Source organism: Canis lupus, chromosome 3, assembly GCF_003254725.2.
Source record: "Canis lupus dingo isolate Sandy chromosome 3, ASM325472v2, whole genome shotgun sequence".
Lineage (NCBI taxonomy): Eukaryota > Metazoa > Chordata > Mammalia > Carnivora > Canidae > Canis > Canis lupus.
Window position 1 is genome coordinate 17,116,218 of NC_064245.1, and position 144,179 is coordinate 17,260,396.

Here is a 144,179-nt window from a genome sequence, read left to right on the forward strand (position 1 = left end):
TTTGTTGTTTCCTGTCTTGTTAATTTTTGCCATTCTCACTGGTGTGAGGTGGTATCTCATTGTGGTTTGGATTTGTATTTCCTTGATGGCAAGTGATGCGGAGCATTTTCTCATGTGCTTGTTGTCCATGTGTATGTCTTCTATGGTGAAATTTCTGTTCATGTCTTCTGCCCATTTCATGATTCGATTGTTTGTTTCTTTGCTGTTGAGTTTAATAAGTTCTTTATAGATCTTGGATACTAGCCCTTTTTCTGATATGTCATTTGCAAAAATCTTCTCCCATTCTATAGGTTGTTTTTTAGCTTTGATTGTTTCTTTTGCTGTGCAGAAGCTTTTTATCTTGATAAAGTACCAATAGTTTATTTTTTCTTTTGTTTCCCTTAGCTTCATGGATATATCTTGCAAGAAGTTGCTGTGGCCAAGGTCAAAAAGGGTGTTCTCTATGTTCTCCTCTAGGATTTTTTTTTTAAGATTTTATTTATTCATGAGAGACAGAGAGAGAGAGAGAGAGAGAGAGAGGCAGAAGGAGAAACAGGCTTCATGCAGGGAGCCCAATGTGGGACTCGATCCTGGGTCTCCAGGATCAGGCCCTGGGCCAAAGGCGGCACTAAACTGGTGAGCCACCTGGACTGCCCCTCCTCTAGGATTTTGATGGACTCTTGTCTCATATTTAGATCTTTCATCCATTTTGAGTTTATCTTTATGTGTGGTGTAAGAGAATGCTCTAGTTTCATTCTTCTGCACGTGGCCGTCCAATTTCCCAGCACCATTTATTGAAGTGACTGTGCTTTTTCCAGTGGATAGTCTTTCTTTATTTATCAAATATTACTTGATCATAGAGCTGAGGGCCCATTTCTGGGTTCTCTATTCTGTTCCATAGATCTATGTGTCTGTTTTTGTGCCAGTACCACACTGTCTTAATGATCACAGCTTTGTAGTACAACCTGAAATCTGGCATTGTGATGCTCCGGCTCTGGTTTTCTTTCTCAATATTCCCCTGGCTATTTGGGGTCTTTTCTGATTCCACACAAATCTTAAGATTATTTTTCCAACTCTCTGAAGAAAGTCCATGGTATTTTGATAGGGATTGCATTGAATGTGTAAATTGCCCTGAGTAGTATAGACATTTTCACAATATTAATTCTTTCAATCCATGAGCATGGAATATTTTCCCATCTCTTTGTGTCTTCCTCAATTTCTTTCAGAAGTGTTCTGTAGTTTTTAAGGTATAGATCCTTTACCTCTTTGGTTAGGTTTATTCCTAGGTATCTTATGCTTTTGGGTGCAGTTGTAAATGGGATTGATTCCTTAATTGCTCTCTCTTCAGTCTCATTGTTAGTGTATAAAAATGCCACTGATTTCTGGGCATTGATTTTGTATCCCACCACATCGCTGAATTAGTGTATGAGTTCTAGCAATCTTGGGGTCGAGTCTTTCAGGTTTTCTATGTATAGTATCATGTTATCTGCGAAGAGGGAGCGTTTGACTTCTTTTTTGCCAATTTGAATGCCTTTTATTTCTTTTTGTTGTCTGATTGCTGAGGCTAGCTAGGACTTCTAGTAGTATGTTGAATGGCAGTGGGGAGAGTGGACATCCCTGTCTTGTTCCTGATCTTAGGGGAAAGGCTCCCAGTGCTTCCCCATTGAGAATGATATTTGCTGTGAGCTTTTTGTAGCTGGCTTTTAAGATGCTAGGGAATGTTCCCTCTATCCCTATACTCTGAAGTTTTGATCAGGAATGGATGCTGTATTTTGTCAAATGCTTTCTCTCCATCTATTGAGAGGATTATATGGTTCTTGTTTTTTCTCTTATTGATGTGATCTATCATGTTGATTGTTTTATGAGTGTTGAACGAACTTTGCATCCGGGGATAAATCCCACTTGGTCACAGTGAATAATCTTCTTCACCTACTGTTGGATCCTATTGGCTAGTATCTTCTTGAGAATTTTTGCATCTGTGTTCATCAGGGATATTGGTCTATAACTACCTTCTTGGTCGGGTCTTTGTCTGGTTTTAGAATTAAGGTGATGCTGGCCTCATAAAAGGAGATTGGAAGTATTCCATCCCTCTATATGTTTCGGAACAGCTTTAATAGAATAGGTATTGTTTCTTCTTTAAACGTTTGATAGTTTCCCCTGGGAAGCCACCTGGCCCTGGACTTTTGTGTCTTGGGAGGTTTTCGATGACTGCTTCAATTTCCTCCCTGGTTATTGGCCTGTTTTCTATTTCTTCCTGTTCCAGTTTTGGTAATTTGTGGTTTTCCAGAAATGCATCCATTTCTTCTAGAGTGCCTAACTTGTTGGCATATAGCTGCTCATAATACATTTTTAAAATCATTTGTATTTCTTTGGTATTAGTTGTGATCTCTCCTCTTTCATTCATTATTTTATTAATTTGGGTCTTTTTTATTTTTAATAAGGCTGGCTAATGGTTTATCTGTCTTATTAATTCTTTCAAAGAACCAACTCCTGGTTTTGTTTATCTGTTCTACAGTTCTTCTGGTCTCTATTTCATTGAGTTCTGCTCGAATCTTTATTAACTCTCTTCTTCTGCTTGGTGTAGGTTTTACTTTGCAGTTCTTTCTCCAGTTCCTTTAGGTGCAATGTTACCTTGTGCATTTGAGTTTTTTCCAATTTTTTGAGGGATGCTTGCATTGCGATATATTTTCCTCTTAGGAGTGCTTTTGCTGTATCCCAAATATTTTGAATATTTGTATCTTCATTCTCATTAGTTTCCATGACTCTTTTTAATTCTTCTCTAATTTCCTGGTTAACCCATTCATCTTTTAGCAGCATGCTCTTTAACCTCCGCGTGTTTGAATTTCTTCCAAATTTCTTCTTGTGATTGAAGTCTAGTTTCAAAGCATTGTGGTCTTAAAATATGCAGGGGACAATCCCAATCTTTTGGTATCAGTTGTGACCTGATTTGTGACGAGTATGTGGTCTATTCTGGAGAAAGTTCCATGTGCACTTGAGAAGAATGTGTATTCAGTTGCGTTTAGATGTGAAGTTCTGTAAATATCTGTGAAATCCATCTGATCCAGTGTATCATTTAAAGCTCTTGTTTCTTTGGAGATGTTGTGCTTAGAATATCTGTCATTTGCAGAAAGTGCTGTGTTGAAGTCTCCCAGTATTAGTGTATGATTATCTAAGTATGTCTTTACTTTGGTTATTAATTGATTGATAGACTTGGCATTTCCCACATTAGGGGAATAAATATTCATGATCATTAGGTCTTCTTGTGGGATAGAGCCTTTAAGTATGTAATAGTGGCCCTTTTCATCTCCTACTATAGTCTTCGGATAAATGTTAATTTATCTCATGTGAATATTGCTACCCCAGCTTTCTTTTTAAAGACCATTTGAATGGCAAATGGTTCTCTAACCTTTCATTTTCAGGCTGGAGGTACCCTTAGGTCTCAAATAGTCTCTTGTAGACAGCAAATAATGGGTCTTGCTTTTAATCCAATCTGAAACCCTGTGTCTTTTGGATGGGATCATTTAGCCCATTCAGGTTCAGAGAATTTAGTGTCATCATAATACCTATTCAGTCCCTGTTTTTGTGGATTATTTCTTTGGGCTTCCCCTTTCTTTTACAGGGTCCCTCTTAATATTTCTTGCAGAGCTGGTTTGGTGGTCACATATTCTTTCAGTTTCTGCCTATCTTGGAAGCTCTTTATATCTCCTTCTATTCTGAATGAGACCCTTGCTGGATAGAGTATTCTTGACTGCATTCTCATTTAGGACCCCAAATTCTCATTTAGGATCCTGAATATATCCTGCCAGCCCTTTCTGGTCTGCCAGGTCTCTATGGAGAGGTCTGCTGTTAATCTAATATTTCTCCCCATATAAGTTAGGGATCTCTTGTGTCTCACTGCTTTCAGGATTTTCTCTTTATCTTTGGAATTTGCAAGTTTCACTATTAAATGTCAAGGTGTTGAACAGTTTTTATGGAATTTGGGGGGGACCTCTCTATCTCCTGGATCTGAATGTTTGTTTCCCTCCCCAAATTAGGGCAGTTCTCAGCTATGATTTGTTCAAATATGTTTTCTGGCCTCTGTCCCTCTCGGCGTTCTCTGGAATTCCAATTATATGTAGATTTTTCCTTCTGAGGCTATCATTTATTTCCCTTAACCTTTCCTATGGTCTTTTACTTGTTGTTCTCTTTTGTCCTCAGCTTCCTTCCTTGCCATCAACTTGTCTTCTATGTCACTCACTCTTTCTTCTACCTCATTAACCCTCATCATTAGGACCTCCAGTTTGGATTGCATCTCATTCAATTGATTTTTAATTTCAGCCTGATTAGATCTAAATCTGCAGTCATGAAGTCTCTTGATTCCTTTATGTTTTCTTCCAGAGCAACCAGTAGCTTTATAATTGTGCTTCTGAATTGGCTTTCTGACATTGAATTGTAATCCATATTCCATAATTCTGTGGCAGAGAGTACTGTTTCTGATTCTTTCTTTTGTGGTGCATTCTTCCTTCTAGTCATTTTGCTCAGTGCAGAGTAGCTGTATGAGCGACCTGAGTCAAGAATATCAACCACGACCTAAGTAAATTTCACCCTAGATGATTCTCACAAGGTCAGAGACCAGAAATTGAAAATGAAGATCAGAATGAAATAAAACAATAGGACCACTAAAGTGAAAAACAAATTTTAAAACAAAGTAGTAAAAAATAAAAGGCCAAGAATCCCAAAGAAGAAGAAAAAAAAAAATAAGAAAAAGAAAGAAAAGAGAAAAAAGCAAAAGTAAAGAGAAAAAAAAGAGAAGAAAAAAAGGGAGGTACTGGGAGTTGGTGGTGTTGATGAAGTTGTAGTGGAGGGAGAATATTGTCTACCTGAGGGGTCCTAGAGGGTGATCCTCTTGGTTCTGAGTATATTAAGTTCCGTATGTTAGAATATGCTCGGTCCCAAATTTTATAAGCTAGAAATACTTGTAGAAAGCCCCAACATTGACCATCCAAACCTTAAATGAGATAACAGAGGGGGGCAGAATGGGAATGAGGAATTTCACAGAAGGAATCAGCATGGTATACCACTTGGTTCTGGGTGCATGCTGGTCATGTTTTAGAAGGTATTAATGTCTGCCCTTGTGGAACAAAATTAGGCAGAGAAAACAAGAATCACAAAACAAAAAAACAAGGCAAAAAAAAAATATCCCAAAATTAAGTTGAGTATGTTGAAGGGAATCTAGAAGTGGGAAATGTATCTAAGACCTATATTGGTAGAAATATGAAAGTCAAAAAGGAAGGAACTTAAATATGAAGAAGTGGTAAAATATTGTAGTTAAGGAGGGAAAAGAAAAAAAAGGAAATTTGCAGTCTGAAATAAAAATGAGTTGTACTGGAAAAAGGAAGAAAAAAAATAGGAGAGGTACCCTGTGGCTCTATATACTATTAATACCTCGACTTCCCCTGGAGCTTTCCAGCACTGCTTGGTCAAGAACTTGCTCTTCCCCTGTCCTTCCAGGAGGTCTCTGGGGGAGGGGCTGCTGTGCTGATGCTCAGGTGTGTGCACCTTGGGAGCTGCCCTGCACCTTGCCAGGTGCTGGCTCAGTGGGAGCTGTTGACTCTGTGAGGCCCCTGTCCCCTGGCGGCCCCACTCGTCCCAGGCACAGGGTGACACAGAAGGAACCACCCCACTGGCAGCGGCCAGATCCCCAGCTCTGGAGTCAGCTCCCGCAGTAATTCCCCACAGCTCTGGGTCAGCAGGGGCCTGGGTGCTCCAGGGGCGGCGGGGGCAGGGGGTGGGGGGCGCTGACCTGCACAGCTCAGGGCGGCAGGAGCGTCCTCGCTGTCTTGTGCCCTCCCCGCCTCCCCTACCTCCCCACTCCCGGGGCAGGAGGATCCTTGCCGTCTGTGCCCTCCTTGCCCCGCACCTTCCCTGCCTCCTGAGGCAGGAGGGTCCTCCCAGCCTCTGCCCTCCCTGTCCTCAGCCCACCCTGGGGGGAAGCTCAGGATCCCAGCTGCCCCCCACACACACCCCACCCCGTGCCCTGGGATCCAGGCCCTGTGCTGCTGAACCCCATCCAGTGCCTCCTTTCCCGGGAGATTGGGGATCAGCCTCCCCAAGGATCAGGGCTCAGCCCCCTCCACCCGGAGCCCCCCCTACCCCAGGGATTGGGGCTCATCCCCCCTCCACCCGGAGCACCCCCCACTTCTCCCCGAGGCCCGGGGCCGCGCTCCAGCCCTTCACCGAGACCCCGCGGGGTGTGTGCGCTCCCCCCGGCGCCCTCCTCCCCTGGTGACCCCGGGACTGGAGGCGTCACCCCCTCCTGGGTCCCCCCATCTCCCCGCTGTGCACTTTCCCTCCGGGATGAATCCGGCAGATCGTTAAAGCCCCAGCATCTGGGGGGCTCTCCCGCCCGAGGCTCCCCCCAGCCCGGCTCCTCGGCCCGCCCCCTCGATGCTGTTTCATTTCTCCTTCTCCGTCCCCGACCTCGTCAGAGGCGAAGGCCCTTCCCGCTGCAGCTCCCGGTTCTCTGCTCACCTCCCAGGTGGAGCTCGTGGGTGCTCAGGGGGGTGGAAAGTTGCCCTGGGAGCTGGTGGGGCAGTGGGCTGAGCTTGTCCCGCCTTCCTTTTTCTGCAAAAATTAATACATGCACCCAAAGCCTCAGATAAAATTCCAGAAGAAAATAACCCAAAAGTCTTCTACTCCAATAAAAGTAACGTTAAAGACTACTGATTACTTTGGAGTCCTTTCTACATGCTAGCGTGAGGACACATGATGTGCACCTTCCATCCCTCCAGCCTACTGAAAGCATGCTAAAATATCTGTAGAAGAATGAACTCTGACATTAAGGGCCAAAAATATAAATACTACCGCCTCAAGCTTCACCTGCCTTTGTCTGTGATATTCTCATTTATTTGCCTCATAGGTGGACTCCTCTTTTCTGTGTTTTTCTAATTTTTCAAATTTCCTTGTCTGCTCACCTGCCTCCACAAATCAAGCTGTTTGTTGGACACGTTTGTGTCCAGCAGGAGAAGGTAAAACTGAGGAGTATTTCTGGGGTCCAGATACTTCAGCGGTAATTCACAAGCAATTGCAGAAGCCAACTGGATGCTGTTTGCACTGAAAATTCATCAGCAGTGCCACCTACCTCCGAGTGAGAAGCATCCCTCTCTGTCTTTTTGTGTTACATTTCACCAAGGGCTATCCCACAGCAAGGGGGCCTAGCTACCAACGATTTGTAGCAGTTCTAAACCACAGAGAGATCCATCTCTCAAGAACCTACAAATGTCAAAGAGATGGTGGGTCATGATGAGCTGTGCTGTCAGCAAGATGCTCCCCTCTGAAGTATAGACCCTACTCCAAGGTTCGCTCTGTCTACCTGACTCTTTCTATGGTGAGCCTGTTCTCTAGGCACACATGGCAATTTCCAGCCTTGTTTTCTTTTGGATAGCCCTAATATGCCTGACAATCTACCTTTTCAAACATAATTGTAAAGAAAGACACAGTCTAACTTTAACGTCTCACAGAAATGGTTCAAGTACATCTCAATCTCATTGGGATATATCCACTCACACACACACACACACACACACACACACACACTTGTATTAAACTTCATAATTTACATATGATTTATCATTCTTCAAGGCAGATAATTAGCTTTCTAAGAAAACATACCAACAATATTTTGATCGTTGCTTTTTAAATTATCATTAATATTGTTGTTGTTGATTGTGATTAGGAAACCTGCTGAAGCCTGAAATAAAGTAACTAAGAGTTCTACCTACATTCTTATTTGAACACCATATTCTATTTTTCTTATTTGAACACCATAACATGTGACACATATAGTTTACTTATACCCAATTAATGGTGTTATCTTTGTGCATCTTTTTTTTTAATTTATTATACATTCTTAAAAAGTCTGGTAAGACCAAAAAGCTGATAACTCAAGAAACTGGCAACAAAGAGAGACAGAGAAGGAGAAAGAGGGAGAATAATCATTGAGAAAAACATATAGTCCATCATATTTATGAACATATGAAGAACTCTGGCAAATATGGAACAATTATGTTTTGGAAACATGTATATAGTCAGGCAAGCTAGGGAGAGCCCAGTGGAAATGGGGTTTATCTGTCAACTGTCTTTATGAGAAAGGGGGTAGATCTTCTAAAATGCATATACTTGGCAGCCATTTTGCAATTGTTCCCCAAAATTTAGAAGTCCTATCGATGAACTCAAGAGTAATGTTCAATCTCACGGTTTAGAGATTTTTTCCAAAAAGAAAGATTTCCAATTTTTGATGGTAAAAGTATTATAAATCTGATTACACATTTGCCATCATTTACTCAATCATATGTGAATTGCACTGCCCTGATCATTCAGTATACCTAAAATAAATAATACACCATCCTCAACGTTGAACAATACTTTTTCCACATGTGCTATAAAACACACTCTTATTTACACCTGTTTGCCTATACTATGCAAAAATACAGTCCACTTTAAGAGAAGAAGTTTAAGAGATGGTTTTAAGTGTTCACTTTCCATCTTCCATCAAAGTATTCTAAAGGTGTTGCCCTATTAGTATTTTTATAACCCAACAGCCGAAAAGTAAGCTCTTATATCTGCCCAGTTAATAAGGCTCTACAGAAATATATACTATTTCCCCCAATACAATCACAAAAACATATTTATGCAGCGCCGCATTTTAAACCGCCCACGATTGATTTCTCCACAGGGCTTGCTTGTCACAGCGCTTTGTTACCGTACCCACTACAGTACAGTATATCAGACAACTTTGCCTTGCATTGTCAATTAGAGAAAAAAAAATAATAATAACCAAAGTAGTTTGCCTTCCAAATTCTTAGCTGCCCCAATGCTGAAAGCCAATGATGTGTAGAAAAGAAAAACCCTCATAACTCCTTGCCTGATAAATGAGTAGGGAGAGTTTGACAGATCAGAACGAGATGAAGCAGCCTAAAACATTTGGCACAATGTGCGTCTGGCATACAGAGACTGCCTGTCAAATGCCTATGACTCCATACAGCAGCTAGGGACCCTATGGAGCAGCAGATGGGCCATTAAGGTAGTATTAATGTAGATGCCATCAGTTTTCAGTTCTGACTGGGACATACTCTTTAGAACTATGAGCAGCTGCTGCCATTTATTGTGACAGCTTCCTGCTAACTTTTGCCAACTGGCACAATCTGACTCTTTGTACCTGAGCTATTAAATGTGTGACTTCCACCATTTTATTCCTCCAGAGAACGCTTTTAATAATCCTCTAAAGAAGGAATGAAGCATTTATCACCAAAGTGAATATACATACCATGCCGTTCTATTGTACCAGACTCCTGCCCAGTGTACTTTATAGACCTTATATTAATACATTCTTATTAAAACTAAGCATAGATCTTTTCATATATATGGAAATGCTAAATTGAAAATGATCACTCATACTTAAGCCTAAATCTTTCATGTAATATTGATGCACTTAACTATTAAGTAACTGGAACCTTTTATCTTTTGAAATATTATTTCCCCGATGAGCAAATGTTTCAAAAAGTCACGTGAAATGCAGTAGTAATAAATTAACAAACCAAAAGTAAGTGATTTCATGGCTCTCTAAATATAGGTAAATATTTTCATCTCCAAACGTTCAGACACACCTGGTGGTTTGCTAAATATGTGTACAGAAATTTTAGGTGTATGAATAGATTTAAAAGCTCTATATCTGAATAATGTCCTTACTAGAGATCATGAAGAATGCACTACAAACGATGGTAATTGTGTATTTATCACCTGCAGAATAATTTCCACAGAATATGCAACCAAACTATTGGCAGAAGCAGTACTCTGCTGCCTTCTTTTCATCCAGCTAGACTTCTAGGGATACATTGCATCATTTTTTATTATGTCGAACAAGAAAGCTCACAGTACAGCACAGCATACGGTTTGTCAGACAATAAAAACTGCAGCAAGTCATTATAAAAATGGCTGGCAGACATATTCATTATGCTGAGCTAACGTCTTTTCTGCATCAAATATCTCTACAATCTGACCAATAATCTATGTATGAGATTTCTAAACATATCTTACCCTCTCAATACTATATTTCATGGGAAGGTCTCTCTGTGCATTTATCCGTGCGTGCACACACACACAAACACACACACACACACCCCAATACACAAATAGTAGATCTTAAGGCCATTAAAATTCCAAAGTTCACTTCCTGTAATAATGAGCATACATCTACCAGAATGCATAATAGAGGAAAGTTGCAGAGCTTTTGACATTGATCACACAGCATTTGAGATGCTTTTATGATACACGAAAGAAAAAGTGTAGAAATAATGTTTAAGATGTCCCATGTTACATGTAAAGGAAACATGTGAAATAACGATGGTGCGAATAGACTAAAGAATAGTAAATAGCATCTCGACGTCAAGGCACTCTCAGTGACTCCCACGAATACATCCATGAACCAATCTATGACATTTGTCAGAATTTTAGAAGCTCCTTTTTAGTATCTGTGTGCACGTATGTGTGTGTGGATTTATAGGTGTTGACTTGCCTTTGCATATTATTTCTAAAGGAATTGCAAGGTCTTTACTTTCAGGAAACTCCAAAGAATGAACCATGATAACATGGAAATGGACCTAAAGAACGTGAGTGTGATTTTCAAGAATGCAAATGCAGGGATCCCTGGGTGGCGCAGCGGTTTGGCGCCTGCCTTTGGCCCGGGGCGCGATCCTGGAGACCTGGGATCGAATCCCACGTCGGGCTCCCGGTGCATGGAGCCTGCTTCTCCCTCTGCCTGTGTCTCTGCCGCTCTCTCTCTCTCTCTCTCTCTCTGTGACTATCATAAATAAATAAAAATTAAAAAAAAAAACCCTAAAAGAAAAAAAAGAATGCAAACGCAAACACACACATTCACACACAAAACAAAAACACCACACTAAAATTATTATGTTAAAACCTAACTATAAGAGCCTAACTATAAGAGACATGCTAAAATTTTGATTTATTAGTTAATTCTAGTAGTTATGTTGATCTATTTTAATTACATGGTTTATTATGGTTGTTATTGTTGTTTTAACATTTCAGCCTTCACATAGTATTATTCACATTATTCACACTTCACATAGTATTCTTTTTCACTTCACCAAAGAGCACTGAAATCATAATACCATATGAACTTGTTTTGAATGTTTAAATAGTAGTGGTCATAAGTGAATATTTTTTACAGTAGCTATCTCATACAAAGCTAAGTTAACAAAAAGGAATCGTCAAAAATCGGCAAAATCTAAAATGATTTTTGAAACTTCTCCAGTGCTTACTTTGACTTGGTATCAAATTAAAGATGCCATTCTATTGCCACTCTGATGTCATTTTGAAAATAACCTAATAATGCACCTGAAAAAATTTAATGTAAAAACATGAGCATTGTTCACATGTAGCACCTGTAGCAGTGTTTCCTTGGAAGAGCATTTACTTGGGCTTCCTCAAGGAAGGAGGACTGTCTTTCTTCATGGGCAAACCAAGGTCCAAGAGATGAAACTGCCAGAGTGTCTCTATTGGACAAAAACAAATAAATCCATTTAAAAAAAAAAGAGTCTGGAGATCAATTCTTTTTAGAGGAATTGAGAGTTTTACAATACCATGCTACTATAGTAAATCTAGAACTGATACCTGAGAATTATAGTACACATACATTTGCAAAGACACTGAATTCAAAAAGAGCTACACAAAGTTGACATTATTAGTCTTACTTTATCGAGTGGTGATTTTGTATTTTTAAAGATGTGTTTTAGATATGTTATTTTCAAGGAAAAATCTAAGTAAAATATTCTTACGAAAACCAAAGGACAGAAACTTTTCTCTTCCAATAAGTTATTAAATAGTTACTTATAAAATATAATTCTAAATAATACAATGGTGTCTTGATAAGAAATATTAGTTTTGTGACCAGGGCTAGAAAGTATGCCGGCTTTTTTCGAGACTCATGATTTAAAGTGTTTACTGAAGAGCTTAGAATAAGGAACTTTACCTTTCAGCATCTATCTGCAGGGATAGTTTTGTAAAGCTCTGCAGCATCCTGTGCAGTAGTGCTGTAAAATCAATGAATATATGTAATGTCAAGGATATTTATCTATTATGTTTTTCAAACACAGAGGTGGTGAAAATGTTTTACTAAAAATCTATGCACAGAATCTACAATCTTCAAACCTCGGAGGCATCTTCCCGTAGAGGAACCACTTGTATTTCTAATCTGGTTCAAACTGCTATTGTCACTATTATTTCCATAGAAATATTTCACTGAACTATGAAAAGCATGTAAAGAGGTAAAATCTAAAAGCCCTAAAGAGAGAATATACTTGAAGATTTATCATTTTTAATAAAAATAAATGAATCTCTATTGTGACTTTTTTAAAGTTAGCAGAGAAGGACTGGAAATCAATAGTCTTGAAATAAATGAAATCAGCCCCTCTTATGTTTTTGTTTTATAATCTACAGGAACAGGAAAACTCCATTGCCCATCCTAAATGTTGGTAATACATTAAGATCATGTGGTATTTGAATATAACATGTGACACCCTAAGGGTCAATAATATTTCAAGGACCAAAATTATAAAATATATCCACAACCCTACTCAATCCACACATAGGTACTGTTGGTTTTTTTAACTGCCAAAAGATACTTTTTTAAAAACAACTGCATCTTTTTATCAGTGTGCATATTTTATAAATTTCACAAGTATATCAATTTCTTCCGTGATTCAGTTAAAGTAAACAGAAATAATTAGAATGGTGACAACTGAATTATTAGAAATTTATTTAGCAAGAACAGTACACTCTAAGTACAAAAGGTTCCATGGGTAGTGAGTTCTCAGAAAATTAATAATGTTACAATGGTTGTTTTTTTCTTTGCCTTTTAACCTTCACAGAAATAGTTTTTCTAGAAAAATGTTATTAAAAACGTACAAGAACCTTAGGTTAAAGACAAATTACACTCATATGCATGTCTTTACTTAGCTCTTCACTCTTTTCTGATAAGGACAAAAGTAAAAAAAAAAATCTCAAATACCAACAAAAGAATTTAAGTTATGATATTATTTTCCCTCAAATTCAACAACTGAACTGGACTTTGAGTGGTTCTCCTTCTTCACAACAACCACCGGGCACATGTAAGCACAAATACAGAAAAAGGGGAATAAAATTTGAGATTTGCCCCAATCGTCTTTCACCAAATTCTTTCCCCACTTTTTCAAAATTCTGCTTATATCATACTTTCCCTCGAAATCTTTACAAAACCTCTTAATTAGTCTTCATTCAATTTACAACTCAATCATGTAGAGAAAAAAATTCCTTACTTAGCCTAGGACCACACTAGTCTTCCTCCAAATCCCAAGTTTGTGGTTATCAGGAAAAATAAGCAAGCAGCCATAAAATTAAAAGGCTGTATAAATACAAAGAACAAATTGATGGTTGCCATTGTGGTGCAGGTGGGGAGATGAGCAAAATGGGTGAAGCTGAATGGGAGATACATGCCTCCAGTCACGTATTGAGTAAGTCACAGGAATAAAAAGCACCACATAGGGAATACAGTCAATGACACTGTAATAGAAACATATGGTGACAGATACAGCTACACCTGTGGTGAGCACAGCACAATGGATAAACTTGTGGAATCACTATGTTATACACTGGAAACTAATGTAACATTGTGTGTCAACTATACTTAAATAAAATAAGTTAGTTAAAAAATAAAAGGTGTTATTTAAAAAAAAGAAATATGGAAGCCCTGGTGGCTCAGCAGTTTAGCGCCACCTTCAGCCCAGGGCGAGACCGGGGATCAAGTCTCAGGTCAGGCTCTCTGCATGGAGCCTGCTTCTCCCCTATCTCTGCCTCTCTCTCAATCTCTCTCTCTCTCTCTCTCTCTCCGTCTCTCTCTCTCTCTCTCTCATACATAAAAACTTTAAAAAAATAAAAAATAAAAAGAAATAAAAAGTCTGATTTTTTAAAATATATTTTATTTATTTTATTCATGAGAGACACAGAGAGGCAGAGACATTGGCAGAGGGAAAAGCAGGCTCCCAGTGGAGAGTCTGTTATAGGACTCAATCCTGGGACTCCAGGAATACGCCCTGAGCCGAAGGCAGATGCTCAATGACTGAGCTATCCAGGCGCCCCAAAAAGGGCTGATTTTTAAAGCCTAAACTAAGTAATGATTTAAATTGCCTGTTTAAGAAGTATTTATTGCCTGGAATTAGAGTTCTCAGTTTCTCAGCCTCTCAATTCCATGTTTTTCTTTGTAAGATGAAGTCCAGATGCAGCAAAAGAGTCTGGGACCTAATGGAAGAAAAGAAGGATTGGACACTTAGGGGAAAAGTCCCCCCACACCTCCAGGCCCTAAAATTATATAAGTGCTGCCTTCCCAGCAGCCTCTTCTAGAAGAGGAGGATTCTGATGGTGTAATCTAATCTGACCTCTTAGTCTCCTTCCAAAGGGACAACATTCACGTACTATTGGGCTTCATCTAGGCTCATGCTGGTGGTACAAGAATTCTTTCATTTAATCTTGGACAATCTAATCTGTAGTGATCCCACAGCAAAGTCCTTCTGGTGATCCCCTGTATTAGTCAGGTTTCTCCTGTGATAATGTTGCATATAAAAGTCCTCTCCCACATTTCAGTGTCCTACGAAAACAAACATTTATTTTTCTTGCTCAGAGGTTCATGGTTCATGGTTTGGTGCAGTTGGCTCTGCTTTAGGTTACAGACCTGGTTCAGATTTTTTTCATGGTTTTTCTTTGTCTTTTGAGAATTAGTCGCTATCAGAGTAGGATCCTTCCATGATGGATAGCAGAAGAGCAAGAGGGGCTAACCGAAACAAGCAATGCTTATTAAGACAGGGGCCCCTGAGGTGGTTCAACTGGTTGAGCATCTGACTTGGTTTTGGCTCAGGTCGTAATCTCCAAGTCCTGGAATCCAATCCCACATAGGGCTCTGTGATTGACAGGGAATCTCCTCGAGGATTCTCTCTAGGATTCTCCCTCCCTCCCTCTTTGCCCCTCTTCTTGCTCTCCCTCTCTCTTTCTCTCTCAAATAAATAAATACATTTTTTAAAAATTCTGGATCATAAATAACCCATTGTCACTTCTTCCCAGAGTCCACTGGCTAAAAATCATATGGCCAAGGCAAAATCATTGGAGTGTGGGTGTGCATAATCCATATACTAGTGTCAGAAGCACTGACAATTTAGATCACAGAAAGCAAATACATACTTCTATGACAGTAGCTAGTGAGATATTATGGAGAACAATTCAATTCACCATACCTCCTCTGGAAAACTCTCAAGGCTGATTGTCATCTGGTTCTTGGTCTTATCTCTGTTCCACTAGCTAAGCTCAGGTCTTCTTGTTTACCTGGCCAACAGCTGCTATGTTGATGTTACTCAGCCCCTGCCCTCTCCACACATCCATTGAACACTACTTTCTTCCTCTCTAAATCTGAGACAAGACACATTTTGACTGATTCTATTTTCTTTTTGTTTGTTCACAGTTTCTAATAATGCCACACTCGACTTTTTCTTTGTTACACCAAATTCCCGGGAAACACTAAATGGTAGACAGGATATTTTTTTTTATATATTAGTAGAACTCCATGACACAGATCCTAAGGATCAAATATTACATTAAAAAATGAGAGAATTTAGAAAATTTTCCCTCAAGACAATTGCCTTGATTGCAGAGCTAGTGACTGGATCTGTAATCCTATTTTTAAATATCAGAAGCTAAATATCTACTAAGTTTTTCTCATTACATTTCCTTATAGCACATACTTATCTGGACAATTGATGGCCAGGGAGAAGGTTGTGTTTTCTAGGAAGCAAAAGATTAAAAAAGCACATTAAATTTTCATATTGACATTATATTTATGTAGAAGGTTAATTTTCCTTTTAGTTTTCAAGTGTCAACTCCTTGAGCATAGAATAATTGTACAGAGGTTTTCTCCATGGAAATAATTAGAATAATAATTAGAGAGAAAAACCATTAAATGATATAAGTAAGACAATAAAAATTATTGTTTGGAAGTTGATTGCTGGTAAAGAAATAGTGTTGCAATAGCACTTTCACCCTAATGCTATAATGAGGTATACAAGAAGAATAAGGATTAGAGTGGAGAGAAATGATTCTAGGAGCCCAGCAAAGCCAATAAGGAGGGAAGAACAGAATCATCATGCTCAGAGAAGATGTATTTTAAAAACTGAAAAAAAAAACACTTAATCTATATTTATTACGATACATTTACATATATTTTTAAAGAGATAGGATAGTGGAAATACACTATTTGATACTGCAATGTTGAATACATGTCATTAGACATTTGTCCAAACCCACAGAATGTACACCACCAAGAAAGAATGCTAATGTAAACTATGGAATTGGGGCAATAACAATATATTGATGTAGGTTCAGCAATTGTACCAAATGTAGCACTCTCTTCTAAAAAATAAAAAGTCTTAGAGAGAGAGAGAAGTAAAAAATACATACATATATACATACATACATACATACATAAAAATCAGCCCTACTCATCAGTCCAAGAATCTATAAATGATAGGTTGTGTTTTGCATTCCTCAACATTAAAAAATTCAGGCCTGTTTTGAAGGGAGATGATTATGAAGAGATCTTATAGAACACATCCAATTTCTTGGTTATAAAAAGTATTATTCTGGGAAGCATTACCAGAAGAGAACAGCCTGATCTGGTTTATGACAATATGCATGAGTAAAGTCCAAGGTAATGTTGTTAGGAGAATGATTTTTTTAGAGTTTATTTCATTTCAGAGAGGATGAGAGAGAGCATGCATGAGTGGGTGGAGGGGCTGGGGGAGAAGGAGAGGGAGAGAGGCAGACTCCACACTGAGCATAGAGCCCAGTGTAGGGTTCAATCCCAGGCCCTTGAGATCATGACCTGAGATAAAAATCAAGAGTCACACACCTAACTGACTGAGGTACCCAGGCACCTCCAGGGGGAGAATACTTTTTTAAAATACACCTGCTGGAATATCCAAAACATTTCATTTTGTTCCCTTCTAATTGGTAGGACTTAATTTTATTCAGAATATTGGTATTGTAACTCAGTCTACTTTCATTTCTACTTCTATTGAAGGTTAGAGTTTAATATGTATACTGTGTATAATGTGATGCCGGTAATAATTTACCAATGTTTATTGATGACAATTATCTTTCATTATAATGATCAATACAAAAGAAAGTATTGTAAATTAGGTATATATATTACTGATTTTCCCAACACAGAATTAAATTTCTTATACTTTTTATCCAATGCTCTCCTTTTAGAGGCAAGGAGACAGCAGTATTTCCAACAGACCACAGGCCATCCCATCATACCTGTGATATGCTTGCTGGCAAAAGATATTTCCTCAAATAAGCAACACATTTTGTTTTTAAAAAGGATTACTTTGAAATACTCAAAAATACATGTGACATTAAAATATGAGTATAATTTAAATTTGTTTTATATTTTAAATGAATCCAAGTATTTTTCAAAAGTTATTTTTAATACTTCAAAAGTCTTTTTGGCACTTAGTTCATACTGGTGACATTTAATTATAGATAAAAAAATGTTCTGTAAAAAAAAGACAAAAACATATGTACAAAGACAGCAATCTATTTTAAAATCTTTTATTTTTGTTGCTTTTTTCCCCAATAATTAAAATGTTACTCTTACCTCTGATATCTATTTGAGTGGTGTATGCTCCGAAAAATTCTTCAGAATTATAGCCGGCAAAAACAACCGGATGCATGTCTCTAGAAAGTGATGTCTTTAATAACAGATTTGTTCTCCGTGGAGAAAAGTTTCCTAAATTCTAGGATTTTTTTTCTCTCCTCCAGCTTGTGAACTCTTAATACATACTGGAAATTTATTCTAGACCCCTTTTGGTTTTACTGGGGTTATATCACTCATCTGCCAATTCACTAATAAAGAAAAAAATCCTGCCTTATTGAGCACTTGTTATATGCTAGATACTCTGTCAAATGCTTAACATGGATGGCTCATCTATTTTAATTCTTATAAAGGCCTTATGAATAGGAAACCAAAAAAGTAGAGAGACTGATTATGTTACAAGAGATTCAGTAAATTATTATACCATTTGAACTGTATTCTTTAAAAATGCCTTGGTGTTGTTTAAAAGCCAACGTGACAGTGGTGAAGAAGTGGAAATGTCAGGAGGGAGGAAAGAGGAAAGGCACTAAAAAGATGAGAATGCTAGTGTCAGAAAGTATCCGAAAAGGAATGTGGCCTTTGTGGGGAAGATTTTCTGCCTGCCTACTGCTCGAGAACATTGAGTGGTATTGCTCACAGATAGGAATTTCAACAGTGTTATCTAGATGTCCTTCCATAAAGGCATTACATATTTTATGCATAATATGCTTTCTCCATTTTGTAACATGTGTGTGTGATAAGAAAGTAAAAGACCACAATATTTTCACTCTCCTCATCAGAAGTTCAATGAGATAGAATTGTACTATTGATGGAAACGCAGGGCGTCCACACTGCTTTAAGTCAAAAACAAAATATGGAATTTGGGCTTATATATGTCAAAACCCCATCCATCCTCATGCCCTTTCAGACAGTAGTAAAGTTTCTCAAAATCTAAAATAACAAAGTGATACCAAAATCCGACAAAATTTTACATACAAAAGTATTTAGTATATTTTTATACAGAACAGTATATATATATACATATATATACATATATGAAAAGTACACATACATAAAGATATTTTAGAGTCTTAAGGAATTTACATGGAATCATATAACATTATATAAAAAGCATAAGATTAATATTGTATAAAAATTGAGAAGGTTATGATTACATAAAACAAAAACATAAGATAAGGGACCTCATCCTACATCTTTGAGGGGTTATCTCTAAGTAATGGGATTGTGTTTGTTATTTTCTCCTGTATTTTTCTGTTTACTTATTTTTTGTATTTTCAACAATGAGAAGTTGCTACTTTTGTTTTCAAAAGTTACACTTAAAATTATAAAAAAAAATTATCTTGCTGTCCCGTGTACCCTTTATGAAACTAGACAATTTTTTTGAATAAAAGCAAAATAATTCACCATTTTAAGAGGTTAGATCTTTTAGAATTTTTTTCACAAATTAATTGCTAATGTCAATGATACTTTTGCAGATTGGATTCTACTTTTTTGGGGGGGATTCTACTTTAACAAATTTCAAAATCATTTAATAAAAATAAATCTTAGTAATTGACTTTATTTAACACACAGGAAATGACTTATTTGGAAGAGTATTAGAGAAGAATAAATATTATTGGAATATACTTAAGTATTTATCGTAAGTCAAAGAATATTTTAGGTACACTTCAAAAGTCTACCTAAAAATGTATAATAATACATGTCTGAGACCTAGCTTTACTAAGTGCTCTTTTTTACCATTATAGAAAAGTCCACTAGAAGACTTTTGGCTGATTTTGAATACTGGATACTTCTTAAACCTTGAGTCTCAAGAAAGGAGTCTGTGAAGTACCAGGTTTTGAAGCTGAATGTTGGACTTATGTTGCCTTATCTTTATACAGTGTGTTATGTTTTCAGTGATCTTCTACATTCAATTTCTACTATATTTACACTGCTACTTTGAGGTATATAGGCCAAATAGTAAATACAATTTGAAGAGTCTTGTGGCTTCCCCATAGCCCATTGGCCCAAATCTATGAACAGAGGCCAGATCTTATAGTCCTGTGTCTTTTTAATACAATGTCCTTTTTCCTTCTAAAGGTAGTTCTAATAACCAGGTAGGATAGGAATGCTGGGCAATAGGATCTCATTGCACAAATCAAATTATGCTAGATAAGTGACCTTCTTTGTCTAAACAGGGGGCAGAAGATTAAGACTGGAATTTATATGCATATGAACTTGTCAGTTGACTATTTCCTTCTAGTTCCTATCTCAGATCATATGGTACTCATCTGCTATTATAGTGCAAGATGCCTAGAATGTGTCCCTCAATTGTTTCTAGAGTGCAGAAATTAATAATTTTCTTGTCATTAGACAGCTATAAAAAAAAAAACATTAACAAACATTTTGCCTCAGAACTCTCAATCAACTTTTTACTCAGCCACTTTCAACATTCGGATTCATTAAGATAGTCTAAAAGGAGTGGGCAGGGTACCGTGTGTTCTGAAATCTGTTCCTGGCTGGATGGAAAATGCATATTGTATTCATAAAGAAGGATGCTCAGGTTATTTTAGTCAGAGTAGCCAGTCTCCTTCCAGCTGTGAAATAACAGGTTTAAGTTTTGTTTTGTTTGTGACCATTAAAACATTTCAATGAAATAACCATCACAAATGTTGTTGAGTAAAGTGAGCCACTGACAAAGCAGACACAAAACAATGTTGCTTTTGAAGCTTGCTGACAAGTAGGAGATGTCAGTCTTTGTAAGTATAGGACTTCATGGATCAGTTAATAAATTTCCAAATGCTTATGACTCCAGTGATTAGGCATTAGGGCTAATTACTCTAAGTATTTTTTCTTCAAGACCTACTTCCTACTTTTAGTCATTCAAATGAAACAATTAGACTCACCAAGAGAAATGGATAATGTCTTTTCAAACCATATTTCCCATAACACTTGGTTTCCTGCAGCAAATCATTAAATAGTCAACAGATGCAATGAGTTTTCAGTCTAAACTTCAAGCAATTATTTTGAAGGGCAAAAGTGGCTTTTTTCCCCTTTAGTACCAAATATCTTCTCCTGCCCCCAATTAAACAGACAGGTTATTAAAGAAATTGCTTTACTTCTATGCAACTTGCATACTACTTTCCATTTCAACATACTTGAGAGTCGATATCAAATGCCATGAAAGGTCTTGGGGCAAGGAAGAGAAGAGATTTAAAGTTCACTTTGTGAAAAGGAAATGACTGATTGTTGATATATGCTGTAAAGGAACCATTCCTGTTAATAGGGTGAGCACTTAACAATTATATCACCTAGGAAACTATATGCTCCAGAGTTGACAAATTATTGGGAGCCCCCTTCCCCCAACTGCCTTTTGTTTCAGCCCCAAAATATAAAGCAAGTATACTTTAGTGACATGATTTTTTTTCTGGCACCTTTCCATAGCCAATTCCATTCATGCAGAAAAAGGATGAAATTCCATCATTCGAGCATGACATCTCAAAATTCAAACTTAATGAGAGCTTTGGCAGCTTCTGTCGAAGGCAGACAGTGATTAACAAAACACTTCAGAGTACAAGGCACAGCAGTGCTCAAAGAAAACAGTGATGATCTCCACTTAATTGTAGAAAAGCCCAAAGCATCTGCCAGCCGAGGAGAGCTGGAGCCATAAGGAGCTATTGCTCAGATAGGCTGTCATCTCCAGAGATCAACAACCATATGCTCAGCTCAAGCACAAACTCCAAAGAAGTTAATTTTCTGACAAAATACAGGGATAAATATGACATTCAAACAAGTGTGCTCACCCATCCTGAACACACGTTCATCTGCACGCATCAGATTTATGCATCGTTTAAACACAAGCAAATATAATTTGTTTGGAACACAAACATTGCTGCATGAGTACAGGTATAATTAATCTTTGTCTGCTCCACAGGTTCTTGTGTTCTACTGGTTAACCACGCTTTCAACAAACTTTTGATGAATGGAAAAGTCACTTGTTGCTTCATACCTAAACATATACCACGTTCATTCAAGCCCTTGAAATTAATGCAAATTATTTAATTCAAGATGAAAAAAATAAACCATATTATAGCTATGATTTGAAGTATGTATTTATATGTGTGTACATACCTATGTATATACGTGTGTGTGTTATTTATACACATACACAGAGATCTATCTTCTTGTCTATCTGTCCATCCGTCCGTTTGTCTGTCTTTTTCTCTCTGAAAGCAAAGCTGAGATCTTGACCAAACGTTTCTGGGATATAGGCCTGCAAACAAAAGCCAAGTTTTCCACCTGAGAGGTAGACATTTCTCAGGATGAAGTCACCAGAAAAACTGCTTGTTGGTACCTGTGGTCATGATGTGTTCTCATTGAAAATAATACAAAGTAAAACACAAGAGAACAAGAAATAGATACTGAACATAAGAGCTGCAAAAAGTAAAAAGATAAGAGGTTGCATTCTAAAAATGAAAATATGGGGCAGCCCCAGTGGCTCAGGGGTTTAGTGCCACCTTTGGCCCAGGGCGTGATCCTGGAGACCCGGGATCGAGTCCCACGTCGGGGTCCCTGCATGGAGCCTGCTTCTCCCTCTGCCTGTGTCTCTGCCCCTCTCTCTCTCTCTCTCTCTGTGTGTGTCTCTCATGAATAAATAAATAAAAATAAATAAAAATGAAAATATAAAGAATAGAAAGAGAAATCCCCCACATTCTCCCATTATTTAGAAGTGGAGATTCCTCTTTGAGGTAATACCTCCTGGAAAAATGCAACATGTGGCATCAGATGGAATAGTGTCGGCAGACTATCAACTGTGCATGTCTTAAAAACAGGTGTTTGATTTAACATTTTCACACTAGCCAAACAGTAGTTAATGTTTCAGAGGTGAAAACTACAGTCCTTAAAGAAACTAAAGGGAAGCATCTGCTGGAAAAGTGCTTCAGTAGCAAACCTAAATCCCGTTTTTAAAAAACTTCTAATGTCCTTCACAAAAAAAGAATTCGATTTCTCTTTTGCCTGTGTCATCAGTATCTTCCAAGGTTTCACAAGAAAGCTTAAGCATTGGCTTATTTCTAGTTGTTGCCACTCTCCACATGTTGAGATTACAGTGGAAAATGTCACACTGTCACGTCTATGTATAAGCTTTGTCAGAGTCTGAGTTAACTTGCTCTCTTCTAAATTTGTAATTATGATATTGTCATGGGTTCATCATTTGGAAATATGTATTTTTAAATTTTCTTCAATTATAGAAGCAGTTTGTTTATAATAGATAATTTGTAAAATACAGGCAAGTGCAAAGAGGAAAGGGCAAATCATCTTTAAAGCCATAATTAGTAAAAATTTAAAAAGCCCTCAAAATTAGTTAATTTTGATAAAATTTTCTTATATACATAATAGTCATACCACTGAACTCATATTAAAAAGTTTATTTTTTTATTTTCCCTCCTTATGCTGTACTCTCTATTTTATGCATATTCATATCACCATACGGATTTGAAAACATTCTTAAATTGCTGATTAACATTCCATTTCATAAATGGACTTATTTTACCATGATTTATTTAACCATACCCCTATTTGAAGCTTTTCTAATTTTTCACCATTATAAATAGCACTCTAATGAAATTAATTCTTAAATTATTTCAACTGGAGTTTCTAGATCAATTGATATGATTATTTTTAAGACTCTTGATATGTGTTACTAAATTTTCCTCAAGAATGTTAATACAAAACCTTACTGACTATACATGAAGATTACATTAAATGGCATCTTCATTAATAGGTATTAATGCAGGTAATATTTTAATTAAACCTATGATTTAATTAAAAAGTGTTTGCTATCTGGAGAACAAAGTAAAATATGACAAAGTTGATTAAAACACTTCCAAATTGGGGCATCTGGGCACCCAACTCTTGATTTCAGCTCAGGTCATGATCTCAGAGTCATGGGATCAGAACCTCAACCAGGTTCCATGCTCAGTGGTAAGTCTACTTGGTATTCTTTCTCTCTCTCTCTCTCTCTCTCTCTCTCTCTCTCCTAAATAAATAAATAAATAAATAAATAAATAAATAAATAAATATTTAAAAATAAAGAAATGATTAGTTAAAAAATAAAACACGTCCAAATTAAGATGGTTTAGACAGAAGAAATATTCATTAGTAGATTTTAATTAGAAATCTGTAAGAAGGGTTACCTGGGTGGCTCAGTCATGATCTCAGGGTTCTAGGATCGAGACCCTTGTCTGGCTTCCTACTCAGTGGAGAAGGAAGTGTTTCTCCCTCTTCCTCTACTCTTTCCCTCCCCCTGCTCATGCTCTAATAAGTAAAATCTTTTTTTAAAAAAAACTATAAAAATATTCATAATTCATAATTATTCATAATTCATGTTACTTGTAATATTTATGTTATAGATTTGGGATAAAAATACACTTTTTAATCTACAAATGTGACAATGAGGGAAGTAAATGAAAGTTTATTCATGAAAAAAAAAAAACAGAAAAGGTAATGCAAAATAGTCCAGAGACAATCTAGTAAAAGAAACAGTCTTGACCCCTAAGTATAGTTTATCTTTAGGTCAAAAATATATACTGATTTAGATTTTTATACACTCTTTCAAGTCTATATTCAAGCATACACATACCTCTCTCAAATAACTGCATGAACACTCTGAACCCTTGATCTTTTCCATCAAAGTTTGTAACATAAATGGCCAGAATCCTACTGCTTCTAGTTCCTCACTGTCCTCAGCCTACTTAACTGATTTGACTTCCATGCCCACTATTTCACAGAAAACACCTTTCAAGGAAATCATTATTTTTCTTGTTGAATGTCTTTGGTTCATTTCTTGCTTTCTCTCTCTTTTCTTTGGATTTTCTTCTTGAAATCATTTTCTAATATACATTCTCCCCTCTCCATTTGTCCTTAGTCTTCCTTCCTCTAAAAAGACCTCTTCCCTTTCTCCATCTACAATCAAACTGTTTCTTTAAGAAATAAAATCAACATCTTCTGCAAACAGCTTTCTCTGATGGTTCCAACTCTAAAGAATTCATGGCACACGTTTGGCATTGATAACATATCACCCACTAGTACTGTTTTATGAATATGTCTTAAGTCTCACAATAAATTTTAAACTGGTTGACAGGAGAGTGCCTGCAGATCTTGTATTTATACATTTCTTTGCCTATTAATTTGTCCATGTTAAAGTCATACTATTGATAGAGTCCAATTATTTTATGAGGCCTACATGACTCCAGTATCTCTGATAGTCTGTAATAAAAACTGTCTCCTCAGCAGCCGTTCTTCATCCTTTCCATGCCATGTGATACTTGTTCTATCATTCTGACATTGCTGTGAGCCTTCTCCTGTGAAGGCTCCTGTGAAACAATGAGTTTTAAAATTCTAACTTAGGGTCCAGAATATTGTAAATTCTCAGTACAGTGTTTCTGGAATCTCTTTCTTGCTTCTGTTCTCGGTCCTTATTATTCTATTCTCTGTGGAAAATTGCCATTTCTTGGCTTCCAAGTATCTGACTTATCTTCCTGTTTGTGGGAATCACTCCCACATTGTGCTATACAGCCAGTTCTGTTCTAATGTAACATGTGTATTTGTGAAAATTGCCATGCTACGCAAAATTGTACAATAAAATCACCAGGCTTATGAGAAAAATAGAGCTGGGGCACAACTTCATCAGTGACACATTTTATCAAAAATTTTTTTGGTAATAAGTACATAAGACTTTTGAAAAAAAATAAAACTAAACACCACAGTAGCAGAATTTTACATATGTCAGATGGTTAAGAAATACATAAATACAGGATGCCTGGGTGGCTCAGCAGTTTGGCGCCTGCCTTTGGCCCAGGGCGTGATCCTGGAGTGCTGGGATCGAGTCCCACATCGGGCTCCCTGCATGGAGCCTGCTTCTCCCCCTGCCTGTGTCTCTGCTTCTCTCTCTGTATCTCTCAGGAATAAATAAATAAAATCTTTGAAAAAAGGAAATACATAAATACTGTAACAAATATGGTACTTTACCTTAGTAAACACCTGAGGTTTCCTTATGAGTGGTGGTAGGTAGTCAGTGTGAATTAATGTGAAGTGGTGGAAGAGTTATCTGAAGTGGGATCTAACACTGTTACATCAGATGTGGATGGGCGTGGTTTGTAGTGTGATTGTGGCAGGGTGGGTATGTTTTGTGCATACCTAAAGGGCCCAGTTGAGCTGAGTATAGTTTTCTGCAGTCTCCTAGTCTTTCTCACAATCATTATAATAGAGACATTGTGTCCCTATAATTGTCTCCCAATATATAAATTGAAATTTGTGTTTTCAAAGTGTTAGATCAGAACTGCATGCATATGCCACATTAAGATGTGCTTTCTATCCCAAATACTTGATGTCCTGCACACTGACAGCTTTGTGTGAAACTCAGAACAAGAACAGCATCTTCAAATGTTTCAGTTTCAAAACAAGTGGTTCTGTCATTAGGTCCTTATGAATGGGTGGGTCCATTGGCACTCTCCATACTGCAGGTGGGTTGGGCTGCTGTCTAAGACTTGTTACATACAAAAGAGAGTCATATCACTCTCATAGGGTTTATAGTAAAATTGTGTCTTCTCCTGAATATATCTGTTCTCTTTTTTAGAAATAGCTCTTGACTTTTTCCATACTTCACTGTCAAACAACAGCTAACCATGTGCCCTGACCTGCTCAGTGTTATTCAAAGCCATGAACTCCAGTATATTCAATATCCATTGATTGCCAAGTGAAAGTTTTGCCTATTGTAAAGAATAGGAGGGCCTGAATGCACAAGTAAATTGCAGGAAAATTTGCCTTGCACTCTGAACATGACAATTCCTGCCACGCTGTTACTGATCTCTCAGTCCCTAATTACAGACCCTAGGGGAATCTGTTGACTGAAGAAGGAGTTGACTGAAGAGGGAAAAACAAAATTTGTCTTAAAAGTGTACAATAGGCTGAGTCCAACCTGAATGTAGCCTAAAAAAAAATCCCCAAAGGATAGGAAAGAAAATCTAGGAGGTAGAAATGTATAAGACACTGCCCTCTTTGCCTGGAAGGAGTAATAGTCTGATGGAAAGTTTTATACAATACGTGGATAGTGGCTAAGGTTTGGTCAAGTAAGAAATTCAAAATACTTGAGGATTAATGACTGGTTTAGGCAAAGGTATCTAGGCAGATATCTTGAAATATTCTCAATGTGGTCTCGGTGTTTGTGTTCTTGAATGTTCACCTCCAAAATGGAAGAGGTTCCCAATAATCAGGCCAACAAGATACTCCTCTCTCTGAATGTCATTTAGCTCTTTTCACAGTGACCCCCTTAAAGCCAGTACTTTCACAGAAATAAACATATAATAAATAGCTCTCATGTCAAAATACTAGTATGGTGAATACAGAGGCTATATATGAGCTCAACTAAAAGGCCTCTTTTTCACCCAAATTGATCTGGCTAGTACCACTCCCAAGTGTCAAGATTCCAACATGAGAGTTGAATCCGAAACCCTCAAATTTTGCCATAAAAGGCTAAAATCAATCACTTGATGGTTTGTTAAACTATTTCCATCATGAAGAAAGCAGAGAGTTTGCTCACTAGAAAAAAAAAAAATATATATATATATATACTTTCTCTGGATTTGGATTTTTTTGTATCTACCATGTTTCTGCCAGAAAATCATCGGATTACTTACCAGATATCTCATTCATCATCATCAAGAAATTTGCTTTTAATTAAGGAAGTAGGTAAAGAAGTGATGCTTACAAGTCTCTCATCCTTACCATATACATTATAGAGAAATAGATGAGCTTACAGAATTGAAAGGTAATCTATTACATACTGAAGTGTCCGTAGGTACACAATGCCTTGAGCCATTGCACTGCTGTTCTACATGATGAAGTATTTGTTCTGAATCAGCAATAATACATGAAAAGATGGAGTTGCTATTTACTGAGATGGGAAAGACTGGAGGGAGTACAAAAGACATTCAGAATTTCTGTTTTGACACTTTGAATGTGTTTTCATTTTTTTTTAATTAAAGAAAAAAACTTTATCTGTACACTTTCATATTTTTTACTTTCTATTTTAATTTGCTATTTATTTTTAAATAATTTTTATTGAAGTATAATTAATTATATAATGTATTACTAGTTTCAATTGTACAATATTCTGATGCCACAATTCTAGATATCACTAATTTGAAGTGCCTATTTGATATCAACATGGAGACTTATGGGAGAAAGGTCTGGGAAGGATGTACTCATGTGAGAGTCATCAACAAGTAGATGGTGTTTAAAGCTGGGAGTCTAGATGACCTCGCCCAGGCAGTGAAAGTTGACAAAAATGAGAAGAGGTTCAGAGAGCTGATGGTTCTCCAGAAAGAGCCAAGGAGACAAAAAGGAGCAGCCGCTAAATAGAGCCACCAAAAGGATGCTGTCTTGAAACCTACCTGAAGAAACCATTTCAAGAAGAAGAGGATGATGTGTTATGTCAAAAAAACTGCTACAAAACAAGCTGTAAAGCAATCATTCCAGCATGCAACATGGATGTCACTAGTACTTGTGACAACAACTATTTCAGGGGATTGATAGGACCAAAAGCCTAATTAGAACAGATTCAAGACAGCTTGGGAGGAAATTTTTTTGATAATAAGTACATAAGACTTTTGAGGAATTTTACTGTAAAGGCAATGAGGATGGAAGTAAGGATAAATAATATCAGTTCCATGATAACCATGAGAAGGCAGCAGGCAAACACACATGCAAGTGCATCGACATATGTGGGAGCGTGTGCAAGCTCTTTTCTGAGTGTTACCTGCCTTTGCTTTCTCTGTGAGATGGGTAGCAAGGTTGTCAGCAGAGCATGATGATATGGAGCTGCATAAGAAGTTTGAGCAGAGAAAAGAAAACAAGAACTCGTGGTCTAGGACAGGGGAAGAGCACGCAACTTCAGTTCACTCACCTTGTATGGATGATTTTTCTCCAGTCTCTTTCAGCTCTTTATGCAAGGCATGGAATGGGTGGAGAGTTATTGGGGAAAAAAAAAAAAAAAAAACAGGTGAGAATTCGCTAAGCCACTAAAGACTTAGGGAGAGTGAAGCAATGGGAAAGGTGTTCAGAGGGTGAGAGAACAATGCCCCTGTGATCTAAGCCAGGAGAAGAGGAAGTAAGGAAACTATTGATCCCGTCCTGTGGGAAGCACTTAAATTCCTTAGCTTCTGCTCTATTCCTCTGGGCTTCTAACAAATACAAGTTCTTACAGTCATTTAAATGACATTTGTATATCTTGAAAAGTAAAAAGAGCATGATCAGGATAATGACACAATAATAAATATAATCACTGATTACTTTCTACTTTTAGAAAGAGTCATTTATTCTCTTTCTGATCCATGGAGAGAAACACAAATTAGGTATGGGCTTAAATGTGGGGTAAAACATTTTTCTGAGATAACAGAGGACAAATCCTGAGCTTTGGAATCACATAGAACTGGGTTTGAATTCTGGCCTAGCTACTCCTATGGTTTATGTTACCAGAGCAGGAAAACAAACCTGTCTCAACCTGAGTTTTTCCATCTTTAAAATGAAGATAATACCTTCCAAGTAGCTTTACAGTGAATGTTAAACAAGATAATATTTTATATTACTTGTACATTGTGGGTCAGTTTATTTCTACAATGTAGTTACTTTTCTCCACTGTCAATTGATAGGCCTAAATTGTGTTAGCTGAAATGCTAGTTTCCCTGGGTACTGTGTAATAAAGTGATTTCATGGTCAAATACATTTTAAAACGCTATGTCAAGCAAGGGTAAACAGTTTTCTTAATTGTAGCACTTCTCAAAGGGTTTGCTATGTTAAGATGCTTTTGAAATTTGAGAGAGGGTTAAAAACACGCATAGTGTCCCACACATATTTGACAGGAGAATTCATTTTTTCCAAATATTTAAACGGCCTACTATTTCACAAGATATGTGCTACTGGGAGAAACTGTTTTAGATATTTCTCTGCCTAGATTTCTACTCTGAGAAGTCATTTGAGGATAGCTAAACTCCAAATACTCTGTTTGGCAGATCCAATGGCATTTTCAAAGGCCATGTCATACTTTCAAAGATCTAGCATAGTTCTTTTTCAGGGGGAAAATTCTACAGCCTCTTGAGAAATCAAATTAGGAGCCTAATTTTGGGGAGGGGATTAATTTTAAGAATAGTTGTCTTTTTTTTTTTCAGATTGATTGATTGATTTGAATAAGAAAGAGACAGCAGAGGGGCAGAGGGAGAGGGAGAAGCAGACTCCCCACTGAGCAGGGAGCCCAATGCAAGGCTTCATCTCAGGACCATCAAATCATGACCTGAACCAAAGACAGACACTTAGCCCACTGAACCACCCAGGTGCCCCAAGAAGAGTTTCTTATATATAGCTAAATCCTCTGTATTCCAAGTCAGTCAACTGACCTCTTACTCAACATAATTTTGTTACAATAAGTATTTTGTCACAACCTCTTCATGTCTTCATTTTGTTGCTAGCTCAGCAAGTTTTCATATAATACAATCTTCTTAACTATTTTTTAAATAATAAATCTAAGCAAATAGTTTGTGCTCATATCCTACACAGAGGAAAGAAGTCAGATAGCAACTGGATATATAGCTGTTGATCTTCTAAAAATCCCCAGGCAAGAAATATATAGACCTATATTGGCAGGAGAACAAAGTACCTGGTCTTTTTTCATCAAAATAATGGCACTCATTAAGCAAGCACATGACAAGACTTTATTTTTAAGAACTGAAAGCCATTTCTTTCTTTTTTCCTCCTAGGATTCACGTTACTGTGCTAGTAAGGACCAGAGAGCTACTTTTTCTGTGTCTCCCTGATCTTTTACACAGTTAACCAAGAAGTGAACAAATAGCAAATAAAAGATCATCAGTCTTTTACATAATCATTTTTTCCTGGGACTGCACACACATCTGTGGTCTGCCTTAACCACTGAGAATTGACATTTCCTATATCCTCGGGTTAGTGTGACATTAACTGCTGCATCACATTCTGCTAGTATCTCTTTCCCTTATTATTTTTATGCATTTTATGCTATTTTTAAAGTCATGCTGCTGAACATGTCATGACTGAATATGAGTGAATCCAAATATCAGACCTTTTAATATGAATACAAATGTCAGAATGCAGGCAAGCCCTTGTTGGTTGAATTTGATAACAGAGAACACATCCCATGTCCAGCTAATGCTAGAATGTCATCTCAGCCCAGTGTTCTTATAAAAGTACAAGCATAATGGCACTGACAAATTTTAAATGAGTTCAGAAAAACATAAATGATTCAGGTTAATTTTGAGAAGGAAATAAAGCTGCAAATACATATGATCCAGTGTCAACCTAAATATGATACGAAGGAAAATTATAACAGTATCTTCCTAGGTAAATGGAGTATCAGCTTCAGATTGTTAGTGACTAGTTTGGATGTGAGAAAATAAAGATAAAATAATACTTGTTCCCCCATTTTTTGTTGGATTTTGCATTTACTCTACTTATTGGGTAGAGTGCATAGCCAAGTCATTTAAATTTTCAGTAATCCATTTCAAAGAGTGACCACAGGTGACAGGGGGCCTTTTGGCATTCATCTCTTTAAGTTTTGATGCTACAGTTGCTGAAGGAAATCACTAAAAGCCAGATGACCCTGGGGTCCAGGGCCCTTTGACACAACATATTTGGAGCATCAAACATAGGTACATGCCAATCAGATTCTAATTATCCTGGGCTGCCACAAAGAAATCTCTTTTTACTTCATTTTGGGCTAACTTTCATTTTGCCATTCAATTGAATATAATAATACTTAATGTGAGCTATATAAAGACTTATTTTGCCTTTGCAGCCTCCTGTGCTCTGAGCAATGTCAATCTATACTTCTTTTATTTGGGCGAATCACTCTCTCTTTGAGTCTGTGGAAGAACACCAGCAGAGGGAAGGATACTTAGTAGAGTCGCAGCATATAAATAGCTCTGCCGAGAGCATTACAAAGGCTCTGTTGTGCTATCACACAGCAGAGCCAATAACGTACAATATGAAAAATCCCTGCCAAGTGCACAGAGAATACAGACAATGTTTGCCATTTCTCTGATCGGTTGTTTGTTATGTGTTGCAAGAGTTTATAGCGATAGAGTCAGAAAAGTCTACCACACCCCAAAGTCTTTCTATTAGAACAATAACGACAACTGCATAAACCATAAACACACGCACACACACACACACACACATTCACACCCTTAAAGACATTAGAACAGCACCAACAACAACAAAAAAACAGTGGGTGGGAGTGGAATTGAAACGCAAACATTTCTATAGAAACAGAAATGGAGTTTTCACAAAGCAACAAAGCCTTGTATCACCACTACTTCCTTAAAGATGTCTTCTGTTTTCTGAAAGCACATCAATCTAGCAATTTGTAAGAGTTAGAACATCAGGATTTAATAAAAACTCATATGTTGAAAAATCATGTATGAAAATCACATAAGAACTGAGTACCCTTTTTAAACTACTAAACCAAAGCCATTTCTTCTCCATGAAAAGTTAAAATTTTATTTTCAGAAGATGGGCTACAAAATCAGCATCACTGCTTTTTGTTTTCCAATTATGGCTCAGACACGTAGCAAGAAAATAAGAAAGCTACTGCTTAAGATTCTCTTTGACTTTTATCTCCTGTATTTGGAGATGCTGCTGTTATGGATGTGGAAGGCAAACGCATGTTCTGGGCGTTCTTGATTTTAGCTACTCTCAACAAGTATTTTCCATTTTTTTCTGAGCAAATTTTTCTTGAAAATTATCATGTTATTATATTTTTATTATAAAAGCCTAAAATAACCGTGTAATAGGGGTGCTGGGTGGCTCAGTCAGGTAAGGACCCACCTTTGGCTCATGCATGATCCCAGGACCCTGGGATCCAGCCTGCATAAAACTCCCTGCTCAGTGGGGGTCTGCTTCTCCCTCTCCCTCTGCCTCTCCCTCTGCTTGTGCTCTCTCTCTCTTAAATGAATAAATAAAATCTTTAAAAATAAATAAATAAAACAAAATAACCATCCAGTAATATCTTTTAAAGTTGCTTTTGTCTTCTTACCCAAATCTCTGCTCTGTTTCCTTCCCTGTATTTTCTTTCAACAACAGTCCTCTGATCCCCTCTCTCCTCTTGGCTTCTGTCTTTCCTTTTCTCAGTCACTTCTAAAATCATTATTAATCCTTCGTTTATTTCTATTTTTCATATACCTCAGTCTGAATTTCCCTCTCCTCTTCTAATATCTAGCTCCACTCTCTTTTCTCTCTCTATTTGCTCTTTCCTTCCTCTCCTGTTTTTTACTGTTCACCACCCACCATCCCGTCAAAAAGCATGAAGCAGCAGAATTTTTAAAAATAAGACCTTGTAAGTCTTCTCAGGTTATAGAGAACAAAATGTCCAAGCTGAATCATCCCAGTTTACCCCAAGTTTCTATAGAAGAACCCATCATACTTCATAGCCCAGTTCAAAATTCACCTCCTCTGTGAAATCTTTCTCTCCTTCCTTAGGAAAAAACGTTCTCCTATCTACCCCCAAAGAACTGTTTACAGTTCTATTTTAGAACTTGCCTTGGTATATTATAGAAGGTGGTTTGCACATTTATCTGGCCTACGAAAGTGTGAACTGCTTGACTGGAAATGTATGTTTTACATATCTTCTTATTCCCCCCACCTAAAATGATATCTTAAACCCAGCAAGTCCTCAATTAACAAAAAGTTGAATGAACACATGTACACAAACCGTTCTGAGTTGATAGCCTGCTTTTCATTCATTGAGCAAGTTCCTCACCCATTAAAAACTCAGATTTCTAATTTATAGATTATAAATAATCATTTGCTGGACATAGTTAAATAATGCATCCAAAGCACTTAGCACAGTACCTGGCACATAGTACTTGCTCAGTTTGTGTTTGCTGTTTGCTCTTCAGGAAGGTTGACCTCTGCTGATACCAATATTTTCATATGGTTAAAATTTCTCTTAAAATAAAACTGTTAGAATTCCTCCAAACACTTTTTTTTGGTCAACATCATCTTGCAAATGTGCTGCTGGATGTCTCATTAAATGATATATAGATTCCCTAAAGGTGAAGTTGAGGACTTGAAACTTTTCTGTAATGGGTATCACTAGGGAGTAAGAACTCCAGATGGTTCATGGCAGAGCCAGCTGTCCAGGGACACTGCTTGACGAGAGCTATGGCCCACAGAGAGCAATGAAAAGGTAAGGGCCCATCTGAAAGTCTGGCTCAGTGGCCTAGGGTAAGACTACGTGCACGTCAAGTGCGAGATCCATCATTTGATCCATTCATGAGTCATTTATTATTACCCCATTCAATGTATTATATGATTATAAATTTGACATTAGAGAACAAACTATAGCTAATGCTTGTTTTATATATAACCATCCATTTCTAGAAAAACCTTATTATTTTTAGTACCCGTGAGAAAAAAATACAAAGTCACAATGCAAATTATAACCAAGAACATGATACAGACTCCCAATGTTCTGCCTGAAATAAATATACCTATGCAACAATTTCTTTCACATTGCTCCTGCCAGCCTATTGTTTGTACAATGGGTAGAGATGGGAGAAAATCTCATATATCTTTTTGCTTTCTTACAGTTAGGAAATGCACTTCCATATCTTGCCTCACACATTCAACTAACTTTTCAAAAATGTCCCTAAATCCTTAAATTTCTGCAACTGCCTAAAAGAAAATAATCCATATTATTTCCTGAACCCCAAAGGCCTTAAATGTACAGACCTTTGTTGAGATATTTCCCAAATCTATTCTACTTGTCTTTGTCTATTTCTCTACTCTGTATTTGTATTACTGACTTTGTTCTAAAAATACCATTTTGCACTTAATGAATTAAAAATCATCCTGATTTGTTTTATAAAGATCATTTTGTTTTCCTTGGGGTCATTTGTACTTCCTGTTACTTCTCTCAACTCTTGGGCACTTATAATCTCTCCGATATGTGTAGCTCCCAATACATTTGCAAGAAATTCTGGCTCCTTTCCTTCTTTTCTCTGAGTGCACTTACACTCACTTCCAGAAGTATCAGCCATTACCCTTCGTGGTTCTCCAGGTCTCTGTGTGGGTTTTCTTCTGGTCTTACCTTCGTCCTTATCCAGCCAAGAATCCTCAATCACTAACTGAAGCCTTTCTGTTGGCAGCATCTCAAGTCCTTAGGGCTGACAATCCTCTACTCTGCATACATATTCAGCCCTGGATAAGCACAGTCATTCACTTCTTTCATTTCTATGTACTGAGCAGTACTAGAGAAAAATCACAAAATCATGATGCTTGGGGCTTTTACAAATATACGGCTTCTGATTTGAACAATGCCCTTTAGATGGGTCATTTTTAATGTCTTTTATTAGTACTCTTTTTCATTTCCAGAATATGTGTCCTAAAACTTCATTCATTATTCCTTTAAAACCAGTATTAAACATTTACCTACTTACCCTTGGTATATATTTGCCACCTATTTTGTACAGTAAACCAAGATCATCATCATCTAACTGATTTTCTCAACCTCCTGCCTCTTACCTTTTTTCAAAAAATGATACACTCCTCAAGCATCATAATTTCGTCCGATGCTTCTTCTAGGAAAGAAATGGCCCTTATTCCTATTCAAGAATACACCTTTGCCTCTTATCTAGATCAATATTTCTGCTCAACAATCAAGTCTTTACTGATCAACATCATAATAGAAAAGAAATAGAGTTTTTCATAAAGTATTTAATATCAAGGATCACTTTTATTCTGTGAGATACCCTTCTGCTTCTATTGACATTAAATATCTTATAAATGAAAAGCAATATCACATACAATTTATTTCTTAATGCTTTTGCTCTCAGCTGAGTTCTTTTAGTTATCTTTCAGTGGAAAAAGAAAAGGTGAAAAATAAATTCAGAAAATATTTTTCTTTGCCCACTACTAATCCCACAACTTTACTTTTTAATTTCTTGTTTCTTTTAGACTCAAGCTTCTTAAAGAGTCATATGCATCCACTGTTCAGTTTCCACAATTCCCAGGCACTTCTTAACCACTAAATTTGACTCTTGTCCCTGAAATCCTACATCTCAAGATATATTGCAAAGCTGTAGTAATCAAAACAGTACGGTGATGGTACAAAAAATAGAAACATGGATCAACAGAACAGAATGGAGCACCCAGAAATAAATCCATCCTTATATTGTTAATCATTAACAATAAAGACAAGAATATACAATGGAGAAAAAATCCTCTTCAGTGCAGAGAAAACTGGACAGCTATATGCAAAAGAATGAAACGGGACCACTTTCTTATGTTGTATATATAAAAATAGACTCCAAATGGACTAAGAACCTAAATGTGAGATCTGAAACCATGAAATTTCTAAAAGAAAACAGAGGCAGTAATCTTTCGGACACTGGCCTTAGCAACATTTTTCTAGATATGTCTCCTCTGGCAAATGAAACAAAAATAAACTATTGGGAATACACCAAAATAAAAAGCTTTTGCACAGCAAAGGAAACCATGAACAATATGAAAAGGCAACCTACTGAATGGGAGAAGATATTTGCAAATGACATATCTGATAAGGGGTTAATATCCAAAATAAAATTGCTTTCCTTTAGATCAATAATCATCTCCTAGTTACCAAAGTCAAGGGTCACTTTTAAGCCCTCATTTTCCTTGGTCCCAAAGATACCTTTGGCACTACTGACCATTCCCATATCTTTGAAAGTTTTGCCTCCCTTAGCTAGGATAATGCAACATTTTTTTTTTTTTTTGGTTCTCTATTCACTTTCCAACAACACTCTTTGTCCCTCTTTTGGAGATTGGCCTATCTGCAAGGCTTTTAAGTTTCCATCTTCCTCCCTGTTCCCTTCTTTGTCCATTTTTAGTCTCACCTTACTCACTTCCTGTGTTATCTCAGTCTTATGCCTCACAATTTCAAATAATCTGTATCTCTCAACTAGTTATCTTTATGGGGTACTAATCACCATTATTAACTTCATACTATGAATTTTTATACATACACCCTATTAACTTCAGGTTAAAGATGCTCAAACTACTAATTCTCTTTCACCTTTAAATGTTTTCTTCTGCCAACACTCTATAGAAATGATGCTACCCTTGAACTAGTTGTCAAGCAAGAAACTTCCCTTTTACTCTCTAGTCAGTCAGTTACCTAGAGCTCTTGGAAAGTCCTCCTGTCTTCTCAGTTCTAACAGGCACCAACTTAATTAGTTTCTTCTTGATTTCTTGCCTTGATTAGAGCAATACCATTCTGACTTCAATCTATCTTTCAAAATGCACCTGAAATGATCTTTCTAAAACTGCAACAGTTTCTATAATTTACGAGATGAAGTCCAATGTCAGCTATGTTTTAAAAAGTTCCCTGCCTCTCCTATCATGCTTCTCAGCATTCTTCTCCATCTCTCTGATCTTGCCGTATGAGACATCTTAGTGTACCACTCATGGCTTCTACTGGGCACATACTTCTTTCTGCCTAGAACATCCTTCTTTTTCTCCCAAATGCTTAAACAACATTCAAGATACAATTGAAAGTTCTCTTTGTAGCCTTTGTTAATCTCTTTCAGAGAGCTTGAAACACTGCTTATTAAAGGATCACTTATTGCTTTTGTTTCAGCACAAGGTCATAAGCTTCTCTGACTAGAAGAAGCCTGCCTTTTTCATCTGGTGTGGAGCCTGGTTTGTCACAGCCACCTTCTAGATGTGCACTGGTAAACAGCATTCTCTTCTCTCAGCATTGAACCTAATTTCTCTGCTTGATTTAAGCAGAGTATTAAAATCTGCCGCTCATCCCTAGGAGTTTCATAATTCTTTTAGTCATGAGCATTATACCTAGTTTGCTAATAGCAATAAGCTTTTTCATTAAAAGCAATCATGAGGCTTAACTCACAAAATCTTTGGGGGCAAGCTGAAGCCTATTGGTGCAAAAATAAATTAACAATGAAAGTAGAAGTATATCTTGAGCTAAAACTATTGCAAATGTCTGACACTATTTAGAACAGCTAATTTATAATCACATACCGGCAACACCCTAATTCTAATATCACTAATAACGTGCTTGGTGGAGAATTGGTAAGTGACTCACAAACTTAATAGGAAATATTTTTTGAAATTAAGGGTTTCTGATGTCAAAGGAAGAATAAGACTAAATTATTTTTTAATCAAATATTCTGTCCTTTCACTAATACAAGTGCAAGTGGGAAGGAAAATCCAATTAATTCAAAAATACTCCTTTTATTCTTAAATTTTAGAATTATCACTGCATTCTAGTTCTCAGATCTAAATCTATTTCTTCATGGGAGTCTCTAGGAAAAAGTATAAAATAGATGACTTTTATCTTTGGCATTCTCATAAGTCTCTTGTGTGGCATCTCTTGTGATGTTCCCTTCCCACACACTGAGACACTATCCCCCACCCCAGGCATACAGACCATATTTGTGAAGTTCCTAGAGTGATAGAGTAATAAAAGATAGAACTTACATTCCTTCATTATTACTTTTATTTGAGCACAGGACTCTGAAAGTACTAAGAACTATCAGGATCCAGAAGAATTATACTTGAATGTGTATTTTACACTCCAGCTAGCAATTGGTGGGAATTTGTTGTGGTTGTTCAGAGGAGTGGGATAAGAAGAGGTAACTCTTTAATACTGCCCAAATTATAACAACTACTCATAAGGCCAGATGTATTGTTAATTTCCTGAAAAGATATCAGATCTGATTTGAAGAGAGGCCTTTATCTCGCTTCTTAAAAAATTATTTTTTTAACGTTAAGGAAATGAGGACTAAATGATATGCTGCTAAAAACAGGGGAAATATCATATAGCAACCAACTAACAAACACAACTCACAAGGTGCTAAGCAAGGATTTAGGCTTAAAGGAGTTTTTGAGAGAACTCCAAAATAAAAAGAAAAGAAAGAAAAGAAAAGAAAAGAAAAGAAAAGAAAAGAAAAGAAAAGAAAAGAAAAGAAAGAAAGAAAAGAAAAGAAAAGAAAAGAAAAGAAAAGAAAAGAAAAGAAAAGAAAAGAAAAGAAAGAAAAGAAAAGAAGAAGGCCAAAAAGAAAGAAAGAAATTCTTAAGAAGACATGGTCTCCAAGAAACTTACCTGAACACGTGTTTGGGGTGTGGTGGGACTGAAGGAGCAAGAATGGTTTTTGAATACCCTTATACATGGTATTTTAAGCCAAAGCCATATTTACTCATTGCTTCCTCAACTCACAAGGAAAAAAAAATACAAAGATGAATAACATTTAAAGTGAGATAAATGATAAAGGGGCAGTATCTTGAATCTATCATTGACTATTTCCTATGCTTGTAAACCACAGATTTTGGAGTGGGAGTATAATTATTAGAAGATTTTTATGTTTCTCTTCATTGAGCTAAGGATCAATAACATATGAGCTGAAGGAAGAGTTTTCCCAGAGTTGCGTTTCAGTAAATATCAACTTGCTAAGCCCTGGTGGAAATTTGAATTGGTATTTACAGATGTATAAGGTAAAAAGAAAAAAAAAAATGCTATTCTTCAAAAAAGTATTTGAGTGTTGGACACTTGATAATAAATTGCAGGTTGATTCAAAATATTTAAATGATAAATATATCTTTAATTTCTGGTCTCATGAAATAGTTTTTAAGGTATATCTGTATCCTATTAATCATTGTATACCCCAATCTCTAGCAAAATGTCTAGCATGTAGCAGTACTCAATAAATACTTCCCAAATAAATGGTGAAACCCGTAAGTTGCAATGATTTGGGCTGTTAATAATAAGGGTTAAGTGCTTATTGAGGGCTTCCTATGTACTGGGCATTGGAACAAGCACGTAGAACAAAAGTTTTCTGTGTAATACCTTTTTTACTCCTTGTGGTAACAATATGAAGTAAGTGGAATTATGACCTTCAATTGAAATATAAGGTAAATGAAGTACGGAAAGATAAGTAATTTGCCCAACAAGTGAGTGACAGAGTCACACACAGGCAGGCAGACCAGAGAATCATTGAACTTAACCACCACAACATAGCTTTTCTGCATTTTCTGCTGTCTTTTGTGACACCCTTATTCATTTCACAAAGTATTGTAGGGTGGCTTTTAAGTACTAAGCACTGGTACAAGCATTGAGGTTGTAAGAATGAGCCAAACACCAAGGATTTATACTCCATTATTATATTAAAGAGAGGGGAAGGGAGGAGATACAAATTAAATAAACAGTAGATAAAAAAGAAAACTAGAGCAGAATAAAAGGGGATGGTTTGCTATTTCAGATAGACAGTTAAGTAAAGTCATTCTGTTAAGGTGATATTTGACCAGAAACATAAAGAAAGAAGGGAGCAAATATGTCAGTGGAGCTTGTTTTCCTCAAGGGAAGCACTTGAGGCAGAGGGGCACTTGGCATCTTCAGAGAACACTGAGGTGGCCCGTGAGGTCAGAGCAGATGAGAAAGCAGAAAGGGAGAAGACAATGAGGACAAAGTCATGCTGGGAGGAGGCAGAAGGCCTTCCAGGCCATGATATAAAGGTTTTGGGTTTTATTCTGAGTCTTTTAGGGCTGAGGACTTTAGGAAGTGTCATAGTTTAAAAAATAATAAGCACAAACAGACATATGTCTTCCTATTTTACAGACAATGCTCTGCCCATGATGATGTTTATGAAAATATGAAAATTATATATTCAGACATGTTACAAAATTAAATATTTTATTTCCATAACTCAGTGCCTCTCAGGCCCAACATGTTGAGCTGAGAAAATCTTCCAAGGAAGAAAGTCCTGAATAAGACCAGTCACCCTCTAGGGTACATCTGTGTATAGTCTTCTTTTTCAGGCTACACACAATCCCTGGGCCATTTTTTTTCTCCTTGCCACTTTTATCCTCTACATATTGATACTGTAAAGATCAATAATCTTAAGCCAGTTTCAGATCCATATAGCAAAGCATTCTATCACCCTCCTTCTTGAATATCCCACTCAAAAGCATTTGGAACATCACACGACCAAAACCAAACCCTTCAACTTCTCTAATAAACTCTCTTCCCTCTTAAATTCCCTTTGTTGTTAAATATTATCATTCATTTATCCAAAGTCATAGGCCTGAGTCTGTTTATTCTTTTATTCAAGAATATTTATTAAGACTTCATTATATATCAGGAACAATATTGAGACCCAGGGATGCAGGTGTGAACAAACAAGGACAGAGTCAACACATGAATATTCAGGTCTACTGAAGCACAAGGTCAAGAAACAAATACATACATGACTATATATATATTAGAAAAGTACAGGATGCTAAAAGATTGTATCACTTGAGCCAAGAAGTTGAGGGAAATCTCCCAGGGTAATTTCCATTGAATATGAAACCTGTAGTGTTGAATGAGTGTTAAAATCAGTGAGAATCAGTGGAAGAGAAAGAGAAACAGGCAAGGACTGGAAGATGGTTTACAGAGTGGAAGAAAGAAAATATATTGTAGATTTTAGGCAAATGGAGCCACTCATATAAAAGTCCCAGGAAAACAGTAGATAATGAGAAGAAAAGAGAGTTCAGAATGGAACCCTAAATAACATGTTATTGGAGGTTGGTTAAAAAAAATAATAAAATAAAAATAAAGAAACAAGAGAGAGGAGGAAGAAGAGAAAAGAAGCAGGCAGACACTGAAAAGAAAAGCCAAGGTAGAGAAAAATAGAATATGATGTCAGTGGGAAAAAAAGAGTTGTTAAATACAATGGAGAAATTTAAAAATCAAGTAAAATGAAAACTGAAAATTGTTCACTGCATTTGTTAACATGGCCATTGGTAAAGACCTCAACAAGAGCAATTTTATAGATATTATGGCAGAAGCAACCAGAATTGAAAGGTTTGGAGAATGACTAGTACTCCTACCATTTTGTGCAATAAGGTTAACAAATTAAATAGAAATTGTCAAACATCCTGAAGAGACAATTCACACCGTAGGAAACTTGATTATCCAACAAAACATAGGAATAGATACTAAACTTTCCTAATAATCAAAGACATTCCATAGTTACTTCTTCATATATCAGCACACCACATTAACAAAAACATTTTGACATCAAGTATTGATAACACTTGATGAACACACAATATACAATAGTGTGAAACCATGAGAAATCTTAAATGCAGCTTATTATGGTTCACACGTTGGAAATAATTTGCCTTTACCTAGAAAAGTCAAAGATACCCATGTTCGGACCCAAAACTGCCCTAGAGGAATTTGTATGCATTACCCTATTTGCATATACACTAGAATATGCATATGCACAGTACTATTTTCTAAAAGCACAAAACCTGGATAAATGTCTGCCAACAATGAAATATAAATATATATATATACTTATATCATGCTATAAGTATATAATGGACTACTATACATTTGTAAAGATAAATAAACTCTAATTACTCTTGTCAACATAGACAAATCCCTAAAACATAGTTGACTGAAAAAAACATGACACAGAAGAATACTACTGTATGATTCAAAATGTGAAATGTTATCAAGCAGGCAAAACTGAGCAATAGTGTTTAAAAATACATACATAGTGGCAACTTAATAAAGAAAAATATAAAGAAGACAAGCAAAAATTTCAGTAAGTGCTCACCTTACTGCATTTTATACAAAATAGCACAAAAAGAGATAAAGGAGAGACACATTAGAAATTTCGAGTTACTGGTAATATTCTATTTATTCACAGCTAATTGACACATGGGTATTTATTTTCTTGTCATTTGCTTGTTTGAATCCATAATATATTTTTTCACTATTATTTTAAGGAATGATAGGGTAAGAAAGGAATAGAGAAAATTTAAGATGATCCTTTAAAGAATCTTACAAAAGAAGAGTGATAAGAAAAGGTTATAAGATCCAAAACAATTTTTATAAAATGAGAGAGACTCTTTTAATATTACAGAATAGGGTCTAGAAGAGAGAACATGATTACAGATCCAAGAGAGACAGACTAAGCTGTGAAGCAGGTGGAAGGAGGACATAACTCAAGAAAAATATGCATGGCTTCCCTTTTCTTATTTATTAATTGAGGAAATAACTCCCTTTCACATAGATGTATGTGATAAAGTAACTAAGGACATAAATCACAATATATTTTGGGAAGAAAATGCAGACTAAACTCAAATGCTCATGTCTCTTAACACTCATTTCTTCATTTCTCCCCTCCAAAACTTTTATTGTAGGACATTTTAGCACCTTCAAGAGTGGACAGAACAAGTATAATGAATCTTCATGTATCCATTGCCCAGATTCAAAAATCATCAACATGTAGCAATCTTATCTCATCTCTACCCAACTCCTTTTTCCCCACTCTCATGTTATTTTAAAGAAAATCCTGGATATCATATCATTTAATCTGTAAAGCTTTCATATACAACTCTAATGAATGGCCCTTAAAAAAATCACATCCACAATGCTATCACCGCACCACAACCTATTGACAAGAACCCACAATGCCATCAACTAGTCATAATTGACTTCCTTTTGACACACTCCAGAAAACTCACACTTTCTACCTCACCAGCCCTTACCTCTGATCAAAACCATTTTAGAAAAATTTAAAACAGATCTGTTGAATTCTTAATTTGCATGAACCTGGACCTCTCAACGCCCAGCCACCAAACCTATAGATTTTCCCAAATACCCCCCACTCTCTCTAATTTCACCTTAAAAAAAAAAAAAAAACAAACAGACGTATATGTTCTCCCAATTCTCCCACTTGTGTTCAGAATCACAAGTTACTCAAATGAACTTCTATTCCAAGTAATCAGTAGTTGGAGACCCACATATCCATTAGAATTTTATCATAGTAATAATTAGAGTAACATTTCATAGGAAGGGTTAAAAAAAGTTGTAAAGAAATAGAGGTTTAAAAATATTCTAGTTATATTTATAAAAAATTCATAGCAGAGATGAAATTCTGAGTTTTTATTGTGTTCTTGATGCAGAAAAAGAACCCAGTGCGTGCACAGAGAAGCATGTCAAAATGGTTCCGTTTTGTTCCCAGGGCTCTGATACCAGCTGACTTCTATTACATGGCAGTGAGCTGGAAAAGCATTCTGGGTATTGGTATGCAAATGAACTCACCAAGCATTTCTTCCTATGGCTTTGGAACTCCCACAGCCACGACTACAATGAAATATATATTGTAAAGTTGCATTTTAAGCAAGTAATTAAAAGGTTAAAACTCTCCTTTCCATGGGCCAGATATAACCCTAAAGAACCTAAAAATTTTTTGTAAGAGGAATAAAAATAATTTCTAAAATATAAGACTTTTTTCAAGTGTTTCAAAGATAGGAGGGAATATATGTACACAGCATAATCCTTAATCTATAATTTCAGCCTGAAAAGCAAACAAATATATATATAGGCATTTTTAAGGAAGTTTATAATTGGCATATGTATAAAGCAATTAAGGATTAGTGACTGGATACCTAGAAAACATTGTTCTTAGTCTCTAAATCATCAGTTTGGCTTTTAAAATAAATACCCTTCCAATTATTTAGTTTTAGAATAAACTATTGGCACTTTGAAGCAATAACTAATTTGGGAAAAAAATTAAGAATAAAACATTCTCTCTCCAGTACAGAAATTCACATGGAGAATTTTTTAAAGTATTTATATTTGACACCCTGATTGTCCATTCCCCTTACCCTATAGAGATTTATTTCTAATAAAGGCATCAGTGGCTCCAAGAAAATTTTACAATGGCAGTGCTTTCATAATGGGATACAATATCCTGATCTGTCTTAGTATTTAACTCCACCCTCTTCACACTCTCCCCCCTGCCTTAAATAAAGTAGTTTTAGATTCTAAAATTATAAACTGAAATGCAAAGTGTATAATGCAAGCCATTCTTTTTCTGTGTAAGCCAAGATCACTTTGCAGCATACCCCTGCAGGGGACCTAACAGGGAATTTCCAAAAACATTAATGTATTCAGAAGAAATGTCAAAATAAAGAAAGCCTGTAAACATTGTCTGTGGGAAGCTTTTCTGTGCCCTTCCTGAATGCAAAACGAACTCTCATTTTCTCACAGAAGTAGGATCTGTTTCTGCCATCTAGTGACAATAAGGCCAATGGGTGTTTAGAAAAGAAAAACATTTTCTAAATAGGCTCAGCATATCAATCCAAAGCAACCAGTATTTTACACATATATACGGACACACACACACACTCTCTTTAGAAAGGAGTCTTTAACGGGTACCTAGAGTATAATCAGTATCCAGATGCCATCCTGGATGTCATCCTGGATGATCTGTGAAATAAGAAAAAAAGACAGTAGTACCTATAGGAGTGCTTTTAAAGTTGTCAAATCACTTTCACAGCAGTCCAAGAAGCAGCTCGAGTACTTGTTGATAAGTATGGGTTCTAGAGTTAGACTCTGAATTCAAAGCTTACTTGCTCCCCTATTTGAAATCTTGTTAATATCCCAACAGAGTATAGGATTCAGCTCTCCTGATTACTAAGTGACCTTTGTGCACTGATTATATCTCACACCTTTCTATATATTGAGTTTGGTTACATAGCTACATTAAGGAGGAAAGCAGAAAATCACCTTTTTTTCAGATGTTCTGATTATGGAATTTTACAAGAATATTAAGACCTATGAGTAGATATAAAACTATTTGATGGTAGAAATACCTTTGGATAAAAAAGGTGAGGTGGGAGGGTTATGGTTTGAATTATAACTTGCTATATTTCTGGGATTTTAGTTCCCCAGGTACCCCTGAGAATTTGGGCTTGAGGGACACCTGAGTGGCTCAGTTGTTGAGCGTCTGTCTGCCTTTGGCTCAGGTCGTGATCCCGGGGTCCTGAGATTGAGTCCCCTGCTTCTCCCTCTCCCTATGTCTCTGCCTCTCTGTGTGTGTGTCTCTCATGAATAAATAAATAAAATCTTTTTTAAAAAAAGAATTTGGGCTTGAAGGCTTAAGGAGAACACAAATAAAAGCAGTAAGTATTTACTTATTTTTCTTCTGTATTATTCATTCCTCTCCTCAACTTTATCTGGTAAAAAAATCCAAACCTTTACTATATTTAGCTCAAACTATTCTTTTCCACATCAGAAAGGATGGGAAGACATAGAAAAGGGAAGGATGGCTTTTTCTAGGAGTATGTTCCATCCATTATCACTGGAGAGAAGGCTGAATTTGGAGCATAGACAGAACCTGGTGGGGGAAGGAGGGCCTGTGGAACACTTTTTTCTTAGTCTCTCTGCTTCTCATATTGACATATCCCTGCTTCCAAGACCTGGTTTTCCTGATTTTTATTCTGTGAGTTGCTTATTATCATATTCTTTACCGGTTTTCTCTTATCTCTCCAATCCTGACATGTTGGAATCAAAACCTTATTCTTGGACCTTTTCTCTTTTCTATCTATTCTCACATCTACAGCAATATTATCTTAGCTTCATGGCTTTAAATACTATGTATCCATATACGAACAACTCACAAATATGTCTCTATAGCCTAGAAAATTTCCCTGAACTCTAGATTTATATATTCAAATATTCCATCGAGGTCCCTATCTGAAAAAATAACTGGTATCTCAAAATTAATATGTTCAAAACTGAGTTTCCAGATCTTGCCTCTGAAACTCATATCCCAAACCCACCTTTTTTAAATGGCAACTCCCATCCCTCCATTTGTCTATACTATTTAGTCTATTTATGATGATAAATCTTGAGCCTCTGGATGTAGCTACACCTAAAACTACCACTGAGCGTCTGGATCACAACAGCCAATAACTTCTTGTCATTTATCACTAAAAATAGTCTTCACTACTGTCCTTCCGTATGCCTAGCCAACATCCCTTCATCATTTTGATCTCGGACTGGAAGTTTTACTCTATGGAAAACCTTTCCCAATCTTGGAACACTGGTTTAGGCACCCTTCTATGACATCAGACACCATGTAACTGCACACTGTGTTGTAATGCAGATTTGTCTAATTACTTATTCAACTGCAAAATCTGAGGGCAGAGATTGTAATGTGTGTTCATCATGAGCTCTCTTTCGCAAAGCACAAAAATATTCACTTAATTCTTGAATCATTGTGAATTCTATCCCAAATTAAATTTTCTAATCTATGTATTAAATGTCCTAGAGGACAAATAACAAAAAAAATCCCACTCAAATGTCTTAAATAATAAAAAAAAAAATTACCACCCTCCATAACAAGATGTTTCTCACAATATAATTCTAGGATCAGTATAACAAGAGGTTAATCATGTCACAAAAGATCTCAGTTTGTCAAATTTGTCCTCAAAATGACACCCTCATGGTTACATTGTGCCTGCAATAATTCCAGGCATCATATACAAACATGACAACATTTAGAGGAAGAAAGACATTATCTCTTTCTGAGTCTCTTTGAGACTAAGAGAGTGGGGGGACCTTGCCAGAGTGCCTCCTAGATTCTCTGTCCTATATCAATGACCACAGTTGGCCATTCCGAGACCAATCTCTTATAAGAGAGAATAGAAATACTTTGTCCTTGAGTAATTGTTCAAAGTAGACTATCAACCACCATATCACAACTTTGTAATTTGAATTGCCCCAATCTATCTAAATATGTCATAGTAAAATACCTTTCCCAAATATTTAACTAGAAGTTAAATTACTGAGCACATCCATTCCAACTCTCAATGGCTTGCATGGATTTATTTAAACAAGCAGTTCAATTTATTGATGTGGAAGTTCTTCCATTCCCATTGTTCCATTGTCTTACAAGTGAATGAATGATGTACATAAATAACTCCAATTTATAAAAGCATAACTACCAGCGCTTTTCTGGCATTTGCTTCTACCTATAAAATTTCCTGTGTGGGACCTTCACGCCAGAGCAAGTGCATGTGCCAATTCCTCTACTATTTTTTCAGGTCTCCCTTAATAGTCACTGTCTTGGAATTGAAGTAGAAAGGTGGAAGATAGGGCAATGATACTTTGTTTACCTTGGAAGCTAACACCTGTGAGGTAGAAGATCATGGAAAAGGAGCTCAAACTAGAAGAGGCTTATAACATATTTAAATAAATTTAAAATAAAATAGAAAATTAAATAGGACTCAGTCAATATGTATAGATTAGAGCTAGGTGAGACAAACCTCAGATTTTCTCCCATCATGGAATAAATAAACTCAAACACCTAAGAGTCCAAAGGATAAAAACTCTTGATCAACCTTCCTCCAGGATCTCAAAGAACATAGCTAATCAAATTTGGAGGAGTGGGAGTTTCTATTACCAATAATAGCTTCCTTCTTTTTATCTTAATGCTCTCTCTCTTTACTTCTTCAAGTCCACTTAGAATATTTTCACAAGGATCTACCAAGAAGGTGGTTAGCAGTCTTTGAACACACATGACATATAAAACACTGGGTTACACATTATTTCATTTAATTCATGGAACCATATGGTATAAGTATACATACTTTCATTTTACTGGTAGAAACTGTGGCCCAGAGAAGTGGAGTAGTTTGTACAGTATTACCAAGTAAGATATGAACCTAGATCAATCTTAGGGCAAAGTCCTTTGGGTAAAAGTTTAAATTTTATAGAAGTGAAAGTTTCTTGCACCTCACAGAAAATTTTAAATTTTTGTGTTCCCTATTTACAAAAATTCCGACAACTCTGATACATAAGATCAAAGTATTATACAAACTACCGAGGTTTGTATGGTAACTAGTCTCAGGTATAATAGTTCATGTTCTGGTAATAAACAACAATAATAGAAAGTTTATTACTTGTTCACTTGGAAATATGCACACTACTTTGGCTCACATGTCATTGTTCAAAGTCTTAACCCATGCCTTACTCTAAAGGCTTGTGAAAATTGTAGTCTTCTTGCATGTCTCCAGAAAAAGCAGTGACCTAGACGTATTGGTGATCATTAGTGATACCCTGTGAAATAATACTTGGACACCTGCCTTCTTTGTTTCTTTGGAGGTGGAATCATAGAGGAGAGGAGTGACTTCTGCCTGGTGACTTGCGCAGCAGAAATGTACTTCGCTATCTTTGTGTAGCTAGTTCCACCTTCTGTCACGTTTTCCATTTGCAGGTACTTGAATATAAATAAGGTCTGACATGGGTCTTTGTAATTTATACCTAAGAGAAATCTGGCATCAAAAGCTAAAAGTAGAAACCCTTAGAAAAAAAATATTAGACTTTATTAAAATAAAGAAAATTATTTTAAACATGATAAAAGAGCTTCCTACATAATAGAGTCAGGTATATTTATCTTCATTCCTCAGTTTTTTGTCAAAAAACTTTATATACTTTATGATTTCCAAAATTACAGAAGAAATGTGTACTTGCTATCTCGTGCTAAATAATACAGAGGCATTAAAATGTTATTAGCTCACACTCTTTCCCCGGCTATGCTGCCCCTGAGTTAAATGTTAAAATTTTAGTGTGCATTCTTTTGAGGCATGAGTCTATGCTCATACCAATATAGAGAGTTCTTTTTCTTTTAAGAGAAACTGGTTCACACAATACCCTTTTCTCTATGACTGCCCTCTTACATATAGAGAGTCAATTTACATTTATATATCATGTCAGGAGTATTACTTTAACTTGTTTATACTAATGGTGTGAAATATTCTTTATTATAATCACATCTTAACTTATATAGCCATTCACCTATGTTTAGATATTCAGATTAATTCCAGGTTTTTACAGTTATAAACAAAGATAAAATAAACCCTGTTGTATACGCGATTTATGTATTATCATCTTTACTGTGTACATAGATTCCCAAAAGTGAATAGGCTAAGTCAGAAGATATGTGCATAGGCTAAAATCTAATAGATAGTGGCACGTTATTTTTCAAATGTTTACTGCGATCAGATATATCATTTATTATCTAGCTATGACTCTATCTCAGAGGCATAGAGAAGGGAGAGATGTATAAATGGGTTTCCCTTGTATCCCTGTAAAATTTATGACACTTAAAGATTTTCTTGTAACTTTTGGGTTTACTCACCACATTTAAACAAAAATTACCTTGGGAAATAATGTAAAGAGGAAAAAAATAAAGTGGATGATAAAAAGATAAGGAGCCAGTGAATTTAAAGACACTGCACTTCATTAACTAGAATATCCATGCGTTGTCTGCTGCTTCTTCATTCCTTGACCAACAAAATAAATTTCAAAGATCTCCACCTCATATCCCAAAAGACATATCTCCCAAGACATGTCTTCCAAGAGACGTATCCCAAAAAAGGAAATTAATTATTCCTTCAGAGGCTGATACACATGCAAACAAAGGATACCTATGGTGTTCTGTTTTTAATTCACATGTCTATATGAATCCTGTTAACTTAGAAGAAGATGAAATAAGAAATCCTCACCATTTCAGTAGGTTAGTTTGGATAATTTGCTTCCAGTTGGCTTTTCCTCGTGTCGCCTACAAGTATGTAACAAATAAGTAGAACAAATTCCACATTTACAAGCTGCTAACACACCACATTTTCTAAACAAACACGCAATTAAGTATCAATATAATTTCCCTTAATTTGTGAAGTTGAACAAGGATAAAGTCAAAGACAGAACTCTATACCAAAGGGAACAGTGTGCAGAATATGTTGGCCAAAAAGGATAAATCTTGCTGAGAACATCAAACAGTTCAAGCCAAAAACCATCACCAGAAGAGGTAGGTTTTTCCCCTTACTTTTATGTGTCTTCATCACTGATGGCCAGTTACAATAGTTCATGAGAGCACTCTAGTAAGGAGAATATGTCAGTAAATTTCACTGTGTGTGGCAGGTAAGCTCTGCTCTGTTACACAATCACAACTCTGTTCTACCCCAAAGTCTATCTTATAATGTTCTCTGGGCTCTGCAGATGTCTGAGGACTATGAAGAGAGAGTAATTTCAAGTCTCCCACTCAAAGTGACCCTCTTAGGTTTCATTCTGGCACTAGAACTAAACCTCACAATATAAGGCCTCAAGTTTAATTATCCATCAAACTTCTTCAAATTCTCCAATCTCTTAGGCTATTATCCTATCATCATACATCACTTCACACCAAAAATAAACCTATTAGCCAAAAATCAGCATCAGTACTCCTAGACATAATCTGGCTAGAAAATGTATTACCCAAATCAATCTCTTATTTCCAAATAAAATCCTTAACCTTAATTTCTAACCAAAAAGGCCTAATTAAATTATATTTTCTCTCTTTTATAATTACTATAGCCCTTAGCCTATTAATTCTTAATTACCACGAGTAACTTCTATAGTCACTATAATACCAGTCAACAATGATCAACCAGTAATAATCACCATCAAGTTCCATAACTATACAATGCTGCAATTCCCATAGCCTCCTCACTAAAAAACTCTGAATCCCCCGTATCATAAATTACTCAATCACCTATTCCATTAAATTTCAGCACTACCTCAACCTTATCATCCTTTGAAATATAGCAACAACTCAGATAATAAACCAGTAATTATTGCAGCCAACATAGCCTTATTAGAAACCCAAACCTCAGGATAGTGCTCAGTAGCCATAGCAGCCATATAACCAAAAACCACAAGCATTCTCCCCAAATATATTTAAAAAAACTATCAACCCCAAAAAGGATCCCCCAAAATTCAAAACAATAGCACAATACCACCACTAGTAAAATCTTTTAAAAAAATGAATGTTGAGAAAGAACAACAGCAAAATATTCCAATAAATTCCTATTCATGTCTCCCAAAGAGAAATTCACACATGTCCATAATGAAATAAGGGAAAATAGGAAATAAAATAAAATAATGGAAAAAGGAAAAAAAATTGTGTTTCCTGTTGGACATTTTCACACCTGAGTTTTACATATATAGTTAGGTTTTTACAGCACTAAAGTAAAGCCACCAGGGGGAAAATACAAAAGGTGTGTTCTGCTCTGTAAGTCCAATTCATCTTCACGTTGGTTCTCATTTCCTTCCACTCTTTTGTCTTTTCCAGTTGCCAGGAACAGCCCTGGGAATAATCACCTCCCACGCCAAAAGCTGGGGACATGATAATTGGTGTCTGATGACAGGAGAGGATATTTTTAAGTAGTCACTTTCAACTTCATAACATATATGTCATCTTTAACCACTAATAATTAATACAAGCCCACCATAAATAGGAGAAGGTTTTGTGGCAAAACCCACAAAACTTATTACAAAGACAATGCTTAAAATACAAACAATGTATGTTATTATTATTCCTACATGGAATCTAACCATGACTAGTTACATGAAAAATCATTGTTGTGTTTCAACTGCAAGAATATTAATGACCAACATTCGAAAAACTTACCCACTAGCCAAAATTGTTAACAGCTCATTCATTGATCTTCCTGCACCATCAAATATTTCAGCATAATGAAACTTCAGATCCCTACTGGGCGTATGCCTAATCCTACAAATTCCAACAGGACTATTCCTAGCCATACACTACACATCAGACACAGCAACAGCCTTTTCATCAATCACCCATATTTGCTGAGACGTAGATTATGACTGAATTATCTGATATATACATGCAAACAGAGCCTCCATATTCTTTATTTGCCTGTTTATGCACATAGGATGAGGATTATATTACGGATCCTACATATTCATAGAAATATGAAATAGTGGAATTATTCTCCTACTTGCAACTATAGCCACAGCATTCATGGGTTACATTTACCATGAGGACAAATATCTTTTTGAGGAGTGACTGTCATCACAAACTTACTTACATAGGCCTTCCTTGACTCCATCCTTCCATTTAATACATAATAAATTCAAACTCAATATTACATAAATTAATGCCAATACAAATATATTTGTTAATGTAGCTTAATAAATAAAGCGAGGCCGTGAAAATGCCTAGATGAGTCATAAGACTCCATAAACACAAAGGTTTGGGCCTAGCCTTCCTATTAGTCCTTAGTAATATTACACATGCAAGCCTCCACACCCCAGTGAGAAAGCCCTCAAAACCACCAATGATTTAAAGGAGCGGGTATCCAGCACACTCATAAAGTAACTCATAACACCTTGCTAAGCCACACCCCCACGGGATACAGCAGTGATAAAAATTAAGCCATGAACGAAAGTTTGACTAAGCTATACTAAAGAGGGTTGGTAAGTTTCGAACCGGCCACCGCAGTCATACGATTAACCCAAGCTAATAGGTCCACAGTGTAAAGTGTGTTGAAGATAAACCAATACAAAACTAAACCAAGTTAAGTTTTAACTTGTCCTTAAGAACATCTATGATTATGTCTCTTAGCGCTAGAGAAAGTCCAGCCAATAACCTGGTCCGTGAAGTAAAATGTTATTTTAAGCCAAACTGTGGCCAGCTTGGAAATCTACAACTCAACATTAAGTTATATAGTATAAAATAATCTAAGAACAAATAAATATTAGAGATTGAATTTCCAAGGCAATAATTGAAGAAAATGGTGGCACACTGAATAGAGGAAAATGTATTATTTTAAAAGGTTAAATAAGTTTATTTATTGCAGGCCTTTTCACAAGCTTTAACAAGACAATTTTCACTACCAATGCCCAATAAATGGGTATAATATTCCCAACCAAGTTTTCCCTACTGATCTTTGTTGCTTAGCCATTGGAAAGTATTATTTTATGGAAGGGTCACATATGGAGGATAAATTATTTACTAACCAACATGAGTATATGATAGTAAGATCATGCTAGAAAATTTAACTATATTTAGAAACCAAGGGTTTGTCATTAAATCAACTGATTGTCAGTTAATTGACAAAACTCATTCAGAATCTACTAAGTCAGGTCATAAAATATTAAGCTCATTCCTGCATAATACCAGTCAAAATATCAATACAAAGAAAACAAAGTACTTAGGGAAGCTTATCAAGAAAATGCAGTCTATTGATTCTAGAATCTAAATCAATGGTTATCAATTTTTTTGAAAGAAGGGTAACATGATAGAAAAAAAAAACTCTGCAAATTGTCTTTCATCCGCATTTCAAATAAAATATACTGAGTCTAATGGGGTAAAAAGTATTCTTATATTATTTACTAAAGTAATGTCAGTCAGAACATTAGCACTGATGTTCTGCCTCTAAAATATTTATCATGGCACTTTTGAAATAATTCACTAATTTCTCCTCTCTGACATTGTATAGTGTTTTTGAGTTCACTCCTTGTTTCAGCAAATATTTATTAAGCACTTTTTATTAGCCAGTATGTCCCTATGTATTCATTTACCTTGTTCCGGAAATATCCCATTGAGGTCAGTATCATTATCCCTGTTTACAAAGGCAAAGTTATTTGCCTATATTAAAATAGAAAGTTGATTTTAGAGCTTGGGAGAGGAATAACTTCCATACAAAAGCAACAAGTACGAGCGGCCTCTTGTTTGCAGGCATCCACTGACAGGCCTTGGGGTTATGAAGATGAGTAAGAAGTGGCCCCTGCCCTCCTTACCTGGGCCTTTCTTATGCTTGGGTATAAGATCTCCTTGACGAAGCTAGTAGAGAGATGAGAACCCTTGTACTTGGAAGCAGCAACGCCATCAGTTTCCTGGAAGGATCAGGGGAATGAGCTGAACTGAAGTTATATTACACAGTGGCCTAAGTTAAAGCTTTGGAGCCGTTTATATACCTGATGTTGCTCCACGCATCTATAGATATTACAAGATCTCTCCTTGCACCAGCAGGACCACCAAAAAGTAGCATGATTGGATCACAGAGTATAGCCACCCTTCTCCCATAAAAATGCTTTTCATTGCAATCATGCGTGAGCAAGATAGCATCTCCCGATATTTAGGGACAATACACAAAACAGACCTATGAAACCCCTAACTCTATGATAAATATGTTTCCAATTTTTCATTCTTACAATATACACAAAATTTTGTTTCATGATCTTGGTTTCATGAATAGTTAATATGCTTCTTCAAAGCAACTCATTTCCTTCTACCTTAGAGATAGTAATCACATTTTTTAGAAAGCTTAGAGTCAAATTTGTGATCTACCTTTAGCAAGTGTACAGAACTTGAGGGCAAATATTTTATGTACCAACCTCACTCCTGGCTGGATTTTACTATTTTATTCTTATTTTCCCTTTCCCTTGGCTTGTTTACACATTTAAAATTCATTTCATCTTGCGTGAATGTTTATAAGTTCTGATAAATTATTTTTGTTACAACTCAGAGTACTGGTAAATAAATAACTAAACAGTATGGAATTTATTTTGAAGGGCAGATATTTCAAAACTCATAGGACTTGATTTTGAAAAGGTAGGAAACAGCAGTAGCAGTACAAACCCTTGATAAGCTCTTAGAAATAAGATAATTTTGAGCAATGTTTTGGTAAAATAATAAAGACATAAGTCAGAGTTACAATCAGAGATACAAATTACAGGTATAGACTGAAAAACAGCCCAGCTAGAGTTCATGGGTTCACAGAGACACAAGCTGAGATGCTGGTAGAACCAGTTTTGTCTCCCTTGCTCCCATGCTGAGGAACATGACTGTGCGTGGTGTGTTAAACAAGCACATTGGAAAATTTTAACAGGAGAGCATATCCATATTTATATAAAGTACCAATGGAAGAGACAGAGTCTAATGACCATAGATTTATTTATAAGGTTGAGGCTTAACCTGAAAGATCCTCTGAGCATACTTACTCCAGATCTTTTGAAATGAAACTAAGAATTCAATAATAACAGCAAGACATAAAGTTCGTGGCTTAGAACTTAAAGTTCATAGCAGATCACGTTCACCATATATATATATATATATATATATATATATATATATATAGTAATTAAGCCCATTGACTTCCAATTTCTGGTGAATGGGTAGGCTGCCTCACCTACTAAATGGGCTGCAGAAACTTCTTCCACAGCAGCACCACGGAAATAAAGACATTGCCAGGTCAGAAGGAGAGTCAAGTGTGCATATCTTCCCCTCTTCATTCCCACTCCAGGATCTAGAGGGTTCTGTTATAAATTTTTTTTTTGAATTTCAAATTCTCACTTGTAAATGAGAGAAACTAACATTAGCACACCAAAAATAATACCGTGTAACTAAACACATGGATAAATTACCAACTTTGTGATCTAACACGTTGGCATGATGTTTAGCCAGTGTAAATGTGAGGGAAATAGACATTTCCCCAGGAATGGTTAACATGTCAAAAAAAAAATTCCCGTTTTTGTAACTTCTCAACTCATAGTTTTAATAACTCAGTTTCGGTAAAGAACTACATCTGGGAATTAACACAGCATTTATTCAGGTACTGAGGTTTCAGGAGAGAAGCTAAGGGAACTGTCCTTATAACTCTCCTATAGCAGGAGGACAAGCAAGCGCCCTGGGCACCTGTGCAGAGTGATGAAGTACCTTTGGTTTGAGGTCCAATTGCTGGCTCTGAAATACTTCTGAAATTTAATCACAAGCTACATAATTCCTGAACTTTAATTTAATTATAAGTAAAATGTAGATAAGAATGCTGTGGAACAGAATTATTGCAAGGATTAAATGAGATGACATTACATAAGAAACAACTATGAAATAAGCATTTGATAATTTTTAAATAAAAATGCTTTGTATATTGTGTTTTTAAGTGAGAAATTTTAACCTTAATACTTAACTTATTTCTTGCCCCTAGAAGCTTTATTTAAATTAACTTATATAAAATATACCTAAACTTAACACAGTTTACAAAAGAGTTTCATCTTGGATCCTTTTGTAGTTAGCTTAGATTTAAAAGAAGAGGAGACTTAAGATCATGATTCATCAGATATTTTTAAGCAAACAGAATTATGTCCACAGTTCACTTTTGAAGGAGAACACAAAAAAGATTGATAGCAAATAAATGTACGACATCTTTTATAACTATTCTTTATTGAAAATTGTATCATTCAATCCATAAAAGGGGCTTTAGAAAACCACTTTCTCAAGTTAAACCTGATCAGATGGGAGGTTTTACTTACATTAATAAATCGAATGAACAGTTTTAATTAAAAACTCATGCTATTTTCAAAATAATGCTGAAGAGTAGATTTCTGATCAATTGTAACTGCCAGATGGGAGATTTTCATAAGCTGTTTTTAATATTTCACTTTCATGAGCACATCACTTAAATATGCTGCCTACCAATCTCAAATACAAATTCTATTCAATCACAGTATTAAAATAATGCAATAACTTAAGTACTTTTCTATAATTTTTGTTTATAGGCTTTAAATACAAGGCATGAAATTCAATAATTGAATTAGCAAAGCTTTTCATCAAATTACTTTAAGTAAATTTCCACAGCAAGCACATTGGCGAGGAATTACGACATACCTGGTCAGTAGGCTACAGTTGTGCCGAGATGATAATTCGGCAAGTGTCACTGATGACTGCAATGAGAAAAAATAATGTGTATGTGTATTTTCCATAAGATTTGTATTTATATTAAGTTTTATGAAATTAAGTTACATTGATATTTATATTGAACATGTTAGAGTTTGTATAAAAGGCAAGGGGGGAAACAGGGCTTATTTGCAACATTTTACATTTGTCTAAAAGTGACATTTTGCTTTTGCAAAAGGATTCTGACATTCATCATTTTATCCGATTCTCAAAATATTTCAGTGATGTAAGGAAACTATTACCTTGCCTGCCAAGCAAGAAAACTAAGAAATATAGAGATGTAAGGGTTTGCTAAAGACACAGCACTAATTTTAGAATCTAGGTCCAGAATCTTCCATGACAGTGTTCTCTTTCACTACTCACCCCACAGGTAGGCAGAGGTGAAGGGGCTAGATCTAACTGGTTTTCCCCAGCTAAATGTAAAAATAATTAGAACCCAGACAGGAAAGAATAAGGAAAACTAATTTTTTACCTTTTTTTTAAGTTCCTGATGAAACCATAGTCATAGAGCTATTTTTTGCTTCTTTCCTCATCAGGAGAAAAAAGCAGCAAGAGCAAAAGCAACCAACAAAATATCCATAGCAAAGTCTTTATAGATCAACAGAATCTAACACCAGATTAAGAATTAGACACCAGGGCAGCCCGGGTGGCTCAGCGGTTTAGTGCTGCCTTCAGCCCAGAGCGTGATCCTGAAGACCCAGGATCGAGTCCCACGTCAGGCTCCCTGCATGGAGCCTGCTTCTCCCTCTGCCTGTGTCTCTGCCTCTCTCTCTCTCTCTCCCTCTGTGTTTCTCATGAATAAATAAATAAAATATTTAAAAAAAAAAGAATTAGACACCATGGAGCACCTGGGTGGCTCAGTCGATTAAGTGTCTGACTCTTGGATTTAGTTCAGGTCATGATCTCATGGGTCTTGAGATGGAACTCTAGGTTGGGTTCCATGCTCAGCAGGGAGTCTGCTGGACAGTCTCTTCCTCTGCCCCTCCCCCCACTCACATCGTGCACTCTCTCTCTCTCAAATAAATATATCCTTTAAAAAAAGAATTAGACATCTTGCATATCTCTAGCTCAGGACTGGGCTGCATTCTCTCTCTATTTTTAATTTTAGCTTCATTATTACATGTGGTCTCACTATTTTGAAGAGAGCTGTTTCAAATTCCCTGGTCAGATTAAAAAAAGGGGGAGGACTAGAGGCATTGCAGAAAGTTTAGAATTTAGCAGTTACAATGGTACAGGATCGAAGGGAAATCAGAGTATAATATATAATCATAATTATGAAAAAGTCACTTAGAGGCGGGAACACCTTCAAAAACATGAGCATGTGTCCAGGAGGAGGGTCTAAATCTGTAAGATCAGATTGACAGCAAAACAAACAGAGTATGATGTTATTTCTGTACATTAATGCCAAAAACAAATGAGATATCCCTGAAAGCAACCCTCAGGAAGGCCGGATAGAATAAATGCAGAGTTTTAAGCAGCACCAATAAGAGTTTAAACCAAAATGAAGAAGATCAATCCCCAAGTGCCATTTTAATATTTTTAAGGTGAAATATCTGTGCTAGACACTCTTCTGGTCACTTTCATACATGTTATCTTATTTGATCTTTGTAATAGTCTCATGAGGTACACAATGATACTCCCATTTTACAGAATGAAGAAACTAAGATCCAATTACTTGAAGTATTTTCCCAATCGATAAAAGGTAGAAGCAGGATAAATCTCAGGTTTTTGGAAATCAATGCATTAGTACTGAACTCCTGAATGTATACCCATAGTAGAACAGATTTTAATATAAGACATATCAAAACATTCTACAGATACTACAAAGTGTTGTTTTTTTGTTTTTTTTTTAAACAGGAATACAACCAGTGCCAAGCACTGTGGTACCACAGAGCATCAGGCAGGGATCTTGCTGGTCCTCTCTAAGGTGATAGCTAAGGTGATAGCTACGGCTTCCTCTCCCCATTTCACTCATGTCATAAATAACCCCCCTTCATAGGCACATAAAAGGATGCTCAACACCATTAACCAACAAGGAAATGAAAATTGAAATGACAATGAGATATCATCACACATCTGTCAGAATGGCTGTTACCAAAAAGACAAGAAATAACCAGTGTTGGCGAGGATGTGGAAAAAATGGAATTCTTGTGCACTGCTGGTGGGAATGCAAATTGGTACAGCCACTCTGGAAAACGGAATGAGGATTCATCAAAAAATTAAAAAAGAGGACAGCCCCGGTGGCCCAGCCATTCAGTGCTGCCTTCGGCCCAGGGTGTGATCCTGGAAACCCAGCATCAAGTTCTGTGGCAGGCTCCCTGCATGGAGCCTGCTTCTCCCTCTGCCTGTGTCTCTGCCTCTCTCTCTCTTTCTCTGTGTCTGTCATGAATAAATAAATAAAATCTTTAAAAAAATTTAAAAAGAGCTAGCATATGATGCAGCAACTCACTTCTAGGTATTTATTCAAAGAAAATAGAAACAATTCAAAAAGACACATGCACCCCTATGTCACTTCAGCATTCTTTACAATAGCCAAGATATGAAAGCAACTTAAATGTCCATCCATTGATGAATGGATAAAGATGTGATGTACATACACGATGGGATATTACTCAGGCATAAAGTATAATCTTGCCACCTGTGACAACACGTATGGACCTAGAGAAATAAGTCAGACAAAGACAGTTACTGTATCATTTCACTTAAATGTGGAATCTTAAAAAAAAACAAAACAAACAGAAACACTCATAGATACAAAGAACAAACTGATAATTGGTGGGCCAGATGGACAAAATAGGTAAAGAGGATTAAAAGGTACAATCTCCCAGTTGTTAAACAAATAAGACAAGGGGAAGTAATGCACAGCGTAGAGAATACAGTCACCACATTTTGTATGGTGATAGATGGTAATCAGACTTATCATAGTGACCACGTTTAATGTATATAAATATTGAACCTCCATGTTGTATACCTGAAACTAATATAATATGGCTTGCCAATTATGCTTCAATTAAAAACATAAAAACAGAAATAAATAAATAAATAAATAGTAACTCACTTTGACAACATGATCTTCATTCTGTTTCAAAAAGACAATTTGGTTACCATCTGCCCACTGACCCATGCTTCAGAACTGCTATAATATCATTAGTCAAGTTTTTGCAAAGCATTCTCATAGTAAGTATACTGGGATTTCATACTTTTTATGGTAAAAACATTTCTAATTGTGACATTGCAATTAATAGTTTAACCCCAGACTTGGCAATTGTTTTGTGGGCTATTGTGGTACTAGGATTCTGTTGAGACCGAAATTAAAAAGAACATTATTAATTGGATCAGCCCGTTTTCCCAGGTGTCCTTGATGGACAGTGATGGAAGGATTAAGGAAGATAACAACCTTGGTGAAAGTTATTAAGTTTCATCGAGACAAAAGTTAGGGATGAAGTAAAGAGTGCACCGACTGAAAAGTCCTAGGCTAAGGTGCAGCTTATGTAAAGTGTACTATATTGCATTGCAAGGGTTATGAATCCAGGCAAGGAAATGCAGTAGTCTTGTTTGGAAAGCTCAGATTCTCTGAGTCTGAAGGGTTGACTCAGTAATTATATCAGAAGACTGTCATTCAAACACCCTAGCCAGCCAAGGCTGATTTGCTTTGGTATCTAGAGCATAATTGATTCTCAGGTTAATTACTCTTTCCTGAGAAAATCAGAAATAAGATGGGTGAGGTCACAGGAACCTTTACTTTTAAAAATATGCAAAATTTAGTGTAGAAGGCTTCAGAGTAGCATCCAATTAAAATGGGTCATGACTGCATTATCTGAATAGATTAGAGATCAAATTTATTCAGTACAGAATACTCACATACAGTAAAAACTTGACATAATGTGGTTACCATATGTGACAAAGGCTGCTAAATGTTCACAAAAATCCCTTTATTTCCGTTCTGGGCACACAGGTAGACTATATCCAAGTCTTCCTTGCAGTTAGGTGGGGCCATGTGATGTCTTACACGTAAAGCAGAAATCTCCCACCCACCCCTCCATGTTCTCATTCTCTTCCCTCATCTCACAGCCAGACACAGAATTTCCAGTGGAGGTGTCTGAGGTCCTGAGGATCCTCAGAATAGCAGAGCCACTAGGTGAAAGGAGCCCAGGTCCCCTCAATCTACATCGCACTGAGACAGGAGCAAGAAATAAAGCTCTTAGTGATTTAAACCACTGAAATTTGGAGTATGTTTGTTTCACATATAACAAGCCCTGACTTAACAAATACATCACTTCTATCACCCGACAACTGTTAGCTTTCAATGCTTCTAACCTCGCTATTTCCTCTACCTCTTATGTTTGAGGAAATAAACCTGTGCCTTCTCAGATTCTCTTGACTGCCTTTTTCTTTCTCTCCTTTGGTCAGGTCCCCATTCATATCACTCCTCTATTGTTGGGCTTGGATAAAATAACACTCCATAGTACAAGGGATATCTCTTCCTGAGCAGCCACGAGGGGTTGGATGATACAACACGATAGTATAAAGGTTGAAGCTCTCCATGGAATTTGACCAGTTAGGTGATTTGAGATAAGAGAGCTGCAGAGACAAATTTCTCCTTTCCTTCTCCTAGATGTGATTTATTCTTACCACATTTCCAGAGAAGTTCTTATATTGACTGAAAACACCTGCTATGCAACGTTCAGTATCTCTTAGTGACTAATTATGCAACAACGAGCAGTGTTGTAAAACAACGTATTAAACTGCTTTGCTGCTATCCTTGCTTCACTTTGGTTTTCTCTTCCCATTCTGGTGGGATTTCATCTTCCAAATAAAATGATAGTTTCTTATCCTTAGCTCAAGCTCTGCTTTTTAAAGGATTGAGCTAAATCAACTTCTTTGCACAATTAGTTTTCAGATAGATTTATTATTTTTTTCCAATTCCTATGCTCTTTTCATCCCCATTCTGTCAAATCTTTGCCCAGGATCCTATAGTTACCTAAAGTTTCAGGAAAAAGTTACTGCAATCTGATAGTACAAAGCTTTAAATCCAGGAATACTGAATTTCTGGCATTCAATTTTTTTTTATAAAACATTCAAAGAATCCTAGTAATAATCAGCAGGAGCAGTGCAAAGAAATTTAGTAAACTACCAATAGTGAAGGAATAATCACAGAGAGATACGTATTATAATACAGGTATATTAAATGTGTTAGCTATTATAGGCGGCAAGCAGGGTAAATTATTATAGGAGCCTTTCTCATATCTCTGAAATTATACCTTACAAACAACCACATGGAAATCCAAGGTAGATGTTTTAAAGCAAATATTGTAATTATATATTTGGGCTACATGCTCTCTTTAGTTATTATTCTTACTGGTCTCTTTCTTTTCCATTTACTTTTACTCAGCATACTGTCCACATCTGAGTAGATGAACCCTTTGAAGTGCAAACATTTATGATTATTTCTGCTCTAGGGAAGTTTTGAAATGTCATCTTTTCTTAGAATATATGTGAACACAGGAAAAGTGAAAAGACCCCAGAATTAGGTATTAGTGGTATAATTTCATTATGTTGCTTAAATTCCCTAAAGACCAGAAATAACTATAATCAAAATTTCAATGAAACGTATTTCTAAATCAAATCTTAGCCCTGTGAGTTTTATAAGGAATGTTTTTCTCTTCCACCAATCCAGATGGCCATTAGCTTATACCATATACAATTGGGGGAAAAAATAATAAATCTGTTTCAGCAGGTGATCTCACAGGTATTTTATACATGTTTTCTCTTTTTATCTTAACCCTGCCCCATAAAGTAGGAGTTATTAGCCTCAGTTTCTACAAAGAAAACAGAGGATGAGAACTTTGAAAACTTTGCACAAATCACTTAGCCAATTAGTTGTCAAGACATATTTGAAACTCAGATTTGACATCCAAGTCCACCTAGAAAATTAAAAAGGTATATTAACATTCACAGGCTAAAGTACTTCTGAAGAAACAAAAGTACCTACATTATTTTCCTAAGATGTCCTCTCATAATAAATAGGGTGCCATGAAAAATAGCAAAAAATAATTAAGTTATCCTCCCCTTATCTGAAAAAATTAATTCAACTTTTTGAAAACAACCCTTAACTAGGGCATAGTTTTCTCAGTAAAAAATTCTGGCATACTTAATAAAGTAACAGATGCTAGCTCAATGAACACAAAATATAGGAGCATTCCTCTTTCACTGGGCATTTGGCAACTCGTGAGGGAAATCAGGCAGCTGGGTCATAGCATAGTAAATTATTTAAAAGTCAAATATGCTCACCTCACACCATATGCTGAAATAAATTCCAGATGTATGAAAAAGTTTAATATTTTTAAAGATCAAACCAAATAAAATTAAAATAATATTGAATACTCAAGCCTTTGACAGAGAAATGATTTTTCTATGCTTTGAATTGATAACGAATACACAGGAAAATACCAACAAATGTTACCACAACATTTGAAATGTTAACATAAAAAAAATAAAAAGCTAAACTTACTGGGAGATTTTTCAGCAAATGTAGCATTGAATTACTAGTGTGATTATATTTTTTATATGTATAAAACAAAACACTCAAACTTCTGATTGGAACATCACTAAGACTGTAACAGGTAAACTGGCAAGAGCAGATAACTTAAAGGAGAGGAAAATGATTATCACTTAAAGGTAAATGATTATCAAACATGGATTTGAAAATATTCAAGCTTTCTAACAGCCAAAAAATTTAAGTTAAAACAAATATCATTTGGCCTATGAAACTACAAAAATAAATAAGTAAATAAGCACCTGAATGCTGTAAAAGTACAGTGAATTCACTGTCCCATTCACTCCTGATGACAAACATAAACTGGTACAATTCTAGAAAGCAATTTGGCAAATAACTCGTTATAGGTGTTCCCAATATCCACATTCCCAAAAATCTAGCCTAAGAAAGTCAGCCAAAATATGCAAAAAGTTAAATATATGAAGACATACATAATATTACAATAAGGATAATTAGAAGAAACTCAATCTAACAGCAGAGGAATGTTTTGGGACATTATCACAAATCCATTGGATAAAATATATGGCTGTTTTAAAACATTAATCATTGAAGAAAGAAAACAAATATCTAAAATCAATATTTCTTTAAGCAAAATTACATGAATCTGATTATTAGTACATTTTGAAATGATGTTTTCTTTTTCTTTTTTTTTTTTTTGAAATGTTTTCTAAAAAACTGGAGTGCAGTACACTAAAACTCTGCTAGTGGTTGGACTCATGGGTGCACTTTTTACATTTGTGCTTTTCACACTTTCTAAGCTGGGTCTCTAATCTATATTTTAAACAGGGTACATATCAAAACTAAGCATTGGAATAAGAAATTGCATGATTAAGATTAATGCAGAACAGACAACAAAAGTCAATAACAAGTGTTTTTTAAGTATTACCTCTTATCAGCTTGATTTACAAACACTTGTTGACTTTGGAGGACCTGTGTATCTGGTGAATGAAGGAATTCTTTCAGTTAGAGAACATAATTAGTCTTAAAATTCAGAAAACAAGGGCGCCCGAACATAATTAGTCTAACTTTTAAAATTCAGAAAACAAGGGCGCCTGAGTGGGCTCAGTCAGTGAACCAGCCGACTCTTGATTTTAGCTCAGGTCATGATCTCAGGGGCCTGGAACTGAGCCCTGTGATGGTCTCGCCACTCAGAGGGAAGTCTGCTTCAGGATTCCCTCTCGCCCCTTCCCTCCCTTGCTCCTCTCTAAAATAAATAAATAAGTCTTTTTAAAAAATAAAAATCAGAAACCATCCCCATCAGGCAAATGACACTAAACAGAGCACCATGATGCAAGCAATATCAGTGAAGTAATAACACGATTTATGTTAAATTTACCTTTATCACCTAGTATCTCACAGAGTAGTACCCCCAACTTGGGAAAATCAGTGTTTTCCAATTTAAAAAAAAGGAAAATTAACTTAGAGAAGGAGAGAGAGAGAGAGAGGATTAATATAGTTAGAATGACAAGTAGAAAAATAAACAGCTCAGCTGCATCTGAGCAGTTTGTATATAGCCCCACCCCACCCCTAGATGTTTCTAACAGCATGTCTCAGCATTAAGGTACTGGAAATAGGTATCATTCAACAGTGAACATGCACATCACCTGGGCCTCAATAGGCACCCAGAATATGGAAGTCAAATTGAATTGAACCTGTTGATATGGCTTGGCAAATCTCATAAACAAGAGAGTATAAAAAATGACTGATATTGGGTTTTGAAAATATTTACTTTCCTTTACATACAAACCAAATGCTTCCTAGGATTCACATGATATGTTGGAATCTGGGGAGTCCTTGGAGTCATTAGTAGAGAGATATGCTCTCCCCACCTACTCACTTTCCCGGCTCCTGCTGCCATCAGGAGAATACCAGTAATAGCTACCATTTATCGAGTCATGTGCCTCTCATGTGCCAGGCACTTTGCATCTGTTATCTCATTTATTTCCAACCACAACCTTGTGAGGTCCGGACAATGGCTCTCAGAGGGCTATAACATGGCTCTTGAAACACACCAGCGGCAATGCTTCCCTCTATCTGCTCGTAAGACTAATTGGGCCAGCTCTCAGAAATGCTGTGTGGAAACAATTTTTCTGTATTTATGATCTATGCAGTGATCTTCTCACACATCCTTTTGCAGGTGATGTAAGAAAAGGTGTAAAACAAAAAATGAGTAGATTATTGTACAGAAAGAAAAGAAGCCTAAGCATCATGCCTATATTTGGTTCTGTTCTTGGTTCCTGGTTCTGTTCTTCACAAGTTGGGTGATCTTAATTAAGTCATTTCAACTCTTCAATTCTCCAAGCATCAGGACCTCATATTCACAAACCAGGAGGACCACAATGTGGTAAAGGCTTTTTTTTTTTTTTATTGTAACAGGAACCATATCAGACATGCTTAAGCAAAAAGCAAAGTTACACCAAAATTATATGGGGATTTTATTTAAAAAGTAGCTAAAGTTTCTCAGGATTTTGAACCAGAAAAAAAGTTAGAATGACAAGTAGAAAAATAAACAGCTCAGCTGCATCTGAGCAGTTTGTATATAGCCCCACCCCACCCCCAGATGTTTCTCAGGATTTTGAACCAGAAAAAAAGAATGTTATGAGGCACTGGAAGAGCTTTTGGGGGGCAGGCACTCTGAAATCTACCAGTAGGGTCAAATGTAAATCATAATTTCACCATCAAATCATATCATTACTTAAACTGATTTTCTAATACTTCTTAACACAGTGTGTGATCCAAGGTGGGTGTCTAATAAATGGGAGCTATTTTATTATTATTTTGTCATCAGGAATAATGCTTGTGTTCCAATTCCAACCCCACTACCTATTATCTATGTGACTATAAGAAAGTAATCACAGATTATCTTAATAAAAACATTTGCTTAAGGGCATCTGGGTGGCTCAGTCAGTTAAATGTCTGCCTTTGGCTCAGATCATGATCCTAGGGTTGTGATATCCAACCCTACACTGGGCTGCCTGCTCCAAAGGGAGTTTGCTTCTCCCCCTCCCTCAGCTTATCCCACTGTTCACTCTCTCTCAAATAAATAATCTTTCAAAAAAATAATAAAAAAATAAAAACATTTGCTTAGTGGTGAAGATTAAACGAGATGATATGTATACAACATTGCAATTGAGTCCTGCCGGTTACTAAATGTTCAATAGGCAGTGGTGATAAAAGTAATCCTTTAACAGCAATGTCCACAATAGCCAAACTGTGAGAGGAGCCATGATGTCCTCCGACAGATGACTGGATAAAGAAGATGTGGTCTGTGTATACAATGGAATATTCCTCAGCCATCAGAAAGGACTAATACCCACCATTTGCTTCAACATGGATAGAACTGGAGGGTATTATGCTGAGTGAAATAAGTCAATAAGAGAAGGACAATCATCATATGGTTTCACTCATACGGGGAATAAAAGAATTAGTGAAAGGGATTATAAGGGAAAGGAGGGAAACTGAGTGGGAAAAATTAGAGAGGGAGACTCCTAACTCTGGGAAACAAACAAAGGGTTGCAGAAGGGAGGACAGTGAGGGGATGGGGTGACTGGGTGACAGGCACTAAGGAGGGCACTTGATGGGATGAGCACTAGGTGTTATACTATATGTTGGCAAATTGAATCTTAATAAAAAAATTACTGCTTTAAAATTTTTATGTGCTTAGGAATAAAATTTCTAGGCAAGGGGAGCCTGGGTGGCTCAACTCGTTAAGCATATGCCTTCAGCTCAGGTCATGATACTAGGGTCCTGGGATCGAGTCCCATATCAGGTTCCCTCCTCACCGGGGAGTCTGTGTCTCCCCCTCCCTTTTCCCCTCCCCCCATCCATGTTCTCTCCCTCTCTCTCTTTCAAATAAATAAATAAAATCTTTTTTAAAAATTTCAAGGCAAACAAAAGGAAAATCTGAAAGGAATCAGAATCCAGGGTGATGACTACAACCAAGTGGCATTTAATGGAAAAACCCACCCTAACTTCACCCTTAGTCTGTCCTTGTTTTTAATTTTTCCATTTTCTTTTTCTCACAGCCATCGGGAATAAAGAAGTCACTAAAGTGACATCATTTATTTATTTATTTTTTTTAATTTTTATTTATTTATGATAGTCACACAGAGAGAGAGAGAGAGAGGCAGAGACACAGGCAGAGGGAGAAGCAGGCTCCATGCACCGGGTGCCCGACGTGGGATTCGATCCCGAGTCTCCAGGATCGTGCCCTGGGCCAAAGGCAGGCGCCAAACCGCTGCGCCACCCAGGGATCCCAAGTGACATCATTTAAATGACTTACCGTACATTCTAGTGCAGCATTAGCATCACCTGGGAATTTGCAAATTCTTGTGCTACCTTCCCAAACTCACTGGATTAGAAGCTCTCTAGTGTGCATGAAGGTGGGGGTTAGGAGTAGAATATGTCTTTCAACCAGCCCTCTGCATGACCCTGAGACTCGCTCAAGTCAGAGAACCACAAGTTGAAGAATTCTGCATGTCAGATTCACCTGTAGAACTTTTTAAAATATCTATATTGATGCTAGAGTTGAATCAGAATTACTGGGGATGGGGCCAGGACACCAACACAGATATTTTAGAAACAGAACCAAAAGCTCCCCCTTGTAACCAGAAAGAATCATTGCAATTGTCCATTCCACACAATCACTGCAATTGTCCATTCCACACAGCGTCTTAGCGGCCATCACCACGGATGCCTGTGAAGAGCATGGAAGTAGAAGTGGACTTGGTTTGAAGCATGTTCTATTCCCACAGTATGGATGCTCCCCAGTATTACTTAATACTCGAAGATCTCCTCTTTTCTCATCTCAGGGTAACTCTCTCATGTAGTACATCTGATCCCACAAGGAAACCAGTTCTTAGTTTTTTTTTTCATTCCTACTGATAGAAATCTCAATCAACCCAGAAGAACATTTTTAAGTAAAATTTTATATATTTGCCAAGTGAAATTTCAGACATTGGCTAAATGGAGTATATAAAAGATTGGGGACAGAGAGTAGGGGCCCCTTTCCATGGCTTTATTTTAATTACCCAGCCTATTTTCTCAGCTACAGTGAATTATAGAGCACTGACCATTTATTATATTGAGTAGCATAAGTTAATGAATACTAACCCCTTTCAATCCTTTTTGGCAACCCCCAGAATTAACTAAACTAACTGTATTGTTATGAGAGCAGCCACTGAGCAACAGCAAAGGTGCTAACTGGTACACTTAACGGCAGTGAAAACACAACCTGCAAAGTTATTTGGAGGCAGAAAAATGAAAGCACATTGATAGTAGGGCCTAGAATGATAAAATTTCTATTACACGTTGCAACAAAAATAAAGCCGTTTTAATGGAATCATGTCAAAGGACCCATGTCTCCTGCTTTGAAAACAAATGGTGTTGGCTTCCAGTCAACTTTTCCAGGGCTTAGCAGCAGGAGGTCATTACCCTTTGACAATGTTCAGTTACACAGACATTATCTCCAATTAACAGGTTTTAACTACAAGGATTTCTCTTTTATTGAAAACAGTGGTTTTTTTAAATAAATAACTATAGCAGTTATTGGGTAATTTTGTCTTATTGACTGGGACTGAGATGATTACGTTTACTCCTATAAACACACACACATGCACATGCATACACACACACATCTGAGTCAATAGAATACTTTTAGTGTCCTTGAACTCTTTTTAAAGCATGGTAGAGAAATATGCTAATCTTTACATAAACATTTCACAAAGACTTCTTTCTCTTAAAAAAAAAAAATCCTTCCCCATATTGATGTAACCAAGCCATTCTAAGTGTTTCAAATTTCCCAAACAAAGTACTACCAATGAAACATTTATCAATCGTAATGCATTATGTTTTCTGTCTCATTTGAGAAGGTTTTATGGAATTCTGGATGATGGCCAGAAGCTCAGAGGAGAATTTTTAACACCCTCTCAATAGACACATTTATAGCTTTAAACTATACAGAGTACTGGTCTTATCAGTGCATAGCAGGGAAATGATTAAAATATTCCAAGCAAACTTAAACTTGGTAGTCCTTAGGTGGAAATGAAGCATCATTCTGGGCTGAAACCTCCAATTATATAAGATAGGAAGTCACAGAAAGACATCAGATTTGTACACTGTCAGTCTACACGGCAGATGGTAGTGTCTGGCAATGCCTTTTTTATAACAGAAAATATTATTATAAAAATATCCAGAGAAGACATTTTTAGTTCCTTGACTTAATATGAGGAAAAATTAGAGATTTCTATAGAAATTAGAGGTTTAATACCCAATAATATGAAACAGTAATTTTCTTTGAAATCTATGCATTAACTATTCCATCACTTCTTAGAGAATTTTTTATAGTTGGAAGTCATCTGGTATTTTCATTTCTCTATCTCTCTCTGTCTCTCTCTATCTCTCTTTCTCTCTCACTCTCAACCACCTATTTAAATTCAGCCTAAATCTATATATTTTTATACAACACTTAAATCATACCATAGTGTGCTGTGGTGTGCCGTATGTCACATTTTAGCCTTCCCCAATGTTATTACAATAGAATTGCCTTTATCTCAAAGGGGATATTTTCTTATAGATGAAGTTTCTTGAAGGTAGAATTCTCCTGAGAGCCACACTTTTGAGTGGCATGTTCTTAAGCATATTGCATTATGTGTCAGCACAATTAGCATATTCTTCTGGATTGTAAAAAGTAACAATAGCTGACAGCTGAGTATGTAGGGAAATGGCCTGTAAAACTATCTCAAAACTAGGAAACCCAGTCCTTGTGTGGAACAAGCAGGAGTAGCACAGTTTTTGTGATCCTAATTCAAAAATGAATGGAGGAAGCTTAGACTCCCAGGTGGTTAGACCATTCCTGTCTCATACTCAGATACCATATTCGGTGTTTATAGTTTGGGGAGCAAAGGGAGCAGAGAGGATGGCTGAAGGAGAGGGAGCATAGATGGAAATATCCCTGCCTAATTCTAGCACAGTTCATAAGAGTTGTCAATATAGCCATGGAAATGTCCCCAATGATTTTCAGAGAACCTTACTAGCTGCAAAAATGTCTCTGTTCTCAGAAATGTGATATTGAAGTAGTATATGTTCACAAACTACCGAAGAACTGATGAGTGTGGTTTCACCTCACCAGAATGAATTTGAAAAGGTGAGCAATCCGATTTGCTGCATAACTAGGACACAGATGTGCAAATGTGCAAAAGACACTGTTAAATAGAAAGAACAACAACAACAAAAAAAAAAAAAACATAAAATAGCCCCAGAAATAAACACTATTTTGGAGAATTTGATGAGACACAAAACACCTTCTTAATTATATATGCTAGAAGGGTATTTCAAGGAGCTTACGGGGTATTAGGGTGGCCTCTGAGACAAAGCGTTGTCTTCATTCCCTGGTGCATACTTGTTATTTTGATATACTTATTTAATTTTAAATTAAAATGATAGGATAAAAAATGCCTGAGGTCATTCCTATAGTTAGCTTTTCATTGTCCTAAATCTTATTTTTGTGGATAAAGATCATTAAAGATTTAAATATTTTCATTTGCAAATGAAGTGTGAGAATTAAAAAATATTAGACCCAAGTCCTGAAATTTTGAAAACAAAGGAGAAAGACATCAGCAGTGTCATATTGAACATATACATATGTGTGTGCATGTGTGTGTGTAAAGATATATAAACATATATTTTCACTGTCCATCCTTTTTCTATCTGCATCCCCAGCTTGATTTTGTGCCTACTACTATCCTATAACTTTACCTTTAGACATATTATTTGTTTCAATATATCAAACTCCCCATTCTCCACACTTCCAGGTCCTTATCAGGACTTAAATTTGATATGTCCCTATGGCTTACAGAAGCCACTGGAAAGGCCCAGATAGTCTCATCTCTGATAGTTTAATTTTAACTTAAATTTACAAATTAATGTAACACCACCACACATTGAGCAGATCATCCACATTCTTTTACTTAGCACCAAAATGTGTACCTCAGTTCCCTCTGTACCATGATTTCAGTCACCCACTACTGACTCAACAACTATTTTACTGTGGCAGTAGCCCTCTCAGAATAAGGCCACTGGAACTAATTATTCTTTTATGTTTTTGTGCCACAATCCCTTGCCTTTGGAGACAAATGAGCATAATACAAAAGTATTTGTACTTTTGAGCCTTAGATGTCCCCAATTTTTTTCAGACTCCATTTATTTATTCATGAGAGACACAGAGAGAGGCAGAGACATAGACAGAGGGAGAAGGAGGCTCCTCACGCGGAGTCTGATGGGGCACTTGATCCCAGGACCTGGAGGTGGTGACGCAAGCCAAAGACACTCAACCACCGAGCCACCCAGGCACCCCAGATGTCCCTTATTTATGTCAAAATTCCACTATTTTTTTTCTTTTTTTTTTTAAATTCCACTGTTAAAAACGCACTAGATTCTACTGGAGATTTTTAAGTCCATACATTTTAGAGAAAAAGACTTAAGTATTCTAGAATGATTAAAGATAGTGAAGAAATGTAAGACTGAAGGGTAGGCAACACAAACAACAAACAGCTTCAACACAAACACAACAACAAACAGCTTCAACATATTGACTGAAATTAGTTCAAATGAGTGGCTAGTTATGGTAGACAGTTTCTAAGGTAATGGAGCTCTGAGGCATTGCTTCCTATCCCAAACAACTGGAGGTTTTCCTCAAAGACCACTCTAACAAATATCAGTTATCCTTTGGGATAGTTTAACTTCAGAGTGATCATTCATTGATAATAATACATCATTAACTTCTTAGTTTAATTAACATTTATTGAAGCCCTCAATATCCAATCAATATTGCCCTAGACTCCAGAAATAATGGAGTAATCATCCAAAGGAGAAGAAAAATGAGATGTTGATTAAAATGTATCTGTAAAAATAAGAATTCATCTCAAATCTGGGTTATTTCTGATGTAATAAATTTATAGCACACTGAATTATTTCTGAAAATCATGGCCTTCTCAGTTAACCCCAGATAACTGGCCCACCATCCTTTCCCTGGAGGTATTTACAGGAAGCACCAGAAATACTTGCTTTTTCCAAATGCTTTGGTTTACTAAGGAGGTCCAGATAGACTATCATAAGCTGGTCTCATGATGGACTGGACCCATAACTACAGCAGCCAATCAACTGTTGGCTGAGAACCACATACTCAAAATACTTTGTGATTGAAGCACAGAGAGCCATGACATACAGACAAAAAAAAAAAAAAAAGAGAAGAGAAGTAAACACACCTAACTACATGTCATATAAGTTCTTGAGTTGTTAGTTGACAAATACAAAGAGTGTAAAGCAATAGAAACTAGCATACTCTTGGTGAAACACACATTCTATTTCCTAATGCTATGAGCCCTCTGTTATAATCTACATGAGCTCCCATTGATTTTTATGTCAAATTTATAAAACCTAGCTTACATGTTAATAGAATATGTGGTTGGTTCACCAAGGCAAGTGCTATTTATGCATCCTGGTATACTCAGAATGTAGCACAATATACTGAATCACAAAGCATGACAAAATGAATGCTGTTTTTAAAAACACGATTTAAGAACACTTAGCAAACATATAAAGTTATTTTGGTGATGCTGAGCAATATAATTTCTCTAAGCTATTTAGTTATAGGAAGATGAGCGTTTGCTAAAACAAACCTTGTTCACTAATGTATATGAAAGTGGGACATATAAGTCACACTCCAATTTGTCAAGGAAATTTTGTAGAAAAAATGTAAGTGCTATTCTCTACTTACTCATTGAAAGTCACGCTAAAGCATTTTTTTCCATAAAACTACCAAAGGAACAGTAAAGTGTAAATTTTCTTCTATCAGTAAACTATCCTGGAGTTCAGTCTTGTATATACAATATTAATGATTTAGACTCAAAGAATTTTTGAGTATTTGGTGAATGAATGTATTATAATCTATAACATATATTCTTCCAAAATCTATATGGAAAGAGAAGCCTATCATTGTATACCTAACTTCATTTTTACACAGTTTATTCTTTTCCTATCAAAATTTTAAAATGAGATTGTCCATCATACTTTAACAATGTAATTGACAGAAAGTAATAACAGATAATGGGTGTGTATATGAAGAGACAGCAAGAGAGAAAAGGAGAGGTGATTATACATTCACTGTAATTTCAAATGGAAAAAGAAATGGGAAACTCCACAATGCAATATTCCCATTCTACATTCAAACTGTGCCAAATTCCACCACTTTTTCTTTACAAAATTTCTAAAATCCATCTGTTTTATGATGAAATATACATTTTTATCCCAGTTTAGATCATATCAACTACTTTATTTCTTACATCATGGACTCCTCCATGCAAGGTATGATAAACATGTGTCTGGTCAAGGCAAAATTATAAAAACAGTAAAACCGACACTTCTACTTCTCTCTTTACCTTTGTCCGCCCAACTGGTGTCTACATCTACTCTCTTGACTGTGGATGTATTCAGGCTTATGGCCTCCTAGAAAGCCCACTTGCTTCCCTTCTAGGCCCACTTCTCTGTTTCTGTTTGTGGTTATATCGTTCTCTGCATAGTCTTCTCATTAAACCCACTAATCAGATCTCAATTTAGAATTTACTCAAGTTTTATACATAAACCACAGTGAAATGTTAATAACGGGAAGGATGTAATCAGTTTCTAGAAGTATTTATATTTTAAATGTTGACTATTTATCAATAAACACAGTATTAATTTAGCACTGACTTGGCACTGGCTGCTTAGCATTGGCTGAGTCAGACACAAAAGATACATAACAGATTGTCCCTGTTCTTGAGGAGTTTAACACTGTTTGAGTTGGGGAGATACTGCTAATATGAAACATTTTAAGCTAAATTGCCAATCTCTGACTTCGATATAATTGGAATTCTCAGTTGGAAGCATTCAGGATGGGATGAAGTACATAGAAAAGTCTTCAGGAAGAAACCGAGCCATTAACAGAACCTTAAGAAATATCCTGGTTTTAAATCAAGGCAAAGCCAATGATTGAGGTCATTTCTGAAGCTGGAAAAAGCATGAAAAAAGGGACAAAAGTGGGAAACAAAATAGTCTGAGCAAGAGACACTTTGGAAGCTGGGTTAATTGAATAGGATATCTCCTAGCCTGCCAGTAAAAAAGTAAACTCAGGTAGGTTGGGCTTGATGTTACCTTTCCATTATTTCTTTCCTTTCTGATGACTTTAAGGAGGAATCCTTTTCCTTACCTTGTCCAACTTCAAGAGGCTGAACAAATTATTTTGATGCCCCCCAAAAGTTGTCCATTTACTAATCCCTGGAACCTATGCAGAAGTGAGTGTACATGGCAAAGGGACTTGGCAGAAGTGAATGAATTAAAGACTCTGATATGGGGAGATTATCCTGGATTAGCCAGGTATGCCAAATCTAACCAAATGGGTCCTTCAAATCAGTGAAACTTACCCAGCTATGGTCAGAATGAACTATGAATACAGAACAGTCAGATAAACAAAATATTGATCCCTTTAAGACGGAGGAAGGGGGCCATGAGCCAAGGAATGTGGGTAGCCTCTTGAACCTGGAAAGACAAAGAAACAGACTATTCCTTACAGCATCCAAAAAGGAACACAGCCCATTCTAACACACTGATTGTAGTGCAGTGAGACCTATGTCAGACTTCTGACCTACATGATTGAAAGACAATAAATTTGTCTTAAACCAAAGAAACTGGACACCTAAATGTTGAAGTAAAAATCATCATACTCTACTCAAATTCCTATTCTATTTAACAATATCTACCCACTCAGTGCTAGGAGCTAAGTAAGGGCCCAATAAATGATTGCATATTTATTTTTAATGATTCTGAATTGTGACTCTTCTGAAGTCTTTCAAATATTTATGGTAAAAAAAAAAGTCATAAGTGGAATATGTAACACTGTCACAAAATACACCAGCCGAGCTTATAAGAACAAAAGTTTCTAAAACTTTTTTCACAAGGAAATCTCTCAATAAATCACTCCTCAAATTAACAATATATAATACAGTATTTGCTATTTTTATTACAAAAAAAAGTGAGACACAAAGAAATTAAGTTAGTTACTCAAAGTGAGTCGCAAAACAAAATCAGAACTTAGGTCCCTCTGGCTTTTCATTACTGCACCAGTCAAGTATATTTGATTTCTTAAAATTTGATAGTATTCTTCTACCTGACTATATAGTACAGAAACTCTTTGCCTGTCTAGTTCATTTTACTTCCAAGCTGTGCAAACAAGAAAGATAGGAAAGCGAATAGTGGTCAACCACAGTGTTTTCCAAGTTGGAGGATTTATATAGATATAAGTGCATAAGAAAATCCACACGGGCCAAGTCATCTTTGCCTTTTGTTACAAATGAATGTATTTGTACGATAATTCATACTATACAATAATAAATACTTTATTAGATGTCTAGTTCAGTGTTGTCTTTAGAAAGCCTCCGGGACCCCCACAGAGCTACCCCACTCAAATCTCCTTTCCAGGGAGTATCTGCCACAGAGGTGCTGTCACCCAACAACCTCTGCTATGGCCCCTTTGCAGTCCACCTTGGTATCTACTATGAGATACACTTTCTGCAGGCAGCTCTAGCCAATAATGGCAGAGCTGATAAATTCCAGGACCTGGGTAATCCCTGCCCTGGAGCTCCTCCTTAGGCTGGCTGTGACTTTGTCAGGGCAGGCACTGCTCTCAGACTCTCTCCATCCAGTTTTCCTCTCAGCCTCCCTCCTATCACAGGTGTAGGACCTACATCATAGTCTTAATTCTTTCCTTTCCCCTTTGCCTTTTTCTCTTTAACTTCAATGCATATTCCCTCCAAAACAACTTTTGTGTTTGTAACTCAGTGTGCACCTGACTCCAGTTGCCCCAGAACTAATACTAATGATTACAAGGCCTTTGAGGAGTCCATTTCCCTTCCAAGATGAACTAAGACACTCTTTTAAATATAAAGCTACTATGTCTCTGCACAAATCAATTACTGATGACCAGGATCCTTTCGGCTCAGCAGGTGGCCACCTGGGATACACAGTCAATGTTGTTCCACCACAATATCACTTCTACCTTCTATCACTGCTTCCAATGCTGGTGGCAACAAGGCTGAAAACTTACCTATAAATACTTCCAGTCTCTTTGCCAGAAAAGCTGGTATGTTCTGTTGTGTCATCCATACCTGTAAAGAACAACCTGTCCCTTTATTTCCATCTGCTGTGTGTGACAAAATCAAGCCTGTGTTTCCTCACTCAGCATATTTCCAGCCTTTGCTTGTATTAACATGGCTTGTCCTCCTTTCAATTTATTAACTCACTAATGAATTATGAGCCACCAGAGGAAGTATCATATTTAATGCAGCATTTGAGACTATTTCAAAACTATGATTTCTCCTTTAAAATATTTCTAATGCTATTGAGAGAAATAATCATGCAAATAAGCATGTGGTTGTGTTTTACCTGAACCATTTCCTAGTTCTATTATAAACCTTTGTTTTTCCTTTGCTTTTCAACATGGCATATGTGCTTTTTTTTATACTCTGGTAAAGCAACTTGACAGTTGGTAGCTGTCTGGCTGTTTATTCAACATATGTACCACTTAATGCACAGGTCTCAGTGATACAGTCCCCAAAGTCGGTCCAACTGGGATAAAAGTCAACAAATAGAGCATTGCAAGGAGAACATTTACTTGGGGAGAGTTAAATATTTGAAAGGTGTTTAACAGTTAAGATTTAAGCCTAATGTCCTAAGAATTTACAGGGTCAGCATCTCCCCCAGCACTGCACATTCTCCTGATTTCACATAGGAACTCCATATGTTAGGAAATCACCTTTTTAATTAGATCTCTGTAGCCTCGTTCTAAGTTACCACTGTCACAAGTCTTGGATAAAATCCTATTCTCAAGAAACCTTTCAGTAAACAGTTAGCTGTAGGTTCTTACAAGAAGATATGGAGACAGATTCTCCCAGATTGCAAGTGATTTTAAATTAGCTGCTCTGGAAAGTGGTGGGTGTGGTGTTATTTCAACATCCTTATATGTTACCTGAGCCTTTTCCCTAGAGAAAACAAAATGTGCTCAGTTGTTTGCATGTCTGCAAGTGGAATTGGTTAGGGAGTTCTGTGGCCTATTCCAGTCTGTCTGGACTAGCAGACAAGATAAAACACAGAAATCTCCAATCAGTTTGGCCATTAGGACGGCTGAGGTGTGAATCCATCTGACAAGTAAAGTTTCCTGAAAATACAGAAACAGTCTTCAAGAAGAGAGAAGAAAGTTTGTGGAAAAGTTATATATAAGAAGCTATTTTATACCAGATACCAACCTCCCAAAAACCCCAAAGGGAAGGCAGTACTAATATTTTTCACTATTTTGGTGAAAGAAACTAGTGAGGCTGAGCAGCAAAGTGACTTTCCCAAGGAGACAAAGATCAATAACAGCACAGCACAGCTTCAAGTGCCATTATGGATGAAACCAAAGTCCTATTCTTAACCAGAACCATACACTGTTTACGAGCAATCTAATTATAATGATGCCTTGAAACTTATAGCAATTGCAGGGCAACTCAATCTCACATGAAGTTCTTTTGGCCCTGGAGTTAACCTACGCTAAATGGAGTTAGCCTCAATTCCAGAGATAAACTAAGTTCTGAAGTCATCAATTCTCAGATTTAGTGTATCATACAAAAATGTTACCATCTTTTTCAAGTTCCCATGGTCCCTGCCTCCTGGCCCATAGTGCTGCCACTGAGGCCCAACCAATCATTCACTCTGTGAGTGTCGAGCTCTCCCTCCTTGGCAGCTGCCACAAGGCAGATGAGCTGCATGCCTAGAGTTTTCATCCTTCCCCTCTACCTTTAGATTTGAATGGAATAGCTCATCTCAGTACATGGAACCTGGAATGTCTCCCATTCAAAGTGGTTGGCCTGCAAAGGAACCATCTGACACAACATGGTAATGACAGAAAGTTAACTCTCTATGGTGGAAACATTGACCAATGGAAAAAATACGGGCCAAGCAAATAAATGTCCTCATGTTCCCCACACGACCTAACATGGATCATTCTGTGCAGCACATCTGGGCATACACTCTGTGAAGAAAAAATACACCTGCCTAGGAGCATCATGGCTTGTTGTGAAGCTGTAGTCAGATATAGAAATACAGCATTTCATTTATCTTCCACATCTTTTCCTTGCCTCATTGCTTTTATTCCTAACCCTCTTGTCTTAGGTTAGCACATATGAAATAACACACAAGCACTTAGTCCTCACCTCAGCCTCCATTTTCTGAGGAAACTTACAAGCAAAGTCACTTAGTGAAGGCAAGGATTACTACATGGAATTGTCAAAAAATGTAGATATCCTCATGCTGGCTTTCTCTACCTTAGACATGAAAACTTTTCTAGGTCATAATTTAATTTCAGATGCTATTTTATTTCATGTCAATCTTGTATTTAAGAGAGATTCTGTGGAATAACTCAAGATGCCCAAGTAGCAAGTTTCTGTTTTCTTCTTCTATGCTAAAAAAAAAAAATACAATTGTGTTATAGTCGGTGATATGTTTACAGCCAGGTAATGAACCATGATTGGTCTAACTCAGTTATGACAACAACATTCCCAAATTTCCAAGCTTCCACTGAAGCAAGATATGCCACTTGCCCAACTCTGGATGAGATGAGTCTGGAAAAGCTTTGTTTCAATAATAAAAAAGGATAGATGCAGCTGGCTTGATGTCTGATTCTTCCTCAACCTTCTTTCTAGAATGTAGCTATGATGATACACATGATGCCTGGAGGTACAATACCATTTGTCCACTAGCTTCAACAGCCATCTATCCCCGTATAGTGACAAGTAAGAAGAAGACTCAACATATCCAAGACAATGGAGCAGACAGAGAAAAGAGTTAGCCTGGACTTTTTGCAACATGGAGAAAAAAAAAAAAAAACTTTGTTTAAGCCATTATATAGTTAGATTTTAAGCTACTTAGCCAAATGAATTATTAACTGATAAACATTCTTAGTTTTGCATATCATGTTGATAGTCTCTTAAAATCCATGATTTCCCATGTGGAACTTATCTAACAAGGGCAATGACTTAATCTTATCAGAGTAGGGAAACGGAAGAAAGAGAAAGGAAAGAAGGAAGGAAGGAAGGAAGGAAGGAAGGAAGGAAGGAAGGAAGGAAGGAAGGAAGGAAGGAAGGAAGGAGAGAAAATAGAATAAAAGCCAAATGTGCAGTAAGTTGATATACTGCATACCCTACATATTCTAAACAGAATAAGCATAGGAAACAGAGTATTTTTCCTATATTGGAAATGTAGTTTAACATCTAAGAAAAAGTTAAATATATCCCCCCTAGTATCACAGTGAAGTGGTTAGGTCAGTATTTAAATACAAGAGTTCCAAGGTGCCAAAATGTGTATATTTAGCATTATAAAGTTTTCTTTCCAAAATATATATTTACATGGAAAACTGATGACATTTTTAACAAAAAATGTATATAAATTGTTATAATGACTTCAAATGGTTTTTGGAAGCACTGGTTTTATTTCTGTATTCTTTCTCAGTCCTTGATTTTTCAATTTATATTATAAACCTCCAACAATAAAAAATAAATGTACATTTATTTCAATAGGGAGGCTTCCCCCCCCCCTCCCCAAGAATGCCTATTAATGTCTTAGCAAACACCAGTATTCCAAGAAACAAAGACTAGGAAAGCTGTGTCAGCATAAGTACAGGTATTTACTCAACATTTTGTGACGTACTGAAGTATATCACTTACTACAATCATTTATGCACTCACACACACACATAAATATTTCTACATATCTAGATATATCTTATATTGTTTTCAAAAATCTTTAGGTTTAATACTAAGAAGAGGTCAGATGTCTTTTCTTTTAATGCTCTATGTAGTTCAGTTTATCACTCGGTTCCTTATTGTTCTTATTAGAAATTTCCAAGAAGAAAACAAATGTAAGAAGAATTTTCTAACATGTTCAAGTTTACATCATGGGTTTATAGTTGAACTAAGACTGCAATTTCTGCCTCCAGTTTATTCTTACAGTCACTGGACAATCCTTCTGTAATATTCAAGCTACTTTCTGGGGTCTGGAAGATGAAGAGGGAGAAAAGAAAGTAGATAATATTTAATTTCAAGTCTACGGCCATACCACCCTGAACGCGCCCGATCTCGTCTGATCTCGGAAGCTAAGCAGGGTCGGGCCTGGTTAGTACTTGGATGGGAGATAATATTTAATTTCAAAGTACAATTCCTTCTAATTGTTCCATTCAGTTAAGAAAGGAAACAAAAATATTGTAATGTAAAACTACCACTTGGAAGAAATCGCATCTATTTAAGACTAATTAAAAATTAATCTAATTAAACTAATTAAAAATTGAAATCAGCATTTCAATCAACATAGATTTATTTTGTTTATTTTCAGTTTTGCAAGTTTAGAACAACTGTCATATGGTCATAGTGGTGATGGAGTTCTTATTTTAATTATGAGTTTTGCTTCTGCAGAAAGAAAAATGTAGACTTATCATGCTTTAATAGATAATAAAAGGAGAAGAGTTCAAACTCTAGATAGTACAATGACTTTCCCAAAAACAGATCTTTTCCTTTTAAGCACCAGATCAATAAGTGACCCTTTTGATCACAGAACAAACTAAAACCTCCTCTATATTTTGCTTGTTACTTTCATTTTTTTCCCCCAAGAAAAGATGAAGCCACTTAAGTAGCAGACCACAAAAGCACTGTGACACTTTCATCTTAGTTAGGAGTTCAAAAAGTAAATAAAACTTTTTGAAACTTATACTTAAGAACAAAGCTAGCACCCAGTAGCTCAATATGCCTTTGGGGTTAGGAGTTTATTCAGAGCATCAAGAATCAGTATTTCCATCTAGACATACAAGTGATCTAAATAGCATTCATAGGACTTTAAAAGCCTTTTTGAAATAAAAAGTAGAGCAAACTACAAAAGTATAAATTCTAAGTTTTTCTACATCATTCCCACTTTGTAGAGCATTTGGTCAGGACGGGGACTGCCAGGACATCACATATCAATCGGATATGAAAGACTACGCTGGTCCACGTGGCCAAGACCCAGGAACAGACTAATGAGAACCAAGCTGCGTGCCTCTCCTCTTCAGTTCGCCCTATGTCAATCGGCCCAGGAATCCATCGGGTGGGGACGCTGCATGGGTATTTGCTATCACTGCCAGATTCTGATCTTTCCATAGTATATCGAAATATGGACTAGTAGAAAGGAGCATAAGTGCTGGAAAGCAAAGGGGAACAAGACAAGTATATATGGGAAGGAATGGTGCACACACTGGCAGCCTGCCTGGGTATTTGGTGCAAACTGAATGCTAGGGGAGAAAAGCTTATCTCTTTGCAAAGTCGACATTTCTGTTCCTTTTTACAGGTAATTTGGAGCATTTAGCAGATAATAGGGATTAAGAAGGTCCAACTGCGAGTTTTGTAATATCAAGAAATAATACTTTTAAATGTATTTTAAATACAAGAGGGAAGTACAAAATCTCTCCCTACCTCCGTCCTTGAGCGTATAGACAAAATAAGGAAGCATCCACTCAACGGCTTATTTGGTTCATTTCTGTATTTTTTAATACGAAAAGCTACTGAGAATAAGTCAAGAGCTCCACATTTTGATTACCGGTTATTTATTTCCTCTTGGCCCTAAGCAGATTTGATACCTGTTTTGTTCTCACCATCACAGTTAAACTCACCCATACAACTGAGTACTGAAATCTAGTTAGAAAGAAACAAACAAAAAAGAAAACTTAGATATTTATATGGAAAACGTGCCCTGAAGAAAAAGCCACTATAATGTCAGAACTAAAAAATGGCAGTTTTGTATTTGAGCATTCCTTACTGAAAATGTTAATTGCAAAATGTGCCAACTAAGATTTGCTCTGTCATTTACCAGCACAAGATCTCATTTGCTCCTTTGTCTTGCTATACGCCCCTACTGCAGTCTGAATGAGTGATGCTCTTGAATCACTGCTCTTTCCAAATTCTTTTTCCTCTGCTTCCCTTACTTTACTAGTTCTCGGGTTTCTGTCTCTATTGTTCCCGTTGTCTGGTACTCCTTCTGGAATTGTAGCTTTATAAAATGCTGTAGTGATGGGTTGCAGGATTTTTTCCCTCCACTTGTATACTGCCAAGGGACTCTTTGAAGACCTTACTTTTACCATCAAGAACTAGGGAGGCAGACCTGGTGGCCTTAAGGGATTCAATTAGAGTTCACCAAGTCAGAATCTCCAAGCTCTCAAAGACCTAATTTAAATACAAGTTCACTCACTTTTTCAACTATTTCTTAGGCCCTTATTAAAATTTCAGGTTATTAAAGGGAACATCCTGCGTTTTGCAATACCCAGAAAATAAACCTGGGTTATGCAGACTCTCAAACATCCTCTAGGTGCAAATGCAAAATTCTGCCAATCGCTAAGGAAATAATAATGAATTAGCATATAAATTATTGAAACAACCATTGTGGAATTTTGTTGATCATGATCAATTATATTTACACGGACAAGACCTATTTTAATGGAGACAGTTAAACACGGGTAGTAGATGAGTTAGAGAAAATATGTAATTAAATGCTTTTGCGGTCAGTTGTCCTATTATTGCCTTATATAAAAATGGTAATTATTATGACTACTCTTTAGGTAGTGTGATATCCCTTTTGTTAAGCTGTCATCCAGAATCCTTGTTAAAAGCTCAAGACAAATTACATCGATTTACAAAAATGTTCTGGTCAATCAAACTTCTGTTACACATGGGTATGATAAGAAAGTCACATAGAACATGATTTCTGATTGGCCACATTGAGATTTTATGAGGGAAAAAAAGTGCTGGTCTTTTCTTGCCCTTTCCTTTCTGCATTAAGAACTGTGTCTCAATTAGACCTTCTAGGCAGAGATTGACTTAAAACACGAATTGACCATACTATGGTGTCAAAATTAAATAACTAACTGCATTAAAATCTATGGAGCTTTGGCATGAAGAGCAGAGAGCCACAGTGGAAAGTGCCACTAAGCCAGTTGTCACAGAAGTAGAAGAAATGGGCAAAAAGAAAGCAAACAGGTTGCTTTGACACCATTTAACTGCCAGTCTCCATATAAAAACAGAAGAAATTCATAGGGGCCAGGGAGATGGAAAGAAAATGAAAGCTTTGCCACCTTTCTTTGATTTGGGGTGCAATTTACAAAACATATCTTGCTTTTAAAAAAAAATGCCCTAGAAAGATTTCTTTTTGGTGAAATAAATAATTGTGAAAATTCTGTCACAGTCATTGTTTTCAATATTTCTAAGCTCATATCCCTGTAGTATTTTCATATACTTAGCATATTAGCTTTCTCAAAGTTAACCTTCACTATGGCTTTAATAAGTGGATTGAAGAGCTGGGTCTTTTCACAGAGCTAACTGGTGAGATATAGAAAGAATTTAGGTCGCTGTACACTTTAGATTTTTTATTATTTATATACTTTTAAGTAGGAATAAAATCTTAGGTACTTTTCCATATATTTTATTCATTCAAATATGAAATATTTTATGCCATTTACACTATAAGTCAAGTTATATTTTAATCCTGATTATTTTCTGGCATCACTGCACAGAAAAATAGTGAAGTTATCATCTTACAAAAGCACACTAATTCTCAGTTACAACATTACAAGACTAGTTTATTGGTATAAATTCACATGAACTTCCCAAGATGAGATATTTTTCATAATTTAAAATTTTAAAGTTATGGTTTATAATGATCACCCTGGAGCAGAAAAGGAAAATCTGTTTCTTCAGTAGATGTGTTAAAAATTCTTTCCATTTGCTTTCCACCAAAAGATCATGCTTAAGTACTTTCATTTAATATAAAATATTTTTCAGGTTTGCCTTGTTATTTAACGAAATTCAAAATCAGTTTGCAAAGGCAATCGCCCCATTCGCCCAACCCTCTAAAAAAACTTGTCATTTCATGACAAACATAGATTTCCTGAGAGATGGAAAACATTCACTGTGAAAATTGCTATATTTATCCTTGAGACATATTTGGTAAAATTCACTAATTTGCCCAGTGCATAATTTCAGTATGTTCATGGAAAAACAAACTGTCTTACCAATGACTTTAAAACAGAATCCCTCTGCTCTCAGAATTCAATGGAAGCAAGTGCTATGTAAATACTAATGATTGAATGTGATCTTCCCAGGCAGTGGGAAGGAAAATGCTCATTTCGATCACACACACTTAGGCGTGCACACACGCACTTGTGTGTGTGATTTTTTTCAGGAAAGACCTTTATAAGATTGTCATAAAAAATCAAAAAGGCAATTTACAAGTAAACATTTAAGTCAGCAAGATGGAGACAACCAAGTATGAGGATTACTTTTCTAAATCACATATGTCAGATGCTATTTGTCCCCAAATGGTCTCTGAAGATTCTAGTTATACTTAATTTGTGTTAATATGATGCTGCAAAATTTACCTTAATAATGTGTGAAAAGTCAACAGAAGTCAATCTTTGATTCCTTCTGATGTCCCTTTTAGCTGTGCATAAGCTGGTTGATGAAGGGGAAATGAATTTCCCAAATTTGAAGGTGAATATACACTATCAGCTTGGGATGTGCTCCCAGTTTCCTGTCCTGGAAGATTCAGCTCCTCAAATTCATGTCTAGATCTCCTTTGGTGTATTATAATTTAAAAGAAATTAGACATTATATTTGATTTAAAATAAACATACAGATTTTTTGTTTGATTTTTTACTGTTCATGTATGAATAGGTACGGTATATTTTTCTAAATTATTGTGTAATCGATTTCACAAAGAATTATTAACATTTTGAGCATCATATGAGGAATCAAAATAGACCTCTAATCTACCATTTCTCCATGCCAATTCTAATTCTTATTTTCTTCATTTTAATTCTAGGTTATTGCATTACCTACTTACAAAAAGGCCCTTGCTTGTAGGTGAAAAGACAGGAATTCACAAAAATAGCCAGAAATAGCCACTCAGTCCTCAAGCCTCTTGCATCCTCTTGCATCCTCAAAGACATATGAACTTATACATTCATTTTTTAAAGTCTTGCTTTAACACTTAATGATAGATTCAAATTGATTACACTAAGACCATCTCTGTTTTCACCTGATAATATAGCAGACAAAACACTTGAACTAAAGCTAAAACAATTGCCAATTCAGCAATTTCCTTAGTTTACTTGTGCTAGCTTTATTAGTATTGCCTTCAATATTAAGTTCCTCTATAGGATTCTTTTAATTCATCAGTAATCTTTGGAGAGTGGAGTTAGATAAAACCAGAAAAAATAATATTTTTGGATACCCACAAACTACAATATGTAGTAAGACACAGAAAGCAAGTAAGCAACTGAGTGTACCATTAGATACTGTGGAGAATCCTCCTTGCCCTTAGAATACCTCACATACAGTATGTAATTTGTGACTCCCTGATGTTTTGTCCAAGAATAGGTGCCAGAGTTGGTCTTTACATAAAATATGAAAAATTTTTGAGTTTTTAGGCAAACCAGATGCTATTAAAGTTATATCTTCTTCTAGCCTTCCAACATACTGCATTGCGTACTCATCTGGGGTTTATACACACCACTACCACACCCAACTACCCCTCTGCCACAGAATGGAGCCAGTAACTATGTAATACTACCAAACTGATATTCATAAAACTGTACTAAAGAGGTGTCAGTTCTCTCCAGTATTTACATTATGATTCGTCTTAGATTTCCTCTACAAGCCCATTTTATTCTAACATTCAGTTTTAATATCGTCTGCCCTCAGTCCCCATCACTCAATGCTGATACTGCCTCTCTGATCCCCTTCTCTACCACACAAAGGTTTTTTTCTAAAACTGTCTTCTTTTTTTCCTATGCTCCTGATCAAGTTCTGCTTTTTGAAGCTTTCTGCAATTATTTAAGTCCACACTGCTTATTCAGCTTATTAAATTATATTGCTCATAGTACCATATAAATTATTCATTCATCTGAAAAACACGGTCTTTGGTTTTCTTCTGCCCCTTCCCCAAATTATTTTCTTGTCTTTAGTTTTTGTTTCCTATTTGCAAAAGACACTTTAATGCTTGCCTATAAGATAAAGTAAAAGAATCTTTAATGTGTTGTTTTGGTAGGTATATGGCTAAATTTGGGGTAACAAAACCCAACATAAGAGTGACTAAACTAAATTAAACTAATTTCTTCCTAATTTAACAGTCTGAGGAAGACAGTTTAGGATTGTAATGGCAGCAGTGCTTCCAGCGACATCAAGGAATCTGGGATCCTTCTATATTGCTGCTTTGTTACATGTTAGACTACACCTTTGCTTCTATGATCCAAGCTGGCTCACAATCCCAAACATATTCTTTTAAAAAAAAGTAGAATATAGGAAAAATAGAAGGGAGAAGAGCCTCTCCAATGAAGGACACCTCATTTCCTTAGACCACATTGTTCTAAATTTAATCAAAGCCACACCTAGTAGTAAGGAGACCAGAAAATAGAGTGTTTATTTCAGGTATTTGTATGCCCAGCTACAAATCAGGTATTTTGTTACCAAAAGAGAAGTAACTGGATATAAGTAGACCCAAATTCTGTTATACAAGGACTACAGTGATCTCTGCCATTATTAACTCTATGCCTATCTGCCTAGTATTTTCATTATTTTTACTTCCCCTACTTTAGAAATAATAAATTTTTTCAGCTCCTCAATCTCCTCCTTTTTCCTGAATCATACTATCTTTATGTCGTCAGGTGGCTAACATCTATTCATTCTTCACCCCTCACCTTAAGATCACCTCCTCAGGGAGTCCTGCATCAAATTGAGTCTTATTATAAAGTCTAATAGCACTCTGACTCCTTTGATACATTCATTGTACTTCTGTTTGCATGTTTAATGCTATTTTTTATTGAGCAGTTCAATCCATAAAAACAGGTCAGTGTGACAGAAGTTCAAAGTACCTTGAGAAAAGATTTATCATAGAAAGTGAGAAAAGACTTCAATTTGAAAGTTCATTTTGGAAGCTGAATTTTGATCTGTGTAGGCAGAGATAATGGGAAAAGAACTACAGAGTACAACTCATTTATTGGATGATCAGGATGTCACTGAAACAACCAAGTTTTTTTTTGGGGGGGGGGTTGGTTTTTTTTGTCACTATTGGTTTTGTAAGTTCACTCTATGGATCTATTTATCACTGTCCCTGGGATAAAATCTCAGACAGGTCCCCTATATTTTTCAGTCACTCATCGATAATTGAAATGCGCAGTTCATTCAAATAACCTCATAACTTCCGGCTAGGCCAACCTACTTTGATAACTTTACTATCCAATTTAAACTATTTTCAGGGCCTTGGAAACCTAGATTAGAGAAGAGAAATCAGGAATAAAAAACTTATTTTTATATAGATGGTAGCATGATACTGTGGCACTGATACCCTCTGGATAATTGTTGAGTCATTGCTATTTTCTCGTTCATTAGGCAATTTTGTAGATTCCACAGAAATGCTCCTGCCTGAACTCTCCAACCATAGTTCCCAGAGTGCTGGTGCTGCCTGGCCACTTACAATTCCCTCATCCTCCTGTGTCTGTATTGAGATAGTCATCTACTTCTATGCAAACCCATTGAGTGAAATTTCTTATTAAGACAACATAAGACCGAAAACCTTTTTTGGGTTTCATATCTGGCCCCCAAGAAACAGGCATTTTTCCCTTTAAACTCTTAAACTGAAGCTCCTACAAACATAATTACTTCTATTAACTCAGCAGGAAGAGGCAGCTTTAGACAAATCCTCTTTCTTTTTACATATGAGAGAGAAATTAGTCGTGAGATTCTTAAAATGCCAAAGAAAAGATATTAAACTCTCTGGGCTGTCCTTGTGAAGATCTTTTCACTTGACCTGAGGTAAGAGAGTGGGAATAACTGTCTTCATATCCTCCATAAAAGGGATTGGGAATCCAAAGCACACTTAAAATTTCTCTTCAAAGAAATCCCTCCTCATCTCAATTTTCTTCTGCTTAGATGCTAATCAATAGCTTAAATGTGGCTGATGGGAGACTCCTCCTCAAATGAGCATTACTGTCTCTTAGCTAAGCTGCAGAGATAAACACCTCACTTTAGAATTAAGGAATATATGATTCCTCTCTTAGTTATAGCCTTTATGGCCTCAAACTAAAAAAAGAGACACTCATATAACATCATATTTTAGGCGGAAAAAACAAGGCTAATTTGGGAATATCTGGTCACCCTCTATTTGGAGATAACCCAATAACCATATTGATAGATTCATAGTAAGATTCATTCATACAAACAAATATAAAATTGAGAGAAAAAGCTGAAAAGGGTTTCTTGAAGATCATGCTTAAGAGTTGAAATTTGGACCAATATCCTAGCCCCGGCCCCCAGCCTCCAGGCCCTAGCTGGACAGCCACCTTTGACTCAGTGCCTACAGATGCCCTGACCGGCCCCCAAGACTCTGGGGAGAAGGAGCCGAGCTCTGGGCTCTTTGCCCCACAGGGGTCCCTCAGCATACCCCGGGACCTCCCTGCCTTGAGCCTGGCCGGCCCTATGGCCTGCACCACCCTGCAGCTCAGGTCTCAGGACCCCGTGTCCCCCTCAGCACCTCAGGAAGCCACAGATGGCAGCAAAGTAGCAGAGCCTTCGGCCCCCCTGCCAGTCCTTGGTCAGCATCGGGGACCTCCAGGCCACACTCAGAGGGACATGCTCCACCCCCAGCTCCTTGGACAGTGCAACCAGAGACCCTGCTACGTCTGTTCCAGTCTCCGGGGCCTGCCAGCACCCCCAGACCACAGAGGGGGAGAAGAGCCCAGAGCCCTCAGGGCTCCCTCATAGCCAGAGTGCCCAGGCCCTTGAGCCACCTCCAATGCCCAATGGCTCTGCCCCCAGAGGGCCAGTGTCCCTGGGTTCCCAGTAACTGCCCGGTCCCAGTGATGGCGGCTAAATCCTCTCTACTCCACATGGACCCTGCCCGAGTGGGGGCAGGGTGGGGCCCATGGTGGCCCTGTTGCCCCATCACCGTGTCCCCACCCTCTCTGCCCCCACATTCTCTCCTTTAGACTCCCAGTAGCCCGGTGCCAGGGAGACAGGCCCCTACCCACCCCCATTTGCACTGAGAAAAGAAATTATGGAGTTTTGTCTCCTAGAATAAAGAAACAGAGTTGAGTAGAGAGAGAGAAGAGAGAGAGAGAGAGAGAGACCTATATTATATATTATATACAGAGAGAGAGTGGGTGGATGGAGAGCCAGGAGCAGGCCCGGCCAGGCAGGGCAGCTGGTGGGACCTGCTTCCCATCCCAGTGGAGTGGGGGGTCGGGGGCTGTGTAGGGTCCTGGGGCCGTTGCCCACTCTCCCCTCCCACCATGCCCCCATCCTCCAGTGCAGATGTCCACACCCACACTTGGTCAGGTCCACCTCGGGGGAGGGCCCGAGTGGGGGCCGTGCCTTTGCCCAAACCCTTGCCCTGGACTTTGACCCAGGCTGGGAGATCAAGGACCCACCTGGCTCTGCTGGCTCTGTGGGAGCTGGCAGTCCCTGTCCAGGGGGTTTCTCCGGTGACATTCCCATGGGGCCCTGATGCACTCACTGAGAGCCCCATCTTGCACCTCCCATGGACCCCAGGGGTGGAGAGTTGGCGGGGGTCTGGCTGGGGTCCCCTTCCTATGCCCAAGGGTCTGGGGTCCAGCCCAGCTGCCAAGTGACCTTGTCCCAGCTCCCTCTCCCCAGGCTGGCGTGAGTGTGCATGTGTTCGTGCTGAGCTTCTATTTCATATTGCAAATATAAATAAAGAGAGCTTAAATTCCTAAAAAAAAAAAAAAAAAAAAAAAACTACTATAGAACTACCATAGAATTTTACTGTGAGATTATTTTTAAAAACACATTACATTCCCCATCACACTTTTGTAATCACTTCAAACCTTGAGAATGATAAAAATCTGCTGTAGGGACATTTCTATTAGTGACTCTATTATAATGTGATAGAGTTGGATAGTCCCACTGGATTTACATAACTCTGCATTTGGTTCAAAAATTATAGAATTTCAGAGTAAAGAAATCATGATGTACAATCTTTATTAATAATACAATGAAAACAATTTTATATGAAATTCCTATGCCACATAAAAATAAGAATACTGCTAATAAGGGTAGCATAGTATATTCTAACATAATTTTTCAACTGAAGTCACGTAATCTAGCTGAAGGGAAAGTGCCAAGTAGAAAAAAAGCCACAAAATCAATTAGATAGGTCAATATGAGTGCTTCCTTATGAACATTCTTTTGAAGGAATATCCTTATCATTCTATTCTAAGTCTTTATAAAGCAGAAAGGGAGTTGGGAAGTCATATGACTTGATTCTACAAGAACCAGTTAGTAAATCTGAATAATACTGGCATAGATATGATAATCAAATCCAGATCTATTAATGACACTGCCATGAGAAGCATATAAATATAAAAATAAAAGGACAAGAATAGAGCCCTGGGGGACCACACATTTTACAGTAACTGTTTCTGATGAGCTGCTACCCAATATAGTATGCTGTGTCTGCTGACAAAGATAATTACATTTCAAACCAATTTAATGCTGTCTCGGAATTCCAACTCACGTTTCTGAAAGTTCTAACAATATATCACTGTCTACTGTGTCAAAGGTGAGTGATAGATCTGGCTTTGAGTGTAGGCATCTATTCTTTCTCAGAAACTTTCACATATCACTGAAGATAAACAGGTAGTCCCTGGTAACTTATTGGGCACCCCAAAATCCATGTTGGAATTTTATCAAATATTAATCATAAATAATTGAAAATATCAAACATGTCTCTATTCTATTTTTTTCATAAGAGATAAGAACTGGAAAATCTATACCAGAGTCCAGTAGGCACATGGTTGATAATCCTCAAATGTTTGTTGAATGAATATATGCATACATGTTTATTCAATAATCAGTGAACTAGAGAAGCAAAAAGCCTGTGAACTATAGTGTGCTAATAGGTTATAGAATTCTCATTTCTACTAAAAATTATATTCTGTACATAATTCCTTAATACATGTGTGAGCAGGGCCATATAAGTCCTTAAAATAAGACAAAAAGCAAGAAAATAAAAATAAATATATAATGAAAAATCCCAAAGCATGCAGAGAATTTCTTTGTGTTTCTCCAAGACTTGTTTTGAATTAACACTTTTAAGAATTAAAAATAGGAAGATTTTATACCTGTAGTGGGTATAAACCAAAGGCCATAAGTTCAGATGTGTGAGTAAAAATTGTTTTCATTATTTTCTTTCAATCAGTGATTTATATTCTCCAATCCCACTGAAGTGTGGGAAAGTTAGCTCTATTCATACCACTTGCTTCCCTCCAAGATGGTGGGAATACCTACACTCATCAGTCAACACCAATGACCACAACAACATGCTCTCAGTCCTCAAAGTCCCTTCAGTTTTGCCATTTTTGCTGTTTAAGTGCCCTTCTCAGCGCCTAGTATCCAGTCTGCAGGGAGCTACCACAAAAATCTGCTCATGTTCATTTATATACCAATTTCTTCTCTTCCAAAGTCCTTGGAAGTATCTTTCTCTTGAAAGGCATCTCCCCCTTTTTTCTCTTTTCAAACCCTCCAGGACACCAAATTTATTCTCAATGACTGGATTCTAGTCAAGATAAGCCAGGAAGGAAAATACATTAGTTAAGAAGTTGAGATTCTATCATAAAGTAATCAATAATATAAAGACTGAAATAGGGCAGCCTGGGTGGCTCAGCGGTTTAGCGCCACCTTCAGCCCAGAGTGTGATCCTGGAGACCCAGGATCAAGTCTCACATCAGACTCCCTGCATGAAGCCTGCTTCTCCCTCTGCCTGTGTCTCTGCCTCTCTCTCTCTCTCTCTCTCTCTCTGTCTGTCTCTCATGAATAAATAAATAAAATCTTTTTTTAAAAAAAAAGACTGAAATAATTCAATTCAAAAGATCCTTTACTAACAGAAGAGCTCTACTATCTTCATCCCAGGCACCTCTGGTTTGGGGATCAAGGTAGTTGTTCAAAGTGCTTATCTCCTGGCCAATGGGAAGGAGAAAGGGACTTAGGGGGAACATGTGCATACTTCTTTATAGGGGCAAAGGAATAAGGACTGGTTTCACAGGTGTGTAGCCAGTGCAGTCACACAGGCCTTGTGCTCAGAAAGCAGTCCCACCATATTCACGCTCTGCGATCACCATATTAATTCTTTTTCATTATCAATCATTTTATCTTTGAATTTCTGTTTTGCAAGAGTTTTTCACTGGGACAATGAAGCATGTGTTAGGGGCATGGAGCCTTGGCTTACTGCTGATTCTACCTTTTTGCGATGTTCCCTCTTGAGACAAGTCTCCAACACTCTCAGCCTCAACTCACTCAACAGATGATGCTGTTGCTAACCTCCAGCAGGGTTTTGACTTTTACAAATAAAGTTTTATCAACATTCATGTACATGTTTTTGTGCCAACATAAATTTTTCTTTCTCTGAGAAAAATATCTAAAAGTGGTATCTCTGGTCATACAGTAGATAGGTTTAACTTTATTAGAAACTGCAGATCTATTTTTCAAATGTCGTAGCATTTGACATTGTCACCAGCAAAGTATGGTAACAGCAGTTGCTCTGCATCAACACCACACTTGATATTGTCATTATTTTTTATTTTATCCATTTTCACAGGTGTGTAGTGGTAGTTACTCTGGGTTCTAATTTGAAATTTCCTAATGGATAATCACGTTGAATGCATTTCATGGACCTATATACCATATTTATATTCTCTTTGGTGAAATATTTGTGCAAGTTTTTGCCTTTTTTTGAATTGGGTTGTTTTCTTATTGTTGAGCTCTAGGAAGTCTTTATATTTTCTGGATATAAATTATTTGTCAGCTATATGACTTGCAAATATTTTCTCCTGGTCTGTAACTTGGCTTTTAATTCTCTTGACAGATTAGCAAAGAAAATTTTCTAATTTAGATGAAATCCAATTTTTCAGGGTTTTTTTATGGTTTATATTTTTAGATCCATTTCTAAAATTTCTTGGCCTAACTCCAAGTGAAAAAGATTGCCTCTTCTGCTTTTTATTTAAAGTTTATAGATTTATGTTTTACATTTAGACATTTTGTATTACATTTTGTATTAATTTTTATATAAGGAATGAGGTTTAGGTCCAGGTTTATGTGTGTGCAAATGGATGACCAATTGTTCCAACACTGTTATTAACAAGACCAATCTTATGCATTTAATGCTTTGCACCCTTGTCAATAATCAAATAGCTATATTCATGTAGGTCTATTTCTTTATTCTCTACGTGGTTCCATTGATCTTGTGTCTCTTTTCGCCAATACCACAATGTCTTCATTAGTGTCTATAATGTATATTGATCAATTATTTTTTATTTAAATAAGTTTGTTTAGTAGCATGTTTTCTGTGGGCAGTTGGTGTTATCAGAACTCTTGGAGAAAAGGTTTGATTTAGTTAGGATGGGGGAATGGCTTACAAAGACAATGTTCATCAGCATGTACAGAGTATGCCTGTCAATCCGACCTCTAAGCTTGAGATAAGCACTATATCTAGAAGCGGGTGGATACTAAAGACTGATATAGTTCATTTGAAAATGAACATCAATCATTCTTTGTTTATCCTTGTGGAATTTTGCTTTATTCGTGTGCAGCCTCGGAAGATACTGAACGTCACAGATACAGATATCTAGACCACATATCTGGAGCTTTTTCTACATAACTCCTACTATCTTGGAACTATCTGCTGAGATTTCTAGCTGTCTCAGTTCCCTGAACTCAAGTTCCCAGCTCCTCAACTCACCAAGGCCACCAGACTCTGGGTTCTCTTTTGTATGCCCACAGTCTGAAAGTGGCCACCAATCAGAAATCCTAAGTGATATTAAGGCTACGATCTTTTGTTTTCTTTTTCTCAAGGATAATCCCTTTACTGTCATTGTCCAATGTTGAAAGCAGTTGCTTCACACAGTCTTCCTGTTTTCTAGCTGTTACCTTGGAAAGTTAAGGCCAATACTTATTAATCATAGCAGGAAGCAAAAGTCTATTATTTTATTTATTGACTGTCAGATTAGGTGTGTGTGCATGTTTATGTGACTAACAAATCAAATTGTTATAAATATTTATATTCAGATATTTAAACAAATAGAAGTTTTCTCTACATGATTGCTGGCTGGAGCTGTGTTAAGGGTACGGGAACTTTCTAAGATACACTTTTATAGAGTGGTTGTACCATTTATAGTCTCACTACCAATGGATGCCATTTCCACCTGTTCCACATCTATATGCTTGGTATCATCAGTTGTTTTTTTTTATTTTTTCCATTCTGTGTGGTGTGACTTTAATTTACATTTTGCTAATGGTTAATGATGTTGAGAATTTTTCCTGTGCTTATTTTCCGTCTGTATATTTCCTCTGGTGATGTGTCCAAATCATTTAAGCATAATTTTAATTGGGATTTTTTTTCTCATTATTGAGTTTTGGGTGTTCTTTATATATTCTGAATACAAATCTTATGCCAGACACAAATATTTGCAAATATTTTCACCCAGATTGTGGCTCATCTTTTCATTCCCTTAACAGTGTCTTTCAAAGGCTTCTCTGTTTAATTTTGATTAAATTTAACTTAGCAATTTTTTAATAGATCATGCTTTTTGTTTTACCTAAAGAATCTTTACCTAAGTTTTTACATAAGGCAAGATCGCAAAGATTCTTTCCTATATTTTTCGTCTTGAAGCTTTCTAATTATGTGCACTATATTTATGTATATGATCCATTTTGAGTTAATTTTTGTTATATATAAAGTTCTTTTTTTGTTTTTAACATATAGAGATCCAATTTTTCAGGCACAATTTGTTGAAATCACAGTTCTTTCTTCATTGACTTGCCTTTTATACCTTTGTCAAAAGCCAAGTAATTATAGTGTATAGGTTTATTTCTGGACTCTATATTATGTTCCATCGATCTATGTGCCTATCATTTTATTAATATTACACTGACTAGATTATTGGAGCTTCTTGTTAAGTCATAAAATAAGGTAGTGTAAGTTCTAAACTTCATTTTTGATTTTGTTTATGCTTTTCTAGATACTGTGTCTTCCTAAGTACATTTTAGAATCAATTTGATAATGTTTACAAAATCTTAACTGGATTTTTTTTGGAATTGCTTTGAATCTATGAGTATTATTTTAGAGAAAGGTGACAGTTCAAGCAATGGTGAGTTTTCCAACCTATAAACACATATTTCTCCATTGGTGTCTGTCTTAATTTCCTTCATTTGTGTTTTATAATTTTCAGTAACAAGTCTTACATATATTTTATTAGATTTGTATATAGGCATATTATTTTCAGCACAATTATAAGTAGTATATTTTAATTTAAATTTCCAGTTGTTTATTAGTATATAGAAATACAACAAATTTTTGTATATTGAACTATTATCTATAACCCTACTGCACTCACTTTTTATTTTAATAATTTTTCTGTAGATTCTTTGAAATTTTCTATGTAGGCAACATGTTGTCTCTAAATGGAAATAGTTTTAGTGCTTTTTTTTTCCAACTTGTGTGTTTTTAATATATTTTTTAACCCTATTGTACTGGCTAGAACTTCCCATAGTATGTTGAATAGGAGGGTGAGGACATCTTTTCTTTAGTACAAATCTTAGGTGAAAAGAATTTAGTCTTTAACTATTAAGGACAATGTTACCTGACAATTTTGTGAGGATGTCCTTTATCAGGATAAAGACACCCCCTTCCACTCATGATTTGCTGAGTTTTTAATCATGAATCAATCTTGAATTTGGTGGAATGCTTTTTCTTCATCTATTGAGATCTATGGTGGTAAATGTCTAACAACTGACATTCTGAGAAAACTATGAATAGTGCTCCTATGAACATCCATGTGCAAGTATCTGTTTACATATCTGTCTTCTATTAACCCCAGTTTTCTTTTTGATTAGTGTTACTATGACATGGTTTTCTTTATGCTTTCATATTTAACCATTGGTGTTTTTGTATTTTGGTAGGCAGCATATGGTTCAGTTTTGCTTTTTGTAACCATCTAAAAAAACAAACAACACATTTTAAATTTAATTGAGGTGCTTAAGCCATTTGTATATATTATTGATATTCTTTAGTTTAACTATACTAAGTAGCTATTTGTATTCGATGGTATCATCTTTTTCTTGCAGCATTTTTCCTTTTATCTTGCCTCCTTTTGGATTAATTTTTTTTTATGATTCCATCTTGTTGGCTTATTAGCTACTTTTTAAAGGAGTGCATTTAGAGTTAATGAAATATATCTCTATCAAATGTTCCTTCAAGTAGGATTACATCATTTCAAATAGAGCATAAAAATCTCAAAACAGTATATTTCAATTATCTCCTTCTTGGTCTTTGTGTTACTGTCATACATTTGTTTCAATCTATGCTATAAGTTCTATAATACATTATTATTATTACTTTAAGCTGTCAATTATCTTCTAACATGATTTTTTAATAAAAAAGCAATTATTTTACATTTACCCTACCTTATTATATTTACTATAAATATACTTAGTTATTATATAATTGCCTTTCTAAAAACTCTTCCTCTTTGTGTAGATCCATAGTTCCAGATGAATCTTTTTTATTTTCTGCCAGATGGACTTTTTTTCTTAATTGCTTCATTCAAAAATGAAGGCAAATAAAGATTATTTAAGATATATACAAACTCAAGGAATTCACCATCACATATTGCTATCTAATAAAAATATAATGCAAAGCACATATAAAATTTTTAATTCTATAATACTTACAAAGCTAAAAAGATTAAGGCCAACTTTAATATATTATTTAACCCAATGTAACCAAAATATTTCAAGATATTACCATTAAAAGTAACAAAATATTTCACATTATTTTTTACTTTTCAATATCTGATGTGAATTTTACAGTTATAGCATATCTTAATTTGACCTACTCACATTTCCAGTGCTCAAAAATCACACACAGATACTGGCTATTGTTTTGGACATCATAGGTCTAAACTACCATGACTAACCTAAAACAATCACAGTCACTTTCCTAGGGTTGGAAATAGGAACCCAAAGCAAGATAGGAAGTACTTAATGTGTGTTTTGTAGGCAACTATCAAAGTGTAGAACACAGAATTCATATCTCCTCTTCCTATGACTTCTCAGTTATAATAATGATAACAATTATACCATTCTGAATGTATGATCATCTTGGATTTATGTTTCCTAAAATTTTTGTAAGTTAGGACTATATCTACAAGGGGATATAGAAACAGCTGACCAATCCTTATGTGATGGCAACTTGCCACTTTCTTCCTTAGTCCTAGAATACAAAAAAAAAAAAAAAAAAAAAAAAAAAAAACTGAACAAATAATCCATGTACTGCATGTACCTAGTACCTGGCCCAAACCTCTCAGCAATGTACTGACATAGATCTTCTGCTCATGACCTAATTGTCGATAGCATCCGATTTTCAATTTTCCAATCTTTCCCTAAGGTCTTGCAAGCAAATAAGTATAAATTACTCAAATCTTCAATTCCTCAAGTTCTTTGGTTGCCCCTTTGCATACATGTTGTGCTCAGTAGTAGAATAGAGAGGAAAGATTTAGCTGGTTGATAAACCTCCTGTTAATCTAAAATAGTATATCTACTCTGGAACCTGCTTCTCTGGAAGGAATAAAGGAGTGACATTTAAAAGCAATGTTCCCAGTAGTGTAACAGATTCTCTGAAAAAAGATTTCCCTTCACAGAACTATCAAGGCTCTATAGCAAAATATGCAAATATATAAAACAATATTGTTTTATATGATAACCCATGTATATATAATCTCCTTACAGTATGCAGGTATTTAAGTAGTAAAATTTGAGATCTGATATGGAAGCATTTGAAATGGCACATAGAGCCCTGTTCTCTAACATCCTTCATCTTCTAATCTTATTTTTAGGAAAAAAGGATAGCTCTTTATCTCTTTCAAAATTACATAGAAAAGGATTACTACATACATTTCTGTGTGCAATAATTTGCTCTTATGTTGCCATATTTGGAAGACTCTACAGATACTGGTTGTGTTTTGGGTTCTAAAATCAGCCTGACATAGCTAAATCCTAGTTCCAACAAATATACTAGTTCTTTTAAATGGGAATATTTCTTTCTTTACATCAGTTTTCTCAAATGTATAACATACGACATATAGACAGATGTTGATATTCTATAGAAAAAATAGAATTAGATGACATCACATCCATGAAATATCACCACAGAGCTTTACAAAGAAAAAAACTCAATAAATATTATCTCTGCATCTGTTTAGTTGATTGCTTGATATCTTACCAATGGGTCTTTTTCTATTCCTTTTTTTTTTTTTTTTGGTGTGTCGTGTATTTTTTGTTTAAATGTTAGACATTATATGTAGAAGAGTGATAGAGATTGGAGGAAATATAATTTATGGGGGGGGGGGGGACTATGCTTCTTTTTTTTTTCCTCTGGTTAGACCATCCATGAGAATGGTTGATTTAATCTAGTCCATAGGCTAATTGGGCTTGGGATTTGTTATTGGTACAGTTTTCTTTGTTACTAGTACACCAGCAACTTCAAATTTTTCCATCAGTGGACTACTGCTTTCTTATAGTTGGACAGAGCAAGAAGTGCCAGAAGTTTTTCTGGTATTTTTGTTCTACCTTAAGCTTTCAGAAGACTATGCATTCCCTGCACCACAAAAAGGGAGTTTTATCACATTTTTTTCCTCTCTCACCTGCACACTGCCACTGTTTGGTATATAGGGTGAGGGCTTTCTCAGTTCCCCTACTCAGGCCTTAGTTTTAGGCAAATCATGTGTGCTGTGACTGCTCTTGCTTCTAATTCTCAGGGGAGAATCTCGTCATCCTTTAAAATTTAGTTCATTTGGTTGCACTGTAGCTCAGCTTTCTAACACCCCTCCCCAAGTTATGACTTTAAGTATCATCTTTTTGTTTTTGTTGTTGTTCTTAGAATGTAATGTTCTCTTCTGACTTACTACATCCTAAGAAAAACACCTATACTGAAACATTCTAAGAAGTCATTCTCATCCTTTGACAAGAATGACTAAGTTATTTGTAAGGATACAGTCACATGACACTATGCATGCAAGATACTTGGTAAATATTCCAAATCAAGTTCACTTTTGGAGAGTACTTAAATTCAGAAGTTGAATTTTTATATCATCAATTAAACACTGTAATCCTGTAATTCAATAAACTAAACTGAATTAAACTATCCATAGCAGCCTTACATAATAAAATGGCTTATTACACATAGATATATATACAACATATAATATCCAAATATGTTTTTAGTTGTGGCAATATACCTTTGTGGGGTTTTTTGTTGTTTTATTTTTTTTTTGTGGCAATATACCTTTTTTTTTATTTTTTTTTATTTTTTTTATTGGTGTTCAATTTACTAACATACAGAATAACACCCAGTGCCCGTCACCCATTCACTCCCACCCCCCGCCCTCCTCCCCTTCCACCACCCCTAGTTCGTTTCCCAGAGTTAGCAGTCTTTACGTTCTGTCTCCCTTTCTGATATTTCCCACACATTTCTTCTCCCTTCCCTTATTTTCCCTTTCACTATTATTTATAATACCCAAATGAATGAGAACATATAATGTTTGTCCTTCTCCGACTGACTTACTTCACTCAGCATAATACCCTCCAGTTCCATCCACGTTGAAGCAAATGGTGGGTATTTGTCATTTCTAATAGCTGAGTAATATTCCATTGTATACATAAACCACATCTTCTTTATCCATTCATCTTTCGTTGGACACCGAGGCTCCTTCCACAGTTTGGCTATCGTGGCCATTGCTGCTAGAAACATCGGGGTGCAGGTGTCCCGGCGTTTCATTGCATTTGTATCTTTGGGGTAAATCCCCAACAGTGCAATTGCTGGGTCGTAGGGCAGGTCTATTTTTAACTGTTTGAGGAACCTCCACACAGTTTTCCAGAGTGGCTGCACCAGTTCACATTCCCACCAACAGTGTAAGAGGGTTCCCTTTTCTCCGCATCCTCTCCAACATTTGTTGTTTCCTGCCTTGTTAATTTTCCCCATTCTCACTGGTGTGAGGTGGTATCTCATTGTAGTTTTGATTTGTATTTCCCTGATGGCAAGTGATGCAGAGCATTTTCTCATATGCATGTTGGCCATGTCTATGTCTTCCTCTGTGAGATTTCTCTTCATGTCTTTTGCCCATTTCATGATTGGATTGTTTGTTTCTTTGGTGTTGAGTTTAATAAGTTCTTTATAGATCTTGGAAACTAGCCCTTTATCTGATATGTCATTTGCAAATATCTTCTCCCATTCTATAGGTTGTCTTTGAGTTTTGTTGACTGTATCCTTTGCTGTGCAAAAGCTTCTTATCTTGATGAAGTCCCAATAGTTCATTTTTGCTTTTGTTTCTTTTGCCTTCGTGGATGTATCTTGCAAGAAGTTACTATGGCCGAGTTCAAAAAGGGTGTTGCCTGTGTTCTTCTCTAGGATTTTGATGGAATCTTGTCTCACATTTAGATCTTTCATCCATTTTGAGTTTATCTTTGTGTATGGTGAAAGAGAGTGGTCTAGTTTCATTCTTCTGCATGTGGATGTCCAATTTTCCCAGCACCATTTATTGAAGAGACTGTCTTTCTTCCAATGGATAGTCTTTCCTCCTTTATCGAATATTAGTTGCCCATAAAGTTCAGGGTCCACTTCTGGATTCTCTATTCTGTTCCACTGATCTATGTGTCTGTTTTTGTGCCAGTACCACACTGTCTTGATGACCACAGCTTTGTAGTACAACCTGAAATCTGGCATTGTGATGCCCCCAGATATGGTTTTCTTTTTTAAAATTCCCCTGGCTATTCGGGGTCTTTTCTGATTCCACACAAATCTTAAAATAATTTGTTCTAACTCTCTGAAAAAAGTCCATGGTATTTTGATAGGGATTGCATTAAACGGCAATATACCTTTTTATCAGTATTTTCATTCGATTGCAGCACTAAAAGAAATCTCAGAGACTTGATTTGGAAAAACAAATGCTTTTTGGAAAATCAATTAAAAACTGTAATAAATTATGTAACAGTGAACTTCTAGAGTCTTATAGTTTTATTTAAATGAGGTTATAAGTCATAATCCAGTCTATATAATAAAAATAATCAATTGAAACATCTTAGAATCTTTTGCCAATATATTCATATCAGAGACCATGTAAAAAATATTATTTTTTCAATATTCATCACTGGGGTATGTAGGAGTAATTTTTTAATGGAGAAATATAAAATATTCACATGATGAAAACTATTTTTATCAAAATCAAAAATTATATTGAATTGTTATGCATTATCACAATAATTGGATTACAATATCTTTAACAAAACCTCTCTTATGTTACATTATAATGTGATGCCTAAAAGATATATTTAGAAAAAATTTTTATTTAAGAGAAATGCTCCACAAGGGATGCTGAGCATCAAAATCTCAAGCTTGAAGTTTTACATATTGGCAGCTCTGAAAAGCATACAGAAAAATGTTGGTAAGACCACCTCACAAATCATTATCAAGGGTTTCTCTACCTCATCACTGTTGACTGGATAATTACTGTGGGAGCTGTCCTGTGACTTCTTGGTTATTTAGTAGCATTCCTGACCTTTACCCCCTAAATGCTAATAGTACCCATGCAATAATAACAAACATTACCAAATATCCCTTTTTGTGTGAGGACAAATGCACTCCTAATTGTGAACCATAACTAGTCCCTGGCATAACATATCCCCATCACCAGTTAAACCTGAAGTATACATCCAAAAGTAAACAGTCCCAAATTCTGAGAACTGAGGCCTCATGAGTTCTATATTCAAATATATATGTGTGCCAAATGTATGTGTAAATGGCTTTTAAAAGTCTATAGGATATTCACTGAGAAGAAATTATCATGAAGTGGCCAGAAACAGGCTGAGAATATGGTAGAGTAGGAAAACCCTAAGCTCACCTCCAATGGATACAATTAGATAACACTCACATCAGCATAAATAACCCAGAAAATGACCCAAGGACTGGCAGATGAAACTCCACAACTAAAGGTAGAAAAGAAGCCACATTGAAGAAGATAGGAAGGGTAAAGACATGGTTTGGGAGGGAATAGGACCATGGCTATCTGCCAATGGGAGTAAGCCATGGAGCAGAGCAAAGGGTAAGAAACAGACTATGACATAGTGGAGCACACAGAAAGAAAATGAATCCCATTATATTTGGCTTTGAAAGGAAGAGGAGCTGAATTTTTTGAATTCTGACAATGAGCAGGTCTTAAAGTCTGGAATCTTAAAAATCTGTGGGCTCAGCTCTGGGAGAATCTGGAGAGTATTAGGAAGTGAAGTCCCTGACCTTAAAGAGACAACAGGACAAACTCTCAGCAGAGATACAGCATAGAAGTGGCAGCTTGAAAAATGCCTGGGCACATGGGAGAGACATTTATTTACTCATCTCAGAGCATGGTCAGAGAGGCAGAGATTTCAGGGAGACACCTCCAGGAAGAAAGGAGCTAACAGGTATCATATCCCTTTCCATCCATCAATATAACCACATGGCCAGCTGTGGGAACCAGTAGAGCACCTTCACTCACTACCTAGCTTGCTTACACCAAGCCCTGTCCCACTCCGTTCACCCCCATGCTTCAGTGGATCTGCCCTATCCAGTCACTCTAATCATGCTTGCTTCACTCTTGTTGCTGCAACTCCCTGTCCCCAAAAGATCAGTGCATACACGGACAATACCGTGTCCACCAACCCAGGGCCTCAGTTCAGCAGTGGCAGTGGGAGGTCTCATTTCACAAGCAGACCAGCACAACCTTGTTAAAATACATTCCATCCAGTCAGGGACAAAATATAGCCCACAACTGGCCAAGAGAGCATTTGTAAACAACTGATCTGAAGGAAAAAGCAGCCAGGATACAATGGCTTGCCATTGTAGGACACTCTAGGGCACTCTAGGACCTCTTCTTCATAAGTCCATTATCCTCAAGAGCAAGAGACATAGTTGATTTTCCTAATATAGAGAGACACAGAGTTAGACAAAATGAGGAGACAGAGGAATATGTCCAAATGAAAGATCAGAACAAAACTACAACAGAAGATCTGAGCAAAATGGATATGAATAATATTCCTGATAGAGAATTTAAAGTAATGATCATAAAGATAATGGACTTGAGAAAAGAATGGAGGACATAAGTGTAACTTTTAACAAAGAGATTAAAAAAGAAACAATCAGAGATATAGAACACAAAGTGAAATTAAAAATACAGTTGATAGAATAACAGGCTAGGGGAAGCAGAGGAATGAATTAATGACCTGGAAGACAGAGTCTGGAAAGTAATCAAGCTGAGCAGGTAAGAGAAAAAAAAATATTAGGCAAAATGAGAATAGACTTAGGGAATTCAGTAACTGCATAAAGCATAACAATAGTCACATTATAGGGATCCCAGTAGAAGAAAAAAGAGACAAAGGGGGCAGAAAAATTATTTGAAGAAATTATAGCTGAAAATTTCCCTAACCTGGGGAAGGAAACAGATATCTGGATGCAGGAAGCAGAAATCAACCCAGGGAGGTCTATATGAAAACATATGGTAATTAAAGTGGCAAAAAGTAGTGATAAAGAATGATTTTATAAGCAGCAAGAGAAAATAAGGCAGTTACATATGTATATACATGAGTAGCTCAGTCAGTTAAGCATCCAGCATGTGATTTCAGCTCAGGTTATGATCTCATGGGTCATGGGGTTGGACCCTGCACTGGGCTCTGTGCCTGGGGGGAGTCTACTTGAGATTATCTCCCTCTGTACCTCCCCTGACTTGTGTTTTCTCTCTTTATCTCTCTCTCTCAAATAAATAAATAAATAAATAAATAAATAAATAAATAAATAAATATTTTTAAAAGAAATTTTTGTATTTTTTATTTTTGTAAAAGATTTTACATACTAGGGGAAGCTCCATAATACTATCAGATTTTTCAGCAGAAACTTTTTTTTTTTTTAAAGATTTTATTTATTTATTCATGATAGTCACAGAGAGAGAGAGAGAGAGAGAGGCAGAGACACAGGCAGAGGGAGAAGCGGGCTCCATGCAGGGAGCCCGATGTGGGATTCGATCCCGGGTCCCCAGGATCGCGCCCTGGGCCAAAGGCAGGCGCCAAACCGCTGCGCCACCCAGGGATCCCCAGCAGAAACTTTTCAGGCCAGAAGAGAGTGATATTATGTATTCAAAGTGCCAAAAGGGAAAAATCTATAGCCAAGACTACTTTATCCAATAAAGGTATCATTCAAAATAGGAGAGATAGTTTCTTTGACAAACAAAAACTAAAGGAGTTCATGACCATTAAACCAAAAAATATTAAAAGGAACTCATTGAATGGAAAGGAAAGACCATAAGTGATAACAAACATTAAAATATGCCACCATATACCAAAAATGTGGGTGGCAGAGGAGTAAAGAAAGGGTTCAAACTTAAGCAACCATCAACTTAACATTGACTGTTATATGCCAAAGATGTTTTATAAATATCTAATAGTAATCACAAATCAAAAACCAGTAATAGATAAACAAAGAATAAAGAGAAAGAAATTCAAGTTTATTATGAAAGAAAACCAACAAACCATGAAAAAGAGAAAGGAACAGAGAAAAACTATAAAAACAAGAAAACAAGTAACAAGATGGCAATAAAAACATACCTATCAATAATTACTTCGAATGTAAGTGGACTAAATGCTCCTGTCAAAAGACATACAGGGAGACAGTGGATAAAAAAAAACAAGACTATTCTATATGTTGCCTAAAAGAAACTCATTTGTTGATGTAAAGACATCTGCAGATTGAGAGTGAGGGAATGTAAAAACATTTATCCTGCAAATGGATGTCAAAAGAAAGCTGAAGTAGCAATATTTATATTGGATAAAAAGACTATAAGAAAAACAAGGATAGGCCACAGCCAGCACAACTAAAAAGGCAATCAACTGAATGGAAGAAGATACTTGCAAAAGACATATTCAGTAAAGAGTTAGTTTCCAAAATATATAAAGAACTAATACAACTCAACATCCAAGAAACAAATAACCCAATTAAAAAATGGGAAAAAGACATAAACAGAAGTTTCTTCAAAGAAGACATCCAGATAGCCAACAGACCCATGAAAAGATGTTCAATGTCACTCATCATCAGGGAAATGCAAATAAAACCACAATAAGATTAAACCTCACACATGTCAGAATGGCTAAAACAAAAAACACAGGAAACAACAAATGGTGGGAGGGATGTAGAGAAAAAGGAACCATTGTGAACTGTTGGAAATGCAAACTGATGCAGCCACCGGGGAAGACATTTTTGAGGTTCCTCAAAATGTTAAAAATAAAACTACTCTATTACCTAGTAATCACACTACTAGGTATTTACCCAAAAAATACAAAAACACTAATTCAAAGGAGTACATGACCTCTGTTTATTGCAGCATTGTTTGAAATAGCTAAATTATGGAGGCAGCCAAAGTGTCCATTGATAGATGAATGGATAAAGAAGAGGTGGTACATAGATACAATAGAATATTATTCAGCCATTAAAAAGAATGAAATCTTGCCATTTGCAATTACCTGAAAGGACCTAGAGAGTATAACACTAAGTGAACTGTCAGTTAGAGAAAGTCAAATACCATATGATTTCACTCAAATGTGGACTTTAAAAAACAAAATAAATAAAAAGGGGTGGAAAAGAGACAAACCAAAAGCACTCTTAACTACAGAGAATGAACAGATGGTCCCAAGAGGGGATATAGATGGGCAACGGGTGAAATAGTGATAGGATTAAAGAGTACAATTATCATGATGAGCACAGAATAATGCATATAAGTATTGAATCACCAAATTGTACACCTGAAACTAACATAACACTGTATGTTAACACTACTGGAATTAAAATTAAAAACTTAATAAAAAATGAAGTGGCCATCACATAAGTCTTGTCAAGATACTTCTATAAACTTGAAAAAAAGTAGTAACTTAAAAATTAGACATTTAAATAGAGAGAGTACTACTATAGTGTCTGAAACTCGTAAGGCACACATGTACTATACAATTACCTGGGTCACACTAATTATGACATTTCTTGGAGGACACATAATTTAGGATTACAAAACACCACAGACCTTTGGTTTCCACATGACATCATTTTCAGACTTCAGGGAGTTTATTTTCTCATGAAACAGAAAATAAAATGCAAGTTGGAATTTATAACAATGGTATTGAAAACAGAACAGCAAAACTGCTTATAAAATGGCAAGTAAAAGATACTTAAAGAATCCAAAAACAAACAAATAAAAAATCTATGTTCTATTTGGCATCATCTCATGCATTTGAGGGGGCAATAGGGTAAAAAAAATGTATTATGATCCATAATTTTTCTCAGCCTCCTCTTCCCAGCCCCCACTAGGATCCCACACCAGTCTTCATCTGTTCAGTCAAGTTTTCCTCACCTTCCACCACATTCTAAGGAAGGAATGTCTCAGACAAATAAGTTTCTGAAGCTTTCAAAGGTGGAAAGGGACAAGTGGTGACGAAAAGAGATACAGCCCACCCACAGGTGAACTTTTTATAATAATAAAAGCATAAGAGAGGAAGAAGAAGAGGATAGAAGAGAGAAGAAAACAGTTTTTCAAGTCTGAAGTGGAAATGATTTGGCTGGAACTTGGAAAATGAGAGGGGTTTAAGCCAATGAAGAGAGTATGAGAACTTTAGCGGGGAGAAAATACATAAGAACTACGACAGAGTGTTATGAATTGGGTCTACTTTAAAGTTTTTTGAAAGACATAAGGCTAGAATTTCTTTTTTTTTTTTTTTTTACGATTTTATTTACCTATTTCAGAGGGAGTCAGAAAGCACACAGAGGGAGAGCGAGAAGCAGACTCCCAGTTGAGCCAGAAGCCTGAGGCAGGGCCAGGCTCGAACCCAGTACCAGGACCATGACCTGAGCCAAAGGCAGACACTTAACTAACAGAGCTACCCAGGCACCCTGAGCATTTCAATTTTTTAAAAATTACTTCTAGCCACATGTCCTTTGTTTCTCTGAATGTGATCCCTTGCAGAATCTGGAACAATTCAACCTGGGACTTATTAGTAAAGGTATATTCACATTGATGGAATTCCTACATTGAGGCAAATGGAACAATATTAGTAAAACATTTGAATGTTAAGTCACTGAGAAATGGGATCATCACTTCAGAAAAGAATTCCACAAATGTGGATAATAGTTTCCTTGGCCCTTCCTCCCCTCCTATGGACTTAACCTTGGCAATCATGGGGAATTACCATCTGGGAACAAGTACAAGGGTGTTCTGTTATAGAGTGGCCCAGAGATCAATCGGAGGCTACCTCAGCATTCCCAGAACTGTACACATGAAATTCAACCAGTACACCTTTGATTCCATATTACACTGCTTAGTTCCTTATGGCATTCTGATGGATTCCTGCTGTTTACCAGATAAAACTTTGTTAATCTAAATTATTAGCCAGTGTAATTAATGCAAATCTGGTCCTTGACCTGTGGGTCAGAGGAGAATATTAATTACATTTTACCTCTGATATTTGTCAAGTGCTTTCTGTACTCATTTGAACCTTAAATCTGCTGAAGACATGAAATGCTTAAATTTATAATACATGTGAATATATTTCAACTGGACCCTGACATATTGCGATTTTTTAAAAAATAATGTTGCATTTACACCTATGCTGTAGGTTAGAATCTTAATGTATGGTAGTTAATGTACTGAATGGGAAATCATTATCATCCAGCACCAAAAACATAAAGAAATAAACAAGAAATAGAGACAGGGTAGAAATAGCAATACTACAGTGTCTCCTAAATACATAATTTTTCCTACATAAGTAACATAATCACCCATTAAGGACAAAGTTCTTATCTTGGTCCATGCATGTGTTCAGATAGTTAATTATCTGTTAGCTCCTTAAAGTAAAATCCTCTGCCAAGTGATGTTATAATCACAGTGAGCAGTTAAAACTTCAAAAGTTGTATCTGATGCTGTTCTGTAGAAATGCAAGCGTGTATTTGCTAATTCAATTTGTGTTTAGTGTGTTAAATGGTTTCAAAAAATAAAATCCACATCCAGAGCATTCTTTCCCAAAGCTTTTATGAGCTTTAGCGCATGCACACTTGCATTTATTCAAGATGTGGTTTTCAATTTTTTGCCCCAAATGAAATTTTTTGTAATACACTTCACACCTCCAAAACCATCACCTTTCCTAAGTAGAAAATTGTTACTGAAATGTAAGCCATCTTCACACTTTGGTAGTATTCTCATTATATTTATTTTGCAAGCTTGTAACTTTGAGTTTTTCACCATGTAAAATATGGCTGGTAGATTCATTTTTTTCTCCCTTTTTTTAGGTGTGTGTGTCACAGGTAGAGGGGGACATTTATTCAATTCCATTACTTTTTTGTTATTGTTTTGTTACTTTTGCGTAGTAAAAGGCTTTATTACTTTCCCCAAACATAAAAATCTGAATTATAGGGATCAAAACCACCAGAAAAACCGATGTTTTCATTTAGAGAAAATTGTTAAAGAAATCATCTCACTATGTTCAATATATTTTTCATAAACAGATGCTATAAACATGTTTCTAAACTTTCAAAAAATATTTTACTCATATTTTATATATATTTAATATTTACTTATAACTGAGAGCAATATATATATATATATATATATATATATATATATATATATAGTATCACCCATCAATCTCCAGCTTCTTCAATTTTCTTCTCAAAATGTATTTCTGTAATGCTAGGATCTTGTGCCCACAAAAGCAAATATTCAACCCACCATTCCCTTGACTTGCCCTCTTCCCAGGTTTCTGCCTCAGGACTCAATGAATCATTTGTGTGACCTTTAAAACAATGAAAAGGTATCTTAATCCAGGGGTTCTCAATAAGGGCAGAATTTGCCAGAATTACCTAAGGAAATTTTTTCAACTCCATATACCTGTCTCCTTTTGTCCTATCTCCAACCCAAAATTTCTAATAAAATTTAAATATCTGTACAAAATATTATTTTCCTTTATAGAAATTTCATCCACACATGATTTTAATGTTGTAACCAACAGACATCACCTCTGAAGTATTTAACCAAAGAAGGCATTTATTTATATTACATGGTTTGTTCACATAATTATTGGACGGTCTGATTAGCAGATACAGAGTTGGGCAAACCTATAAAACTAGGCAGGATCCAGGACAGCAATCAAAATCATATCCCAAATGCAAATCTACAAGAATACTGCAGGCCACCAAACACCGGATGCTACCCCTTGCACTCCACTGTGACCACCTCAGAGCACTCTGCAGGAGCACAGCCCTGTTCCTTTTCTGCTCAGGGCATGTGAATGCTCTTGGCCCCACACCATCTAACATGAAAATAGATTCTCACCTTCGCTCTTTGGTTTACTAGCTCCCAATTCAGAATCTGGGGTGATGTATCTAATCTGCCTGGACAAACCAGAAGAGGTTTGCTGGGGAAACTAAGTATCTGTCATTTTCATCTTTTATGGGGAATTTTCAAAACACAGAAGTTCAGATAATGGTCACGCTGCAGGCTTTGAACAAAAACGTATGAGTATTTGACTTTGAGTCCCTGCTAATATAATGCTACTTTGAAATCCCTCTATTGGTAAACGCTGTACTTTTAAACATATATAATTGTTAATTTGAGTTTACTAGCAAGTGTTTTAAATCTAAAGATTAATATTCTAAAGCACTGGTTCATCATACACAAATAAATATGTTTTATTAAAACAAAGAAGAGGAAATAAACCAAATAATACTGAATGAGAAAAACATACATCATTCCAGAATAGTGAGTATCTTTATTTTGCATTTATTCTACCAATCTATACACACTATAAATCTTAATTTGCCTTTTATTTTTCATATAACAAAAGTAGTGTTGGCCTAACAATGAGAAGGCTCAGTCAGCTATGCAACTAATGCACTGTGCTCCCTTGGGTGGTCATTTATTCTGTGTGTCACTGTCCTATTTTATAAAACAGATACATTAATGCAGGGTCAAAATGCCTCTCAGAATTCTTAAGAGAAACTAATAATAACCTTCCCTTTGCTGGCTCCTTTTCACTTTAGAGTCCCCTTACCACAGTGGCCATCCAGTGGTACTCTACTAAATTGGCCCCTACTAGAAACTCATTCTCCTATCAATCTGATTTCAGTTTTTTTGTCACTCTCCAAAAACACCTTGTTCATTTAAGTGTTTACTGTTTGCCTTTCTATCATGAGAATATAATTTTTCAGGGACAGGGATAAAATCTAACTAACCAATGTATCACCAGCTTCTAGAACCAAGCCCAGCACACAGCAGACACTTAAATATCTATAAACAAATAGATAAATGAGATAAAAGACATGAAAGCACTTTTGGGAAGTTAAAATATCTATTGAAAGTAAAATATTTGTAAAAATATTTATCCCTCAATAGTTACAACAAAAATAGTCTTTTTCATCTAAATTAGTTATATCTGTTGTCAATTCTGTCAACAAAAGTTAAAGATTTTAACAAATACTATGGTTCCTCTTCTGATTCTGGCACCAGGGATACATTTTTACATGCACATAATAAAATATTTGTAAAAATATTTATCCCTCAATAGTTACAACAAAAATAGTCTTTTTCATCTAAATCAGTTATATCTGTTGTCAATTCTGTCAACAAAAGTTAAAGATTTTAGCAAATACTATGGTTCCTCTTCTGATTCTGACACCAGGGATAAATTTTTACATCCACATAAAGAATTCCACATAAAAGATTTTATGTGTCTCTTTCAAAAGATTTTTCTCTCCCTATAAGGAGAAACTTTCTGTTATATGGACAAGTTCTCTGTGATGAATAATACAAGATCAGAGGAGGACAGTGGACACCTACTTCTCTTTTCTTGGTGCTACGGTTCACCTAATACACTCTCATTCTTTGTTCTTTACAATGATATACCATTGCCACTGGCCTTCTAAATGCTCCTTTAATTTCTTCCTCCTGCTGCACTACATGATTTTTATGAGGATGAACAAAGAATTACTAGTCCATTTCGATCAGCAGTAAATCTCCCTTTTGCCCTTGTTGCTTCTTAACTGTACTTTTAGTCTTATTTTCTGAAAATGATTAATTCAAGTGGAAAGGTAGTATATTGCCACATCCTTGGATTTTACCTCCTCTTTCTGACTAACTGCTGCATGGGTGCAACTCATATGCACCGAACTTGGTCAAGGCTTTGACACTTTCGTTATAGCATTAGACCAAACTGGGAGTATAGAATCCATGAAACAGTCAGGACACATGGTATCTGTTCAAATTCTGATATTACCTTTCTTTATTAACTTGCATAAATTATTTTCCTCTTTGACTAGTTTCATTGCTTGTGTTATGAGAATGGAAACTAAGAAAAGTCTATATTTTCCTATGTAATTCATAGTGTAAAGTTTGATAAATAATGTAGCCTGGAAAGTTTCCTTAAGATGTAGATTATCTACTGTCAAAGTGGAGATAAAAATAATTTATGGCATTCCTCACAGACATGAAAACAAAACTCAAGAATAATTTCCTCATTTTAAATTATGGAAAAATAGATATTTGTAAGAGAGCTTAATTAAGTAAGAGACTGTTGGTCAACTGAGGTTAAAAAGCAGTGTGATACACTGAAAGGTAGAGTACTAATCTAAGAATTAAATATTTCAGGTGTCATTTTGAGCACTATTAAATGATTGCTCTATAGTCTGAGGGCAATAACTTAAAGTTTTGGTGTTTCATTTTCCTACCTGTATTTTGAGAAGCCTTATGGATTTAAGAACCCTGTAGTCGCTAGTAGAATCTCCAATCAGATAGGTCACCACTTTTACACAAGAACTGGGTCTAGAGCCTTCTCTGGGGGATTAAAATGTGGAAATCACAGCAATTTATTTACCCATAAATGTCTGGTTCCAAAAGAAAAGGAAAAAACTAATTATGCATAAGGCATTCACAAAATACAGACGACTTCACATAAGATGAGGCATTCTACTGTTTCTTTGTGTTAAGGTATGATACTGAAACTGAGCTACTACCCTGGAAGGAATAAAGGTGGACGCAGAAATATGCAGAATGCAAACTGCACTCCTGATATGGTAAATGCTTACAACATGGGGAGAGGTAAGGTCTTTCCTTTCTTTGATGTAATGATAAAAGAGTACACAAGGCTAGTTGTAGAACAAAATCTTGAAGAATATACCTTTTACATGCCCATTATTTTTTTAAAAACATGACCATCTTTTATTCACTGAATCCTCTACTCTCAAGAAGATAATAGCTATTATTTGTCCCAAACAATGACAACACAGTCGTGGTTGTCTATAGACCAACTGCTTCAGATATCATCCATGTCCTTGTTTTATCACTTAACACAATTTTAATGGATTAATGAATTAGATCCAAGGTTTGGGGTGAGAAAGTTACTTCTCAAAACACCCAATAATGGTGAATGATGCTATGAATGGAGGGAAGGCAGACCAGGATGTACCTCTAAAAATTGGTGAGAATTTGTTATTGCCCTCGCCTATAGCATTTCTGTTCTTGGATCACTCTTCTTAAGAAAGTAGCCAGGTATTCTGAGTTTTTCTTGTTTATTTCCCTAAGTAGAGGTTCCTTTAATTCAACGTGGCTTATATTCTATTCTCATGAATATGCTACACTTCATTCTACCTGGCTAGTGATAATTTATGATTTCTTATAGCTTTTATGCCAAAGTTAGCTGGAAAGTTTCTCATATTTGCTCCCATATTCTGAATTCTTTAGTCTGTTACAGAGCTAGCTCAGCACTAGTTTTCAAATAGAGAAATCTTTCCTTTGTTGCTTCAAAGACAGGGACATTGGTAATGTAATTCTAGGATAATAGAAATATTAATAGAGGGTAATAGTAATAACTAGAGTAGTAGTTACCAACATGGAAATAGACGTAAGAACAAGAAAAGTAACAATAACAGTGGAAATGGCTAAAGACAAACCTTGCACAATGGAAGACGTAGAGGTTTGTTTTTCATTTTTGTTATGGTTTTGTTTTGTTTTGTTTTGTTTTTTTCAGTTACGGCTCCTTGCATTCTTTCCTTGTGTGGCCTGAGGATTAGTGGGCTCAGAGTAAGCCCATCTTTCCTAAATTATAGAAGGTCTCTGAGTAGTTCAAGTTTACCACTCTAGGTCATGTTGTGTAAACTATGAGAATCATGGTTGGAATGAAATGAGAAGCTAAGTAAAGTAATGGTATTATAGGTCTGGAATGCCTCTTTCACAACTCTTGCCATGCAGAGGATTTGAGAATCAAACAAATCAATCTATGTAGTATTTCTTTCTGTTCATATCTCTGGTTGCCTAAAATAAAATCAAATGGTGATCCCTGATGCTTTCTAGTGCAGAAAAGTTTGGACCATGGTTGACACAAAAAGAACAGCAGATGCATGCATATGTGGTGCTTAGATGTATTAAGCTTTCACAACACAGAATAGACAAAGTGCTATAGTGAATGAGTCACAGAGCAAAACAGGAAAAAGCCTTAACCCAGTATGCTGGGAGAAAAATCTCTGGGTAGCAGTACTGATTAGCATTTGGACTTCTGGAGGAGAGCTGTAAAATGAAAACAGGTGAGAACATCTCAACTTAGAAGAGAACTGAAAACCACTGGCAGGGTTACAGAACCAAGAAGCAGAGTACATTTTAGAGGTAAGATCAAGTAAGCGGTTTTAAATCAGTTTCTTTTGAGGCTTTATAAAAAAGGAAAGACAAAAAGAAAGGTATATAGTATATAAAGGATGGATACTCAGTATTTATTTTTCTCTTCCTAGGTAGTAAACTATTAACACTGGAATTTTAATTCATCCTGAATTCTTATATTTCTTTTCCATTGAGTAAGGCAAAAAAGAATTCTCATTAAAACAGAAGCAAAAAGAAAGAAAAACTGTACAGATGAAGAGTAAAGAAAAATATCTTGCTCTTCATTAAAATTTGTTCTCACTGATAAAATCCCAACAGCTATATTCCATTTAGTGGAGTGCAAGGAGGGGACAGAGTTTTTCCAATCCATATAAACTAAAAGAAGTCTAACAAACAAAATATTGACTATCCTTTCAAATAGCTCAATTGGGAAATAATGATTAGTGTCAGACATAATATCACAAGGTCAGTAACCTTTCATCCCACAGCGCAATATTTTACTGTGTTTGCCCCAGAAATCAGTTACAATAAACCCTACCATTTGTCATGTACATCATTTGGATTTTCTGAATGTAGGAATAGTTGACCTTAACCATTCTACAACTACTAGAAGTTGAAGGTCATGCCATATGTCATTGAAAAGAGAATTTTCTCTGAATTGGCAATAAGCTCTTGACTTTGACCCGTGACATTAATGCCATGAAGTAAAATGTTTTCCATCTTTGTGATTTACATAGAAAACACATGTACTTTATTCTACTAGGCTATTCTTTTACATCTGTACCAGAATCTTGTGCATTTAAAATGAAGTATTCAAGCAGACAGATTTCCTTGCTGCTAAAATTAACTTGCTTCCAGAGAATACAGTTCTAGAGCAATTTCTCTTTTCTCTACTGCATGTCTGATAGCTAGAGAAACAAATAAAGGTAGCTATCAATAATAGATCATTTCAGAAGCCATAAACATGATGTAGTTGAGAAATACAAATACTTCTTTTTAAAAACTATATGAATACTTAAGACCCACCCTTCAAAATCTCTTTAACTATCAATTGTTATCTTTTCCCTCCAGGTGACTTGTTGAAATGAGAAAAAGGGAGAATTCTGGTTAAATATTTTACTGCATTTAATATATTTAACACCTCATATAATATTGGCACAGTTCGCAACCTAGATTTCATCTGACAATTGCTCTGTAAGAAAAATGCAATATACTCATATGTCACCAATCAATTTAAGGTTATATTATGTTTAGTCACAAACCCATCTTTCAGAACTTTCATTTCATTTCCTATCACACCCTGCAGATGTGATATGTATGTTTCTTAGTGGAAAAGAGAATAGAGTATTTCTAAAGGCTGTGCACTTCAAGTAACCAAGGCACCATAAAGATCCTTTATTTTTCATCAAATTAAATTTAGAAGTTTGCCAGGGAGAAATGTGAGCAGAAAGATACGAAGAGAAACATTCTTCTTTATATGAATATATGAAACCTTAAATATTTCTATTTTACAGTGATTTGTGTATCACATGTGATTATTGCAACATATCTTTCTAGGAGAGAGAGAGATATACATACATAGAGAAAGATCTACACCCATATAATTCATATATTTAATGATGACAATAACTTGATTCATTCACCTATCTTTCATTTTCTCCTTTCCAACATGGTTATGATCTCCCTATGGACAAGAAATATACTGTACTTGTTTTTGTGTGTTAATATCTAGCATGTATTGGGCATTAGGTAAATGCCTGTTAGCTACTGGTATTGAAGGAAAAATAAAATTTTATATGCATAGTATCTATTAATTATGTAGTGCTTCCTAAAATTTTAGTTTTCCTAAAATTTCCTCCTTCCAGTTACAAGGACCTTACTGTATTTCAGTATGCCATATTCAGTATACCATGAAGCTTGGCTCCTTCACTTATTATGAAATTTATTATGAAAATTTAGTCAAGATGCCTAACCATTTGTGCTTCATTTTCCTACATGAAAATGGATATAATAATTATACCTACTCCACAGGGATTAGGAGGATTATTTGGGTTAATATAAGTGCCTCAAAGAGTGCCTGGTACATAGTAAGGGCTATGCAAGGATATGCTGTGTTAATTACTACTATCTCCTAGTCTTCTTTTCTGAAAATAAGAACAATAATACCACTACTTCATAGATCTATTAGCATTAAATGAGACAATAAATATAAAGCAACTAACATAATTTTCTGGTAGGTTGGATGTGGAGTATGAGAAAGTAGAGTCAAGAATGATCCTAAGGCTTTTCTCCTAAGCAATTAAAGGGAAGGAATTGACATACACTGAGATGGGGAAACTTGAAGGAGCATTTCTGGTGGGAGCAATTCAAAAGGTCAATCTTAAGGATTTTAGATTATAAACACTACTAAATATTTTAATGTATGTTTTAATGTATACAAAATAAAAGAAAGAATACAAATCAGTAAATTCAAAATCGAAGTACTAATCCACAGGGTCTATATTGAGTTAATTGAACCAACTGTATATATCAGTGGTTTCCAATTTATTAGATATTTGGGACGTTTTCAGAAGCTGATGATAGGTACATGTACACATACACACAAAATGCTCAAAAATTTAATTTTTATGCTTGGAAATTTGATTTTATCCACATGAGCCATAAAAACATTTTTGACAAAATTATAATCCTCTCATTCCAGTTTTTCATGCAAAATAACACTCACTTCCTAAAAAACAATTTTAGCAAATTGCACAAATAAAATCAAACATAAACTTTATTTCTGCATAAAAGTTAATTTCAATAGACAGCTGCTGTTGTTTGGCTTATGTGAAAAGCTGACAACTTGTATAGTACATTCAATTTATTTAGATATTAAATTATTTCGGATTTTTTGTTTTAATGGTAGCAAGGTTTTAAAACCAAAGTTCACATAAATATACTTGAACAAATGATATCTGAGTTCTCATATTTCATATCATTTCAGAATTCTGCTCTTTTAAAGAATCTGAGTTGAATTTTCACAAGTATCTTTGTCCTCAAACCCATGAGGTCATCTGGTAAAGCCTGTATCAACCTTCATAAAAATGTATTCCAGCACGGAAATATTGACATAATTAACTCTCTCATACCTCCTCTTCCAAAATGGTGAGTTGGCCAAAATATTTCTAATTTTAACACCATTAATCATGACAAATGTAAGAACTTGACTCAATCTGTTTTTCCCATTATTAAAGTCAAATCTATTGTCCGAAATACCTAGGCAATGAATAAATGTATTACTATAAAACTGTTCTAAGTTATAATAGTGAACAACAGAAAAGGAAATTAAGTGCACAAGTCATCTATACTTGCATAAAATGAACAAAATACTTAGGAATAAATTTAACAAAAGGAGTATAAAACTTGTACTCTGAAAACTACAAAACGTTGTTGAGAGGCACTAAAGAACACCTCAATAAATGGGAAGACATCTCATGTTCCTAGATCAGAAGTTATCATTAAGATGGGAGTACTTCCCAAAGTGATACACATTTATAGTAATTCATATCAAAATCTCAGTTAGCTTTTCTACAGAATCTGCAAACTCAAAATTCATTGGTAAATGCCAGGGAAACATCATATCCAAAATAATCAATACAGATTTAAAATTATTGCTTTATGAAGTTGACTTTTAAATCAGATAGAAGAAAAGAGTTGCAAATTGAGTACATCTGTATCAACTTTTGTATTTATCTATCTACTTACCATTACATTACTATTATCCTTTATTTTTTGTTTCTGTATATTCAGGTAAGTGCCTAGTTTCTTTTTATGTCAGTTTAAAGGGATTCTCTTAGTATTTCTTGCAGGACAGGTCTTCTAATGACAATTATTTAAATCTCTTGTTTATCTAAAAGATATCTTAATTTCTCTTAATTTTCTGAAAGATTGTTTTGCTGGATATAGAATTATTTGTTGATGGTCCTTTTTTAAAACAATTCAAATAGATCATTCTGTTGCCTTCTGACCTCCAAAGAATCTGATTAAAGGAAAAAAAAATTAGATGTTAACCTTATTGGTATCTCCAAGTGATGAATCATTTCTCTCTTGCTGCTTTTAGGATCCTCTCTTCATCTTTAGTTTCACAAGTATATGATGTGCTTAGTTGTGCATCTGAATTTATCCTACTCGGAGCTCTTTGAATTACTTGTATATATTGACTAAAGTTTTTAATGGAATTTGGGCAATTGTTAGTTCTTATCTCTTCAAATATTTGTTCTGTTTCTTTCACTCTCTCCTTCGCTTCTAGAACTTCCGTTATGTACATGTTGGTATTCCTGATGGTTTCTTACATGTCTCCAAGTTTCTGGTCATTTTCCTTCATTACTTTTTGTCTTTGTTTTAATCTCAGTTGACCTACCTTTAAATTCACTTTATCTTTCTTCCGCTGACTCAAATCAGATTAGATAGTGTACTTTTCAACTTCAGAATTTCTATTCAGTTGTCTTTTGTGATTTCTATCCACTTACAGATACTCTCTATTGATACATTATTTCCATATTTTCCTTTATTTTTTAGACATCGTTTCCTTTATTTCCTTTAACATAATTATAATAAGTGATTTAACAACCCTTCTGAGATCGAGTATCTGGGTTTACTCAGGAACACTTTCTAAAGACTGTTTTGTTGTTTTCCTATACATGGGTCATAGATGTCAGTTCTCTGCATGTCTTGTACTTTTTTGGTGAAAACTAGACATTTTAGAAAATATACTGTCACAGCTCTGAATATTAGATCCCTACCTCCCACGGATTTAGTGACTGTTCTGGACTAATTCTGCAAATTCTGTATACTTTGTCATTTGCTTCATTAGCTCAGTGGTTAGCCAATTATTGGACAGTTATTTACTTAAATCTTTCAAACCAATAAATCTTCCAACATTTGCCAAAGAGTTCTTTCTGTCTTTGGGGGCACACTTTCAATCCTTTGGCAGGAAAATTATGACTCTACCTTAGCCTTCAATTCCTGCTGTGATATATCCTCTAGATGAAGCAGATATGAGAGATCAATGCTTTCTCAGGTTTTTTCTGGACTTAGGTGCAGTTCTATAAATAGTACTGACCTTCTAGATTTCCAAGGATATGAACAAAGCTCTTGACATCTCCTTCTCCCATATGGCATTGCTCCCTCAAATTGCTATGGTATTAAACAAGTATATATATATATATATATATATATATATATATATATATATTCATTTGTAAGATATATATATATACACATATATACATTATATATACTTGTTTATAGGGTTGGATACACAGAGGGAACTCTGAGTCAGATCAAACAAACACAAGCCCTGAGGATAAAGTTTGCATGGAACTGTTAGGTCAGCGAAAATTTTGGGGGGGATAGGATTTTGGGGGAACTCCAAACCCTTTCTTTCCTTCTTTATGATTGCTGTTTCTCACAGACACTGTAGTTGAGAAATAACTTTCAAGGCTACTGTGGAGCTGGAGAAGGGGACATGGAATGGGATATTCACAAAATTCTGTTCTTTCTGTGATTCATCTGGTTGTTTCATTATTTTTGTTTTATTTTAATAAACACTTCTCAAAATGTTGCAAACACTTCACTAATTTACAGAATTCTGAAAATGTTGATCTCAACATTTTTTGCCAGTGTTTTCCTTGCTTTTATGGAGGAGCAGATTTTTGGATGTCCTTATCTCACCATTCCAAAAGAGATTTTCATTCCATTCTGTGAGCAAACTATCAGCATGGCTTATTCAAATATCATATAGATTATAAAACAAGTTCTCCTAAACCATTAGCAACTTGAAATTAAACCATTTCATTATTATGTAATCTCAATTTTAGCATATCAATCCCTTACTTATTTTACCATGATTTTTGCTTTCACTTTTTTGTAATTTTTTTAAAGATGTATTTATTTATTTGAGAGAAGGAGGGGCAGAAAGAGGGGGAGAGAGAAAACGGCAAGCAGACTCCCACTGAATACAAAACCCAAGGCAGAGCACAATCTCAGGACCTGAGATCACGACCAAAGCCAAAATCACAAGTCAGATGCTTAACTGACTAAATTACACAGATGCCCCATATATTTTAAAAAATGATCTTACCCCTTCAGGAAACATGGATAGAGAAATAATAATAGACAATGATAAAACCCAAAGTATGAAGAAATTATAAAACTCAAGTGTTAAAATATGATAAAATGGTTTTCAAAAAACTTTTAATTTCTTATAAAGTCCTAAGAGCTGGATAGTCCAATGTCTAATACCTTTAACAATTATTTTTATAGGCTAATATATAGAGAAAGTAACGATAAACCTATAGTCTATGGGGGAAAAGGTTAAATATTTTTAAAATATCTAAAGGGTTAAATTGAACCTCAGACAATAATCCACATTTAGGAATTTTTTTTTAATACCACCATCATAATTGTGTAATTGCTTATGTTAAAGTTTTTAAATAGGTGTTAGATGTTTGCATTTTTATTTTCATTGCTTTTCTCATTTAAATTATTAACATTATCATCATTGAGGGATTCCTCTCTTCTTTTTTTGGCAATATTTAAATACAAATCAAGAGAATGATTTATATTGTACATTCATTTTTCCACAAAGAATAGTTTTTAAATATTTAAAGAATAGTCATTAAATTTTCTGGAAATAGAAAAGTTTATCTTATTTAATTATATTACTATTTTATCAACAGATTATGAAACTGTTTTTATTTTAAAATATAAACACCCTTTGTTTTTTTCCCCAAATTTTATTGTCCATTATAAAATGGCAAATAGTCTCCAGAAAAAAATAGTAACAAAGCAAGGGGGGGATTTGATTTAATAATTATGTTTGAGGTCATGAAAATATGGTATAAATGTACTATACCAATGCAAGATGTTAATAACAGGGGAAATTAAGCAAGGGGTATACAGTGTAAGAGTATATGGGAACTGTATACTTGCCACTCAATTTTTCTGTAAATCTAAAACAACTAAAAAAATAACCTATTAATTTTTTAAATGTACTGATGGATATTTCTGACACCTCTATTACAAAACCAAAAAAAATCTATAGCATGGAAATAATAAATAGTTGACATCTTCAAACACCAGCAAGTATTTTTGGAGGAAAATAAAACATTCATGCCCTAAATAGATAATTTTCCAATCTCTAAAAAAATGCTATCTTACAGAAATGCAGTTCCTGAAATGGTCTTTAGACTTCCAATTAAAAATGAGTCTTTTAAATACACTCCTACTGGGGCACTTAGGTGGCTCAGTGGTTGAGCATCTGCCTTTGGCTAGGGTAGTGATCCCAGGGTCCTGGGATTGAGTCCCACATCGGGCTCCCAGTAGGGAGCCTGCTTTTCACTCTGCCTATGTCTCTGCCTTTCTCTATGTGTCTCTCCTGAATAAATAAATAAAATCACTCTTTAAAAAGTGATTTAAAAGTAAATCTTTAGAAGTAAATGAATAAATAAATAAACACACTCCTACTTTTGCCACATATCTGTGAGCAGTACATGGTGAAGACCTTCATCAGAGAGTTATATTTATTTTTATATACTTAGAAATTTACATTAATGCTGCATGTCAATTTCATGACACTGCATGTCAATCACTACATGACATTACTATAATTTCTCTACTATATAAATTCTATGATTATTTAAAAACTAGAAGCTGCCTAAAGCATTCTCTCAGACTGCATAGCCATTTTAAAACCTTATGAAGGAAGAACCAAGGAAGACAAAAATTAACATTACATTTGAACATGGATACAAAATTCCTTAATAAAATATTAACACACTGGTAGTTTATCCTAGCAATGAAAATATAGTTTCAATATAGGAAATCTAATGCAATATACTACATTATTAGCTCAGAAAAAGAAAAACATGATAATGTGATAATTATACAAAATAAGTGATGAAATTCAAAAGAAAACAGGATGCTTGCTACCACTACCACCACACATTATTGTTCTCGTTCCAGTCAATGCAGTAAAATAATACAAAGAAGACATGTCACTATTTAAAGGGCATAAATTTAAACCATTTTTTTTAAATGCTAGCAGAATATTCAGAAAGTAAAGTTAAAAATTTTAAATGTATAAGATAAATGTCTTACACGCACATACACACGGACTTTTGTGTAATAGCAATACCAACTGCAATTGGAAATTAGTAAATTCTATTCACAATAACAAAATAATCAAAGCATGTAAAAAAAAAATAACCAGTTGAGGGTATCTACCATATTCTTCTATGGGAAGAGTGAATATTATAAAGCTGACCCCAGTTATTCTGTGCATTCATGGTAGGCCACCTCTAATACCCTGACAACGCTCATCTCTGATATTTACGTCCTTGCATAATGTCCTCCCTTGACTGTGGACTGGACCTCATTATTCATTCTATTGAACAGAAGATGGCAAACATGATGGGCTATCACTTCTGAGACTAGATTACAAAAGACAGGTTTCTACTTTGCTCACTCTCTCTCTCAACATGGCTGGTTCTGAGGGAAATCAGCAGTCATGTTGCAAACTGACTTACAGGGAAGCCCATGTGACAAGAAACTGAGGCAGCCTTTGGCCCACAGCAAAGAGAAAATAAGGTCCTCAGTCCAACAGTCCATGAAGAAGGATCCTGACAGCAGCCTGGAAGAAGATCCGACCCTAGGCTAGCCTGGAGATGACTACAGCCACAGCTATCACCTTAACTGCAGGTTTATAAAACACATTGAGGCAGAGACATCCAGAAAAGCCACGCCAGAACTCCTGACTTACAGAAACTCTGAGATTGTATTCTTTTGACTTAATAAAGTTAGTAGTGTTGTTGTTTAAGCTGCTAAATTTTGGAGTAATTTGTTATATAGGAATAGGTAAGTAATAAAGATTTCATTACAAATATAATATAACTGCTGAAGGAATTTTAAAATCTAATATTAAATTATCTGTAGGAAATGTCAAAGAATTATCATGATAACTGATAAAAAGGACAGTAGGGAAAGACTTTTTTTATCATATAGTCTAAAAGTACAACCATTAAAACAGGATATGTCTTGATTTAGGAATAGACAAGAATGGAATGAAAATAAAGTTGAAAAACAAAGACTATTTACGTGGGGATAAAGGAAGCATTTTAAATCCGTAGAAATGATAGAGAATTCAAACAGCATCTGCAAAACAAATGAGTTTCCTCTTAGACAAAAAAAAAAAAAAAGACTAAAAATGCCAACATCATTGTATACCAAAAAGTAACTCAAGGTAGATTAAAGTGCTAAAAGATTTCAAAAGAAAAGATATTTTTTTAGGTAGTGAAAAAGTTCTTTCTAAATAAGATCAAAAGCTAAGACATAATGGAAAAAATTGACATATTTAATGACCTAAAAATTTAAACCTCCTTTGTGATTAAAGATACTATTAACAAACAAAACCAGGGGACGAAACTGAGAGAAAATGTTTGGAAAATATGTAGTAAGAAATATATATACTAAAATATATTCCAGAAAAGATTAAGAAAAGAACTCCAGAGAATATTTTAAAAAGCAATTCAAGGGATGCCTGGGTGGCTCAGGGGTTAAGCGTCTGCCTTCAGCCCAGGGCATGACCCTGGAGTCCCGGGATCGGGTCCCACATCGGGCTCCCTGCATAGAGCCTGCTTCTCTCTCTGCCCGTGTCTCTGCCTCTCTCTCTCTCTCTCTCTCTCTCTCTCTCTCCCTCTCTCTCTCTGTGACTCTCATGATAAATAAATAAAATCTTTAAAAAAAATTCAAATATAGATCTTTCTTGACTTATGATGGGTTACCTCCAGATAAACTGACCCTAAATTAAAAATATCCTAAGTTGAAAATGCATTTAACTCATCTATTCCACATAACAGCATAGTTTACCCTCATGTACCTTAAATGTGCTCAGAACACTTATATTAGCCTACAGATGGGCAAAATCATCTAATACGAAGGCTATTTTATAATAAAGTGTTACTTATCTCATGTAATTTCTTGACTACTATAATGAAAGTGAATATTAAAATGATAGTATGGGTACAAAATGGTTGTAAGGATATGGGTTGTTTACCCTCTTGCTCATGTGGCTGACTGGGAACTAAGGCTCCCTGCCACTACCCAGCATCATGGGACAATATCATAGAATCGCACTATCAATAGCCTGGGCAAAGATCAAATTTCAAAATGTAAAGTGAATGTGTATTGCTTTTGCACCACCATAAAGTCGAAAAATTATTAAGTCGAGCCATTAAAGTTCAGAGACCATCTGTACATATTTATATGTATGTCTGTACATTATATGTAGATTGTGTGTGTATTTATGTATATAGTTGACCCTTGTTATTCACAATTCTCTGAGAATTCCCCTGCTCCCTGAAATTTATTTGGAACTTCAAAATCAAAGCAAAGTAGGTGTTCACAGTCATTAGTGGAGATACCCAGAACCGTGAAAAATTTGAATCTCTCTATATGCACGTGCCCAGCTGAAGTCAAACAAGGCAATGTTCTGTCTTCCTGTTTGTGATCTCAGACAGCAATGGCCAGAGGACCGAGATAGCAGTGAGATAGAATCCAAGAAGCTCTGGCTTTAGGGCCTGTTGTCCAGGGTTTGAATCTCACTGATGGCACCAGTTATCAGGGCAGCCTCAGGCAAGTCACTTTTGAACTTTGTGTTCTCTTTCATAAAAATAAAATAAAATAAAAAAAAGAACCTACCAAAATGAGTTGTTTTTTCAAATGTAAGAGTATAATCTATGTGAGGTTATATATGTATCTGTGTGTATGTCTGTGTGTGTATTTCCACTAAGAGCCATGGTTCAGTATTTGCTAATTCAGTGTTTGCAGTGATTTTATAGAACATAACTACCAGGAATAACAAGAATTGACTGTGTGTGCATGTGTGTATATATAATAAACATGTAAAAATATTCAATCTCACTAGCAATAACAGAAATGCATGCTAAAACAATACAAACTTTCACTAGTAGAGTAACAAAAAATAAAGGTCAATACTATAAAGCTTTGGTGAAGATATAAAAGAAGTAGTACTCTTATTAACTGTTGGGGGCGAGGTTAAACACAAATACAGACTACTTAGAGATAATTTGGCAATATTTAGGAAAACCAATCAATTACTTCAAAATCTACCTTACAGACATAAAGATTTCTTTAGATTGCAAATAAAAATAAAGATCATCCAAATGTCTATCAGTAGAAAAATGGTTTAAAATACTTAGTCCTGGGATGCCTGGGTGGCTCAGCGATTTAGCACCTGCCTTCGGCCCAGGGCATGATCCTGAAGACCCAAGATCGAGTCCCACGTCGGGTTCCCTGCATGGAGGCTGCTTCTCTTTCTCTGCCTCTCTCTCTGCCTGTGTCTCTGCCTCTCTCTCTGTATATCTCATGAATAAATAAATAAAATATTTAAAAATAAATAAAATAAAATAAAATAAAATAAAATAAAATACTTAGTCCCATCTACACTCAAAAACAGAATGAAAAAGTATGGAAAGCAAAATGCAAATACACCAGGTACTGATGCACATTGTATTTAAAGTGAATTTTTTTTCAATTTTATGTGTACTATATATGTGCATACATATATGTAATGTGTACATCTTTCATGTACATGTGCACACACATACATTCAATATATAAAGAAATGTTCATATAAATATATAGAAAAAGATCCAGAAGAGCCCTCCAACTTGTTTCTAATAGTTACCTACAGGAGGATGCTGGAATCTTACTGCAGAAAGGTGGGGATGATGTCAAGGTTTTATTATTGTTTCTGTTGTTGTTTTTCACTTAATACTGTTATTCTTGGATATTTTTATTTTTTTAGAAAGAGCACGCATCCTTGTATTATTTTTATTTATAATTTATTTTTTTAAGATTTATTTATTTATTCATTCATTCATGATAGACACAGAGAGAGACAGAGGCAGAGACACAGGCAGAGGGAGAAGCAGGCTCCACGCTGGGAGCCCAACGCAGGACTCGATCCCGGGACTCCAGGATAGTGCCCTGGGCCAAAGGCAGGCACCAAACCACTGAGCCACCCAGGGATCCCCTTTTTATTTATAATTTAAATTTTATTTGTCAATTACCATTAAAAAATTTAACCTAATTAAACATGTCCCAATTTTTAGTTTTACTTATAATTCCTAGCCTAGATTTCAAAAACAATTTTCTATCATTATTCCCTTTGCCTATTTGGCACAAAATAGTCTGCATACATTTCAATGAAAGTGAATTGGTCCCCTTTTCTCTAGAAAGCAAACACTACAAAGATAAGACAAAATCTAATATGCACTAACCTGTACAATTTTTCTAAACAGACGTAATAGAATTTCTTTCTCTCATGAAAACTTAGAGAATCTTCTTTCATTTGTTCAGAAATTTTGAGGCAATTCTGCCTCAATTGCCTTAGGCGATTCTGTTCAAATTCAAGCAAAACTTACAGAACTGATATGGTTTACTCAGATGGTGTAAATTATATCATTAGAAACAGCATTGGCTTTATTTTTCCCTATGAAACACCATATAATACAGGGCAACAGGAAATATGTTCTTTTCCAACCCCCAAAGTAACTATTATGTGTGTCTACAAGATCATTTAATTTATTCTTAACGATTTGAATCTTTTCTTAGGGTCAAAGTCATCTTTTATATCAACTTGCTTTTACAAATTAATGTTTTGAAGGAAACAGTAAAAGTCAAGTTGCTTGGGAGTACATTAAATTATATGCTAGTTAATAGTGTTAGAGAGATGGCTTAAAAATAAATTGTCCATAATACCTTTTAATAAAGGCACCAAATGCACTTTTTTATTCTGTGTTAAAAGCAGATGCCTATTTGGCACTGTTTGGAATCCCATTTGCCATGTATATTTTGATTAATATTATGCCAGGTAATCTGCTCTATGTGGTCTAGGTTCAGTAACCTCACTGTAAAATAATGAGCCTTCAAGAATAAAAAATATGCTCTCTATAAAGTTGCATATTCTGAGAAGCAGTGAACATATTCAAATGAAATGAAAAAATGAGGTTTTCACCCAGTAAATTTGCTCGAAGTGAAACTTACATTTCTCAATTTGTATTTAGCTGTCAGTCTGTGCACTAAAAACTGGACGAGCTATCAACCTTTTGCATATGTTTTCTATAAATACCTTTTCTTCTCTGCTTCGACTGCCATAGGACTCTGCGGAAGTAGTGGTCTTAAGGGAGCTTACGGCACCGGGGATGCAGCCAATGGCAGTGAGTTCCCACACTAAGTGGCATCTTCAGAAAAGGACGAGCACTCATATTTTATGCAATATGTAACATGATTTACCCAGGGTTGTCAGAAGAGATGAATTTCAGCCAATGCAAGGTAATGAATAGTAATATCTGCTGCATATATTTGACTTATAACCCTTGGCGTTTCGAAACAAAATTCTCCTGAGAATTCATTTTCTACGTCATAAACTTTTCTATTGTTTTTCCTGTTTGGGTTGTCTTTGGCACCAGACTTCCCATGAAAGTATTTTTCAAAATTATAAATGAAGAACTATTTTTTACAATACTCACCTAAGATTTTCTTTCCAGGCAACACTTGAAATAGGAAAGTTAGTAGTGTAGAAAATGGCAGGTTTCATGAAGTCAAAACGTAGAGAAGAGAAAAAACCCAACCAGTTGTTTGTCCATGATTATGAGAAATTTGTTATTACAATTTAATGCTCTTTTCCCTCATGAAAGAGTATCTTTTAGAAACACAGAAAAATAATTTTGCTACATTTATTTTTACATATTCAGGATGAAATGTAAAGGCTCAGCTAGCATACAGTTATCCTTTTTTAATTCAAGGTGTAACACTTTCCATTAAATATAAATATAGCTACTTCCCAGATTATCTTCTGTTGATCTAATAGACACTATGTTTTAATGGCTGCAGTTAAAGAAGCTAATGAATGGCTATTTTGCTGTTGTCCCTTGGATGACTGTTACAAGATCATGTGGGTAGTCACACATAGCCTTGCATTTAGTTTACATTTTCTTTCTTTGTCTCTCCACACACAAACACACAAATATTTTTTAGTGGTTCTCACATAATGTTAGTTACAAGTATCCGATTAATGTTTAGCATCATATTACTAATCATATATATTTTAAGATCTGCCATCCATATTTCTGTGCATAAGATTATATATTTTCAGATTAACATCCGTGGAGAGATTTCAATATTGGGTTATATTCATAAAACACAAACTAAGTGAAGGAACACCCCCTACACACAAATATATATATTATTTTGCTAAATACACATACGCTTTCCAAGAGGTATGGACTCCGCCCCTGAAACTGTGCCTGCTTTCTCCCCAGTGATTCTATTCTGAAGTTTCTCCTGGCAGATTCTTTTGAGTTCACAAAGGAAACTTGAAGCTGGCCCCTGTAACAAGGCCCCAGAGACTTTGCATTTGCAGTAGCTCCTTACATCTCAATAATAGAAAACAAGACTTGGGAATAGATATATCTTCTCAATCTTATGAGGACTGTGAAGGCTACTACTTGAATTATTCATTGAACAGGGAATAGGAAGATTATGTGACCACAGCCCACCTTTGCAACTGAACATTTTAACATCATTATAAAAAAACATGTATTACACATCTGTTATGGTGCTGAGCCAGGCACTGTGTACACTGAATTTATGAGAATTACCCTCCATAAATTTCCAGTTAAGACATAACTGAATATCTGTAAGACAGATAATGAACATCTACTTATGTAAATTATATAAATATGTCCATAAATATGTTAACCAGAGGTGAAAACGTACACACTGTATATAATTAAACAACAGTTTTAGGTTTTAGTTTTTGTGTGTTTTTTATATCAGCTTTTCTAGACCAAGAAATAACAGAAAGATTTTAATAGAGGAGGCAGAGACAATAATAAACTTCTGTATTCTCCAATCTTAATCAGTATCCAGCCCACAAAATTTATATATAATGAGCATAAATTATTTCTAATTCTACCATTGTTACCATGAAAATGTTTTGACATAGGTCACCAAGCTAACTTTGTAAGCTTCCCTAACTGAAGATAAATTGAAAAGGCAAATTAAAAGATCACGCCTGTGCTGACATTCAGGTTGGTGAGTGATTTTGCTCTCCCTATTTAGCTAAGTCATGAAATGCTGTTCTTAGGCAGACTGTAGAAGCTCTATGGCAGATGCATTCCAAGATGATTTTCATATTTTAATAAGGGATTTATTAAAAGCCTAGTAATTAAGCCAGAATATTTTTTACTCACTTACTGTTTGTTTGTCGCTCTTCTGGGCACTGGAGAAATCGAGATGACCAAGGTACAGCTTCTGCTTTCAGTGGGCTCCTAATCTAATAACCAGACAATAAGAATCAATCAAATAAGTGAATAATTATAATAAAATATTCTGCATGCTGTGTTGAGAGAATTCAGAGAACTATTGAGTCCAGAATAAAGATTTCCAAACTGTATCCCACAAGACAATCCAAATTACAGAAATAGAGGGGAAAAAAGTGGAGACTGGGAGAAGAGTGAGCAATGATGGAGACAAGAGGAGTGTTATAGTATGTGTATAGCAAATGCTATTTGCTATATTTAATATAATATTAAATTAATATTAATATATGTTCAGTATTCTAGTAATTTCTAGGGACATCTTATTCTGTATCATTCACATCAAAGAATTCTAGAAAGAGAGGAATTCTGGAAAAAGAGCATATTTCGAGAATGTTGAATAGGCAATAAGAATTTTCCAGAGAGACATAAACTCCAGATACATGAAGGACAATAATCCTCAAGCAGAGTAAATAAAAATAAGCCAATTCCTAGATTCACCATAGTCAAACATATAATGGGGGGGAAAAGATATTATTTTAAAAGCTAGTAAAAAAAAAAAAAAAGGAATTCTCATCAGAGGTACAGTGAAATCTAACAGCAACAGTGAAAGCCATAGTCAGCGGAACATTATATTTAAGTGGAAAACAAGATAAATGAGAAGAGAATTATATGTTCTGAGAAATTATCTTTCAATAACAAGTGCAAAGAAGCTTTAAATAAACAAAAATGGAGAGTTTACTAGTTTCCTCACTAAAGGAAATATTAAAATTTGACTTTAGAAAGAAAGAAAATCAACCTAGAAAAAAATAGTGAACATATGGGTAAATCTAAAATAATGTTAATGGCATCTGTAACAATAATGTCTAATTTAAGAGGTGATATATATTATATACTCCTAGGAGATAAAGGAAGGAGTATTAATAAGCACAAGTTTTAAGTTAGCAGTAATCTCAGCAAGGAAGGAAGAAGTGATTACAGAGAACATACCAAGCCTCAAAGGAATGAGTCCTATTTTATTAAGCTGGTGGTGGGTCCACAGGCATGTGTTTTAGATGTACTATTTGGAAAATCCTAAATACCATATATAAAAAATTTAAACTAGAGTGTCTCATTCTCTAACTACCCATGCTATAAACTAAGTACATTATAGCCTGTAACAATATTATGCGCTTAAATTTTCACGCTGTGTTCACTAATGTTATCACATCCCCTTTCCTCAACTATAGGATAAGCCTGCTTTACACTACTACACTGCCAGGTTCAATTATTAGACTCTTGGGCATGAAGGTCCTCAATGAGTAAGTGTCATTTGATTTACTTGTCAGATGGTGATATGCAATAACATTAAGGATACAGTTGTCTCAGCTAAATCTCTACAGCATTTTTAACCCAACTTTACATTCTGAAATTTTTAAGCTGTTAATTAACTGTGCTTAGCATTTCTGTTTTGCATATTACTCACCACTTTCTTGCCTAGATTCTGACTTTAATAAACCTTTTCATATAGACAACTCCCATCTCCAGAATGATTATGTCCTGCACAAAACCACATAAGCCCTGAGTAATTAATTTACAGTGGGGCTAAATACTGCATCAAGTTAGTCTATTCCCTCCAAAGAGCTGTGGGCCCAAGAGCCCTTCAGTTTTACAATTTGTTGAGGTATGACAGACCTTTTAGCTGAGAAAGAAGGAGGAAGGAAGCAAGCAAGCAAGCAAGCAAGCTTTACTAAAAATAAATGCATATTTAACAACTACCATAGTTTCCACTTACTGTGTCATTTAAACCACTCTTTAGTGCAAATAGTTTCCTTCCCCTATTTTTTCTCTTTTGAAGGTTTGCAAAATGCTCTCTATTATAACTTCTTGAAATGTTTCTAATAACAGTGATATAAACTTCACTTACTGTGAAGTCCAAGTGAAAAAGACAATATTTATGAATACTTTTTCAAATTTTGTCATATAATAGACTACCATCTCCTCTGGTACACTTACAAAATTCAAAAGTCTCTAAGTGAATATCAATCAAAGATTTTAACTAGACTGACAAAACTATTAATATAGTTTTCAGAAGGGACTTTGACAAGCATCATCTTTGGATACTTAATTTATTGTCCTAGAATTTGGGGAATGTTTTACTTATTTTCTCAGAAGATGTAGGTTATACCATTTAAATAATTTCTGAACATGGGAACCTAAATCTATTTATGATCTTTATCACAATGTCCCTGTGATATCCTCAGCAAGTCTTCGATACTTCTAGGCCTATTTCTTTATGAACACAGGGAGAATTGTTAAATAAATGTGGCTTTTAATAGATAAACCATACTGTACACACCAAAATAGAATTATTTCAAATATAATAATGCTAGGCTTCTTTTTTGAACTTGTCTCCTAAACACTGAAAAAGAGGAGTCATTGGCTTTTATTATTATTAGTTTTTTATCAATATTTTAATGTGGTTGGGGCATCATAATAACAATTTAAGAATTGTATATAATCATGCTTTCTTGGGTCTGGAGCACGATAAGCAATTAAAAGCAGGCTTGTTTAGCTTCTTATTTGATTTCATCCTAACTGCCATGCAGATAGATAGCTTTTCCTTTAAAGTTGTACCCCCTTTCTCTTCCAAGATGCATCTTACACTTATTATCTGTGCTTTAAATAGGATATATCTGATACGTGAGAATCAGTAGTCTATCTCTTTCATGGAATGGATCTTAACTGAAAAATCTGATTTTCAAAAATCTTATTTCTATGACATTAAGCAAGAGCAAAGCTCTAAGGGGCTCATAATAGAATTAGCATAGCATCATTTTGGTCACTACGCAAATTCTACCGGCCAGTTTTCATCACCAAAATTAGTATGTTAATGATGAAACACATACATATGGAGAACTACATGCCTATACATATACACTGGCAGGTTGAAGGACATGCTCAGTAGTACAGTTTCACGGATGCTTGCTAATATACGGAGATAGATGCTGTGCCTGAGTAACTTGTCACTCTCTGTGGTGGTTTCTCTTCCTTCAGTGACCAGTGTTAATAGTTTGAAGCTAATGGGAAAAAGAGTTCAGTCATAACATGGACTGATTATTTCCATAGTGACCAGGATCAAAGACTATAGTCCTCAGCCATGACCAGTCATTTCATAAATGCATGCCATACTATTTTAAAATAAGATAGATAAAAGACACAGGGTCTCAAAAAAAAAAAAAAAGACACAGGGTCTCAATTTAAATGTTCTTTCCTTAAGAAAAATACCTTCTACTTTCCACCCTAGGATAAGATTTCTTTGTTATATATCCACAGCTTTACAGCTTTATATTCTTTAGCTTTCATAGCATATATAACACACGATTGCAATTACTTGTTCAATCATTAACTTAAGATTGGATTCTCAATAAGCAGTCTGAGACGGGATACATGACACAACTGATTAAGAGTGGGCTCTCAGAAGAAACACGTATGGGCATGAGGGAGAAAGACAGGGAAGAGGAGGAAGTCAAGCAAGGGTGTAGTTGGGGGTTGAAGTTTACCTTCAGTCTAATCCCACAGGGGAGCTTTGGAACATAAATTGTCCCACAGAATATATGCAGCCTTGAAGAAAGGTTATTACACGTCTAGACACCATGTCAGTCAGTCATTGCCTACGGGCTACCTAAAGGCAGTAGAGAGGCAGAGGCTTAATTCCTAGGCATCTCTAAGCAAAATGGTTCCAGTATCCTTTCTATTATGAACTCCAGAGAAGGTTACAGATAGGAGATGTTAGAGCAAAATCCTACCATGGCAGTTGGAGGAAGCACACCAAATGAATAAAATGGTTCCCAGGGGATCTAGGCAGGGCACCAATGAGTCTATGACAATTCCCTTCCTTCTTTAAAAGTATAAGTTCGGGCACCTGGGTGGCTCAGTGGCTGAGTGTCTGCCTTTGGCTTAGGGCATGATCCCGGGGTGAGTCCCACAACAGGCTCCCCACAGGGAGCCTGCTTCTCCCTCTGCCTATGTCTCTGCCTCTCTCTCTGTGTCTCTCATGAATAAATAAATAAAAATCTTTAAAAACAAAACAGTATAAGCTCACTAATGACAGAGGCAGTTTCTGTCTTGTTTATGAATGATACCAAGGATGTACTAGTGACTTAAGAAATACTTGTAGTAAGAATAGATAAATAAATGATTTGGTGGAAATATTGGGCAGTTAACAAATCATGTTTCCACCTACTTTGAACACCCTATCATCTTAATGAGAACTGGCACTGCAGGTGGATTGAATACATTGATATTCAGGTATAATATGTGAGTGTAGAGCAAAGCCCATCAGAATAAAATATACATGATACTGTGGTGTCCAGAATTATAACCATGATTTTCCACATAATCATTATTTTCCAGAATCTATTCATACAGTATTTTGGTCAATACATTTCTTTGGTACATGAGTCAGGACATAAAATGATAGCTATTTACCTAGCACCTAGTTAAATAGAAGGGCAAACAAATCTAAGAGTCAAGGAATTTTACTAGCTTCTTATCTTAACTCATTAGCAAGCCAAAGAGGTAATGTGGGTTAGTTTATGTGATTATCTATTACTATCCACTATCAATGATTTATGGCATAGGTTTATGTATCTGCAATATTGATGTGAAACATTTTATACTGCTTTTTGTCTGGCTTATGTCATAAACGTTTTAGTTTTTCTGTATGTCCTTCATATTTATAGTAAGAAAGATACATGCACATGTGTACATTCACATATGAATGCATGTGTAGTCTATCAGATTATTATATGTTGGTAAAATATTTTAGTATGGCATACGTTTCTTGTGTTCTTTGAATTGCTATCATTATTAAAGCTACAATGAACATATTTGAGGATAGTTCTGCTTCTGTTTAATTGAGATAAAATTTGGAATGAAAGTATAATATTTAAGTCTAGCAATTTAATTTCTGTCATATTGCTTTTCAGAAAGTCTGCACTAAATTACTAAATTAATAATAATGAATGAATACACTAATTTCTTTTCAGTATAGCCAGCATTGGATGTTTTGGTTTTGGTTCCTTTGTTTGCTAATTTTACTATGTAAAATAATGTCATAAGAATGCTTTCTTTTACCTTGTTTTGATAAGTAGATTGGCTAATATTTACCTTATTTATCTGTCAATTTTATTGCCCCTTTCATAAACTATCTTATTATTTACCCATTAATTTATTTAGAATTCTGAATATTTCTAACAAATTTGAATATACATTACTATTAACATATTGAGGAAACTATAATCTATTATAGATTTAATTTATTATAGATTTATTGTTTATATCTATAAACAATATTATTATTTTATTTAGACTTCATCTTTTTTGCCAGAAAATTATTATGCACACATACTTTCATAACTTTTAACTAATTCAAAGAAAAATGTTATTCTACCACAGAGCTATTAATTATTCTATTCCATTACTTTCTACTTTTTCTTTTGTTTAAAGCTCATTTTTAACTATTTAATGCACCTGCCATTTATTTTTAAATAATGTAAGATGGAAATAACATTTTTTCACAATTGTTCCAATATATTTATATAATTCTGTTTTTTTATTATGTTATCATACAATAAGAATAGGTATATAATTATTGATATTTCAGGTATCTACCTTCTATTTCACTCAATGGCTAAAACGTTGCACAAATTGTATTTTATGTATTATGTACTAAATAATATGTTTTAATGTTTGATGGAGCAGGTAACTTTTCTATTTAAAAATTTTATATATTTTCTTCTAATAAACATTTTTACAGTTTATTTTTTTTTTGAAGAACTGTATTACCAAGTTCAGATTTTTATGTAATTAAATTGGAATGTTTTGGTATACATTAGTTAAAATTTGCATTTTTAGAAATATAAAATAGTCCCCTGAAAAAATAGGTTCTACATCTTTAATTATTCACATTTTCATTTAAGTCTTCCAATGATAAGATTATGTAATTTCCATATAAAGTCTCACCATATATTAAAATTTTCTCAATATTTATTCCTAAATATTTCCTATATTTGTTGCTCTGATGAATCTCTCCTTCTTTAAAATGATATTTTCTAGCTTTGTTAACTGGATCCTAGAAATACAAGAAAACGTATATATTTACATTATGATTAGAAATGTATTAGTTTACGATGGATTTACATGGATGTTTTAAGTGTATAATTTCACATATATAAACACATACATACATATAAATATGCTCCTGGTCAATACTTCTCATTTTCCTTGATATTTGCATTCTCAAGAAACCTAAATGTTTTATTAAGAATTCAGAAGTATTTGTGGATCTAGGGGCAGGCTGGCGGAGGAGCAGGGGCCTCACCCACCCCCCGCCCGCTCCCGGGGCAACCTTCCACCCCCCTGAGCACCCACGAGCTCCACCTGGGAGGTGAGCAGAGAACCGGGAGCTGCAGCGGGAAGGGCCTTCGCCTCTGACGAGGTCGGGGACGGAGAAGGAGAAATGAAACAGCATCGAGGGGGCCGGGCCGAGGAGCCGGGCTGGGGGGAGCCTCGGGCGGGAGAGCCCCCCGGATGCCGGGGCTTTAACGATCCGCCGGATTCTTCCCGGAGGGAAAGTGCACAGCGGGGAGATGGGGGGACCCGGGGGGGTGACGCCTCCAGTCCCGGGGTCACCAGGGGAGGAGGGCGCCGGGGGGAGCGCACACACCCCGCGGGGTCTCGGTGAAGGGCTGGAGCGCGGCCCGGGGCCTCGGGGAAAAGTAGGGGGGCTCCGGCGGAGGGGGCTGAGCCCCAATCCCTGGGGAGTGCTCTGGATAGATGGGGGCTGAGCCCCGATCCCTGAGGAGAGCTCTGGGTGGAGGGGCTGAGCCCCGATCCCTGGGCGGGGCTCCGGGTGGAGGGGGGGCTGAGCCCCAATCCCTGGGGGTGAGGAGGCTGAGCCCCAATCCCTGGCGGGGCTCTGGGTTGAGGGGGTTGAGCCCTGATCTCCCCGGGAGAGGCGGCCCAGAGCAGGTCCAGCGGCACAGGGCTGGGATCCCAGGGCACCCGAAGGGGCAACAGCCGGGATCCTGTGCTCCTCCCAGGGGTGGGCAGAGGTGGGGAGGACCCTTTTGCCTGCGGGTGAGGGGAGGCGGAGGCAGGGAGAGCACCTGAGAGCCAGGACAGTCCACCGGGGTGCCCCTAAGCTCTGCAGAGCAGCACCTCTGCCGCCCTGGAGCACCCAGGCCAGTGCTGACCGGGAGCTACAGTAGTTACTGGGGGAGCTGTTTCCAGACCTGGGGAGTGGCCGCCGCCAGTGTGATTGTTCCTCCATGTTCCACCTCCACCGGGGAGGAGGAGGTGGGGCACCTCCCCAGGTGTACACACCTGAGAATCAGCACGCAGGCCCCTCCCCCAGAGACCTGCTGGAAGGACAGGAGAAGAGCAAGTTCCTGACCAAGCAGCACTGGAGAGCTCCAGAACCAAGGGAAAATCAAGGCAGAATAGTATATAGAACTAGAGGGTCCCTGCCCTTTTTTTTTTTTTCCTTTTTCCATTACAACTTTTGTATATCAGACTAAAAATTTCCAATATTTTTTCTCTTTTCCCACCTTAACTCCAATTTTTTACCAGCTTTTCATTTTTAAGTTTTTTCCTTTTCGACTTTCAGATTTCTATAATTACATGTCTTAGATATATTTTTCACTTCTGGGTTCCCTTCAACATATTTGATTTAATTTTGAGAGATACGAGATATGGGTTTTTGTTTTGTGTTTTTTGTTTACCCTGCCTCATTTTGTTCTCCAATGGCTGATGTTAATACCTTCTAAAACATGACCAGCATGCACCCAGAACCAAGTGGAATACCGTGCTGGTTCATTCTGTGAGATTATATTGTCTCTTCCTCCCCATTCTGCCCCTCTCTTTTATCTTGTTTATGCTTTGGTGGTCAAAACATATGGGGCTTTCTATAAGTATTGCTGCTTTATATAAATTTGCTTTATATAAATTTGAGCATCTTCTAACATACAGAACAAAATACACTCAGAACCAAGAGGATCACCCTCTAGGACCCCTCAGGTAGACAACATTCTCTCTCCACTACCACTTCTTCACCACCACCATCCCCTAGTTCTCCCCCTATTTTTTCCCGTCTTTTTTCTCTTTTTCATCTTTATTTTTTTCCTTTTATTCTTTTTCTTTTTTCTTCTTCTTTGGGGTTTTTGGCCTTTTATTTACTACTTTGTTATTTTATTTTATTTTTTTTAAATTTGTTTTTCACTTTAGTGGTCTTTTTGTTTTATTTTTTTCAGAGCTTCTTTTTCATTTTCTGGCCTCTGACCTCAACATAATCTTCTAGGGTGGAATTTACTTGGGTCGTGGTTGATATTTTTGACTCCGCTCACTCATACAACTACTCTGCACTGAACAAAATGGCTAGAAGGAAGAACTCACCACAAAAGAAAGAACCAGAAACAGTACTCTCTGCCACAGAGTTACAAAATATGGATTTCAATTCAATGTCAGAAAGCCAATTCCAAAGGACAATTATAAAGCTACTGGTGGCTCTGGAAAAAGGATAAAGGACTCTAGAAACTTTGTTACTACAGAAACAGAATTCAGATCTAATCAGGCTGAAATTAAAAATAAATGAGACGCAATCCAAACTGGATGTCTTATTGCTAGGGTTAATAAGGTGGAAGAAACATGAGTGAAATAGAAGACAAGTTGATGTAAGCTGAGAAAAGAAGAGAAAAACAATTAATAGACCATGAGGAAAGGTTCAGAGAAATAAATGACAGCCTGAGAAGGAAGAATCTATGTATAATTGAGGTTCCAGAAGATGCCAAGAGGGAGAGAGGGCCAGAAAGTGTGTTTGAACAAATCACAGATGAGAACTTCCCTAATTTGGGGAAATAGGCACTCAGATCCAGTAGAAAGAGGTGCCCCCCCCCTCCAAATAATAAAAAACTTTCAACACCTCGACTTTTCATAGTGAAACTTGCAAATTCCAAAGATAAAGAGAAAATCCTGAAAGGAGCAAAAGACAAGAGATTCTTAACTTAATATGGGGAGAAATATCAGATTAACAGCAGACCTCTCCACAGAGACTGGCAGGCCAGAAAGGGCTGGCAGGATATATTCAGGATCCTAAATGAGAAGAACATGCAGCAAAGAATGTTCTATCCAGCAAGGCTCTCATTCAGAATAGAAGGAGAGATAAAGAGCTTCCAAGATAGGCAGAAACTGAAAGAATATGTGACCACCAAACCAGCTCTGCAATAAATATTAAGGGGGACCTGTAAAAGAAAGGGAAGCCCAAAGAAATAATCCACAAAAACAGGGACTGAATAGGTGTTACGATGACACTAAAGTCATATCTTTCAATAGTTACTATGAACGTGAATGGGCTAAATGATCCCATCAAAAGACTCTGGGTATCGGACTGGATAAAAAAGCGAGACCCATCTGTATGGTGTCTACAAGAGACTCATTTTAGATCTAAGGACACCTCCAGCCTGAAAATAAAAGGACCATTTACCATTCAAATGGTCCTCAAAAGAAAGCTGGGGTAGCAGTACTCATATCAGATAAATTAATGTTTATCCCAAAGACTGTAGTAAGAGATGAAGAGAGACACTATATCATACTTAAAGGGGCTATCCCACAAGAAGACCTAACAATCATGAATATGTATGCCCCTAATGTGGGAGCTGCCAAGTATATCAATCAATTAATAATCAAATTAAAGAGATACTTAGATAATAATACACTAATACTGGGAGACTTCAACACAGCACTTTCTGCAAATGACATATTTTCTAAGCACAACATCAACAAAGAAACAAAGACCTTATGATACACTGGACCAGATGGATTTAACAGATATTTACAGAACTTTACATCTAAACGCAACTGAAAACACATTCTTCTGAAGTGCACATGGAACTTTCTCCAGAATAGAACACATACTGGGTCAAAAATCAGGTCTCAACTGATACCAAAAGATTGGGATTGTCCTCTGCATATTTTCAGACCACAATGCTTTGAAACTAGACCTCAATCACAGGAAGAAATTTGGAAGAAACTCAAACACATAGAGGTTAAAGATCAACCTACTAAAAGATGAATGGGTCAACCAGGAAATTAGAGTAGAACTAAAAAGATTGAGGGAAACTAATGTAAGTGCATATACAACTGCTCAAAATCTTTGGGATACAGCACAAGCAGACCTAACAGGGAAATACATCACAATACAAGCATCCCTCAAAAAATTGGAAAAAGACTCAAATACACAAGCTAACCTTGCACTTAAAGGAACTGGAGAAAGAACAACAAGTAAAACCTACACCAAGCAGAAGAAGGGAGATGATAAAGATTCGAGCAGAACTCAATGAAATAGCGACCAGAAGAACTATAGACGGGCACTGGGTGTTATTCTGTATGTTAGTAAATTGAACACCAATAAAAAATAAATTAAAAAAATAAATAAATAAATAAATAAAAATAAAAAATAAAAAAAATAAAAAAATAAAAATTGTGATTAAAAGAAAAAAAAAAGAACTATAGAAGAGATCAACAAAACCAGGGGTTGGTTCTTTGAAAGAATTAATAAGATAAACCCCTAGCCACCCTTATTAAAAATAAAAGAGAAAAGACTCAATAAAATCATGAATGAAAGAGGAGAGATCACAATCAATACCAAGGAAATACAAATTATCTTAAAAACATATTAGAGCAACTATATGCCAACAAATTAGGCACTTTAGAAGAAATGGATGCATTTCTGGAAAACCACAAATTACCAAAACTGGAACAGGAAGAAATAGAAAACCTGAACAGGCCAATAACCAATGAGGAAATTGAAGCAGTCATCAAAAACCTTCCAAGACACAAAAGTCCAGGGCCAGATGGCTTCCCAGGGGAATTCTATCAAACATTTAAAGAAGAAATAATACCTACTCTACTAAAGCTGTTCTGCAGGACAAAAAGGGATGGAATACTTCCAAACTCATTTTATGAGGCCAGCATCACCCTGATTCCAAAACCAGACAAAGACCCCACCAAAAAGGAGAATTATAGACCAATATCCCTGATGAACACAGATGCAAAAATTCTCAACAAGATACTAGCCAATAGGATCCAACAGTACATGAAGACGATTATTCACCATGACCAAGTACGATTTATCCCCGGGACACAAGGCTGGTTCAACACTCGTAAAACAATCAACGTGATAGATCATATCAATAAGAGAAAAACCAAGAACCATATGATCCTCTCATTAGATGCAGAGAAAGCATTTGACAAAATACAGCATCCATTCCTGATCAAAACTCTTCAGAGTGTAGGGATAGAGGGAACATTCCTTAACATCTTAAAAGCCATCTACGAAAAGCCCACAGCAAATATCATTCTCAATGGGAAAAACCTGAGAGCCTTTCCCCTGAGATCAGCAACAGGACAGGGATTTCTACTCTCACCACTGCTATTCAACATAGTCCTAGAAGTCCTAGCCTCAGCAATCAGGCAACAAAAAGAAATAAAAGGCATTCATATTGGCAAAGAAGTCAAACGCTCCCTCTTTGCCGATGACATGATACTGTACATAGAACACCCAAAAGACTCCACCCCAAGATTGCTAGAACTCATACAGCAATTCGGCAGTGTGGCAGGATACAAAATAAATGCCCAGAAATCAGTGGCATTTCTATACACTAGCAATGAGACTGAAGAAAGAGAAATTAAGGAGTCAATCCCATTTACAATTGCACCCAAAAGCATAAGATACCTAGGAATAAACCAAATCAAAGAGGTATAGGATCTATACCTTAAAAACTACAGAACACTTCCGAAAGAAATTAAGACACAAAGAGATGGAAAAATATTCCATGCTCATGGATTGGAAAAATAAATATTGTGAAAATGTCTATGCTACCCAGAGCAATTTACACGTTCCATGCAATCCCTATAAAAATACCATGGACTTTCTTCAGAGAGTTGGAACAAATAATCTTAAGATTTGTGTGGAATCAGAAAAGACCCCAAATAGCCAGGGGAATATTGAAAAAGAAAACGAGAGCCAGGGGCATCACAATGCCGGATTTCAGGTTGTACTACAAAGCTGTGATCATCAAGACAGTGTGTCACTGGCACAAAGACAGACACATAGATCTGTGGAACAGAATAGAGAACCCAGAAATGGGCCCTCAACTCTATGGTCAACTAATATTTGACAAAGCAGGAAAGACTATCCACTGGAAAAAGGGCAGTCTCTTCAATAAATGGTGTTGGGAAAATTGGACGGCCACGTGCAGAAGAATGAAACTAGAGCATTCTCTTACACCACACACAAAGATAAACTCAAAATGGATGAAAGATCTAAATGTGAGACAAGAATCCATCAAAATCCTAGAGGATAACACAGGCAACACCCTTTTTGACCTTGGCCACAGCAACTTCTTGCAAGATACATCTATGAAGGCAAAGGAAACAAAAGCAAAAATGAACTATTGGGAGTTAATCAGGATAAAAAGCTTCTGCACAGCAAAAGAAACAGTCAACAAAACTAAAAGACAACCTACAGAATGGGAGAAGAGATTTGCAAATGACCTATCAGATAAAGGGCTAGTATCCAAGATCTATAAAGAACTTATTAAACTCAACATCCAGGAAACAATCCAATCATGAAATGGGCAAAAGACAAAAACAGAAATTTCACCAAAGAAAACAAACATGGCCAACAAGCCCATGAGAAATGCTCCGTATCACTTGCCATCAGGGAAATACAAATCCAAACCACAATGAGATACCACTTCATACCAGTGAGAATGGTGAAAATTAACAATTCAGGAAACAAATGATGTTGGAGAGGATGTGGAGAAAGGGGAACCCTCTTGCACTGTTGGTAGGAATATGAACTGGTGCAGCCACTCTGGAAAACAGTGTGGAGGTTCCTCAAGAGTTAAAAATAAAGCTACCCTGCAACCCAGCAATTGCACTACTGGGGATTTACCCCAAAGATACAGATGCAGGGCAGCTGGTGTGGCTCAGCGGTTTAGCGCCATCTTCAGCCCAGGGCCTGATCCTGGAGACCCAGAATTGAGTCCTGTGTCGGGCTCCCTGCTTCTCCCTCTGCCTGTGTCTCTGTCTGTCTGTCTCTCTCTCTCTCTCTCTGTGTCTCTCATGAATAAATAAATAAAATCTTTTTTTAAAAAAATATACAAAAAAAATTTTTAAAAATATACAGCTGCAGTGAAACGCTGGGACACCTGCACCTCGATGTTTATAGCAGCAATGTCCACAATAGCCAAACTGTGGAAGAAGCCTTGATGTCCATTGACAGATGAATGGATTAAGAAGATGTAGCCTATATATACAATGGAATGTTACTCAGCCATCAGAGAAGATGCATACCCATTCTTTGCTCTGACGTGGATGGAAGTGGAGAGTATCATGCTGAGTGAAGTAAGTCAATGAGAGGACAATCATCACATGGTTTCACTCATATGGGGAATATAATAGTGAAAGGGATTATAAGGGAAAGGAGGGGAACTGAATGGGAAAAATTAGAGAGGGTGACAAAACATGAGAGACCTCTAACTCTGGGAAACGAACAAAGTGTAGTGGAAGGGGAGGTGGGTGGGGGTTGGGGTGGGGGTGACTGGCACTGAGGAGGGCACTTGATGGGATGAGCACTGCGTGTTATATGTTGGCAAATCGAACTTCAATAAAAAAATATGGAAGTATTATTCCTGACTTTTAAATTAATCCATTCTCAGAATATCTGGGTGGCTCAGCAGTTGAGTGTCTTCCTTTGGCTCAGGGTGTGAACCCGGAGTCCCAGGATCGAGTCCCACATTGGGCTCCCTGCATGGAGCCTGCTTCTCCCTCTGCCTGTGTCTCTGCCTCTCTTGCTCTGTGTCTCTATTCTATTAAAAATGCATACACTTGACTCTGAAAACCATAAAACATTGATGAACGATAATGAAGATAACACAAATAGAAAGTATATTCCATGCTCATGGAATGAAAAAATTAATATTATTAAAATGTCTATGCCACCAAAAGTGATCCTCAGATTCAATGCCACCCCTGTCAAACTACCAATGACATTTTTCACAGAACTAGGAATAATAATACTAAAATCTGTATGGAACCAAATAACCCAAGCAATCTTGAGAAAGAAGAACGAAGCTGGAGGTATCACAAACCATAT